The sequence below is a fragment of the Mustela putorius genome, unplaced genomic scaffold (genome assembly GCF_011764305.1).
Source record: "Mustela putorius furo isolate JIRA1106 unplaced genomic scaffold, ASM1176430v1.1 tig00003853_pilon_pilon_pilon, whole genome shotgun sequence".
Classification (NCBI taxonomy): domain Eukaryota; kingdom Metazoa; phylum Chordata; class Mammalia; order Carnivora; family Mustelidae; genus Mustela; species Mustela putorius.
Window position 1 is genome coordinate 75947432 of NW_025422005.1, and position 144179 is coordinate 76091610.

At 41.1% G+C, this 144179-nt stretch overlaps 1 pseudogene; it reads left to right on the top strand.

The window, feature by feature from the left end:
- The first annotated feature begins 15446 nt into the window (after positions 1-15446).
- On the top strand, positions 15447-74678 carry LOC101674030 (annotated as a pseudogene).
- Positions 74679-144179: the final 69501 nt, after the last annotated feature.

Sequence of the window (144179 nt, forward strand, 5' to 3'; positions counted from 1 at the left end):
ATCTTAGGGAAATTGCTATTGAGTTGCATGCATTTTAAATATATTTTGGATATTAGCCTTTTACCAGGTATATGATTAGCAAATACTTTCTCCCTTTCAGTACATTGTCTTTTCATTTTGTTGATAGTTTTCCTTTGCTGTGCAGAAAGTTTTTAGTTTGATGAAGTCCCACTTGTTTATTTTTGCTTTTGTTAATTTTGTTTTTGGTGTCAAATCCGGAAAATCATGGCCAAGACTGATGTCAAAGAGCTTACCACTCATTTTTCTTCTAGGAGTTTTATGGGTTCAGGTTTTATGCTCAAGTCTTTAATTCATTTTGAGTTAATTTTTGTATTTTCTTCCTGGCAAAAAGCTGTATTGTTTCTGCTTGGTCCGGGCTTGGGGGGGCGGGGCTCCAGGGTGGTCAAAAACTGCCTAGTGCTGCAGGGAGAGCCTCAGCCAGAGGCCCTGACACCAGGGGTGGGGTGCCAGAGGGGCCCCTCAAAGCTTGCGGGGTTCTGGAGGCTCCTAACCGTGCTGGAGGTGGGCGTTTGGAAGAGACGTCCGCCGGCCCAGCCTGAGGCTGCCAGCCCGCCTGCTGAGTCAGGTGGTCGCCATCTCCTGGATGAGCTTCACCTGCCGACCCAGGCGCGGTTCTGCAGGAAGCCGAGCGGGCGCCTACGCGGGCGGAAGCCAAACATAAAGGGCGGGATTGAGGGTCGGCCCCGGGCCTCTGGCGGCGGGTATGGCTTCCCGGGCTTCATGACCCTGGACTTGAGACGGCTTCTGCTTCTGCTCGTCCGGGCCGCGGCCGGCCGCCGCGCGGGTTCTGCGTCTGGGAGAGAAGTCGTCTGGCTTCGCCTCGGCCTGCGGATGCTCATCCTGGCGGTGGAAAGAGAAGCCCGAGAGAGGTGGGTGCGGGAGCCCCGGAGAGCGCGTTGACCCGGCGGTGGACGGCTGGGTGGCCTCCCCCCGGGGGGAGTCATTCTGACCAGTCCGGGACTCGTGGTTGAGCCACTATCAGGAGCTCAGCGCCAGACGCCGTGCAGGCTGGTCCCGGCGCCAGAGGGTGGCCGAGAAGAATGTTCCGAGGTTGGGACTGGCAACGAGGTTGCAGGGCCATGGGAGGCTGGAAGAAGGGGCCTGGGACTCTTCCGTCCACGTGCTGTTGAGGCAAGACGCAGAGTCCTGGGGCCGCCCCGTGCGCTGCTGTAAACACCTGGTGTTTGACCATTATGGGTGGTGTAGGCTGCAGGTGTTTTGTGGATGCCCTTTAGCAGAGTGAGGAATTTCTCTTTTTCTAGTCTGCTGAAGGGTTTTATGGTGATGGACGTTGAATTTTATCAGTTTTTTTTCCCCCACTATTACTGAGGTGATCCCAACAGTTTCTTTAGTCTTTTGATAGGATGAATTACGTTGATTTTTCATATATTTAGCCTTGCATTTGTGGGATAAACTCTGTTTGGCCATGCTATGTTTATTTTACAAATGTACTTTAGAGCTGATCATTGTGTGTATATATTCAGGAAAGATAATGGTTTGATGTAATATCTTTGCCTGGTTTGGGTCAGGGTAATGGTTAGCTTATAAAATGAGACAGGAAGAGTTCGTTTCTCTTCTGTTTTTTTGGAAGAGTTTGTGTAGAATTGATATTTGTGCTTCTTTCGTAAGAGTTTGAGAAATTCTTGCCAGTAAAGCATCTAGGCCTGTGGTTTTCTTTGTAGGAAGTTTTAAACTACAAATTTATTTTCTTTGGTAGATGGTAGGACTATTCAAATTTTTCTATTTCTTCTTGAGTAAGCTTTAGTAGTTTGCGTTTTTTAAGAACTCTGCCCATTTATTTATTTATTTTAAAAAAGATTTTATTTATTTATTTGACACAGAGAGATCACAAGTAGGCAGAGAGGCAGGCAGAGAGAGAGAAAGGGAAGCAGGCTCTCTGCTGAGCAGAATGCCCGATGCGGGGCTGGATCCTAGGACTCTGGGATCACAACCTGAGCCGAAGGCAGAGGCTTTAACCCACTGAGCCACCCAGGCGCCCCAAGAACTCTGTCCATTTAATCTTTCTTGTAAAATAAATGGCCATAAGGTTGTTTGTAATATTCACTTATGACCCTATCACTGTATGATCTGTAGTGATATCCCATCTTTCATTTCTGATATTGGTAATTTGCATCTTCTCTCATTTTGTCTGACTCAGTCTGGCTGTAGTGTTACCCATTTTATTGATCCTTTTGAAGAGCTAGCTTTTTGTCTCATTGTTTGCTTTTTTTTTTTCTCTTTTCAAATTTATTGGTTTCTGCTCTTACCCTTTTTCCCCCTCCTGTTTGCTTTTAATTTGCACTTCTTTTTGCTTCTTAAGATGGAAACTTAGATCATTGATTTAAAACCCATTTTTTTCTTAATAAAAGCATATACCTTTCTCTTTATGCATTGAATTAGCTATATCTTACAAATTTTGCTTATATTGTTTGTATTTTCATTTAATTGAGAATATTTTTTTAAAAGATTTTATTTATTTGTTTGACAGATAGAGATCACAAGTAGGCAGAGAGAGAGGAAGGGAAGGAAGCAGGCTCCCCGCTGAGCAGAGAGCCTGATGTGGGGCTCATCCCAGGACCCTGAGATCATGACCTGAGCTGACGGCAGCGGCTTAACCCACTGAGCCACCCAGGTGCCCCTAATTGAGAATATTTTCTAATTATTCTTTTGACTCTCTTTGACCAGTAGGCTATTTGGAAGAATATCATTTTCCAAATATTTAGGGAAATTAAAAAAATATATTTCTGGTATTGAGTTCTGATTTAATATTGTCCCTGCCAATGAACATTCTTCATGTCATTCCAATTATTTTAAATTTGGGGAGTATGATTTATAGCCTGGAATATTTCTTGGTGAATGATCAATGTGCCCTTAAAAGAATGTGTATTCTGCTGGTGTTGGGTATCAATTATGTAAAGTTGGTTTATAGTGTTGTTCAGGTCTCCTGCATACTTACTGAGTTTCTGGTTTTTTTTTTTCTTTTTTTCTTTTTTCATTATTATTGAAGTCCATAGCATTAAATTCATCATCTATAATTGTGGAGGTATCTGTCTGTCCTTTCACCTCTCAAAGTTCTGGCTTATGTGTTTTAAAGCTCAGCTGTTAAGTATGTAAACATTTAGAATTATTTTTTTTCTTAGTGAATTGCCTCTTTTACCATGTAAAGTCCTAGTTTATTCCTTGCAATACTTCATGTCTTGCATTCTGTCTGGTCTTAGAATAGCCACCCCAGCCTTTTTTTAATCATTATTTTGCAAGATATAGTTTCTTCCCATAGTTTTAACCTGTTTGCTCTTTTTTAAAAAAGATATTATTTATTTATTTGGCAGAGAGAGAGAGCACGTGCGAGCACAGCCAGGGGAGTGGCAGGCAGAGGGAGAGGGAGAACAAGGCTCCCAGCTGAGCAACAAGGCTCCCTCACCCGGGCTGAAGGCAGATGCATAGCTGACTGAGCCCCTGAGGTGTTCCTAATCTGTTTGCATTAAAAAAATATATTGCTTTATTTATTTTATAGAGAGGTAGAGGGAGCACACCTGTGTGTATGCATGTGCAGGAGGAGGGGCAGGGCAGGGCAGGGGTGTAGAGCGAGAATCTTCGAACAGAATCCCCACCAAGCTTGGAGCCCAACATGGGACTCAATTTTAGTACCCCAGGATCATGTCCTGAGCCTGGATACTTAGGTATCCTGAGCTGGATATTGAACCGACTGAGCCACCCAGGTGCCCCTAACTTGTTTGAATTTTTAGGTTTTTTTTTTTTTTTAAATGATTTTATTTATTTATTTGAGAGAGAGCAAGCACGAGAGGAGAGAGATCAGCAGGAGAAGCAGACTCCCTGCTGAGTAGGGAGTCTGATGTGGGACTTGATCCCAGGACTCCAGGATCATGACCTGAGCCGAAGGCAGTCGCTTAACCAACTGAGCCACCCAGGCGCCCCAGAATTTTTAGGTTTTAAGTGGGTTTCTTGTAGACAGCATGCAGTCGGATTTTGTTTTTTTGTTTTTTTCCTACTGTTTGGTAATCTGTTTTTAAAATGATGTACTTGGTAATTTAAATTCAATGTAATAATTTATGTGGTTGAAATTATACATACCATTTTGCTAGTGAACTTTTTTGGTGTTGTTCCATTATATTTGCTCTTTTTTTGCTGTCTGCCTTTACATTGGGTATTTTTTAAAAATCCACATTGACTCCATTGTTGGACTTACTATTTATACTTTTAAAGATTTCTTTGTTGGAGTCCAAGTGTTTACCATGTACATATTTAAATAATCAGTCTACCTTCAAGTAATTTCATCCTGCTTCACCTGTTGCATCAGAACCTTACAACAATATACTCTTAATCTGTCCCTCTTTCCTTCCAATTTTCTGTGTAGTCATTGTCCTATGTTTTACTTTTATGCATACTGTGCTATTAACTCTCAATTCATTATTACTGTTTTAAATTTAGTCAATTATTTTTAGTGCTATTATAATGAGAAAAATATCTTCTACATATTTCTTTGTTTTAATCATTTCTGGAGATGTAATTTCATTGTGTAGATTCATGTTTCTGATGTCCTGGTCCTTATTACTGAAGAACTTTTTTTAAAACATTTCTTATGGTACAGGTCTGCTGCCAGCGAATTCTCTCAGCTTTTGTTAGAAAGACCTTTCCACTGGGTAAAGAGTGTTTTGTGTTTTCTCCTTTTCAGTATTTTAAAGATGTCACCATGTTGTCTTCTGAATTATATAGTTTATGACAAACAGTCTGCTATAATTCATATCTTTTCTCCTTAGTATGTTTTGTGTTTTTTTTTCCTGCAGCTTTCTCTTGCCTTCTACGTTTTCTTTTTCTTTGTTTTTTTAGCAGTTGGAATATGATGTGCTTAGAATTGTGTAGCTCTGTTTGTGTGTATAAGTGTGTGTGTGTGTGTGTGTCTGTCTGTCTTCCAAGCCTGCATCACTGAAGGAGGCTTTTCCCAGCCTTCTGCCCTGCACCTGTTGTAGGCACATCAGAGGAGAAGAGTGTGAACTCTTTCGGTAGTAATCTACAGTGATTCTACAAACTCATACTAGTGTATGCCCAGCCCAACAATTTGTTAAAAATTTTAGTTGAATTCTACTTAGATTCTCATACGGTGCCTTGATTCTGTCCTCCTATGCTTTGCCACAAGTTAGCCAGATTTTGCATTTTTATCCTTTGGCCCATCTTTCCTTATATTTCAGGCTACTTGGTGGCCATGTGGTTTTAGTCCTAGTAGGTTTGAGAAAAGTTAAGATTTTTGTTTTTTATCTGGATTTTTCTTCTCAGGTAATAGTAATGCTCTTTCCAGCTTTCTATCTAAGTAGAAGTGGAATCCCTTTAGTTGCAAGATATGGATATGGATATGTTGTATATGGCTCCTATGGTTATGTGCTCTCTCCCTCTTTTTTTTTTTTTTTGAAGAGATGATTATACTTTATAATTAAGAAAAAGTAGTGTTGAAGTAACATGAACTATTTCTTCCTCTCCTAAACTCAGTATGGAAGCTGTGACATAGCATGCAGAGGGTTGTTGGATCTGAGAGAAAAACATAAAAATTGTGAGGAATCTCTGTGGAGAGAGAACGTGGTTGAGCCCCTTTAAAGGATAATAATGGTGGCCCAGAGCAGAAGAGGGCTGTATGCCAACAACTGGGAATAGGCAGAGGAAAACTTTTCAGTTGTACCATGCTCTCTCTCTCTCTCTCTCAAATAAATAAAACCTTAAGAAAAAAAAGTCCCAGAAAATTGTCAGCAGAATGGATATGATACAAATTAAGACCATATTTCAGATCATCAACAAATATTATACTTAACAAAGATGGATTTTTTAATTCAGGAAAATACAAGATGTCCCTTATACTATTCAACATTGTACTGGAGATTCTAACCAATAGAATAAGATAAGGAAAGGAAGTGAGGTAAAGAAATTAAAAGAACCTATCAGTCACCACTTGTGGATTATATAATTGTCGACAGAGAAAATCTAGTAGCATTTGAGTAGTCAAACATAAGAACTGATGAGAGAGTTCAACAGTGTTATTGGATACAAGATGAATTTAAAAAATCAAAACTGCTCCTCTATGCCAATAATAATATGATTGAAAAGAAGATATTATTCACAATAGCATAATATCTAGGAATTAAATAAAACATAGGCCTTTAAAGAGAAAAAAAATTAAATTCTATTAAGGAACATAAAAAATCACAACATATGGAGTAATTAAACATGTTCATGGATGGGATGACATTATAAAGCTACCGAATTCCCTCTCCATTAATTTATAAATGTCTGTAATTATTATTTTAAAAAGATTTTATTTATTTATTTTACAGAGATCACAAGTAGGCAGAGAGGCAGGAGGGGGTGGGGGGGGGGAGGCACGGGGCAGGAGAAGCAGGTTCCCTGCTAAGCAGAGAGCCCAATGCAGGGCTTGATCCCAGGACCCTGAGATCATGACCCGAGCCGAAGGCAGAGGTCTGAGCCACCCAGACGCCCCATAAATGTCTGTAATTCTGATAAGAATTCTAATAGGATTTTTTAAAAGAATTCAAACATTTAAAATTTACATGGAAGTCATGAATAATTACCAGTTTTTGAAAAAGAATAACAAAAAGAAGGGGCATGTACAAAGCTGTTTTATAATCATGTGGTTTACACATAAGAACAGACCTATGACAAAAAGGAACAACAACCAAAAAACAGGGCAGATAGATCCATGGGTATATGATAGCATCACAAATTGAATAGGAGATTATTTGTTTACTACAGTGTGTTTAGCAACATTGAAGCCCTGGCTCGCTTTCTCACCAACTGTCATCTCCAATATAGTTGAATCTCTATTTCATATCAAATGCAAAATTGAACTCAAGGTGGATTAAATCCCTAAATATGAAGTGTAGAGCTATAAACCAAATGGAATTAATTATAAATATTGGTAACCATTGTAGTATTTATAGTACCTGTGAATTTCATTAATAAGAACTACAGGAGTCTTTGTGTCCTTTTAAGTTGTTGCAGATGTCTCATCACTACTTTGAAATTACAGTAGTTATTAGATCCACTGACTTCTCAATTAATGCTTTAATGAAGCAGTATACATATTACTATGTCACAAATGAAAACATTTTTTTTTTTTTTTTTGCTGTATTTCAATAAATTGGTTTCCTTTGTAACTCCACTGATTCATATTATGTCTTTAGGGACCGTATTCTGAGTAGTCCACAGACTTCAGCAGACTGTCAGAGGGACACACAAATAAGGTTCAGAAATTCTGAGAGAAAAGGAATCCTGTAGGGGCTAGATGTTAAAGAAAGGTGCGACAAGATGGAGACTGCAAAGGAGACCCTAGACCTGGCTCCACTGCAGTAGTGATCTTGGAGAGGTGCTGTATTAGGGCAGAATGTGGAGGCAGCAGCTCAATTGTGATGAACTGAGCAGTGAAACCACTTGAGGACATGCAAACAGCTAAGCAGACTATCTCTCTGTAAAGGGAAAGAAGTGATAGGTAAAGGGACTAACAGGATCAAGAAGGAAAACCTGAGGGTCTGCATAAGCCAAGGCAAAGGATCTGGGGGAAAGGGCCAGGTTGGGGGAGAGCTTAGGAGAGGAGGTGGGATAATTGAAGCCATGAGGTCCCAGACCAGGTAGGATGGAAGTAGGAAGGAAGAACATGGAGGGATTAGCCTCAGAGTTGATAGGGAGGGTGGGCTCAAATTTATATGAACTAGGGGAGAGAGGAAACAAGGGCTTTCAATGTTTGATGGTTTCCTTCCCTACCTTTCACCCCTACTGTTCCAGCTTCCAGGAATGTTGGGGCAGGGGTCATATTACAGGCTTTCTGCTTAAAAATATAAAGGTGTGGAGCATGGGAAGGTTGTTGACCAGAGATTAGAAAAATCTTGCAGAGAAGATTTTGGGATCTGGTGTTCAGAAACCATTATTCAGTTTTGGGACACCTGGCTGGCTCAGTTGGTAGAGCATGCAACTCTCTCTCTCTCTCTTTTTAAGGTTTTATTTATTTATTTGACAGAGACACAGTAAGAGAGGGAACACAAATAGGGGGAGTGGGAGAGGGAGAAGCAGGCCTCCCACTGAGCAGGGAGCCTGATGCGGGGCTCAATCCCAGGACCCTAGAGTCATGACCCAAGCCTAAGGCAGATGCCTAACTGACTGAGCCACCCAGGCGCCCTGAGCATGCAACTAACTCTTGATCTCTGGGTCATGAGTTGCATTCAGCTCCATGTTGGGTGTAGAGATTATTTAAATAAACTTTAAAAAAAAAAAAAAAACAAAAACCCAAACCATTCAGTTGTAATGGATCCAATATACTCAGAGTGAAAAAAGAGACATACAGCTGGGAACAACTGTGAGCAGAACTCAGGAATGAGGTTAAAGAGACTGACCTGGAACTTTTTTTTTTAAGCTATGCATTTCATTTCCTGTGAAGATGAATGTAATTTGCTTTTATCAACAACAACATTCTTTGTCTAAATTATATTTGAAACCATTTATTTTTAAATAACCTTTGAGATTTTTATGTCTCATGCCCTCTTTATTTCAGTTTTGTATTCTTTTTATTCTCAGTTATGTAGAATGTTCAAGAGAGGCTAGGAGACATGATGGAAGGCTAACATATGTTATTTTTTTCTTCAAGAGAATAACATTTCCATTAACATACAGCAAAGTCTCCAATATTTTATGCCTTATTTTGCACTTAAAAATATTTCTTATTTGGAAATATTCTTATCTTCAGATTAAAAGTCATAAAACACAAAAAAGTTAGGAATACTTAATTATTTTAGAGTTTTAACTTTGGAAAATAAATTCAGCAGTGACATCAGACTTAAAAACAGTTGGGGCACCTGGGTGGCTCAGTTGGGTAAGTGTCTGCCTTGGCTCAGGTCATGACCAGGGTCCTGGCCTTGCAGTCCCTGCTCAGTGGGGGTCTGCTTCTCCCTCTTCCTCTGGGCACATTCTCTCTCTTTCTCAATAAAGTCTTGAAAAAAACTTTTTTTAAATTTATTAATGTCCTACTGAAAAACTCTGTAAAACTCATACTAAAATTTTTGGTTCCAATCTGGTTTGCTTGTTTATAGGGAAGATTGAACACATTAAAATCTTCTGTTTCAATATATTGATTTTTGCTATTTATGTTTCAACTGTTTGAAAAGTACCTTAAATAATGTAAATATTAACTGAAATGAGAAAAAGAAGAAGGCGTCAAACTGGAGCCAACCATCTATGTTTAATAAAAGCTTTGTTAGAAAGGAAAATAAAGATTTTAAGAATCCAGTGGGAACTCTGAAGAAACCATGTTTTAGCAGCTGTAAAGGAAACTTCGGTACATGTAACTCCCTTCAAAATGGTCATCTTGGAAATGTAGACCCCTGTTATAATGAGGTTATCTGTAATGTTATTGATAGAGCACCTCTTTGAGAATTTCCTCTGGAGCCTTGCACTTTTTGTTGTTGGTAATTAAATTGCTTAAGTTGACACCTAAAATTAACCATCACAGTAACATTTTCAATAATGGAAACCTCTTTCTTTTGGTTGGTGGTGGGGGCATAAATCTAGCTTTTAGAGATAACAAAGGCTCTTGAGAAATAGGTCTGGTGAAACAGCAACCCACCTATTCTTTGGTCAAAGACAAACTTGATCACACTGTAATGGAACTAATTTTCTTGTGTTGGGAAAAAACCAAAATTGGCTCCTAGTGTGACATGGGTCATGTGTGTGAACTAAATTAGAAAGGCAGGTAAGATTCAAAGCTGGGATTGAAAAGTTACTGCTTTTGAATGTAATTTTAAATTCAGTGGGATATCCATTAAACGTTTCTGAGCAGTGGAATGACATGTATAGTAAAGAATGGATGAAGGGGAAGTGAATAATGTCTGGGAAACCAAATCAAGTATCTTCCTGAGAAATCCAGGACATTATGATATTCTTCAATTTTACTGACCTAATAACCTTTTTCAGTGAAGGACATGATTTGATGATTTATTAGTGAATTGTTACTCTAGTCTTTCAGATTAAAAATAATTTTCCTTGATGGAAAGGTTGGAAGTGCCAGTTGGGCCAAAGGAGGAAGGAGTAATTGTTTATCATTGTGATACTGGCTCATTAATTGATCAAATGCGTTAAATCACTAACTAAATCATTAAGTTATTTGTACTTCAAAAAAATTTTTTTTAAAAGGTTTTATTTATTTGAGAGAGAGGACACAAACAGGGGGAGGAGAAGAGGAAGACTGACAAGCAGACTCCTGAATGAACAGGAAGCCTGACACAAGGCTTGATCCCAGGACCCCTTGAACCATGACCTGACCCGAAATCAGACGCTTAACTGACTAAGCTACACAGGCGCCCCCCATATTATTTTAAAATGAAAAAGTAAACACCTTTTTATGGGGCTACATACTGTGTTTTATTTGTATCTACTGCATCTTCTATAATACCAAAAATTTAGAAATATTTATTCAGGACATAGCTGATAAATGGTCATTTGCTCTTATATACTTCTTTTTTGATTTGAACATAGCAATATTCATTAGATCAAATTAGAAATTTGAGTTATTCTAGACACTTTTCTATGTCCTCTACATATATATTAAATATATTCAAGTCTTATTTTGCCACAATATCACCTTATTTTCGGTTCCTATGAATTGTCCAGAAACTACAACAGTCTTACTGATCTTTTAAAACACAGTGTCAAACCCCTGTAATACATGTGTTAATTCAGTTCATCTTCCAAATAATTATCAAATGGCTCCTATATCAGTAACTGTACTGGGCTCTGTGTATATAATAATGAATAAAGTAGATGTGTTCCTGGATCTCATAGATTTGCAATTTAGTGGGAAGGTGGGTATAAACCTGTATGTGATTATGAATTAAATCAGTGCTATGAAGAAAAAGAACAGAGAGAAAATGATACTATAACCAAATTAGTCTTTCTGAAGATTAGATGCGATCATTTATTCCCAGTTGCTGGCAGGATTAAAAATCTAGACCTATTAAAGTGACCTATCAGGAACTTAATGTGTGCACCCTGTTAACCATCCAGCACAATGCCACACTCCTAGAAATTCAACAAATGTCAGTGGGATGAATGAATAAATGATGAAACTTAAAAATTTTTTTTAAAGTTAAAATATACTTGACATATAAAAGTGATTTAAGATGTAGCACATTAACTTGCATTAATAAAGTTTGCTAGTTTTGAAACAGATTGCCAAATACTTCAGTAAAAGGAAAAAAAAAAATGCCTCCATCAATTTTTGAGCCCAGATTGCATTTGGAACTATTTTTTTTTTTTTTTGTCCTTGAAAACACTGCTAGAATTTTAACTGAAATATCAGAAATGTGCTATTACTATAATGTGTAAAACACTGCTTTTTTTGTGTGTGTGGCAGAAGTCTGTAGTGAGGGTAGTGAAAAGCAGATTGACATTTGGTCATTATTTCTTATCAAGGGTGTTTTACTTGTAATGCTATTTGACAGCTATATTCTAGGTCTGACAGCATTGAACCAGTGTAATTCCCACTGAACTGCTCTAAATAGGCAGTATTGCAATCAGTTTAACAACCCCTGGAGGCAATAAAATCTCTCCTTTGAACGAATACTCAAGGGGAAGAAATCTAAGATTTATAAAGGGCAGCAAGTATTCAAGAAAGGGGCAAAGTTTATGTGTGAGCCTATAATTGATGTTTCCTTTGTTGGAAAAAAAGCTTGAGGATGCTTTAAGAATTAATCTTTAACAAGTTCTAATCTGCACTAACAAGTGTGTTCCAATGAGTGAAGGAGATATGTGATTCTGAGAGTTGAGTTGCTTCCAGCCAACTATGAAAATTTGGAGGGGTCATAGAATTATGAGAAGGACACTTAAAAATTAAACTGGAAGACTTGAACCATGCATCTTTGATATCTACGCCAGAGGGTCACCACCACTACATCCAGTGGTGATTGGGTTTTATGATTGGTTCATGGTTTATATTTGTGTAAAGCTTCATATGTATATACCTGTATAAAGAAAATTTCAGTTAGAGGCGCCCGGGTGGATTGGGGCTCTGCCTTTGGCTCAGGTCATGATCTCAGTGTCCTGGGATCAAGCCCTGCATTGGGCTGTCTGCTCAGCAGGGAGCCTGCTTCCCCTTCTTTCTCTGCCTGACTTTGCCTACTTGTGATCTCTCTGTCAAATAAGTAAATAAAATCTAAAAAAAAAAAAAAAAAAAAAAAAATTCCAGTTAAATAGAGTATCCTCATTTTAAATGAACTCAGCAGTTCTACCTCTGTGGGTAGTAATTTAAACACAATATAAGTGCATTTAAATTAAGACCATCCTAGCTTAAACTCTTGGTTCCTGTCACTATTTTTTTTTTTAAGATTTTATTTATTTATTTGACAGACCGAGATCACAAGTAGATAGAGAGGCATGCAGAGAGAGAGGAGGAAACAGGCTCCCTGCTGAGCAGAGAGCCTGATGTGGGGCTCAGTCCCAGGACCCTGGGATCCTGACCTGAGCCGAAGGCAGAGGCTTTAACCCACTGAACCACCCAGGCTCCTGTCACTATTAGTGGTGTACCCTTGGGGATATTTTACGGTCATTCACAGTTTTCTCATCTGTAAAATGGGGATGATAGTTCTTTCCAACTGGGGAGGTTTGAAAGTGTATAGCCTTAGAAGAGTGCCTAATTCAGTGTGGGCCACAGAATAAGAGGTGACTTAATTGTGCTAGGCAACCATGAACTCTGAGCTGTTGGATCCTCAGAGTAGCCGTTTGAGGTTGGTGCAAGAGTACAGGAGAGAGGATGCTCTGAGGGTGGGGATATCAGGAGAAATAGGTTGGGATCTATACAGAGAGAGCTTGTTAGTTCTCTATCTTGGACCTAGTTGCTAGGGGAATAGCTTTGTCCCTGTCAGCAGACTCCAAGGATCTTTGTTCTGAAACTTTGGAATTCCTTTGCACATCATAGTGTTTTTGTCCCTAGAGGGTAGCGAGGGAAGGCATTATCATCAAAACTCCAGTGGCACCTGGGGCACCTGAGTGGCTCAGTCGGTTAAGCCTCTGCCTTAGGCTCCGGTCATGATCTCAGGGTCCTGGGATCGAGCCCCACATCGGGCTCTCTGCTCAGCAGAGAACCTGCTTCCCCCCCACCCCCCGCCTACTTGTGATCTCTTTCTGTCAAATAAATAAATAAAATTTTTAAAAATATATTAAAAAGAAACAAACAAGTCTTAAAAAAAAACTCCAGTGGCACCTATTAAAAATTTTTAGAAATTTTAATTCCAGTAAACATAGTGTTAATCTTAGTTTCAGTGGTGCAATAAAGTGATTTAACAGTTCTATACATTACTTAATGCTTATATAAGTGTACTCTTAATCCCCTCCACCTATTTTATCCAGCCCACCACCCACCTCCCCTCTGGTAACCATCAGTTTGTTTTTTATAGCTAAGAGCTTGTTTTTTCGGAGTATCTCTTTTTTTATTTGTTCATTTGTTTTGTTCCTTAAATTCCACATCTGAGTGGAATCATATGGTATTTGTCTTTCTCTAATTGACATTTCACTTAACATTACACTGTCTAGATCCATCCATGTCATTGCAAATGGTGAGATTTCATTCTTTTGTATGGCTGAATAATCTTCATATATATAAGTATATATATATATATATATATGAAGATATGTGTGTATATATATGTGTGTGTATATATTTGTATATACACACACCACATTTTCTGTATCCATTCATCAATTGCTGGACACTTGGGCTACTTCTACATCATGCCTCCCTTTGAATTAGTGCTTTTGTATTATTTAGGTATTTTGTATTCTTTAGGTAAATACCCAGTAGTATGATTACTGGATCATAGGGTAATTCTATTTTTTAAGGAAGCTCTACACCCAATGTGGGGCTTGAACTCATGACCCCAAGATCAAGGGCCACATGCTCTACTGACTAAACCGGTCAGGCGCCCCAGGGTAGTTCTATTTTTAACTTTTTGAGGAACTTCCAGATGGTTTTCCACAGCAACTGTACCAGTCTGCATTCCCACTAATAGGACACGAGGGTTCCTTTTTTCCCCACATCCTCACAAACACTTGATTCTTGTGTTTTTATATTAGCCATCTACACCCCTCCATTTTTAATGTGATTGTATGAGTGTGTGCATGTGTATGTCTACGGCTTGTTACAGATTCCTCCAGCCCTGATTCTTCTTCCCTCATCATTTACATCCATATCATTGGCTGCCACTTTTGTAGCAACAGGCAGGACCAGGTGAGGGGATAGATTTCCCATGCTTTCTTTACAAAAACAGCTCCTTCTGCCTCCCTTTGCCATCTGGTTCAACTTATTAAATTCTTGTTTCTCTTTTGCATGTCTGCTGAAATGTTATGTTCCCCATTAAGCCTTCCATGACTCCTCAAGACTTGTGAGGACTCTGATAATACCCTAGTACCAGACATAGCCTTTGTCTTTCTGCATTGGCACTGTGGCCGTGCTGCTTCCACTCTTGAATGTAGCCGTTTCTTGACTTCCAAGCGCCTGAGAGAACTGCACCTTCTCACCTTCTTGAAGTTAGGTGAGGCCGTATGGTTTGATTTGGTTGATTTGTGAGCAGATTGACAGTTATCCTGTGCTCACATCCTTCTCTCTTTTCTTCTGCCGTGGCAATTCTGAAAGCAAATGTTGATAACAGGTACAGTGGTGAAACATGATGTGGACGACATCTGCCATGGAGACACATGATGGAGAGAGATACCTTTGTAGCTTTATAGCCACTGAGATTTTTGCGACTGTGTTTACTGCAACATATCCTGACTGATACGGCCATTGCTGGGCCGTCATCCTGCTTCCTTACCTGTCTCTACATCTTACTGAGGGGAGTAATCGTCTTGTTCACTATTCCCATCCCTGGAGCCCTGTTACCGGCCTGCCTGACATATGGTAGGCAACTAATAAATCATTCATGGAATGAAATGATGATTCTGTATCAAGGAAGGCTCTATCTGAAGATTGCATTTCCATAGTAGCCAAACCCTTGGCATGGTTCCGATGTGAGGAAAAGTGATAAAAAAAATATTTATTTGAGGGAAAAATAAAGATCATGGTTCCATCGCTAAAGCTTTAGAAAATAAGTTATTTAGAAAAAAAAATATTTTTTCAGTGAAAAAGAGCAATGAATACACAAGAAATGCATAGTTATCTTTATTTATGGACTAAAAACAGTGAAATAGGCCAGGAATTTGAGAAAGAAGCCCATGCTATGAAGTCACATTGAAACAATTTTTTACTAATTATTCGTTCATTCAACATTGTTTGCTGATTGACCTTGTGTACTGTGGTGGGTGGGAAGAAGGCAATCTGACACATTTCCTTGAAAAGCTCTCAGATAAGAAGGAGATAGAGAAAGACCATGGAACGGAATAAGGGCAATAATGTAAATGCTTTGGGAAGGAACACAGAAGCAGCCTATAGTACTTCCGAGTTGGGCAATGATGAATTTGAAGAAGCATCATTTTATCTGGGCCCCTACACAGGTATAAACTTGCCTTTCATCTCCAGTGACCATCCTCTGTATTCATCTTCAACTACTACTGTGGCCATATTCTGGGCTTTCTCATCATCTAAAACTGTCCCAACCCTGATACAATAAAATTCACGATCCAACTCTCTGACCAGACCCGCTAGTCTTCCCAGTTTGTTCAGTTATGGTCAGTTACAGCCGTTCCATCAAACTTATCAAGATTTTCTTTTAGTATCTTCTATACCCAATGTGGGACTCAAATTCATGACCCTGAGATCAAGAGTTTTATGTTCTTCTGACTGGGCCAGCCCGGCGTGCCTAAACTTACCAAGATTTTCATTCTCTGATCCCTCCTATTTAAACTTTTCTCTTTTCCCAGCTTAGACCTCCACAGATCAGAATTTTGCCACTCTTTTGCTGTTATGTTTAACTCCTTTATTGTTATTTTGTAGGTTCTATAGAGCCCATGTGGAAAATTCCACCTTGGATCAAACCACTTGTGGCCTTCTCCATGCTTGTATTTAGATTGCTAGAGAAAGTCATAGGCAGATTGGAGATCCTTAAAAACCATCCTTTGCAGGTTTAACTAGAACCTCAGCGTAACTCCGTTATCCATTTGTTTCCCTACTTAACCTTCTTTCCAGTCTTTCACAACAACCATTTCAAGACTTCTTTCCTAATATTCTTTTTTTTTTTTTTAGATTTTATTTATTTATTTGACAGAGAGAGAGTACAAGTAGGCAGAGCAGCAGTCAGAGGCAGAGAGAGAGGGAGAAGTAGGCTTCCTGCTGAGCAGGGAGCCTGATGCAGGGCTCCAATGCCAGGACTCTGGGATCATGACCTAAGCTGAAGGCAGATGCTTAATGACTGAGCCACCCAGGTGCCCCCTTTCTTCATATTCTTGGACCTTCCCATCTACCACACATTTAGCAGATGCCTGTGCCTGTTGCTTTTCAGAGAAAATGTAAACCATCACAGAGGTGTAACCTTCTGCAACCCAACATAAAAAAGTCATGGCTCTGTCATCTTTTTTCCTTCTTGTCTGTTAAAAAGTTGACATTCTGTCTACCCTAGCTGGTAACATGGGCGTGGATTAAAATATCATATTGGAGTAAAGTGAGGGATGGAATAAGAAAGGGCCCAGGAAAGCATGTTGAGGAATGACAAGCTCTGAGAACCATAGAGGAAGAAGAGGCCACCACAGGGACAGAATGGGGAGCAGTCAGAGAGGGGAGAGGACAAGCAAGGAAGTGTCATGTTAAGGGAGGCAGGGCATGAGTGTGTTCCAAACAGGAGGGAGAATGGACATTTCCAAGCTCTAAAACCATGGAGAAGTCAAGTAAGATAAAGGTGAAAATGTATCTTTTGGATTTAGCCCACAATAGGGTCTTACGGGTCTTGATAAGGGTGCTTCGTTAGAGAGATGAGTGCAGACAGGCTGGAGTGGCTGAGAAGTGAATGGCACAGGGGGAAATGGAGATTCCCACTGCAGATTTCCCTTTAGAGAAGTTCAGCTCTGAAGGAGAGAGGGTAGAGGAGACTGAAACTGGAGAGAGTTAGAGGGCAGAAAAAAGCTATTTTTTTTTTTTAAATAATAGAGACTTAGTATATTTAATTGCCCATGGGGAAGAATAAGTAGCAAGGGAGAGGTTAATAAAACAAGTAAAAGAGGATAGGACAGTTGATGGACTAAGGTCCATATGAAAGCAGGAAAGAGGAGAATCCAAAGTCTCTTATAGTTTCTTTTTCTACCTTCTTACTCTCTAGAACTTTTATGCTTTCTAATATTATATATATGCTAATGACTTCAAAATCTATAGCTTCATGCAAAATCAATCTCTTGAGCACTAGATCATTTTATCCAGCTGCCTAGTGGACAGCTGTCTCTAGCCCCAGGCATCTTATCTGAAACAACTTATTACCATTTCTTCCAAATATGATTTCTTTCAACGTTTCTTACACCAGGAAAAACCCCAAAATCCAGCCAAAATGCTAGTAGATGTCTCTGACTGCCCTTTATCTTCCCATCATCTCTTCCCACTTTCTTTCCCTAGTGTATCAGGTCCTGATATGAGGTTTCCATTTTTCCAAGAAGCCTTCTTCATCCCTACAGGTCAGGAATAGGCATTCTACCTACATGTCCTTGTTGCGTCATCTACATCCTCTGTTTTGGCGCTTCCTAATTTTCTTTTCTTTTCCTTTCTTCCTTCCTTTCTTTTTTTTTTTTTTTTAGAGTAGAGTGAGAGATTAGGGTGACGGGAGGAGCAGAGAAATAGAGAGAAAGGGAGACTCAAGCGGACCCAGCATACCCAGCACAGAACCCGACACAGGGCTCAATCTCACCACCCTGAGATCATGACCTGAGTGGAAATCAAGAGTCAGGCGCTTAACCGACTGAGCCACCAGGTGCCCCACTATTTTTCTGATCGTCTTTTTCTTAGACTCTAAAGCCACATTGATAGGTACAGTTGTGTCTACTTCACAGTGACATCTCCATCAGTTAAGACATAGCCAAGAATAAATAAATACTAGTGGAATAAATCGTTGTAACTGCTAGCAGTTGGAATAGACCACGTTAAGGCATTTCTACATTTATTATCTAATTTAATCTTCATATAGAACCATGAGAGGTAGGTATTATTTTCCCTGTTTTATTGATGAAGAAAGCTGAGGTTCAGAGAGTTTAACTAACTTCACCCCCAGTCATCCAGCTATATCTCACCTTCCCGGTATTTATTTCACATCATGTTGTCTTTCAGCGAAGGAGATGTGACTTGGGCTAAGGCTTGGTCTGAGGCAGTAAGGTTTCCATGTAGAATGCCACACACTTTCTGATTTAAATACACACACACACACACACACACACGAGGATATATGTGTGTGTGTGTGTGTGTATTCCAAGCTCTGAGGGAGATTGCTAGTGTAATAGTTAAAACAAACAAACAAACAAACAAAAAACCCACTGGAATCTGGCTACATATATTAAGATCCTGGCTGCTACCTCTGTGAACTCCGGCAAGTTTCATACCCTCTCTAAGACTCGTTTTTTTCAAATATAAATTGGGAAGAGCAGTACGTATCTCACAGGTACTTTCCTAAGAAGCCCTTAGCAGAGAGCCTGGCCTGGCTGGGCCTGTTGGTCAGGGGGACTTACTCATCCCATGCTGTCCCCTGTGGGGTTAGCAGTCCGTTTGCTGCTGGGCTGGCAGCAGGACAGACGCCCAGGCTCCTGTGTACCAGGGCAGGTAAAGAGTATCACCTTGCTTCTCCACATGTCCAGAGTGCCAGACTTTTCTGGCTCCCTCCTGCAGGGTGACCCCCAGGGGAAGAATCCTTCCTCCCAGGCTCAGACAGTGTTTTGTGGCTCTAAGGAGGGCAGACAGGGTAGGATTGGAGCCTGGGGCACGCTCCCATTCAGACTGTGGAGGTTTGCATATCAGAGGGTGGACGGAGGAAGATGGATGGGGTTTAGAGGAGAAACCAAAGCGAGGGTTTTCCAGTAACAAAGGAGAGACCTGAAAAAAGCCAGAAAAAAATTTGAAAAGCTAATAGATCTTGATTGCTTAGTTTGTGTCAGGTACTTATGAATATTAACTTTTAAAATTCCTACAACAATCCCATCAGTTGTGATACTATCTTTTGTAGTTGAGAAAACAGAGGCCGAGGAAGGCTAAGTATGTTGTGTGGGGTCTCATGGATGCAACCAACAGGAGAGCAGGTCCGGAGTGAGGGGTCCAAGCTGGAGCCAGTCCCAGGAGGAGCTTAAACGTGGGACCTGGTGAACCCCCGAGCAGCATGCCTTCATTTCTCTGGGCTACACGGACTAGCTTGAGGTACCTGGTCTCATTCAGGTAGTTCCTTAAAGATGCTGACAAAACTGGCCATGCATCACCCCCCCCCCCGGGGATCTTGTTAAATGTGCAGATGCCCAGGTCCTACTCCTAAAGGTTCTGACTCTGTCGGTCTCAGGTAGGTCTAGCAAATCCACGTCTTTCACAATCACCCCAGAAAACTCTGACGCACTGGTCCCCTGGCAGGTCTTTTAGAAATCAATACCTTGAAGCTACCCACCAGCTGGAGGCAGCACAAGGGCTTTGTGCCGGTGTTTACTCCCACAGGCTACCCCCAGCAGCCCTTGCTAAGAATGTATCGATTACTGGGTTCCAGCAGGGGAAGGGCTGGAGCCATGCTAGGAAATTCCCTGGGCTTCCCAAGTCCCAGGCTTCAGAAGGCGCCCCAGATTAATCGCCTGCGAGTGTAGAATGCAACGTGGCCGTAATTCGGGCTTTGAAAGGTATTCCTGTTAAAACCGCCTGTGTTCTCCCTAGAATGCGGCTGGTCTGTGAGGTTAGCTCGAAATCCTGATGATCGGGCCGAGTTCCGCAGCAGTCATTTGTGTTCTACACGAGTAGAGGAGCAATAAGCATTTTGTCTGCAGCAAAGCTAAATCATCCTGAGGGAGCAGTTTACATCATTAGAATGTAATGAAGGAGGTTGTCACCGGCAGCTGCCAACCGCATTTCTGGTGACTTAGAAAAAGGTTACGTTCAGCAGACATTTTTCTGAGTCGTATTTACTTTTGTGCGTGGAGGGAGGCTGGTTATGCTAGCAGACTGATTTTCTTTCTGATTTCATGTACTTTTAATAATGGTCTGTCTGGGTAAGGACGACTAATCTAGTCAAGTCCCTGATGAAATGCTTGATGTCAGAGCAATAATTCAGTGCTTCCCGAGGAGGCCTGCAGAGGCTGCTCTCCTCAAAGATGAAGTGTGTTGCATGCTAAAAGCTATTTATTACCCAACTTTCTTATCCTACTTGTAGGTACGGCGGTGAAAACTCCCAGCTAGGGAAGCCTATGCCTCTTGCAGTTTCCACACGGTCACCTACACAGTCACCACCCTGGCCCAGGTTACTAGAGGCACACCTCGGAGGTCTTGCCCAGTTTGAGACCAGACCACTGCAATAAAGCCAATATCGCAGTCAAGCGAATCAGATTCCTTTTTTTTGGTTACCCAGGGCATAGAAGTTATGTTCACGCTCCGTTACTATCTGTTAAGAGTGCACTAGCATTATGTCTAAAGAAAGTACACACCTTAATCAAAACATCCTTTCTTGTTTAGAAAACGCTAACCATCGTGTGAGCGTTCATCAAGTTTTAATCACTGATCACAGATCACTATGGCAAATATGATAATGAGGAGAAGTTTGAAATAGTGTAGCGTGGCACTATTTGGAAATGTGGCACAGAGGCACGAAGTGTGCAAACGCTGTCGGGAAAATGGGGAGGATAGACTTGCTTGAGATGGAATTGCCGCAGACCTTGCGTTTGTTAGAAAGTATTTGTGAAGCACAGTAAAGCCAAGCACAATGAGGCAAGGGGTGCCTGTGTTGGTCCTCATGTAGTAAACAGCAGTAAGCCCTTCAATGCCGCCCCCTCCTCTCTTGCCTTTCTATATCCAGTTCTTTGTTTGGTAGTTGAATAATTGTTCTGTATGTAAATCAGATCATGTGTAACTGTGAATTCCCCAACATTTAGAACACTCTTTGGGACATGGTAGATGCCTAGACATCATTTGTTAAATGAACAAATAACATTTCCTTTCCTGCTCAAACTTTTCAGCCTTGCCTTTAGGATACAGATGACACTTCTGAACGTGAGTTATAAGGACCCTTGCGTCTCCCCACCCCTCCTTTCCACTGTCCTGTCCACCCCAGACTACCTTCAGCTCCTGCATGTTGCCATCGGTCTCTTCTTAGAGCCTTTACACCTGTTCTTCCGTCCCCCCACAGATCTTCCCTTCCCCTCTCCTGCCCACTTCTCTTCTGGTAATTCCCTTCCATTCTTCACATCTCAACCTACATGTCATCTCTTCCAATACATCTTCTCTGATTCTCCCAAGATCAGGTTGCTTGGACTTCATTCATGATCCCAAGTCCTGAACTCCCCGACCACAGCTTTCTCCCACCGCACTGTCATTGCTGATTTGCTTGTCACTGTGCACGGCGAGGCTGTGAGCTCCTTGGGTGAAGAGGTGACCTCTGGTCTTGACCTCCCAGTACAATAAATCCCATTTCCAAGTGCTGAGTGAATGAATCAGGTGATAGTAACAGCTTAGAGAGCCTAAGGCATAGGCTTGATTTTCCTCTTGCCTTTAGTTGAAGAAGGTGCTATAGATACATACACAGGCTCTCCAGAGGGAGAAGACTCTGGTTCAGCTCCCTCATTAGACCTGTGCACCATCACCACTCTGGCCCAGGCTGCTGTTAGCCCTCACCTGGATGAGAGCAACAGACTCCTAACTGGCCTCTGCCCCCTCTTGTCCTTCTGTATACAGTTCTTCATTCAGTGGCCAGCGAAGTTGAAGCCCAGAATGTTTCGATGACCCATCCAAGGCCTTACAAATGTTTAGGAGCAAAACCAGAACAAGAAACCACTTTTAAGGAAAAAATTTCTTCTTCCAGCTGCTCTATAACCCCAAACTTCCCCTGGTTAAATCCAATTTGATTCTGATTCATACGTGTTTCTTAACACAGCGATGTTACCCTCATTCCAGCCACACTTTTCCTTGAGGTCTTGGCACAAGTCTTAGGGATCACATTGTTATTCCTTCCTTGTTATTCTGGTTATCTGCTTAATAAGTAACATTCTGCCCTTACCTAGTATCCATTCGTAGTCAGAGAAAGAGATTTCACTGACAGGAAGATATATAATAAACCTTAAATCTGCAGAGTACTTCTAAAGGCTTAATGCCTCAAAAAATGTGTATTCTCAGTGGGTTGTGTGTGTGTGTGTGTGTTTAACTCAGTCTGTGAAGACACAAGGGGGAAGGGGAGGAAGCTGGAGACTATTCAGTCCCAAAAGTCTGTGTTATTGCCATAATTTGCTTTTAGCAAATGTCTTCATCATTAATATTGTTAGCTTGTTTCACTGAACACTCAAGGACCCCAGAGACAAAACTTCGTTATTTCCAATTGTTTTGGTGCCCATTTTCTTAGCTACTCCATGCAACTGCCATCTTGTATCGTTTGTGTAGGTTCCTGATGTTTGCATGTTTTCCCAGTCGTTAGTGCTGTGATAGGATGCATTACAAGACACAGTGGCCTTTTGAAAAGGAGAGAGTAATGTTACGGTTTTCGGGTAGTCTCAAAGTCCTTCGTTTTTCTTCTAGCCCCTAGTCTAAGACCTTTGCTCTATGCTTACCTGCAGTGTTATCCTGCCCTCATTTTCCTTGCCTCACCAGTAGCAATTGGGATTGCCATGTGGTCCTGGGTGTGAATACCTACAAATAAGTATTTTTTTTTGAAGAAAGTGCAGAGTTATTTTTAGGATTGAGGTCCTGTAGTCATCACTTAGACCTGGGCTTCATGGGGACGAGTTGGGAGGGCAAAGGGGGGGGAAAATGGCTTTAGAGGCCAGCAGCTAGGACAGCCTTCAAGTAGCAGGTGACGCATCCCTGGAGAATCCAACTGAATAGCCTTGCATGTAGCTGGATGAGCACACCAATCTCAGGGCTCCTTTCCCAGCATTCCCTTGTCCAGACCATGACTTTTTCCTCCCTTCATTTTATTTTGAATTTTGAAATAATTTCACATTTATAGAAGAATTGCAAAAACAGTACATTTTTACATATCCTTCATCCAGAGTCTTCAAATGTTAACATTTTTACTATATTTGTCTTCATTGTTTTTCCAGGTGTGTGCACACACATTTTTCTGAATCATGTGAAAGTAAGTCACAGACATGCAGCTTTTCTCCTATTATTTCAGCGTATGTTTCTTTCTTTCTTTCTTTTTTTTTTTTTTTAAGATTTTATTTATTTATTTGACAGACAGAGATCACAAGCAGGCAGAGAGGCAGGCAGAGAGAGAGGAGGAAGCAGGCTCCCCGCCTCGCAGAGAGCCCGATGCGGGGCTCGATCCCAGGACTCCGGGATCATGACCTGAGCCGAAGGCAGAGGCTTAACCCACTGAGCCACCCAGGCTCCCCGTATGTTTCTTTTTTAATTATTTACTATTTACTTATTTGACAGAGATCACAAGTAGGCAGAGAGGCAGGCAGAGAGAGAGAGAGAGAGGAGGAAGCAGGCTCCCCGCCTGGCAGAGAGCCCGATGCGGAGCTCGATCCCAAGACCCTGAGATCATGACCTGAGCTGAAGGCAGAGGCTTAACCCACCAAGCCACCCAGGTACCCCTCAGCGTGTATTTCTTAAAAACAATGCTACTATCTTAACTGTCATATAATTCAGCATCAGGAAATTAGCACGGATACAGTATTATTAAATAATTAAGAAACCCTATTCAAATTTTGTCAATTATCCTATTAACGTCCTTAATACAAAAAGAAAAAAAAAAAACCTGGTTCAAGAGCCTAACCAAGATTACTACTTGCATTTAGTTGTCATGACTTTTTAGTTTTCTTTAATGTGAAATAGTTTTTCTTTGTCATGACTTTGATATTTTTTTTAAATTAATTTATTTATTTGACAGACAGAGATCACAAGTAGGCAGAGAGGCAGGCAGAGAGAGAGGAGAAAGCAGGCTCCCCGCTGAGCAGAGAGCCCGATGTGGGGCTTGATCCCAGGACCCCGGGATCACGACCTGAGCCGAAGGCAGAGGCTTCAACCCACTGAGCCACCCAGGCGCCCCATGACTTTGATATTTTTGAAGACAATCTAGTCTTTTTTTTTTTTTTGAAAGTTCCTCAGTTTGAGTTTGTTTGTTTGGAATTTCCTCATGATTAGATTCTGATTATACATTTTGGACAGGGAAATGACTGAAATAATGTCCCCCTCTCAGTACATCTATTGGGAGGCACTTGATATCAGATACATTAATGGTAACATCTCATTAATGGTAATGTCCGTTTTGATCACTTGGTCAGATTTCTCCACCATGTAGCTAACTATTTCTTCTTTGTTAATAAGGATCTGTAGGCAAATACTTTGAGACTATGCAGACAGCTTTTTTTTTTTCTCATCAAAGCAGAGCACACTAATTTTAGTATTCATTAATGATTCTTTCCTGAAATAAGTATTTCCATCATAGTTGTCAAATGGTGACTTTGATTTCGTTATTCCTTCTGTGTTTATTAGTTGGCATTTTACTTTAAAGAAAAGCTCCTTCCCCCACCCCCGAAAAAGAAATGAAAGCTTTTCCTTCTGATTGATTGATATTTGTATGGTTTCACATACTGTTTGTTATATTCTATGGGTTATAATTTTTTACTCTTATTTATTTTGATATATAAATAATTTTGAAATTTTAAAAGATTAAGATTTGAAATCAACTCAGATTTAGCTATCAGGGGGCCCTTAGAAGCTGACTTCTGTGTCCTTCCAACCTGCCTTTACTAGTCTTTGAATGCTCCTCACTCCTGTGTATAACAAGATGTTCTAGGCTCACCTTACACATCCTGTCCCAACCCTGGAACTGATTGTTTTTTCACAAAGCACTGTTCCCTTTGGTGAGGAATGGCACTTAGAAACCAAGATCTGGGTGCTAGGGGTGTTCATCAATATTGAAATGCCATTTCTTCTGGTCTCTGTCAGCAGATATGGCTAGGGCATGTACACACACACACTCCTGTATCTTTTCTTTCAATCTGTAGCAAAAGCTAGCTTTTCTTATTCAGTTCACAGGGCAATGGGAAAGGAATTACTGTTGTGTGTGTAGTTAGCCCTTAAAAAACTGTCAAGGACTTGTATTTTCACCAAGTTTAAAAATGAGTCACCCTTTCCTCCCCAATTCCTGGACACATTTCACACATCTATCTTAAATTGTGAAGTCTAGCACATGTGCTACATAAATATACCAAATATAAATCAATGTAAGTGGCCAGAAATGATAGAGAATAAAATCTTCCTACTTCCTAATGTGGCATATGGTCTTGTTCCTTCAGTGATGCAGGTGGGCTGGGAAAAGTTTATTTATTTGGACATATGTGATCAATACTACTCTGGAAAAAGCAAGCATCAGTATTCTATTTAGTTATAGATTATTACATCACTGGGCTGAGAATGTTGACTAATATTAATTGATACTCAATTAAAAATGTTCTTTAGTGAAATATGTAGAGCATTTAATATGCTAACAGGCATTGCAATTCCAAGAAAAAGATATAGTACAAGATTTCCCAAACTTATTTGCCTGCAGAATCTCCTTTTCATGGAGCATCTAGGTAAATTTGTGTCCCATGAAATCTACTTCGGGGAATGCCATTACACACTCATTCACTCACACATACAGTCATAATATCATAAAAGTCCCAGAAAGAGTGATTTGCTCAGAATCCCTGGACTCAGTCATAATGAAGTGGTTTGTATTTTCTGTAGATAAAAGAAGCTCCCCCACCCAAAATGTGTAAGCTCCATTTCCTCTCTGCCCCAAATTGCTATGTGTCTCTGATCAAGTGGAAGGCTTTGGATTTTCATATCCCTGTATCAGTGAGGTGGTGGAGATAGTTAAAAGTTAGCAAATATTTATTTCTGAAAGATATCCATACCTGTTCTTTCCTGACTCCCTAAGGGTTCCCACCCCAACTTTTCCCAAAGCCTGCTGTGATCCCATGTCCTGAGGTGAATTTAGAACATTTTGGAAAACGCACATGAGAGAGGGGTGTGACTTTCATAGAAGTGGTCATGGTGCATGTCATTAAACTAATGCCACTGCATATTCGAATTTCATCTATATTCTTAAAAAAAATTATCAGAGAAATTAAGAATTGATCACTTTAAGAAATCCACAATTTTTACATTGTCTTTGTTTTTACAGAGAGCCACACAAAGTACAAGTTAAACTAAATTTTTTTTTTGCAAGTAGATTACATCATACAAATATTTTAGTATTTTTTGCATTTGGAATAATGAAGTTGACTATCAAGACTTTTCACGCTGGTATATTTCACTGACTGAAAGATGTTTGCTAATGCTACTAAATCTATTCCTTCAACATTTTTAAGAATCATGAACAACACGTTTTGGGTCCCTGAATGGGTTTTAGATCTGTAAATCAATCCCATGGATCATTTTAAATTACTAATCATAAGCAAATAGATAAGCAAGAATGACTATAAATTGGGTTAATTACTGTAGCTCAAGTTTTAGCTCATAATTTTGACTTTCAAAGGCTACACAAACCAATTTTGTACTCTTAGATTATAATGAGCAGTCTTTATTCTTTAATCAGTTCGCCCCGTATCTGGCTGTCTAATGTAACATTCCTTTGAAGTCTAGAAAGATCTAACATAATTGAAGAAATGTCGAACTACTTGACTCTTTTTTTTTAATATAAAGGAATTAAACATTAATCAGGCTTGCGCATCTCAATTAAGCCAATTAAAATTATCACAGAATGCAGTGCATACCGCAATAGGTAGCTTTTATGCTTGAATATGTTATCAACTTTTACCTAATGCTCCCTTCTTCATGAGGTTTGTTACTCGAACAGTAAATACAGACCTGAAGTCTGTCTCACAAGGTCCACTAGTGAATATGGTCTGGCAAAGCCCCATGAAAGACTCGTTTACAGTGTTGATTCAAGTGCTGCCGACAGCGCTGGAACTTACCTTAAATCTCTTGCCAAAAAAGGAGGTCTGTAATTATGGTGATGACTGGTGCCTTCACCCAAATAGCCCATTAGTGATTCAATTTGCTTCCCTAACAACTGGGAAGCAGTTTTGGTCTTGCAGGCTACGGTGTATACACAAAGTCCATATAATTACTAATAATTTGTAACAAGTGTTAATTGATAAACAGCTCCCTCTGGTAGCTTAATTAAAGCTGTAGGATAGCTAGGCGATTTACAACTGGGATTGATCTCAATTAGTCAACAAAATCTGTGTAGTCTGTTCAAAGGAGAAAAAGGAAATTCAGCCTAGTGAGGCTTTGGGGATTTTGTCTTGTCTTCTCGGTTTCTTTTTCCTTCAAGAAGAGAAACAGAATCAGAAGAGCCGCATGGCTCTGTCAGAAGCGACCCACCTAGCTTCGGCGGCCCGTTACTTGTAGGCTCTTCAACATTTGTTCTCCATTTGTTTTTTCTCTGTCAGGTTACTGAAAAATATTCAAGCTTTTGCTTTTATTACACCCAGTGGTACGCATTGCCGAATACCGACCCTGAGGGACCTGAAAGTAGAAAGAGAAAACAATTTTTAAAAATGTCAGGTTTTGATCTTGCAGAGCTGTTTGCAAACTGGCATTTTGGGGCCATAATTAAAAGGAAGCCCAGGGAAGGTGGCATGGGGGACCCACCAGAGACGGGGCGGCCTGGGGATCTCATAGAGCCAGTTTGGCTGCTTCGGGACTCGACTGATTCTATCGTGGGGCTGATACAGTAAAAACCTAATCTAAGCATTGCTAAAATCGCCCCTATGGAATAGGAGAGGAAAAAAGTGTCATCTGTGCTCAGCGAGATCACAGACTGGCTGCAAACAGCTGCTGAAACATTAATTAATCTGTTTGCAAATAAATTGTGGATCTGTACTAGTTGAAATTGCTGTTATAAACAAGCTGGGATGCTGTACTTTCCAGATTTGCTTGTATTTTGAGATTTTTTTTTTTCATACGCTGTAAAATCACCACGGCCCAGATACTGTGTGTTTACTTCTGGAAGCTCTGAGCCAGTATACTGACATTACCTCATAGACGCTCAGCTTGGAGGCAATTCGTACTGGTTGTGGTCCTTTGGAAGGCTGTACAGTACTGTGTGAAAAGGTCTGCACCTCATTTAAGTCAGATTTGTTAATCAAAGAGAATGAAATATTCTACAGAGCAAATGGCTGTGGATTTAGTAATTTTGTAATTTTAAAGCATTTCGTAAGTGTCACAGTTCCTTAATTTGTTCTAACTGGGCTGTGGCAAATTCTAGTTGCCTTGACACTTAGAAGATTAATATTGGTTCCCAGTGTTTACTCATTTTCTAAAAAGTGATAGCATGTATAGCTGGGACAGAGAATCTGGAGAGTTTATTTTGCCAAATTTAAAGTTCTGATGCTGTCTGTTCCCTGTTTCTTTGTCCTTTGTTCTTGATTTTAATTCAGCAAACACTCATGAGCTTACTCTTTATTCATTTACACATTTTTTTTTGATTCCTAGTATGAACCAGTTATTCTGCTAGGTGCTGGGATACAGAAGGTATTGAGAATATAACCTTGTTCTCAAGGAGCTTATGGTCTAGCGCTGGGAATAAAAGCAGGCATAGCCAATATATAGGTGATTGGACATGATGGTATTCCAATAAAAGTTTATTTAAAAAAATAAACAAACAGTGGCAGGCTGGATTTATTCATCGTCTAGTGGAAAAAGTCAAGTAAAAAGCCAAACTACAATATAGTCTGTCCCTTAAAGTCATAGGTGCTATTGGAGCTCATTGGAAGGACACTCTATCCAGGTCTGGTGGTGATGGTGGTGGTTGTAAAGTTGAGTTACGGTCAACAAAGTCTTTAGAGGAACTCTAAGTGGAAATATCTGGATGAGAAGAAATTATTCAGATAAAGGGACAAACAGGATGGGCAGAATGTCCCAGGCACAGGTGACAAGGTGGGGGGCAAGGTCAAGGGTGAGGTATAGCATGATGTGTGTGGTAGTGTCATTAAGGTGTTCATCCATATTCTGATTTTGCCCTTTCTTGCAAACACGATGAAGGCTCACACTTCTCTACCCTGCTGTAAAGGGAAGCATGACCATATGACTTGCTTTAACCTGGAAAAATCAGAGGAAATGGCATGGGTTATCTCTGGATGGGAGATTTAAGAGCCAGCCCTTAATCGGTTCTTCACATTCATACCCCCTGCCCTAGGGATCCCAGAAGCCCTTGTTGAGTTCGAACTTCCATCTGCCTTGGTTCCCGAGAGGTGATTATGACAGAGCTCCCCTAATAACTTATATTGGACATTTAGAGTGAAATTCTGATAACTCTCTGTTGGATAAAACCAGTGAAATGTTGGAGTTTTTGTTTTTTATTCTGACATAGCCTAGTCTGTCTTGATTGTTGCCGTGTGTTCTTGGATCTGAATCTATTTGTGAAAGGCTTTCTTTTGGTTAGTGGGGTGAGATCCAAGGACTTCAAGGAGTTTGCAATCTATTGGCACTCAGTTGTGACACAAAGCAAGATGTGGTAAGTGCTTTGAGAGAAATAAGAAATGAAAAGAGAGAGCCCATCCTTAAGACTATCAGGAAAGGTTTCATGAAAGAACTGTGTTTTGAGTTGAGCTATAAAGAAGAGCCAGAGTTTCATTAGGAAAATTAGGAAATTTTTTTTTAAGATTTTAAAAATTATTTATTTATTTGAGAACAGAGATCACAGGAGGCAGAGAGAGAGAAGCAGGCTCCTCACTGAGCAGAGAGCCCCATGTGGGGCTTTATCCCAGGACCCTGGCATCGTGACCCAAGCCGAAGGCAGAGGCTTTAACCCACTGAGCCACTCCGGTGCCTCTCATTAGGAGATCTTAAGCAATGAGCTAGAAAAGGCAGATGAGTGGTAAGAAGAGAATGAGACAAGGTATGGAGGCCAAAAAATATAACTTAAAATTATGCAGATTGAAAGCAAGACACAAAAATCAAGGTCAATCAGTGGGGACCCTTATATGACTTGCCAAGGGTTTTGGAGGAGAGTGGGGAGAGGAATTGATGTAGGGTCAGATAATCTGGTTTCTTGTGCTCTTTTTTACCAATTACCAGCTGAGGAGGAAAAGGGTGTCTCTCTCTATGGTGCTAGAATTCAAGTTTCCTGACTTCTAGGTGAAAGCCTTGTCACACCGCACTACCTCTGTAGTAACCAGAGAATCCGAACCCAGCACCATGTTATTCAAGTGTACCAAGCATACAAAGAAGTCAGCAGGCAGAAGTGGTACCTGGGGTGGTTGGAGGAACAACTCCAAGAGAGCAAAGGAATTACCATAGTGCTTCTGGACTTGGTTTCTGGGGCTGAGAATCAAGTCATAGATAAAGACCTGAAATGGTTGCCAAAGGCTGGGGGGTGAGGGAAATAAAGTGAGGTTGGTAAAGGGTACAGATTTTCTGCCAGAAGATGAATAAGGTCTGAGGATCTAATGTATAACATGGTGGCTATAGTTGAAAACACTCTATTGTATGATTGAAATTTGCTAAGAGGGCAGAACTTAAATGTTCTCACACACACAAAGATAAATATGTGAGGTGATAAATGTGTTCATTAACTACATGGGAGGAATCCATTCACAATGCCCCTGTATGTCAAATCATCATGATATATACTTTAAATATCTTACAGTTTTCTTTGTCAATTATACCTCAGTAAAGCTGAAAACCAAAAGACCCGAAATTCCCATGACATGGTTGTCCTTGATGGCAGGCTTATGCTTCTATTAATATCCACTTATGGACTTCTAGTCCTTGAATTTTTGCAAATTTCTTACAAGAACATATTTATACTTATGTCAGTACCTGATGATAGTTACTGTCAATACAATATTATTCCAGGAGAAATACGTTTTAAAAATTTTATTAATGGCTCTCTACTTCAGAGACAGTAAGGTGTGGAGCATGGCATCAGCAGACTTGGGTCTAGTCTGCGTCCCCAAACCTGCCAACTTTAATGCCTTTGTGTAAGACACACCTTTGGGGATTTTCTCATCCTGCCCTTTGAAAGGGACATTTGTAAATAAAAGGTATTATTTTTCCTATTATCAATTTTAAGTGGTAATTTTCCAAGTAAATTGAGAAGGAAGAGACGTTGCTCTGGGCCATCAGTTCACTGCACTGGGGCTGGGCTGGACTGCTTTCCTTCTCTCTCGGGAAGTCTCTCTTCCTCAAGGTGAAGACCAGAATGTATCCTTTGTATCTCCATTGGATCGTAAGCTTATTTTTGCTAGAGGACCTGTTACACATTTGTTTATATAGCTATCTCTCTCATTTATCTGGGAACTCATTGAGAAGTGTGTGCTGACCTTCAGGTCTTTTCAAAGTGAGGTAAGGGGAATTGTACCACGTGTGAATCTTACCCATCTAGATGCACGGGTAAGGTGGGGGTGGGGAGAGATTGATTTAACTAGGGCAGGTAAGTGATGCCAGTCACCATTGCATTTAATTATTCTGTGGTCCAGAATACACAGTATTTGGGAGACTGTCATCTTTCATCTTTCATTCTCTCACACAGAGCTGGTATCTCTATGCTTCTTGTAGCGTGAGCTTCTTGCTGTGTTGGGTGTGATCCTTGTGTTTAAGGGTACGTACTTTTCCTACAACATGGCTGCTAAACTTCGCCAGCCACTTCATCTGTGCTCAGGGAAATGGCTGCAGTCTGTTCCAGTGCTGGAAGAAATACTTGTTCTGTTGGAGTTAACAAAAGATGAGGGCGTCAGTCTGATGTAAACCCTCCTGGGATATGCTCAAGGGTTATTTCAACTCTGCCATGTATCTCACCTTTGCCTCCAGATACAAACTGTTGGGTCTCCTTCACAACTTGGCAATAATTTGGACTCACATAGCTTTTCCAGTCACCTTTTGCTTTAGAGTTGTTTCCTGTTAAGGCATGAAAGTGGTCAGTCCAGTTCAAACCACGGCTTTATTCTTGCGTCCAGTTCCAAACTTCTCCCTTCCTCCACTTCCTGCCAAGCCTCAGCCCCATGCCAAAATCTGTAGACCAGCAGGGAAAGATGTGTGGCGCTTTGTTCTTTCACTGTTACTCTGCCTTAGTCGTCTACTCTTTATGTTCCTAGTTCCTTGTGTACCAGGTTAAGGATCAGATGAGGATTAAAAGGGCCACTTGGTGGGTGGAGAGGAAATCTGGCTGTGGTGTCTTCCAGGAGACAGATAGCTGAAGCTTTCATGGGCTCTCTGGAGGCCCCCGTGGGCATCTCTGGCACTCTGCTGGTATCCAGTGCTGGACATCCATTCTCTCGCTGAGCTCTTACAAATCTTAGCTCTTGCTTAGGGCGGTAGATTGCCAGCTTCATTCTGCTGGTGGTGTTCTGCTCCGGCAGGTAGCCTCCTTCAGTAGAAACCTTTCAAGAGAGTAGCTAACAAGATGACCTCTTAGTTCAGAGGAAAATACAGCGTTCTTGTTCCACCAAATTCTGGAAGGGGAAACCACTCATGCTACTGTCTTTTCTTGTCACTATGGTGTACATAAGTTTTTTTCTTCACTTTGGGGACTTTGGGGACATTGTCAGTATCTCCCAGGAAGTGCCCCAGGCTCAACTCTGATCCAGGGACACTGGAGAATCCGTGCAGCTCGGCGTCTCTTGCAGGTTCATGTGTCACTGTCCTCTCTGTAGAAGAACACCCATTCTCTCAAAAGATCTTCTTGAAGCTCTTTTCTCACTTGGTTTAAGAGAGGTCATCTATGAGGAGAGCTGGGGAAATGCCACTGAACTGCTGATTCCGTTGACAGTTTTTTACTTCAGTGGCTCAATGTTCATTTCAAATGTCTTGAGTTCTCTAATAAGCCTGGTTTGGGGTCACAGTGCTAGTTTTTCTATCTTCTAGTAACTCTTTCAATAATGCATATTGTTTTTGTATCTACTGTATGCATACTTGTTATTTTTTGCTTTGGGCTTCAGTTTAAACTTCAAGACAATTGGAAAATTCCTTTTGATGTTTTGATAGAGTGGCATGTGAGATTTTTCTTTTTTCCCTTTGAATGTTGGTTTTAAGAGCCAAATTCCCATTTACATAGTTTCGCATAGACATAGGTGCTCAGTACATATTTTGGAATTGAACTATGCCAATATGCATACCTGCACTCATGTCTAGAGGAATCATGTGGCCTCCAGAGACTCCTTTGCTGGTCTGAGATTAACTTTTAAACTAGGAACTATCCCTTCTGCTAGCTTTCAGAAAAAGCATAACACTGATCCTAAGATTTTTCAAGGAAAACACACACAAAAAAATCCATAAGCTTTACTAGTGAATTAAAAACATTCTTTAAAGTAAAATACAGCAAATGGAATCCAAGTAATAGCAAAAGAATATGATTAAATTGATTCAATCTAGGAAATGCCAGGATATATTATTATTAAGAAGTTTGTTAATATAATTTGCCATATAAATAGGTCAAAAGAGAAAAGACATTTTAAAAATAATGAAAAGAAATTTGAAAAATTAATAACTTTGCCTCAATTCAAGTCTTTATGGTTCAAATAGATGGAGTCTCCCTTAATGTGATACAAATATGTATTTTTGTTTAAAATAGCATCATTCTTAGTAATAAATTTGCCTTATATATGTGTATATTTGAGAAATTCGGTTTCATTGGAATTTGTCTCATAAATCTACATTTTTATTAAAGTCAGGAACAAGACAAATTGCCAATAATCATTATTCTTGCTTAACATTATTTAAAAAATACTAGCAAATGCAATTAGATAAGAAAATGAATGTGTAAATATTAGAATAGACATCAAAAGTCTTATTTTATATAACTTATTTATAGTTGATATAATTATAGATCGTGGAAATACAAGATAACACCTGGGTAGGGGGAGTCTTTAGGCAGAATAAGAATCTAATAGATAGCTATGTATGTAGTTAATGCACAAAAATAAATAGCTAACATAGAAACAAGTAGAAGGTTGTAAATATAATGGGATAAAACAACTCATTTACCAAAGCTTATGAATGTGTTTAAGTTCTTAGAAATAAATTCAACAAGAAAGGTGCAGGAGAAATATTTGAAGAAAACTAAGTTTTCTTGGGGGGGAATATAATAGTTTGCTATAACTGAGAATAATTTTTATCTTTTAACTTTTTGCTTCTGAGTTACAAAATCACAGTTCAACAAAACAAACTTTGCTAGGTACATGAAAGAACACTAATAAATGGAAAAAGAAATTCTATTATCTTATAAAGAAATGGAATATTGTGAACATAACCATTCTCTCTAAGTGAATCAAGATATTCAAGTAATTCCAATAAAATACCAACTTTTTTGTGATCTTGACAGAATGCTGTAGTTCATTTGGGGGGAAAAAAACAGAGAGAAATGCCAGGAATTAAAGACAGAAGACAAGTCTTATCTGATAATAAACTATATTATACATCTATAACATTTAAAACAAAATAGATACTCTAGAAGTAGAATTAAATCCATATGGTAATTGATTATGGATAAAAGAGATATTGCAAATCAATCCTGAAAATATATTTAGGAAAAGACTTAGTTGGAGACCAGTGGATAGCTGTTAGAAAAAGTTTTTAAACTTCACACCCTACACAAAAATTAAAAATGTAAATCTAAAAATCAGGGCACCTGGGTGACTCAGTCAGTTAAGTATCTGCCTTTGGGTTGGGTTGTGATCCCAGTGTCCTGGCGTTGGTCCCGAGTCGGGCTCTGCTTGGTGAGGAGCCTGCTGTTCTCTTTTGCTCTTTTTCTCTCTCTGACAAATAAATAAAATCTTTTAAAAAATATATAAAGAGCTTACTGTAAATGTTTTAGAGAACTAATGGTTGAATTTGTTTTTAATAATTTTGAGGAAGATCACATTATGAAACAAAAACCAAGGATCATAAAAACATTGAATTTGAAAACACAGATATCATACTTTTGTATAGTTAAAAAAAAAAAAAGCCATAAACAACAATAAAAACAAAATACAGACTTGGAACGTATTCTCTTATAAACAGTACTTACAAAACATTAAGGAAAAGGCTAACAGGACATTAGAAAGATGTATATGAAGTTGCAAAGAAACATAATTGAGTAGCCTCACGCATAATAAAAGAAGCACAAAGTAGGAGAGGGTATACTATTTTAACCTATTAATTTGCTAAAGATTAAAAAGTATGATCATTTCTAGTGTTGGTATAGATAAAGGAAAAAAATATGTATTTGTGTACTGTTGCTGAAATGTTGTTTAGAGATTACTTTGGCATGATTTATCAAATTTTAAAATGTGTGTAGGAATGCCTGGGTGGCTCAGTCAGTTAAGTGTCTGCCTTCAGCTCAGGTCATGATCCCAGGGTCCTGGGATCAAGCCCTGCATTGGGCTCCCTGCTCAGTGGGGCATCTGCTTTTTTTTTTTTTTTTTTAAGTTTTATTTATTTTTTAAATTTCTTTACAGTATTCCAGAATTCATTGTTTATGCACCATACCCCATGCTCCATGCAATACATGCCCTCCATAATACCCACCACCAGGCTCATCCAACCTCCCACCCCCTGCCCCTCCAAAACCCTCAGGTTGTTTTTCAGAGTCCATAGTCTCTCATGGTTCATCTCCCCCTCCAATTTCCCCCAACTCCCTTCTCCTCTCCATCTCCCCATGTCCTGCTATTCCTTATGCTCCACAAATAAGTGAAACCATATGATAATTGACTCTCTCTGCTTGAGTTATTTCACTCAGCATAATCTCTTCCTCTGCCCACTGCTCCCCCCCGTTTGTGCGCTCTCTCTGATATATAAATAAATGAATAACCTTTAAAAAATATTTAAAATATGTATATTTTTTGAGAAATTTTACTTCTAGGAACTTCTCATGTATGCATTATGTTCATTGTATAATCATATATATACGTATATATGGCAGACATTGTATAATCATACACACACACACACACATACATTGCAGACAAGGTTGCAGCATTATTTTTGGTAACAAAAAAGTTGTAACAAATACCTAAATGTTTACCAGGTGGAAATAGGTTAAATGAATTATGATATGTCCATATTAGTATCCATTACAAAATTTGAGACAGATATAAAATAGAGGTATTAACATTCAAGGATGTCCAAGATACATTATTATCTGAAAAAAGCAAACCGCAGGAAATTACGTTCTTTATGACCTTATTTGTGTAACAAAAAAAAGGATATCCAGCTCTTGTGGGTGTGTATGTGTTTAAATTCACAGGTTCTATATATAGAAAAAAAAGAATCTGTAAAAAATTGTTATCCCTGAGAATGGGACTGAATGGCTCGGAGGAAGTGGGTCCTGAAAAAAATAGTTGAGCTTTTCCATAGTGTTTAAATATGTTACTGGTTTACCAGAGCCATATTAACTTAAAAATAAGTCAGGAGAGTTTCAGAAGTTAATAAAAGGTCAGTGTCTATAGCAGCAGCTCTGGACCCATCCGACATCCCTCATCGCCTTCCACTTTGGCTCACAGTGCCTGACTTCAAGCTTCCAGTAACTGCATTTTTTTTTTCCCCCTGAGGACTTCTACTGGCCCCTAAGCCCCTCTGCCTAACCATACAGTAGACTAGAAATGCCAGGGAATTAGTGCCCCTGAGGTGCAGCCTTAATCAGTGACTGACAGGGGTGTTGGTGTATAAATACTTCTGTTGTCACACTATGTCAGAGCGTCCCTGGTGGGACTAAGTCCCTGTTATCCAAGGTGATAACTGGTTTGATGGGGCACCCCTTATTGGCTGCCTTTGTTTCCTGTCTTACTACCTTTCCAATGTTTTCTTGACATTTCAAATAAGCTACACGGACCACATCTTTGTTTTATAGCCAGCTTCTGGGGCAGCCCAAGATGAGGACACAGTCTCTCCGTGGCTGCAGCACAGAGACTGACGTGTTCAACTGCTGAGCTGAATGGTCGAGCAGTTCTATCTGGGACCATTTCATGTAGGTATCACCCAAGTGTGAGCATCTATATAAGCTACCGATGGGTGTTTTGGTTTATGGAAATGGAGATGTCCTTTATGCATTAGACAGAGTTCCTCAGGCTGCCAGCCTGGTGGGCTGCAAGAGTGGCTCCTTTTGGTTTCTCTTCTTGAGTTTTCTGGGAGGCTGAGATAAGCTGAGGATCCAAAGAATCAGACTTGATGTATTCAGAGGACTTACCTGGGTGGTTTTTAAGCATCTCCCATTTCCCTGAGCAAAGATGTTGACTCTATCCAGAATGGTTGGAAGTGTGTGTGTGTGTGTGTGTGTGTATGTGTGTGTGTGTGTGTAGTGCATGGAGCTGGTTGTAGAATCTGGGGACCTTTTCCGCAGGCTGTGGTGTAGGTGTTTGCCCCAGGTCCTCGGTGTCCCAATCACAATTCGGCTTTACCTACACTTGTGTTCCACCTGGATTTATGGAGCTGTCAGCTTGTAATTGGACTGAAGGGCTGAGTTCAGTTATGGAAACAGAATTTTATTCGGTTCTTATGTTTTGAACAGTTGAGCGTTTTATAGCTGGGTTGGTGAAAAGTTTTTATGCTATTGGTGTCATGAAACATTTTATAGGGAGGGATAATTGAGTTTTTATTTTTACTAGAAAATAATACTATCAGCCTGGCTTTGGGGACCAAAACAGGGAAGAACTTCATTAATGACCAGAATTCAGGGAGGCCCAGCAATTATGACAACTGAATCAAGACAAATGCAGGAAAACAATAAGACCAGAGAAAGCAAAAACTAATTTCAATTCTTCTGTAAAATTCTGACCGGAACAATGAAACAGTCAAGGACATTATAAATCCATTCATTTATTTCAAAATTTGCAAAACAAATCCCTTCTTACACATAGTATTTGTACAACATGAAATTATTATTCAATAAGTTGACATTTTAAACCTATTACTGCCTAAACCCATCTATTACTGAGCTACTCAGAGCACTAAGTTAACATTTACCAGAACATTCATCCTCACATCATGGGGAGATCAAGCTGAAATCCTTTATTTCATATTCAGATCTTGCCAGGTCAGGATTGAAATCGGCTACCTTTCTGATACTTTACGGAAAAGCCACTGTGAAATCCACAAAAGAATTATTATCAAGTTACTGCAGTTATTCAGCTAGATGTTGACTTTGATATGTCAAATCTCTGATCTTTAATAGAAAATTGATGGTCGTGCCCTAAGGGTCAGTCATATGCACAACCAGGATAGGCCAAGGTTTGCATTAAATTACAGCCAGTCCTGTGGTCTCATTTCCTGGCAGTCAAAGTCAAACAAAGCAAATGGATCCCTTGCTAGTTGGGTCTCTTCATTGTTTCGTGTTGTCACATGGATTTAATTCTGTAATGGGGGACTGCTGGGTACATTCCCCTTATTGAAATCAAAATCTGCCTTATTGATTTTCTGGAGAGAGTTTTTTTTCTTAGAGCACCCAGAAGTGCAATGAAAGAAAAGCAACTGGTGCAATTTTTCTTTTCCTTTGCCTTGGACAGTTGTGCTGGCAGCAGATTGATTCTGCCACTAGAAATCATATGAAGATATTAAATTATGTCATCAATCAATTTGTTTTTAGAGGATTGACTTTCTCCGTGTGAGCAGGCTAAGGAAAAGGAAACTGTAATTCCTGTATGGCTCAATCAGGGGCCAGGTTATTTGGCCGTAATGTTCCCTTAGATTTGAGCTCGGCTAAAACGGACTCTTTCTGTAATGATAATGGCTGACATGCTCTCATTTTCAGTATCGGAGGCTGGAAAGTCAGGGGAAATTGGAGAGGAAGATCACAATGTATGGTGCGCAGTTTCCACGAAGATTCCAGTGTCGTTAGAGGAGCTCAGCCCTCCTGGCACGAATCATAGGCTAAAGGGCTAGCATGGACCAGCCTGTCCACTCTCCACATGCCTACTCCCCAGTGATGCCTATGAGGACACTGAGATCCAGCAGAACTGAGGGATTTCATAGAGTCTCAGAGAGAATGAGTGCCCTAGTCCAGTCCAGTAGGTTGCTAAGCAAAGTGTTAAAAGAGCAATAAAATTAAAATGGCAGAAAATGTCATTTTCTTGGTATTATTGTTCTGTACCTCAGTTTTCTCATCTACAGGTATAGCTTCTTCGTGGGGTTGGTGAGAGGATCCCATGAGAGGGCTGATTTCCCAGAGACGTGGTGGTGTTTGTAGCTTCTTCTGGGACACAGCTCATTGGGGTTGGACCCTTGGCTTGGGTGAAGTGTGACCATCACGGGATGGAATGGAGTTTGGGACCTCATCTCCTTCTCCCTGCTCAGAAGCAGTGTTTTATATCTCTCACTGAGCAGACACATTCGTGAGGGGATGGGTTCCACATTGGACATGTCATTTTTGCCTAGCTTTTTGCTTTCCAGGTTCAAGCAGACAGGATCCGCTTAGGTCTCCTGGTGCTGGTTGGTCAAACCCACTTCTAATCCTATTGCCGCTATCCAAGAGAAGGGGGTCTGAGCTCTAACTACAGAACAGCTACGTGAGGTGGGAACCAGAGCACCTTGTCAGACCAGAGGAGGACAGCCGGCTACAGCACATGTTGTTCATGTCGTCATAGAGACAAGGGTGGAGACAGCCCTTTGGGAGACTGTGATCATAACTTCCTCAGTTGAAGTTGTGTTGATAACTACGTATTTCTAAAATCCCCTTCCAATGCCACCATGTCTGAAAGTGTTTTGGAGAGCAATGCTACTAATAATAGCAACGATGCAATAGTTAAATATGGGGGGAGTTTTCCCATATGCCAACCATTTGCTAGGTGTTTGACATGGATTTTCTCATTCCAGAGAGGGAGCTCTTTTTAATATTTCCTCATCTGCAGATGGGGAAAAGAAAGCTTAAGACAGTGAAAGAAGTTTCCCAGAGTCCTGTGGTGAGAGGCCAAGCAGCCTTCAGGACCATGTGTGTCTGAAGCCAGAGCACCGACTCCCGACACCTGTGTCGTGCTGTGCTGTTCGCTGGTGCAGGGTGCAACAGGGGAAGACATAACTTCCTGCTTTCTTTATACAGAAGCTTTCTGAAACCTTAAACGGAGGCACAGAAAAGAAATTGAAATCTGTCCTGTCATTTCCCGGGGTCTTACATGCAGGCCTGCCTGCCTTCATTCATTCATTGAACACACATTTGTTCAGACTTGGGTACATGCAGCCAGGGGCTGGGGAGACAAAGCTGGGAAAGTGTTGGTTCTTGTCTAATTAATACACTCCAAGTGTGGGCTCAGTTACCATGGCAGGATATGGCCGTGAACAGGGTGGAAAAGCTGGTATTTTGCCAAAGAAGGAAAAAAGAAAAAAACGAAATTGGGTTGGGTTTTGGAGAGGCCACCTTTGTCCCTTTGCATTCCTGATCTTTTTGTTCTTCAAGACAAGTATTCAGGTTTTACCTTTGGGGGAAAAGAACTCGGCGAGGAGCCTGGAAACATACTTTAAGGAAGGTCTTCTTCCAGGTTTGCCGGGGCGAGTGCAGGAAACGACATTCATCTGACTCAAAATAAATACTCATTAAATAATTTCGAATAGAAGCCATGGGGAGGCTCTTTTAAATCCAGGGTCAACTGAAGCCACCCAAATTTGCAGCTGGCATCATCCCCTCCCCCCACGAACAGAAGTGTGTTTTAATGAAAGAGGAACACTAAACGCTTCCCCCGCATTTTAAGGCATCAGACTCTCACCTAGCGAGTTCTGCCTCACAGCCAGAGCTGGCCCCTTCCTCACCCGGCCCCTTTCATCTGCCTTTGTTCCGTGTCTATGCTGAGGCTGAGATTTCCCCACCTCTCTCTGTCTTACTGTGGCTCTGAAAGATGATTGCCTTCTGGTGAAGCCCTTTCCCCTTCTTCTGTACCCAAGCTCCGTGTTCAATGAACATCAAAAAGCCTTATCATACCCTGATGGTTTAAATCTTTAAACAGAGCGTAACAGCCGGAGTACATCCAGACCGCTCACATCCTAGAGCCTTGTCACTATGTGTTCCTGCAACAATTACCAGGAGAGGGAGGCTGCGGAGTGAATCAAGTAGCGAGTGTTGTCTCCCCGGACTCCATGCTGATGCTCTGATCAGGACTTCAGCAAAATTCTGTTTGAAATGAGAATAGACTAATTTTCATCTGACTCTTCTCCGAGGAATCCCTTGTGGTCCAACACGCCAAGGGTCATCATTAGAAAACCGCCTTCAAAAGAGCTGAGGCTTCTTGTGGCAAAGCTCTCTCCCTTTGTTAAATTTATAAACATTTATGTAAAAATGTATACATTAATTGTTCAGGCTCTTCTCAGCCTGGAAAGCTATGCCCAGGAATGTACTTGGGGGAAATAAACTCATAAAAATACCCCAAGTCAGGATGAAAATGGCCTCATTTTGACGGAAAATTCAGAAGAATTCAGTGATCAAAGGCGAGTCTTACTCCCAGCTGTTCAAAGGGACTTATATTAAAAAAAAATCAGATGTGACCAAGAATAGAAAAGAACTCATTAAGAGCTTAATGAGACAGTGACAGGTGAAGTCATCAGCTGCTTAAACACCGAATCGCTTTTTTCCCCTTTCCGTAAGAGTTACTCGCTTGTTTTCCTGGATTCAGTTTAGACTTCCTGTAAATCATCGTAAAATGCAGAAAAGTTCACCAAAGGGGGAACATTTTTCAGTCCCAAGTCACTGGGCATCTGTGTAATTAAGATGTCCTCTTCCGCACTTGCTCCTCGCGTCTGTGGGAGATGTTTGCCAGCCTGTCCGGGGAAACAAATAATTGAATCGCTTCTCCATTCCCGTTTCCTTGGGAGAGAGAACCCACAGGAGTGAGCAAGTACGCGAGGAAAGGCGTGATTTGGGAAAGTTGAACACTAAGCCTCATAACCCAAAAGAGAAGGTAAGTTTTTGGCGTCCTTAGAGACATGGAAGAAATCAGGACCCCTAGAGATGTAGGACTGCATACCCTTTTATAGCTTTTGTCCTGCCACTCCGCGTGTTTATAAAACACCAAAACAAAGCAAAAGAAATTTCTTTTCTTTTTCTTTTTTCTTTTTCTAATTCTCCTAAGCAGCTTAACCCCCCTTTCACTTTCCCCAGGCAAGACTGGGATCTCTTGCACGTTTCCAGGCTCTGACCTTCCTGATGTTGGTCTCCCAACACTAGTAGCCAGTTTTTTTATTCTTTAAGTGCTAGAGGAGTCATGAAATATTCAGACACTGGGTTTCCCTGAGACCAATCTGGTGGCTTTTTCTTTGTGCTAACTGCTGCTTTCTATGCATCATTCAAAAGGTACATACCAAGTTGTCAGCCCCTGAACTGCTACTTGGTGTTAAACATGAATATTTGTAGCTTAGCAAGGGACTAAATTTAAAAAAAAAAATTAATATTTGACAAGCCCAAAGAAAGGCATAACAGGTCCAGAAGTATCCATTTGAAAGGTTTTTTTATTTGTAAAAAGTTGAAACTTTTTGTACAACAGGGATGATTCTGAGCCACAAAAGGTTTGTTTGGAAAGAACACGGATTGCCAGGCTTCTTCAGGAACATGGATTATGACTCCGCCGTCACAAACACGGCAGCAAAGTTGTTGTTGTTGTGGATGTGGATGGCAGGAGGAATATTCATTCCACGCATGTGCCACCAATCTTCCATGACCGGAAAGCGACACGAGATGATAGAAGACTTACCCTACTTGCACATGAACTATACCTACGACGGCAAAATTGCCTTTTCCCACATTTCTTAATTAGAATTAGAATCAGCTTAGAACTAATAGAATCTCTTATTAGTCACAAAAAGAATGGTTGCCTCTCCACTTCAAGTGGCATATCTGCATAACTTACAGCCTTAAGAGCTTATAGTCCCTGGTACTCTTGGCTGACTGCCTTTAACTCTCTCATATTAATGAGTTGTTCTAAATTTAGTCTGCTGTGACAAACTAATATTAATACAGTATTTTATGGCCCAGAGCATTGTTAATACATAGGAATGAAACCCAGAGTCAAAGGAAGGGGCCGAGGGAGGGAGATTACTTTGTGTGATTGTCAAGATATAAGATAATCCAAGTATGTAGATATTAAGACTTAAATATAATACACTGCTTATGGATTTATATTATGTGAAACATTTTCTATTATTTTAAATCCTCATGGCATTAGTTTCCTATTTTCAGGGGTTTATAACTTGGCCATACAAATTCACTCTGGGCCGGAACTTGGAATGCAGGGTCTTAACCTGGGGACATTTTATTTATTTATTTATTTTTCCTATTTAACCAAATTAAAAGTCAGTTTGGCCATTTTTAACCCAGGCTAGTGGCAAAGATGGGTGCAGACGGGGGATAGAATTTTGTGTACAGAGCTCCAGCTTCTTTCAAAAAATGAACCCCAAGAAAAGAAAATATAAGTGACTCCTTGGGAGAATGTAAAAACAAAAGGGAACAGAAAAGCTCCAAGGGCCGTCAATAAACGTGCTGGAGACATTTCTGTCCTTAGATGCAGATTGGATCCTGGTAGGGGACCCTGGAGGAGCCGCAGGTCTCTGGGCGTGGGTGTGGGTCGCCACCCCAGGGACAGACGGCATATTTGTATTATTTGCAGAGGGCGGAGCTGTGTGCGTGTGCGCTCGTGTGCACATGTGTAAATGTAATTTATTTTTGTTGTCTGTAACAAAGTCCTAGAACCATTCAGTGTGGGACCTACCTGCTTCCCAAGCACGAGGCAGTGCTTGCTTTTTAATGAATCCACAACTTCAGGAGAAGGAAAGCGAGGGTCACAGCCCTTACCCCAGGCAGCTCCAGGCTGCCAGGTGCATCAATCTGGGAAACCGTGAGGTCCACACCAGTGAGGAAGCGGGGGTGTGGGAGCTCTGGCCAAGGCTGCTTGCAAAACTCGTTTTTGAAGTCCCATGGGTGGAGAAGCCAGCCCAAATGAAGCAGTGTTTTCATCCTAACTAAAAGCCCTAAAAGCCTACCACAAAGCCAGCTCCGTGGGTAATTCTCAGGGTGTGTGAGTGTCCTTTTGGCAGGTGTTTTTAAAAAGTCTTTTCAGATCTTTAAAAGGAGAGCTTGTGTGGGAAACTGTCATTGTATTTCTAGGACATTGTATTTTGTAACTTGTAGAAAAATGTCATTTATTGGGCATTGAAAATTTTCCATATATGTGTGTGTGTACACACACGCACACACACACGGAATTCTGTGACACTGAGATGAGTTGATAAAATTCTTCTTTCTCTTTTTTTCCTGCTCATTCTGTTAGGTCAGTGCCGATGAATTCATAGAACATTCCCTTTTTGTACCAAGATCCTCTCAGGGAGATGCTAGGAAAGGTTTTCTGCCTGGAATTTCACAAAGAGAAATTTCTTCATGTGGGAGATGGGAAGTGAGTGCTCTTCAGAGCAGGAGAGGAACTCAACTGCCCTGCTCCAGCACGCTGTGGTCAGAGGTCTTCCCAGAGCCTAGGAGGGGCTGAGTGGCCCCAGCTCCGAGCAGCCAGGAGCACCTTGGCAGCAGGCGGAACCAGGAGGCAGTGTTCACTCATCATTTGTGGACTCACAGTTCCGGGCGACCATGTAGTGTCGGGTGGCAGTGTGTCCAAAGAAATTGAAAATAACAAGGCAGAATATTACATTTCAAAAGCGGTGGATTCCCCTGTATAAAAATATAGTCAAATATAAGACCAGAAAACAGAAATATCCACTTTGAGGGTTCTGGTTTAAGGACACGACTGTGTCATTTTGTAAACTTCTTCACCCCATCATAGTCTTCCTGTTAATGGGCTAAAATAAAGCACGAGCTAATAACCAGAGGCAAGGTAGCGGTAACATCTGCTGGGGTAAACAAATCCCCTCAGGGCTACTTAAGGCAAAATTCCGATGCCTGTTGCTCTAGGATGACCAGTTACACAGCTTACGCTCCGTAGATGCCGGATTTCGTCTATTTGAAACGTGGGGCTCACATTGTTTAGATTTAGCTGTTGCCTCTATATAACACATGTTGATGTATTTTTGAGCTAAGAGGATGCATTTTTGCTTCTTCAAAAGAGAAAATAACTTCTGCATTTTATGTTACACCTGCTGAGTTTCATAATCAAACTGAAAACCAGGTAGGAATTTTACTATTGGATTTTGAAGCTTTGTTACCAATTTGAATCAGGGTTTCATTTAGCAGGGGTTGGCTGAGCATCTTGAATTGCGTATGGTTTTAAGAAAATCTAGATTGATTTTTGCATGGCAGCATCAGGTGAGATAATTTACTAGAACTGACAAAATGAGTCCATCCTATGAGGAAGTTTTCCTTTCTGGCTCTTCCTTGGGATTTAATTCTTCTTTTCATGTTCTTTTTTTCTTGGGGGCCAGTGGAAGGGTGCTCTTTACCTTTATTAAAACCATCTGTTAAGGGGCACCTGGGTGGCTCAGTGGGTTAAAGCCTCTGTCTTCAGCTCAGGTCATGATCTCAGTGTCCTGGGATCGAGCCCTGCATCGGGCTCCCTGCTCACTGGGGTGATCTCTGTCAAATAAATAAATAAAATCTTAAAAAAAAGAAAACCCATCTGTTAAAATTGAAGACCTCTTTCAGAGGTCTTCCACCATCATAGCTAAAATTAGGGTGTGTCTTTAAAATTTTATTTTTTTTAAAGTAGCAACTAACATCCATATGGTTCAAAATTCAAAATATTTAGTAAAAAGTCTACCTTTCAGCACTGTGATCCAGATGTCCACTTTTGTTCTCCTCTCCAAAAGTGGCCAGTATTAGCATTTGTCTCTTTTATTCTTTCAGGAATACCCTGCTCCAGTGATCTTTCCCCTTCTATTCTATTACTAGTGTTCTTTATATACTGCTCTGCACTTTGGTTTCCTTCTCTTAATAATTGGTCTTTGGAGATTTTTCCATAAGAAGTCATAAGAAGTCCTTCTTTTATTTTTTTTTTCCAGACAGCACTATATTCCATTATGATTGTAACAAAATTAGGTTGAAGTTATGAACAGGTAAATATTTAAGATATTTCCAGTACTTTGCAGTTAAAAACGCTGCAGTAAGAATAGTCTTGTATATATGGCATATAATACATATGCAAAAAATATCCGTAGGGTAAATTCCTAGATATGCAGTTGCTAGGCAAAGGAAATGTACATTTGTAATGTTCACGGACATTGCTAAATTATCTTCTGTAGAGGTTGTGACTTACAATGTTGGATGAGAGTGTTTAATTCCCTACCACCTGACTATGCATTCAGTGACTTATCAAACTTAATGATCTACATCAATCTGATAGGTTAAAAAAAAGAAGACACTTGGACATGACTTTATTTTATTTATTATTTTTAAAAAAGATTTTATTTATTTGACAGAGAGAGATCACAAGTAGGCAGAGAGGCAGGCAGAGACAGAGAGGAGGAAGCAGGCTCCCTGCTGAGCAGAGAGCCGGATGCAGGACTCGATCCCAGGACCCTGAGATCATGATCTGAGCCGAAGGCAGCGGCTTACCCCACTGAGCCACCCAGGCGCCCCTGGACATGACTTTAAAATCCCATTTCTCCCACTATGAGTTGAAGTAAGCATTTGAAAAAATATTTAACTATTCATGTTACCTTTTTTTTTTTTGGTGAACAATCTGTTTATGTTTGAAATCACTTCTACTAAACAAGTCAAGTCATTTGTTTTCTAGCTTGCTCTACAGAATCACAGGTCTGGAATCTGAAATTAGAGATTCCAGTTAATTCTTTTAAGTTTGGGCAAGAGTACTGGGTAAAACCTCTGTAGCTGATATGAACATGAAGAATATAAGGAGACACACCCCCATTTTTTAAGTTATGAAAGTCCTGATTTTATTTGAAGGTTGAAAGCAGAGTAGGAATGATAAAGCTTCAGGTTGTATGGGATTAAAATTATGTTCAAAATTGCTCTTTTTGTAGAACATGTCTCTGCACTACTCCCTCCACCCTGGATCTATTCATGTAGATACTTGTTTGCATCCCCTGTTATATGTAGGTTGACCTTATCGTCAGATGACTCTTCTGTTGATCTGTTACCAAAGACCATAAAACAAAGATGGGAGGGATCTGTGGATCATTGCACCAGCCCTATCTTCACCTCTTTACCAAAGAGCGTTACGCTTGCTATTTATTTTGTTAAAAAATTTTTTTGAAGAGTTTATTTATTTTACAGAGAGAGCGTGAATGGGAGTGTGTGAGTGGAGGAGGGGAGGGGCAGGGAGGAAGGGAGATGGAGGGAGAGAGAATCTGAAGCACACTCTGCCCTGAGCAGAGAGACCAGCATGGCACGCAATCTCAGGACTGTGAGATCATGACTTGAGCTGAAATCAGAAGCGGTCCCTTAAACCAACTGAGTCACGCAGGTGCCCCAGCTTAAAAAATTTTCTTTAAAGAAATCTAAAAGGTACGGGGAGTACTGGTGAATAAGGGGGAATATAGTTATGTTACCAGCACTCAGAGCTGATGGGTAACTCTGTCATATTTCTTCCAGCCTCTTAAAATAATGACATGATTGGCCCTAGTCCTCTCTAACCTTGAATTGTTTTGTTGTTGTTGTTTTTAAAGATTTATTTATTCATTTTAGAGTGAGAGTGAGAGCATGAGTGGGAGGGACAGAGGGAAAGAGAAAGAGAATATGCAGTAAACTCTGGGCTGAGCACAGAGCCTGGCACAGGGCTCCATCTCACCACCCTGAGATCATGACCAGAGCTGAAACCGAGTCAGACAATTAACCAACTGTACCACCTGGGCCCCCCTAACCTTGAGTTTTGTTTCTTTTCTTCTTGTTGAGGGACAATCACTGTTGATTTAAAAAGAAAAAGTGTGTGCATGTATATATATTTACATATGTATCAGCAACCTATAATTCATCAATAACATATAATATTGTTCTGAGTGTTATTTAAGAATATAAGCAGTAAAATGGTATATCATTCTGTATCTTTATCTATGATGATCTGTGAAAATATACATATATTAATATACATATGTCCAGATTATTCTTTTAATTTGTGTGTGTGTGGCCTTTCATGGTCTGAATATAACACGTTTTGTTTATATAAACACATTTTGTTTTGTTAAATAAACACATTCATGTTTATTTAGGTTGTTGTAATGTTCAATATACATTCACAAAGATGAATTCATGGGATCCTTGCGTGAAGCCAGGGATGCACATAAGACAGAACAAGTGAGGAAATTCACACACAGAGAAATTAGATGACTTGGCTAGAGTTGGTTATATTCTTAGAATCCAGGCTGCTTAATTCTTTGTGTAAAACCTTGTCCCTCCTTCATACAACATTTCATTCTGCAAAACATGGTGTACCATCTATTTTTTTTTTTAAGATTTTATTTATTTGACAGGCAGAGATCACAAGTAAGCAGAGAGGCAGGCAGAGGGGGAGGGGGAACCAGGCTCCCCACAGAGCAGAGAGCCCAATGTGGAGCTCGATCCCAGGACATTGAGATCATGACCTGAGCTGAAGGCATAGGCTTAACCCACTGAGCCACCCAGGCACTCCCATGGTGTACCATTTAAATCTTGTTCTCACACTCTGGGTTGAGAATACCTTATGTTTCCCTCATTGACCTATATTCATATCTTTATCCACATCTATATATCAGTTTTAGCTCTGTTTTAGAGTTTTTCTACATTCAGTTAATTTTAAGACATAAATAAAAAATTGCTGTCTAAAAACCAGGTATTTTAATAGATGCCAATATACAGATAAAATTTTCCTTGTGTCAAGGAAGGAATTTTTCTCATCAAGTTTAGAGACAACATTAAAGGTTTCTCACATAGCAAGCCCCCCTAACTTAATTCTTTTTCTAGGGCTGTATTTTTTTTTTTTAAGATTTTATTTATTTATTTGACAGAGATCACAAGTAGAGAAGCAGGCAGAGAGAGAGGGGAAGCAGGCTCCGCAGAGAGCCCGATGCAGGGCTTGATCCCAGGACCCTGGGATCATGACCTGAGCTGAAGGCAGAGGCTTAACCCACTGAGCCACCTAGGCACCCCTCTAGAGATGTATTCTTGATAGACTCCCGATATATATATTTTAAAACCAGGACCCGGACTTTATACACTTTTCCTCCAAATTGCAATTTCTATTTTCTTTTTTAATGACTAAAGCCTTTGAGTAGAAAGGACAAGATTGCCTTACTCAAGCAAGAACTTTTCTCCTACTTACCAAACATTGACCGTGGTTAATTGGAGGATGAGGAGCTGAAGGTCAACAGTACTTAACACTGAATACAACACTTTAAGATGAACAAGAATGTTTCTGTAGTGGGTTGCTTATGAACTTACAGAATATTTGGACTGAGTGGATGTTAGACCATAGCTGTAGGACTTGGCCAAGTTCACATAGGGTGCTAGCTGTTAGACTGGAGCATGTAAGGATTACATAATTTCCAAATAACTTAGTTTTCTTGTTTTTCCAGAAAAAGAGAGATATAATGTTCTGTGGATGTGTTCAGAAGTAAGAAAGGAGAACAAAATTTTCTGTTAAGTAAACTTACAAAAATTGGAATATTTCACTTTAAGTTATGGAGAGATTGGATCAAAATATTTGTATGGCTAGTGTTGACTGTGGCACTGTCATCATTGCATATCTAATTGGGAATGATATATTGCTGAAATCATGGAACTGTCACAGAGTCACAGTCTTGGAATTGCTTCTGCAGAAAGAAACTGGCCTGTCTTGCCAGCACTGCCTTCAGAGGGCTTTCAATTGCTATGGAACCTTGTCAAAGCTCCAACTTTACTTCCTTGGGGAAGCAGAGTGTTTCTGGCTTCCCAATATTGGATCAGGTATCCCTCCTTTCCTGCATGCTGTCGGAGAGCCCTGTGTTTATTCCCATTTTAAGCATTAATGACAACATTTCATCATGCCCTGATTCAGGTCTGTTACCCCCACTTGGCTGTGGGAGTCATATGCTGTAGGACCAAGTTCATCCTTTTCATCATTAGATCTCCTGTAACTACCAGAGACTGGGTACAGATAGGCAATCACAAAAGTTCATTAACAGACACAAAAGATGGATGAATGAATGGATGGATGAATGAGTGCTCTAGTGGGAATATCATGTCTTAGGACTCTACACAAAGTGTAGCATGCAATTTAAGAAAATGTTAAATGCCCATTACTGCTAAATAAATAAAATGTATTAACATTGTATGAAAAAGTTTGAAAGTAGAGACTTTTCTTCTTTCCCCCTTACTGAATTAGAAATGATGAGTTATGTATGTGGGGATATAGCAATTTTCCTGTATTGTTTAAGAACATTATAATTCTTGGCTTTTATGGCAAAATAACCAGTGAGAAGTAAAGAAATGCTTATTCCTACAAACATTCTGTGAATATCTATCACGTCTTCTATGCTTTTTTATTGACAGAGTGGGAAGCCATATTATCACTCATTTAGTTTTAGGTAAGTTCTTTCACTGTACACCAGCTAAATGAAACACATGAAGCTTTAAATTCCTATTAGATTATCAAGCACAAGAACTTAAAACATCTAAATGTAAACAACTACCGGCTGTAATTTTAATGTATTACCAGTCTAACATAATTTTAGAAAGAAAATGAGGCAGTATCAAGAAAGTAAAAACACAGTGTTTGTTTCTGTCTAGAAAAAGTGGAGCTCTAGTTGAAGATTCTTCTTGGGTATATGATTTGGGTCTCTTGTTGAAGCCCGAGTGTGAGTGCTTTAGAATCCCAGGGCTTTTTGGAGCCTTTTAAAGAGTTTTCTCACTAGAGGGCAGCATTTGACTAAATGTCCACACCGAACATTTCCTGGGGAACTGGGAATATCCATGCAGATCACTTTAATAACTCAGTTAGCGGCCTTACATGGCTTTCTAATTCGATTTGTTGGGCTGGGACCCAATCTGGTTTGATAAGCCTTTAGAAAGGAATTTTGGGGATTTATTCCACTAATAAATATGAATTGTTTTTAGACAGGTATTATAACAGATAATAGATATTATAACTTTGTGGAAGTCACACATAACATAGAGCTTCCATTGCCTAGCCTTTTAAATGCACATACATTATTATATTAAATTATTTATTATTGTAACCGAATAAAACACAAATGGAGTTACCAATTTATCAGCTCTCTTTTTTTCTTTCTTTCTTTTTAAAACCTTTCCAATCACATATATTTCCCAGTTGGTCTTATATTATCTTTTCTCACCTAGATTTTTGTTTTTAAGTATGAGCCCTACAGAAGTGTTGTCAGTGACTGCAAGAGCTGTCAGGGGAGGGGTCTCTCTTATGCAAGACGGTCTTCCTTTGATCTGGCCTCAAGGATAACAGAGGAGATGCTCGATGATGCTCGAGGAATGATGCTTTTTGACATCCCAGAGAGCACGCGCAGAGGCTGGTCTACTAGGTGAGGCTTAAGACCACAAAAGGTAGCCTCATTCTTGATTTTCAAGGACAAGAGAGTAAGCTGTTTCTTGGTCCTCATTGTAATTCTGCCAGTGCTGGGACAAAACCTCTTCTATGCCAGTGCAGAGCTGAAGGTACAGTGGAGACATCTGGGATGTAGAGCCCTTGATGGAGATTCGATACGACAGCCAATTACCAAACTGCAAACTGCTCTTTCTTAATAGGAGCATGGCCACGGAAGCCAATGTTGGAGAAAATGGCATTATCTTAATAGTCATTAGTTTTTTTTTTTAATATGTTGAATTATTGCCAAAAGAAACTGTTCACATAGTCCCAACACAAATTTACGTCCATAAACATACACACATAGGCCCATGAACACATATGTATATTGTGCCATTGAATTTGTCTTTTCAAATCTTGATATAAATTTATTCCTGTGTTTTTAGGTAAACGTGATCATCATATTTAGGTGCTTATATATATTTAGATACTTGCTCTTCCTGTTCCAATTTATGTTTGGACGAGTTATCAAAAAGCCTTAAAAATGCTCCTTTGAGGGGCGCCTGGGTGGCTCAGTGGGTTAAGCTGCTGCCTTCGGCTCAGGTCATGATTCCACGGTCCTGGGATCGAGCCCCGCATCGGGCTCTCTGCTCAGCGGGGAGCCTGCTTCCTCCTCTCCCTCTCTGCCTGCCTCTCTGCCTGCTTGTCATCTCTCTCTGTCAAATAAATAAATAAATAAATGAATAAAAATCTTAAAAAAAATGCTCCTTTGAGGGTCTATACTGGGCTCCTAACAACTATGTTATTAGGAACTAAATTTCTTGAATGTTGTAATGGTTGGACGAGGTCATTTAGAAACTTTTCTAAGGAAGGCCAGGGAAGATCAGAAGCATCGTGAAGAGTTTTGTCCAAGATTAATCTCTCCAGCAGCCCTGGTTATCACCAGGGGAGTCATGGTTTGGGCTCCCAGTATGGCATCACTGGAAAACACTGTTAGGACAATATATTTAGCCTAAGGGATCTAAGAGGAAAATCTGTAATGGAGAGGAAGAAAGAATAACTAGTACTTGGAGTAGTGGATAAAAGTAGGAAATCTGCCTGGATTCTAATCTCACCTCTGTCACTTACTCGCTGTGTCACCTTGGTGAGGTTATTTAGGCTCTCCATACCCTGGTGTTTTTATCTTTAAAAGGGGTATGAAAATAATCCCTACATCAGTAGGGTTATTACGAGGATCAAATAGCTGATGCTTGTAAAGCTATTAGAATTGTGCTTTCTTAATTAACATATTAATAAACCTGTTTATAAATAAAATATTGAATGCCTTCTGTGAACCTGGCATTTTCAAAGATGTCACTTCATTTTGATCTTTAATCTAGCTCTGTGAGTCACTGTTCTTAACCTGTTTTCACAGACTAGGAAACAAACTGAGGTTAAAAAAAGAGTTGGTAAATGGCCCAGGAGCATAGGGGAGGTGGGGGCAGGGTAGAGGATTCTGAGCTGTCACCTGGGGAGAGGGATAGGTAAGTGTTACTTCAAACAGAGCCACTCTGGTCTACTCCGGAAAGAGCGGTGCCACAGAAGCCAGCCCGGGATTTGGCCGGACCTCTTGCAGAGCGGAGCCCACTCTGTGGGGAAGGAGACCTGGGTGTGATAAGCCCGGGCCCTGGTCCTGGTCCTGGTCATCCTGAGTACAGCCCCCTCCACTCAGGAGCGCCGGGCCCCTGTCTCAGGGAAAACCCCTTCCCTGTGAAGGAGTGTGCACAAACCTCCTGGAGAGGGAGAGGAATGTGCTGCAGAGGCAGTAGGTTAGGCATGAAGCCTCCTTGGGCTGTTTCCATAAGTGGGTTGTTGAAGGTAATGCTGTTGCTATAATCATCATGGGGCACGGGTCCATCAATTAATGAATGTATGAAGAAGAGGGGCTCTATATCTCTATATCTATATCTAAAATGGGATATTACTCAGCCATAAAGAGCGAAATGATGCCCTTTACAATGACATGGATGGTGCTGGAGAGTATTATGCTAAGCAAAATAAGTCAGAAATGGACAAATACCATATGATTTCAGTCGTATGTGGAGTTTAAGAAACAAGCAAAGGGGAAAAAGAGGCGAACCAAGAAACAGACTCTTATCTATAGAGAATGAACTGAAGGTTATCAGGAGGGAGAGGGAAGGGTTAAATCAGTGATGGGGATTAAGGAGGGTGTTTGTCGGGACGCCTGGGTGGCTCAGTTGGTTGGACGACTGCCTTCGGCTCAGGTCATGATCCCGGAGTCCCGGGATCGAGTCCCGCATCGGGCTCCCAGCTCCATGGGGAGTCTGCTTCGCTCTCTGACCTTCTCCTTGCTCATGCTCTCTCTCACTGTCTCTCTCTCAAATAAAAATAAAATCTTTAAAAAAAAAAAAAAAAGGAGGGCACTTGTCAGTGATGAATCCAGGACAATATCTGGAAGTACTCAATCACTATACTGTGCACCTGAAATGAATACACTTGTATGTTGACTAACTGGAATTTAACTAAAAGCTTAAAATAAAAATGAAAACTTTACACAGTGGAAAAAAAGAATGAAGACTCCTTTAGGGAATGCCAGGGAAGACCTACAAGTGACAGTAATTGAATCATTCCTGGCACCAGAGGCTTTGGTTTTCCTTGTGTGTTTTTCAGGTCTGTGTTCGGTTGGCAGGAGTTAAAGGGTATGTTCCCAACCCCCAGGTTGCAAGTTGCTGTTAACACCTGGTAATTGCTGGGTATGTGCTGAGCGCGAAACACATGTGGTGGTAAGCACCTCATGCGAATGACCTCATTTCATCGTCACTGCAGTATGGAGCCACTATTACCACCCTTATTTCACAGCTAGGGAGACTAAGGCTCAGTGAATTTGAGTGATTTGTCCAAGGCGGAACAGCAGGCTGGGTTAGAGCATTGGCTCTACTGTCTAGTTGCCTGAGGATAAATCTTAAAATTTTAAGGAACACCTGGGTGGCTCAGTCAGTTAAGTCTCTGATTCTTGATCTTGGGTTCATAAGTTCGAGCCCTGTGCTGGGCTCCACACTGGGTATAGAGCCTACTTAAAAGAAATTATTTTTTAATTTTTGAAAATTTTATAATTATTTCTTATTTAAATTCGGTCTTTAAAGTTCCAGTGTAATTAACATACAGTGTTACAATAGTTTCAGGTGTACAATAAAGTGATTCAGCAATTCTGTATGTTACTCAGTGCCCATCACAGGTGTACTTTCGATCCTCTTCATCTCTTTTGCCCATCCCCCTCCCCCTTGCTAACCACCTGTTTGTTCTCTATAGTTAAGAGTTGGCTTCTTTGTGTCTTTTTTCCTCTTTTCATTTGTTTTGTTTCTTAAGTTCCACATATGAGTGAAATCCTATGGTATTTGTCTTCCTGTGACTTACGTTTCACTTAGCATAACATTCTCTGATTCCATCCATGTCCTAGCAAATGGCCACATTTCGTTCTTTTTATTGGCTGAGTAATAGTTCAGGTGGTATATGTGTGTGTATACATACATATATACATACCACCTCTTCTTTATCCATTCATCTATCATTGGACATGTGGGCTGCTTCCATATTTTGGCTATTATAAATAATGCTGCAGTAAACATAGGGTTGAGTATTGTGTATATCTTTTTGAATTTTTTTTTTCATGTTCTTTGGGTAAATATCCAGTGGTGGAATTACTGGATCAAATGGTCCTTCTGTTTTTCAACTTTTGGATGAAACTCTATACTGTTTTCCACAGTTGCTACACCAGTTTGCATTCCCACTATCAGGACACAAGGGTTCCTTTTCCTCCACATCACCCGGGGATGAATATTGAAATACCTTATGGGCAGCACAAGCGAAGGCAAGTTACTGACACTCTCTAAACTGAGTTTTCCCATCTGTAAGAGGGAAAGCCAATAGCCTAACTCATAAGGTGGATAGGACACGCAATGAAAGAGGATGCATATGGTAGCTACTATAGTGCCAGGCACACAGTAGACATAGTAAATAGAGGTAATCTGCTGTCTGTCCACACATCATCTGGCCCATGTGCTTACTCACATAATGCCCTACATGTTTGCTTTACCTTCATCGCCCTCATCATCACTCAATGAACTCCTGTTGTGAGAACAGTCAAGAGGATGAGACACATCCTAGGAGCCAAAAGCACATGGGACTGGTAAGGTGCTAAAGAAATTCAGACGGGATTGTACCATCCTGCTCTGGGAATGCTTCGCGAAAGCCAGTAATAATGGCCAGTGCTTACGTGGCACTTCCTATTTTGTAGGCATTGTCTGTATGCTCATTTTACTTATGGGTAAACTATGGCACAGGTGTGCAGAATAACTTGCTTAAGCTTATGAGAGAGACAAAAAGAGCTTGAGAAAGTCAGGGTTCAGACCCAGGCACGGTTGGTTGCTAGGTTCCTGTGCCTGGGGGCTGAGCCGTGAATACTATACAGACAACAACAGGAGTAATAGTAACTATTGTTTTTAAGTAACTCTATGGTTCAGATAATTCCCATTAGTATATGATCATATTTCCTTCTCATATCCTGCTGAAGCGGGATTATGGCTTGTGCTTTGAAGATGAAGAAATAAAATCTTGGAGTTTGTTAAGAAACGATGAAGAAACTTGCCCCAGAACTTGTAGTTATTAACTAGCAAATCTGGGATCCAAGCCCAGGTTCCACTGCTTCCTATGTTGATGTTCTTTTTTGCTCTGTGCTTGTCTGACCTAAAGCACTGATGAGGAAACTAGACCGTTCTAGGTGGCTGCAGTGACTTGGTAGTGTGTCACCTTGCAATGACCAGTAGGGACAAGAGTTTGGCCAGAAGTGCATGTGTATAGAAGATAAAGCTTGAGAGAAGTGTTGTCATTTAAAACACGATTAAACTAGGAATCCTTCAACAACCAGAGGCACTTCAGTCATAGGTAAGGGAGTATTTGCAGATGAAAGAGGATTTCTCTAAGCTGCTCTGATTCTGAGATATTACTTCTGCCAACTGTCCTAGGCTTGTCCCAAAGATCTTTAAGGTTGCCTCCTTGCCCCACCCTGCCTTTTTAGCCTGATCTAAAAGTAGGGTTATTAGAGCTAGAGGATAAAAATACAGGTCACCAGCTAAATTAGAATTTTTGATAAACAGTAAATTTTTAGTATATGTATATACTAAGTGTGTGTGTGTGTGTGGGGGGGGGGCAACCGTATCTAAAAAGCCTATAGAAAGGCCCGTTTCCCTCCCGTGGTGCTTCACTGGAGGATCGGATCCAGCTCTGGGCACAGTTTAATAAACTGCTTCCACATATCTCAGGTAAGGTTCCCCCACACATGGTGCTCTAACCTTTGTCTACTGCTTGGTCACTCAGAAGAAGGCTAGCCAGCCAGGTTTTACCTCCTCTAAGCTCACAATTCCACATTCGATGACCACTTAGAAGGGATACAGAATAAAGGCAGCCTCAGTGATGTCAGGTCAACAGTCAGTAGATTTGCTGCCTTGTAATGCAGCACGTCATGTGTTCTGCATGTGGCCTTATTAGCTACCGGGAAGTCTTCCTGCAAATAAGGCATCACTAACTGCATTCACTGGTCCTACTTTCCAGTCCTCTCATTGGTGGCTATCCATGGCCCACTCCATCTGAACGGAGCACACCACCTTCAACGTGGGCATGAGGCCAACAGAGCAGATGGCTGTGAACCTTGGCATGCCAGGAGACCATTAGGTTCATCAGTGTGAGCAACAGGGGGTAAGTTTCTATCTGCAAATGTGGAACTAACAGCCCTTGCAAGGCCTGGGCAGATGCCCTCTCAATCCAGGTGGGCTGACCTTTTGGTCCCAGATATGGTCTCCGTGGAGCTGCAGGTATAGAATGTGGCATGGAAGTCTGACCTCCGGAGAACCTGGGGTGCAGAGGAAGCGGGTGCTGAGATGGACAGGAAGCTTCATTCCTACCTGGCTCGCAGGCTTTGGGGGTCAGGGTTGCTTGTGGGTGACAGATAGTGGATTCACCAGGAGCCTGCTTTCCATTTCTGTTGAGTAATCAATCCCCTGTAGAGAAGCAGCAGGCCTGCCAAAGGACAGGCTGTGTTCTAGTTCTTATACTGGAGGTCACACTTTCCCCCTTAAACCGGAGTCCTGTGGCATCTCCTGGTCCAGCAGACACAGGTAAAATGAAAGCAGCTTTCCTTCAGTTGGTACTGACAGTTGAAGAAGACAGCAGAGACAGAATTCAAATTTATTAGAAAGATATTGAAGTGTCCACTTGGTTTTCTTTTAAGCTTTCTTTCTGCTTAAAAATGCTTGACTGTTAGGAAACTTCCAGTACTACAGAAACATACAAGAAAATGGAAGTCTCTTTTAACACACGAGCCCAAGAGATAATTACTATTAATAGCTTGTTATGTATTTGTGTGGATATTTTTCTGTGGCTAGCAGGTGTCCACTTTGAAATCATAACTTTTTTTTTGATCAAACAACCTGGCTTTTTTTTCTTCCTCATTGAAATATTCTCATTGAGGTAGAAGGCAGTAAAAATATCTGTATTTGGTGAGAACTAACCTGTCATGCATGAGTCTTTGTTTATTCCTACACTCGATGAAATTGCTGGGTTCTCTCTCTCTCTCTTCCCCCCCCCCCCCAGGTTTGATGGGCACGTTGTCAATTTCATGCCATTTGGTGTCAAACAATTTCATATTTGGGAATATTGATGCTATGGTTTGTGTGTCATCAGATTTCTTTTCTAAATGGCTTTCTTGGATCCTCTTCCTATGCTGGTCCCTTAGACCACTGATGTTGTGCCGATTTTCTGCTTCTGTTGTAGTGCTGACCTCTTTTCTGACTTCTGACCCATTTATTCTAATGTGTGCTGGACACAAGACCTTAAATGGCTCACATGCCTCTCCAACTCTGAGTGTCTTCATTTGAGCCTCAATGCATTGATATTGAATTTGCCATCATTCATTACAAATCCACATGAGAAATTTGATTTTCCTTCCCCCTCCTAGCTCACATCTAATCAGTTACCAAGACCAGGAGGTTTTATTACATAACCATTTCTCAAATCTTTACTTTCAAGGGTATCCATACTACTTATATCCAGTCCCTGAAAAAAAAAAGCCAGTTACACCCTGCCAAACTGTGATTTCAGGAAAAACATTTTGCTGCAGCCGGTCAAACAATGCATCCCAGCACCCTGCTCTCTGTGACCTGGCTTAACCCGGGAGTGGAACTTGGAGATCCTGGAGGAAGGTATTGACTCTCTCTTCCAGGAGATCCTTCCAAATATCATTCCTCTCGCTTGGGATTTTGGGTAGGATGTACTCCTTGTAAAGTAGCTACAGCACAGCCGGTGTGTTTTATCTATCTTAACAGACAATTGAGAAAGGCTAACTTGGGGCAGTCGAGTAAGGTAGGTGGCCTGGAGGGAAGGGCTCTGTCCCTGCTTTACAAGGAGCCAAGAGAGTGTCTCTAGAAAAGTCCGGATTTCAACTCAGAATACAGTTTTGAATCTGTTCTAATGTCAAAACAAATGTGTGATCAAGGGCCCACAGTGTTACTCCATCTAATAAGGCTAGCCTGGGAAATGCTGAAGTAGATTTAACTAGATGCCTGACTTTACAAGAGAAAAACAAAACTCAGCTGCTGCACGCTCAGCTTTAGCAATCCTGTGTCCTGGTCTGTCGTTATCCGCAAGATAAACTACGGCATAATGTGCCCCAAGGTAAATGAACAAGGCTACCTGTTGCTTGATTAGTATTTACGAACCCATGAGGAGCTGGGCCAGTGCTGCTGAATATAATAACCACTGGGTTGGAAGAGATATTTTTCTAGCCACCCCCTTTAGCAATATATAACAACCGGTACTAATTGTCTTCTGAGGCAACATCTAAGTATAAAAAAGTGCTTGTCTGTCTTCTCTAGACAGCCCAGAGAGTGGTGCTAGTGGCGGCAAGGTAAGTCTTCATTCATTCAGTCTGAGTGGCCTACGTTTTATTTTTTTCATCTGAAAAACAGGTATTGGAAAAGAACACTGATATTTCCCTATGTCAAAGAAATGGTAAGTGTGCTGATAAGTTATCATGAAAACAGATTTTCGAAGAAAGCCAAGGATCAGAGCCATCTGGTCCTCATTATTCTCCAGAGATTTCTATATTTGGTTCTGAGTAGCTTTTGCTTTTAAAAATTACATGACCTAGAATGGTAATGCTGGGATGAGAGGGGACAGGGACCGAAGATCCTGAAGTCAGCAGAGAACTTATTAGCCTTCTTTTTACATCTTTTTCTAGCCCTTTGATTCCTAGGATTTAGCAATAGCTTCTCAAGTGTGAGTGACAGGCCTCCATCTGAAAACACTCATTGCCTTCGTCATCGAAAACACGGATCAAAAACATGGAAAGGTGATGTTTCTTTTGAGGAAACCGAGTCAGTGGGCCTTATTATTGCACACATTTGTTCTCTAGCAAGCCCCTCGGTCTCTTTGGTATTTCATATTATCTTATCTTTGCGTTCCTGGTCTGTCCGTCATCAACAGAAACTCGGTGTTCCGTAATCTTTTGGAGACTGGATGATGGAACAGTGAAAAGGTTTCACAATCAGCCCAGTGTGGAAATCACTGATGAACAGGTGGGCTGTAGAACTTCTACAAGAAGGATGACGTTTCTTCTGAAAACTATCCGTTTAAAATTAAAAAGCTGGGGGCACCTGGTTGACTCAGTGGGTTAAGCATCTGACCCATCAATTCACCTCAGGTCATGATCTCAGTGTTGTGAGATGGAACCCTGAGGGGCTCCACAGGTGTGGTACCTGATAAGATTCCCTTTCTGTCCTTCTTCCCTCTCAAATACATATATAAAAGCTAACAGTGATATAATTTACTTTAAGATGGAACTATAGCCAAATTCCACCGAAGTTCTATCTGTGAGATCAAACAGGACGAAACCTCTTGGATTAGTAGCAAGGCTGGCCGGTATTTCCATGTTCACGGCTTTAAAGAGAGTGGGGGAACGGCTATAAACTGTCCAATACCAAAGGAAACATTATGCAATATTAAGCCTCATATCAGTTTCTTTAATGTAGAACTATAATTTTTTAAAAGATTTTATTTACTGAGAGAGAGTGAGAGCGAGTGCAAGCACGAGCCAGGGGAGGGGCAGAGGGAGAGGGAAAGAGACAATTCAAGCGGACTCCGTGCTGAGTGCAGAGTCCGTTTCAGGGCTCCATCCCAGGACCCTGAGATCATGACCTGAGCCCAGATCAAGAGTCAGCCGCGCAACTGGCTGAGTCACTGAGGTGTCTCTAGAAACAGAATTTTCAATGATCTTTTCCTCAGTTGGGCAACTTTTTGTATTTATTAAACACCTAAGTACACTGAATATTAGTGCACAAAGCGTTTCTCTATGCATTTGACAGAAAAGCCAGAGACCTAACTAGACCTAGCTTCAAAGGGGAACTTTGAAGGAAGTCTTAAACTCTGTCATGGAATAGGAAATCAGGAAAATGCTAATGTGCCACGGAATAAGGAAGAGATGTGTTGAGCTATGGCCTTCAGCCAGCACATGGGGTAATTCAGTGACTCTGTAGGGGGAGGTTGTACCCCCGTAGTTAGACTGAATTCATCTCAGACATTCCAGCACACCTGTTCTTTTGTTCTTTCATATCAAAACTACTTTTTCTTGAGCCTTGGTACTTCAGGGGGTAAAACGTGAAATGGGTTTTTCAAGGCAAAATGCTTATTGGTTTATTACTTGTTATGTCCTTGGACTTACTTGCCAGAGCAGTGTCTGGATATACACAAATTAGCAGGTAGTTTTCTATCTTGGAAGAAGTAAGAAAATGACTCTCTTCTTCCATTGCGTCACAAAAATTCTCCTTATTTGGTAAGATCAAGCATTGCTGACAGTGCCCACTAGAATTTTATGAAAAGTGTAATCACTAAAACAAAAAACTAAAAAAACAAACAAAAAAACCTCACAAAAAAACAAAACTAAACAAACCAAAAAACCCTAAACTTTTAATTTATTTTTAACTATTTGTCTGTAGTCCAAAGAATCATTGCCAATAGTCAGTGAAGCATTTGTCATAGGAGTCAATAAGAGCTGTGGAAGTTTTTAGAGCCTTAATAAATGCCGGTCATTTAATGTGCTCTGTTAATAATGCTGCATCAGCACAGTTTTTTTGCAGAGTCAGTGCCCAACAGATGTTTGAAGGATGAAGAAAGCACCTCGATTTTGTGAGACTCAGTCTAAGAGGTCATTATAATGATGTTTTCCGGGGTTGCTTCTGGGCTTAAAAAAAACTAAAAAGTATACATGTTTTATCTAAAGTGTTGTGTGCAGGGTTTTTTCCCTAAAGGATGACCAGCTGTTTCCTTCTACCATGAAGGCAGAGCTAAACTGAAGTGGGTTTTAGTTTTAGCCAGGGAAAATTTGGTTAGAGGCAATGAAGAAAGCTGAAACAAAGTTTATCAAGTCCCGGACTGAGCGATGGTTTGTGCGGGTGCAGGTGAGGGCGCATGTGAGCACAGGTGTGAATGCGTGCCGGTCGAACCACAGTTAGAGGATATTTTAAAATTGGCAAAAGTTTCTTCTTTGGGAGGGTATAAATCAGATCTTGATTGCAGGCCAGGGTGCAGGTAGATGGTCATGCAGACCACTTGGATCTTCCTGAGACTGTATCTGATCATTTCATTCCCAAACCCCAGACATTGGGAGGACCCTCGGTACCCCGTCCATCTGTCGGGTGTGGAGGGGAGCCTGCACGCATTTCTGCTCCATCCCGCAAGTAGCTTCTCCATCCTCTGGACGGACCCTCTCTCAGACAGCCCACCTCTCCAGCTCTTCCGTGTCCCTGACATCTCAGGGGACAGAGAGTTTCCCGTTGCCAGTGTGTTGCTGCTTAAAGATTTTCCAGGATTTAAGTGTAATCCCCCAGGTGTTGTTAAACATACAACATTAAGTGCAGCACTGGAGGGAGGCAGTGGGATTTAAGTTCCCTCTGAGACAATCACTTTTATTAAAGGAACTCTCTTACCCACGGAAAGAAAGAAGAGAGACAGTAAAGAACCAACTGTGGTTAAATAAGAGTTACTGTGCCTTGTGCTTGTCAAGCATAGTTAGAGAAACATTGGGAAATAATTTGGGGAAGCAGGTCAAATAATTAAATGTTTGGGTTTATGATGCCACATATAATATTGTCCTTGGGGCCCTTTTTCTCTAGAATTCTTGGATTGAATCTGTGCATGGTATGTTATTTCAGGAACATGGGAAAGCTAACATACACATGAAAATATCCTGATACACCAACAGGCATTATAACAATATTTAGTGATGGGGGGAAGTGGCAGAGATAGGTGGCAATACGTGGAGAGATGTTCATATTTCATTACAGTGAGTTTCCAGATGGCAAGAGTGGGTGGAGTGAGCCAGTTATTAGTCCAAATGAACCTGGATTTGGGATGAGAAAAGAAATACGGACAAATAAATATGACCAAAAGAAATTAAGGTTCTCTGATATTGAAAGATGAGGAGTATCAATAGATATGGTATAAACTCAACAGCAATTCCTGAAAAAGCAGGACTCGTAGACACACTCCTTGAAACTGGAATGAAGTGAATTTCAGCGGAATGAGCAGTAGTTAATGATAAGCATTGAGTTCATAGTCCCAAGAGGTGAAGATAGAACTGACTTTTTAAAGAGATAAAGATAAATTCGTGGGTGACAGGTTCATGAACGCTTATTAAAGAAAATACTGATTTTGGGGGCACCTGGGTGGCTCAGTGGGTTAAGCCTCTGCCTTCAGCTCAGGTCATGATCTCAGGATTCTGGGATCGAGCCCCAAGTCGGGCTCTCTGCTCGGCAGGGAGCCTGTTTCCTTCTCTCTCTGCCTGCCTCACTGCCTATTTGTGATCTTTCTCTCTGTGTCAAATAAATAAATAAATATCTTAAAAAAATAATAAATAAAAAAATAAATGTTTAAAAAGAGAATACTGATTTTTGTGGAGATTTTTCATAAACCTCAGCATTTCCTTCAGGAAGGATAGCTATCCTCTCTGTGAATTAGACACTTCTGCCATAGTGCCTTTCCCCCTCTTAAACTAAGAATGATTGTCTTCTCCCTTTATCTGGGTGACAGACTCCTATCCATACTTCAGGACCCATCTCACATTGCCTTTGGGAAATGATCTGACTCTTCCTGTTTCCAGTGTAGTATCCAATCCTTCCTCTTCTCAGCTAATTTTCATGTACAAACCTCTATGAAAGCATGTAATAATATACAGCATCCTGGTTTTCTGTTTACATCTCTTGACCTTGCTTAACTATGGGGCCCCATCTGCGACTGACATTGAGCATATTCTAGAAGAGAAGCCCAGTGTTCACAGTCTTAAGTTAAAGGGCTAAAATTCTCTTTCCAAATTTAATTTTTATAGCCATTTGGACCCAATTCAGCACTAACCTTTCATTCTGTTGAATGAAATCATTACCCAGACCCTCAATTTGTCCTTATTCTCATCAGAAAAACAAAAAATAAAAACTCTCAATGATTTAGAGTTTCTGCAAAAGCTTCCTAATGATACCTCCAATGGCCTTCCCTCCCCAATATCCTTCAAAAATATCCTTTCGAAATGCAGGTTGAGTTCTGTCACCCCCTCCTTCCAAACTTCAGGTGCTCCCCATTATCAGCAAAGTCAAATCTTCAGCATGACCTGCAGGAGCCCTGACGGGCTGCCCCCGCCGTCATGCCTCACCTCACACCACATCCTCTGCACACAGCTCTCCACAGGTCATGTGTTACCTAGACTCCCTTTCTTCTCTCTTCTTTTCCCTCTATTGTCTGCCTGGTCTGTCTTCCTCTGTCCCCCCTGTGGCTGAGCGCCCTTCTGTCTTTTTCACCCAGGGACTGATTGTATCTCCATTTAGCATTTATTTTTTAAATGCCTCTTATATTTCCCCCACCCTCCTTCCCCGACCAGACCAAGTTCACTGAGCCTGGAAATCCCTAGCACGCTGCCTGGCACCAAGTCGACAAGACCCCGATTGTTATTATTCATCTCCTGCCGCTGAGATGTTGTTCAAAGATGTGGGACTGAAAGTTCCAAACACTGGGAAGAAGAGGTTAAAAATATTAGGTTGGGAACAGACTAAATATCTTCCGATTTCATTTCCCCTCAAGAGTGAAGGTGAAACAGATGGAAATGCCTGTACTTAAAGGATGCTTCCATAAATTATTCTGTGTAAAAGACACCTAGGAGCCCACTCAGTCATGAGAACTCAGGCCATTCAGCCTTTGTTTTCATTGATTTTCCAGTTATCTTGTCACAGCCAGGCACAAAATAATGCTAATTGGATGAGGCTCATCTAAGGATACCTTATTAAAAAACTAAAAAAAGTGTCTAGGAAGGTATAAAGGTGATGCCAAAGCCTTCAGAAGGGGAGATAAAAAGTACTAAATGTCTGTCAGAAGCAATAGCTGAGCCAGTCCTTAAGCACCCAATAAGAATATATGGGTATTATGTATCTTCCAAGATGGCACAGCATCTTAAATCTGCCCACCACTGTCAATATTCGTAAGGAGGTACTGAGCACCTCCTGTGTAGGAGGCATCCTGCTGGGGATGGGGGAAGCCACCCCACCTCTACCCCAAGGGCCCTACCATCCAGTGGAGGAGGAGACGTGTGACGTGGTTACAGCAGGAGAGTGAGTTCCGTGGTATGAGAGAGGAGTGGGACAAAGGAGGTTGTGTGCTCCTCTGGCGGAGTGGATCTGAAAACGCTTTATGAGGACCCTTGAGTTGTATCTTGAAGGACGAGTGGGCATTCACCAAGTCCCAGCAGAAGGCATTCTTGGTAAGGATGTGACCCCCACGCTAAGTCACGATGCAGTGAAAGGTCATGGTGATGTCACGAGTAGGCTTCATGAGTGTTTGTATTGGGTTACTTCATTATCTAGAACATAAATGTTGGGACTGAATCCTTTCATTGGGGAGCTGCTAGGTTGAGTATGAATGTGGTTGTAAGTGTACCTTTTCCCTACATCTTTAGAAGTGCTTGAGGTGCTCTACACACCTGGTTTTAGAGTCCTAATCAAGATAAAAACTTTCTTCAACACTCACTCTTACTAACCAGCTTTCTTGTAAGTGGAGGTGGATAGGTGGAACTTGGGACTACCAGACACTGGGAGCTGATTCACTCATTGAGAATCCTCTAGTGGTCCCCAGAGGAATGCTGCCATTGGACGGTGCCACTGGGATGTGAAGGAGGGGACCTGCAGCTGTGTGTGGTTTTTCTGCTTGAGATCCATTCTGCCTCCATTCCACAAAGTTCTACTACTTGCTTCAGTTCTTTAAGTGCGCTACCCTGTTCACTAGCTCTGGGACCTTGGGTAATACTCTGGAGAACTTTTGATGGGTGGCTGGGGACTGGGAACCTCCTGGTCGTTTGTTATTTTGACAAACTGCATGTCTTTTGAGTAGGGTTGAGTTGGCACAGAGAATTAGAATATTTCACGGGAGTGGTCCAAACAGAGGTAGGAAAGAGATAAAAGAGAGAAAAGGGGCTCGATTCTCACAGGTATCGTCTCATTGCTGTATCTCATTTTCTCTCTTCCCCTCCGACAACCCTCCTGTTGTGGCAGTAAATCCCTACCGTAGTGAGTTAATTATGAAAACCCAAAAGGGTCTTTTCTCTTCTTCCTTTCACATTTGGATACACATCTCCATGACTCTATAACATTATTTTATTGTATGTATCTGGTGACAGTAATGTGCCATCAAGATTCATTTTGATCCATGGACAAGTGCCGTAATACATGTGTTGATGAATTGTTCCTGATGTTTTGAGTGAGCAAGCTCATTTTTGGGGCTGGGCATATGTTTGTTGACTGAATATGAATTCTATACCCAGCACACCCTGCAAATCTGGCTTAATCTGTAAAAAATGTGGGGAGCCATGTTCTCAAAGTAGCAGGGCTAGAAATGGCAGGGCCCCTGCTCACCATGGTCTAGGTTGGGCATTGCCAAACTCTAGGGGGAGCCATTCGCACATGTAAGAGGCACCTGTTAGGATTAATGGCATTGCAATCTTTTTCTCCCAGGTCTTACAGTTCCTGAGCCACCTTTTCAGTCACGTCTCTCCTCACTTTTATTTTTTCCATCCTTCTTCATCCATTTCTGAGGTCACTTGGGGACTTTATAGATTTGTACATGTTTAGTATTATATTCGTCAGAATAGACTAGGTTACGCTGCAGTAACTAATATTTTCACAATCTCAGGGCCTTAAATAACATTTATTTCTCACTCATTCTTCATGTCTGTTGTAGGTTGGCTGTGGGCTCTGCTCCAAGTCATCCTCAGATCCAGGCCGAGAGACATTCATGATTCCTCTTAGGGAAAAGGGGTCAGGGTGAGAAAAGAGGGCAAGGAAACCTAACCTTATCATATGCCCCAAAGGATGAGACCTGGGGCATCTGGGAACAGCCCTGGTGACTGCCATGGGTGTAGTGAAGAGGGACAGTGGGATCATGAACTTTGAGCTCAGTCAGACAGGGTTTGAATCCTGGTTCTGCTCTTTATTTCATGTTTAATAACTTGCAAATAAATTACATGATCTCTCTGTGCCCCAGTTTCTTCCCCATATAATAGAGGTAATAATAGTATCTTTGTAGGAATGATGGTGATACAGTGCCAGTTATGTAGCAGGAGAACCAACAAATTTCTTTTCTCTCATGTCCCCCTACTTCCCTCTCCACCCCGGGTCCCCTGTTAGTGCCAGTGCTTTGTGCTAGTCTGTTGAATAAGGGGCAAAACTGCTCCCATCTTCCAGCCAGCAAACAAGAAAGCCCTGGTGACACTTGCCAAAGCTCATGAAAATAGCTATTAGGAAGGCAAACTGTGCTTAGAAAAATATTAATTGGACTTTAAGCTCATTAGGAATTAAAAACAGCAACAAAAATGTTCACCTTTAGCATAAAGGAAAAAAAAAAATCCTTGAGAGCCACATAGGCTCCCCCTAAAATGCATAGCTACTGACCCTCTGTAAATGCCCAGAGGATTCTCTCTGCCTGGCTACGGAGGTTCAGGACAACACAGCAGACGCAAGTGACTTCAGGATACCTTTCATGCTTGGCAGGCGTCCCCATTTTATTTATGATATCAAAGCTGCAACGCTGTGTTCTCTTCTGCGGAAGACATAAAAGAGATTCAGAAGTCATCCAAATCATCTTGTAATTAATGTTACCACGCACGCCCAGGACATTAAAATGTTAACAGTGTTAGAATCGTGTGCTTTGGAATACCGAGTGAGGGCTTTATTAGAGAGAAATGCTCAGCAGATGTCATCCACCCTAATTGAGGACATCAGGGTGCCTGCTGCTTGTTCTTATCAGTGGTGCAGAGGGTTTTTTTTTTTTAATTTATTCATTTTCTTTACTGCTAGAATCTGCTCTCATTATTAGACTATCTTGTCACTCATTTGCATTTCAAGTGCTGGGACTGGTGGGGGGGGTAGCAGCTATCTTCTTTAAAAGAACACTTCAAGGGTTACTCTATCAAATAGCAGCACAGTAGCACAGTGAATCTGACATCTGGGTTATCTTATTCCCAGATGCTCTGTGGTGTCATTAGCAGGATTAATCTTAGCTTTAATTTCATAATGATTCTTATTCTAATATATGTGAATGAACACAAAGTCTCTTGACTCATTATCACCAATTTACCCAAGATATGTAATCAGGCTCTTACATTCACCAACATTTATTTTTGCTAATACATCTAAAATTGTAGATTAAGCAAATACAGTTAGTTCCAGCTGAGTGAATGCCTACCGAGGTAGCACTGTAGTATTTATGTTTTAATTAAAGTACATTAATGCTGTTGTTTTTAAATATGTACTGACCAAAAATGTGTTCACAGGGACCGGTAACGTCGTTGTTCGAGCAGCGTCCAGCTGTAAAATTAGTCACGGCAGCATTACATTAGAATGTAATTTGCGAATTATTGAAATTCCCTCTGTTAATTATGTTTTTAACCTTTATAAATAAGATGGAGGTGCACAGCCTCAATTCCAAACAACTCTGCTCCCCGAAGGAAACAGAGCGGCAGGTCCTTAATGGGGAGCATAATTGTAATAAGCTTTGTTGTTTTCATTCCCATTCAAGGTTACTATGTCACATCAAATATTGTCACTGTCAGTTTATGACTCAGAGTGGCCAAAAGGCCGTTTCCCCTCTCATTTGACACGAAGTTTCATAGTATCCTTAGAGGGGGTAGGCTGCGGGGTAGGAAGAGATGAAGATGCTCTAGCAAATTCCCAATCTCTCTTCACTTACTTTAACACTGGACTAACTTTTTTCATTTACCAGCTGTTGTCGCCCAGCAGCATGTAGTGCTTTATTATTGATGGATAAAATGTTCAAACATTTAAAGAAATGAAAGTCAGCTTTGCATTTTTAATTAATTAATTAAAAGTACTGTAAATGCCAGCTTGTTAATTGCTTTGCACCTGCAAGCCAACACAGGTTTTGTGCACTCTTTCTTTGAATATTAAATTTTTTCTTGCATGTCTTTATAATGCTTGGGAAGTCTCTCCAGCAAACATATTAGTAAAGAGTAAATATTGAATCTTAGACAAAACTCATGGCTTCATCTTTCACTGTACCCAGAATAGGATTTAAAGGAGGATTTAGATTTCCAAGGCTTCTAATTAAGTAGTGATAATCAGGCTTTCTGCTGAGGGTCACTTCCTGGGAGTAATTTGAGTTATTAAAATGCATGTTTTTGTTTGTTCTGCTTTGTGAGCTAAAACTGATCCCTTTTAATATAGCAGCAAATATGCAAATTGGTGTTTCATTATATTGTGCAATTTATGGCAATCTTCTCTAATTTACTAAAAGGTCAGGAGCCTGACCTTGTCATTCAAAAAATTTTTTTTCCTGGTAAAGCTAAACTAATTATGTGGGTTTTTTTTTTTTTAAATGAAATTCTGAAAGTGTGCAGCATGGTAAAGAATGTGACAATTTAACTTTCATTTAGCTCTTATATTCATAAAGATGGCCTTCAGTTTTGTGTGGATCCCTAGTAACAAAGAGTAGGTGATCTCAATTGTGATTTAGGAATCAGTTGTTTTTAAATACTGCAGAGAAAAAAGAGAGAACTTAAAATCAATTCTTGTGCCTCAGAAAAATGTGGCAACTGGAATAGCCTAGCTTTACTGAAATAATTAGCATCCATGTACATGCTTTAAATTGTCACTGACCAGAAAATGTTAAAAAAGAACTATTGTGAGCTCAATAGCAAGTTTTTTGTTCAAAAGACTTACCAAATCTTTATATGATTTTGTTCTTTATTGATCTTAACTTTTTTCGTTGCTTTACAGAGTTTTCAACTTTGACTAGGAGAATTGTTTTTTTAAGACTTATTTATTTCATTGATTGGGGTAGGGGACAGGCTGAGGGGGGAGATGGAGAATCTCAAGCAGACTCCTTGCTGATCATAGAGCTGCATGCCACGCTCTATCCCACAACCCTGAGATTATGGTCCAAGCTGAAACCAAGAATCTGATGCTCAACCATCTGAGCCATCCAGGATGGCTGAGCCAGCCACTCTAATAGAGGATTTTTTATCTTAAATATTTTTAAATCCTTAGGAGCGGAAGTTGGTCACAATGAACTGTTTACTTTTTAAATTATAGGCACTGGTTCTTACACATTAGCTTGAATAAAAATCACTTGGATTTCTTGCTAAAACTTAGTTTCTGTGGTCCTATCATCTCAAAATTCTGGTTCAGTAGGTCTGGGATTGGCTTCTAGTAATCTGCATTTTCCTCAGGTGGTCTGAGGTACCTATCTGGTTATATAGGTGACTGTTGGATAACATGGATTTGAATGGTGTATATATCCTTCTTCTTCTTCTTTTTTTAAAAATAAATATAGTATAGTACTGTAAATGTAGTTTCTTTTTTAAATGATTTTCTTTTCTCTAACTTATTTTAATACTGTCATGTATAGTATATATAATGTAAAAAATATGTGTTAGTTGATTATGTTATTGGTAAGGCTTCAACAGTATGCTATCAGTTTGGGGGGAGTAAAAAATTATACATGGATTTTTTATTTTATTTTTTTATTTTTATTTTTATTTATTTTTTATTGTAAATTTTTCTTTTTTTATTAATTTTTTATTTTTTATAAGCATATATTTTTATCCCCAGGGGTACAGGTCTGTGAATCACCAGGTTTACACACTTCACAGCACTCACCAAAGCACATACCCTCCCCAATGTCCATAATCCCACCCCCTTCTCCCAAACCCCCTCCCCCCAGCAACCCTCAGTTTGTTTTGTGAGATTAAGAGTCACTTATGGTTTGTCTCCCTCCCAATCCCATCTTGTTTCATTTATTCTTCTCCTACCCACTTAAGCCCCCATGGTGCATCACCACTTCCTCATATCAGGGAGATCATATGATAGTTGTCTTTCTCTGCTTGACTTATTTCGCTAAGCATGATATTTTTGACCGTGCCAACACCCCTAGCGCCCATATTATTTATGAGTCAACCTCAGTTTGAAAAGAAGTTATAGCAATTTGACTCTCCTCCACCCAATATGCTCATGCTTAGTTACTCATTTATCACATGCATATGGCGTTTTAAAAAAATGGATAAAGGAATAAATAAACATCTCTTATGTGCCATGCATGATCACTGCCCTTAAGGAGCTAACCACAAAAACATATGTATAAATGGTTATAGGCAACATTTAAGAAACTATATGTAAAATACTTTAAAAATCTCTGAGAATGTAAAGGAGGTAAAAATTTATTATAATTGGGGGACATTTAACAAAGGAAATTATATTTAGATTAGGAATAATGAGAGTATTCCTCTAGGTAAGAAGGTAGGAGAAAGACTATACTGATTAGTGAAGAGCTTGAACAAAGGTCCAGAGAAGGGAGCATGTGTGGTCTGTTCTGGGGAGGTGCATGACCTAATGTGGTCACAACTCTTATTGTATGATGAATTGGTAGTGGGAGTAAAGCTCCAAAATTTTCTAACATCAGATTTGGCAGGACCTGGAATGTCTCAATGCTGAGCAGTTGGGGGTTTATTTGGTGGGCAGTGGGACACCAGTGCCAATTTTAAAGTGAAGGACTGATCTCATTATGTCTGTGTCTAGCAACAGTTTGGACAGAAAAGATCAAGGACAGGAAGAGATATTAAGAGGCTACTCAAAGTCCATAGGAAGATACAAAAGTCCTGAACAAAGATAATGGAGATGGAGATGGTGAAATGGATTCAAGAGACAAATGGAACTTGGCAATAAGTTGGATTTGAGGTGGAATTAGAAGGAGGTGTGAAGGGAAGGGAATTTGGTGTCCAAGTTTCCAGTTGAGTAACTGTACAAATAGTGACACCATTAACCAAGACAGGAAATGTAGGAAGAGAAACATCTGTGGAAATAAAGATTCCGACTTAGAAGCTTGCTTAGAACATGTGTTTGAAGACCAGTAACACTGGCAGCTCTAGGAAGCTTGTAGGAAAGGCAGAATCTCAGACCTCCAACCCAGATCATCTGAATCAGAATCTGTACTTGTACACCATCCCCAGGTGATTCACACACACATGAAAATCTGAGGAACAATGGTAAAAGAAAATACAAAGTCTATTGTTGGACTATCCTTCTGAAGGACTCTATACCAAAAAGGGCTTTGTGGTTATCTAAGTTTAGGGAGATCTCTATGTAATAACCTGTATGATAATTATTCTTTGATATTTGAAAACTATAATTTTAAGAACAAATGAAGCCCAATGTTAGTAGAAAGAAGGCAATAATAAAGATGAGAGCAGAAATAAATGAAATAGAGACTAAGAAACTAAGAAGATCATAGAAAATGTGAATGAACCTAAGAGTTGATTCTTTGAAAAGATAAACAAAATTGACAAACCTTTAGCAGACTCACCAAGAAAAAAAGGGAAATAAGATCAGAAATGAAAGAGAAAATGCTGCAATTGATAGCACAGAAATAAAAAGGATGATAAGAGACTATTATGAACAATTGTATGCCAACAAATTGGACAACCTAGAAGAAATGGCTAAATTCCTAGAAACATAACCTTCCAAGTTTGAATCATAAAGAAACAAAATCTGAACAGATCAATCAATAGTAAGGAGATTGAATCAGTAATTTTTTTAAAAAAGATTTTATTTATTTATTTGACAGAGAGATCACAAGTAGGCCGAGAGGGAGGCAGAGAGAGAGGGGGAAGCAGGCCTCCCACTGAGCAGAGAGCCCGATGCGGGGCTTGATCCCAGGACCCCGAGATCGTGACCTGAGCCGAAGGCAGAGGCTTAACCCTCTGAGCCATCCAGGCGCCCCTTGAATCAGTAATTTTTTTTTTTTAAAGATTTTATTTATTTATTTGACAGAGAACACAAGCAGGCAGAGAGGCAGGCAGAAAGAGAGAGAGAGAGAAGCAGGCTCTGCACTGAGCAGAGAGCCCGATGCGGGGCTCGATCCCAGGACCCCAGGACCATGACCTGGGCCGAAGGCAGAGGCTTTAACCCGCTGAGCCACCCAGGCGCCCCTTGAATCAGTAATTTAAGAGCTCCCTACAAACAAAAGTCCAAGACCAGACAGCTTTACTAGTGAATTTTACTAAACATTCAAAGATGAATTAATACCAATCTTCAAACTCTTTTAAAAAAACAGAAGAGGAAGGAACAGTTCCAAACTCATTTTATGAGATCAGCATTATCTTGATACCATAACCAGACAAAGATACCACAAGGGAAGAAAATTATAGACCAATATCCCTGATGAACATATATGCAGACAATCCTCAACAAAATGTTAGCAAACCAAATTCAGTAATACCTTAAAAGGATCAAAGTGAAAGTAGGATATATTCTAGGGATTCAAAAATGGTTCAACCTCTGTAAGTCAGTCAGTGTGATACACAGCATTCACAAAATGAAGGTAAGAGAAAAAGATTCGTGTAATTATTTCAATAGATGCAGAAAAGGCATTTGATGAACATCCATTTATGATAAAAACTCTCAACAAAACGTGTATTGAAGAAATATGCCATACATAATAAAGGTCATATATGACAAGCCCAAAGCTAACATCATACTCAATGGGGAAAAGCTAAAAGCTTTTCCTTGAAGATCAGAAACAAGACAAGGATGCCTGCTTTTGCCACTGTCTTCGTGTGCTATTGGAAGTCCTACCCAGAGCAGTTGGGCAAGATAAGTAAATAAAAAACAACTAAACTGGAAAGGAAGAAGTAAAACTGTCACTATTTGCAGATGACATGATACTATGTATAAAAAGCCCTAAAGACACCACCCTAAAACTGTGAAAACTAATAAGTTTGGTAAATTTGCAGGATACAAAACCAGTATACAGAAATCTGTTGTGTTTCTACCCACTAATAATGAACTATCAGAAAAACAAGAAAACAATTCCATTTACACTTGCATCAAAGAGAATGAAATACTGCTCTGTCAGATTGTCCAGAGACACTTCTGGAAGCAACAGTATAATGACTGCCCAAGGTGATCAAACTTGTATTGTTTGGCAATGGTAGTACTGGAAAAACTACATTTGTGAAATGTCATCTGACTGGTCAACTTGAGAGGTACATAGCCACGTTGAGCTTTGAGGTCCATCCCCTTGTGTTCCATACCAACGAGGACCTATTAAGTTCAATGTATGGTAAACAGCTGGTCAGGAGAAATTTGGGTGGGCTGAGAGATGGCTAATACTTCCTGGCCCAGTGTGCCATTACAATGTTTGATTTAACATCAAGGGTTACTTACAAGAATGTGCCTAACTGGCATTGAGATCTGGTTCAAGTACGTGAAAATACCCCCATTGTGCTGTGTGGCAACAAAGTGAACCCTGAAGACAGAAAAGTTAAGGCAAAATCTATTGTCTTAGAGAGAAGTACCTTCAGAACTATGACATTTCTGCCAAAAGTAACTACAACTTTAAAAAGCTCTTCCTGTGGCTCGCTAGAAAACTAATTCTAGACCCTAACTTGGGAGTTTGTCGCCATGCTAGCTCTTGCCCCACCAGAGGTTGTCATGGACACAGCTTTGGCAGCACAGTATGAACATGATCTAGAGGTCGCCTAGACATCTGGTCATCTTCCAGAGGAGGAGGATGACCTGTGAGAAAGTGCAGCTGGAGCTCAGCATCAGAAGTCTGGTTTTATAGGCAACTGTCCCGTAATGTCAGTGGTACAACAGGTTTGCCACTTCATTTTATAGCTGAGCAGAACATGTACTTGATCTTTGGGATGCTGAAGGAGATGAATGGGCTTTGGAGTACCTGTGGCAGTTGGAAAAGTACCTTCCTTTTTTGGACCTGCATATTTAGCTGTTTTGGAAAGCAGTTGGAATGCACCCCCAATGTGTTTTGAGGCATTATTTACAATAGCCAAAACATGGAGACAAACTAAATGTTTATTGATGGGTGAAGGGATAAAGAAAATGTGTCCAATATATATCATGGAATACTATTCAGCTATAAAAAGAGAATGAAATCTTTTTATTTTAAAGATTTTATTTATTTATTTGACAGAGATCACAAGTAGGCAGAGAGGCAGGCAGAGAGAGAGGAGGAAGCAGGCTCCCCGCTGAGCAGAGAGCCCGACGCGGGACTTGATCCCAGGACCCTGAGATCATGACCTGAGCCGAAGGCACCAGCTTAACCCACTGAGCCACCCAGGCGCCCCAAGAGAATGAAATCTTGCCATTTATGACAACATGGATGAAATTTGAGGACATTATGCGCAATGAAGTAAGTCAGACAGAAAAAGACAAATACTATGTGATCTCAGTTAGACATAGAATCTAAAAAAATGCCCCAAACAAACACAAAGTGCATAAATATAGAGAACAGACTGGTGGTTGTCAAAGGTAGGGGGTGTCTGGTAGGCAAAATGGGTAAAGGGAGTGAAAAGGTACAGATTTTCAGTTATAAAATAGATAAGTCCTGGGGATATAATATGCAGCCTGGTGACTATAGTGAATACTACTCTATTGACTATTTGGAAGTTACTAAGAGAGTAAATCTCAACATTTCTCATCACAAGGAGAAAACAGTCTGTAGCTATGTGTGGTGATGGATGTTGACTCACTCGCAGTCGTTTTGCAGTGTATTCAAATAGCAAATCATGTTGCACACCTGAATCTGATGTTAACAAAACAAACCCCCCTACAGTTTGCATTAGCCTGTTAAGGCTCTGAGGAGTTCTTTAGTGACGAAATTTGTCTGATTCTGCTTAAACCAACACTTCCAAAATGTATTTTGTCATGAGGTAGTGGGTTAGTTGTGTCCTTCCGAAAAATATGTTGAAGTTCTGACCCACAATACCTGTGAATATGACCTTATTTGGAAATAAGGTTTTGTGGATGTAAGCAAGTGAAGATGAAACAATGCTGTATTTGGGTAGATGCTATATCCAATGAATGGTGTCTTAGTAAGAGTAAGAAGAGGGAGGCTTCAAGAAAGATTCACATAGAGAAGAAGGCTTTATGAGGACAGAGCAGAGATTGGGGTGACATAGCAACAAGCTTAGAGAAGCTAAGTTACTGGCAACCACTAGAAGCTTGGAAGAAGCAAGGAAGAATTCTTTCCTCAGACTCCAGAGGGAGCATGGTCTTGCTAACACCTTAATTCTGGACTTCTAGCCTCCAGAACTGTGAAGAATAAATTGTCTTAAGCCATCTAGTTTGTGGTAATTTATTTTTGCAAACCTAGAAAACTAATAATGTGTGAATCTTTAAAATGAATAACACAACACTAATTAACATTCTGAGAGTCAGTAGATTAGAAAATAGTGGTTTAGAACATACATGGAGATGCCAGTGGGGTTGTGCACGTGCAGGTGTCAAGCAGGCTTTGGAAATTGGGTATAAGTTTCAAGAGAGGATCAGGATAGATGAGAGACATTTGGGAGTAAAGCATACAGTGGGCAGTTTAAACCTGGGTAAGGCATAGAGTTGATCAGGAAGAGCATGTAAACAAAAAACCCTGGGAGAATAGCTGTAATTGAAGGAAAACTGAGAAAGAGCAAGAGAATGGGCATTTAAGAGCCATAACAGAAGAAATATAAAGTGAAAAAATACATGCATTCCTATGTTTATTGTAGCATTATTTACAATAGCCAAATTATGGAAGCAGCCATTGATAGGTCCATTGATAGGTGAATGGATACAGAAGATGGTTAACAGAGGGGAAATGGTGTGGGGTGGATGAAATAGATGAAGGGGATTAAAAGCACACTTTTCTTGATGAGCCCTGAGTAATGCATAGATTGTTGACTCAAATTGTACATCTAAAACTAATATAACCTGTATGTTAATTATACTTCAATCATAAAAAAAGAAATTATGATAGCAGAAAAAGAAACAGGATGAAAGCCTTTTAATTTAGCAATTAGGAAGTCACTAGTAATCTTTGAGAAAGCAATCTGATCAACTGGAGGTAGAAGCAAGCTTGCCATGGCTCAAGGAGTGAATGAGAGGACCTTCAGTTAAAGAAGTCAAGGTAAAAATATTTTCAGTTACCAAGCCTCCTTGAAACCTTGAAGAAGGTTTCGGAAAACCTTTTCTAGAAAAAAATGAAAATCCTCCACTTGAAAAAATGAAGAAGAAAAAAAAAAAGGAATAAAACTCCATCTTTGATGAAATAGAGAAACTTCACTCTGAACAAAATCTGGCCAGTTCTTAAAAATCGAAACTAACACTAAGGGTGGAGGCCGAGAACCCAAAAACCGTCTCAGATTTTAGCAGAGTCAGAATTCTCAAAAAGTACATGTTACAGTCTTCATATCCGTAGGGTCCTCCATTCAGGTTCCTGGGATCTAGAGAAATGTGGCCAAAGAAGAAGTGGACGTGGCCCTATGTAGACTCAGCTGTCAACAGCGGAAGAGCAGGTGTGGCAGAGCTGAAGGGGAGTCACGTGGAGGGTGCACCTGTACCGTGTGCAGAACACCCTAGTCTCCTAGCTAACGGGGTGTGCAGTGGGAGGGGGAGGGAGGACGAAACTGTGCTTGCCAGACGGCAACACAAATCAACATCCTAACTAAACAGACGGGAGGAGAAATGCACCATCAGGGTCGAGGGCACATTTGGTGAGAAGGTTTTTGAGATAACACACTACATTTGAAACTCTGGGCTTCCCTTCTTCACGGAAGACTTTAAGCTAATGATGCCCTCAGTTAGAATTACTCTAAGAAATGTGAATAACCATCAAAAAGGAACACATTAGGCCATATGCATATGAACAAAAGAGGAAAGAGTAAGCAGAAGTCAGATAACATACAGAACTTAGAAGAGGGATTGTTCTATGAATTTGACAAGGAATTTAAAAAAGTTACTATAGGTAGTATCTCTTGGGGAGGAGGAGGTGCACACACACAAAATCATTGAAAAGGAGATGAAAAGACAATAGAAGAAAATTTTAAAAAATGGTAGAGCTTAGTAAAGAAATGATGAGGGCACATAAAATCAACGCAGAGATAAAAATTTCATTAAGTAAAAAAAAGAGTAAACAGAACTGAAAACATAGGGATACAATGGTTAGGAAATGGTGAAAGCCTTGTCCCCCTTTTAGGTATCTCTTATTGAAGTGCTTCTCATTTCTCCAAAGTCTTGTCTTGATGGTATGTTCTATTAATTAGTAACAAGGGAGCTGGGATTTGGATCAAGAGCAGTGGAATGAATTCTGCAATCCCTTTCATTACTCCTTTAGGTACTGAGTTATTCTTTTGCAATGTCTTTATCTTTTCAAGATTTCCCTTAACAATACTCATAAGCACGTTTTCCACAGCACAGAAGTATTGATGGTGTAAGCTGGTGAAGTGAGAACATATGGCCAATGACCCGATGCCAGTTGTGTTCCCACTAAGAGCTACACAGACAGTAAGAGAGGTGTCTAGAATCCTATGGAATAAAGCATAAATGTCTGTCCCCAAAGCCATTTTAATTGGTTAGGCCCCAGCATCATAATCCACCTTAAACTGATGGCCTTCAAGTGGTGCTCAAGTTCCACAGAGGTGAGAATACCTCTGAATCATTTGGCTTCCAGCTACTAGCTTTGAGTTTAATGGTCTGGAAGAGTCTCTGACAACAAATTTCAATGGAGAAGCACATCTCAGGCAGTAGAGCCTAAATTCATCTCTCTCCCAAGGAAGTTAATTTCCTCTGACCAGTGAGCAACTGCCCATCTTTGATTTGTGTTTTCTCTAAAGAACTTGATTCCAGTGGCTGGTAGATGTGTATGTGTGAATTCTGCTCAGTTCATCCAATAATGCAACTCATGTCAAACGTTTGGCACGCAAGTCCTAACTCCTGAGAAAAATGTGATTTTTATGTTTGGGTTGTTTTCTTGTTCTCTTGAGCATCACTAAGCTGCAGTTGGTTCTGCCTGCTAACACTCTGCACACTAGTCCGGACTGGGAAACCTGACAGTAAGGGCTGACATGGGTCTCAGTCTTCCTTTGAACCATCTTGGCTAACGTGTGTGTGTTTAGTACAAAAGAAGTACAAAAGAGTCAAGAAAGCTCTCCCCACAGGAAGCTCTATTAGAAAGAAAATGAAAAACCTTGTGGGGTCAACCCTGTAGGGCCCCACGTGTGTACCACAAACAGGCCATCACACTAGACCAGAAGAAACCCGAGGCTATTTTCGCCATCTTAATGAATGGTATCATCACCCACCCCAGTCAGAAGTTTAAAATTATCCATGATTTTTCCTCTTGCCTTCATTTCCACATCTAATTTCCAAGCAAGTCCTTTTGATTTTACCTCAGAAAGGTGTGTTGAGTCTGTCCTCTTCTCTACATTTCACTTCTTCCTTGGGCCATTCTCCTGAGTGCCTGTTGGACTGCTACAACAGTTTCTTGTCTCCCCTCAGCCACGTGTTTCTTCCTGCAGTCCATTCTCTGCATACTAGCCAGGGCCATAAAAAACAGACTAGGTCATGTCACTCTTCTATTTAAATCTCCAGCAGCTTTCAATATACCTCAGAATAAAATGAAAACTCCATACCATGACCTTCAATATCCTGCATCATCTAGCCCCTGCCTACCTCTCTGAGCTCACCCCAGCTACGTAAGTTTCCTTTCAGTGCCATGAATACACCAAACCCTTTCATTCCTCAGAGACTTGATATGGGCTGTCTCCTTCTCCTGAAAATGTTCGTCTCTCAGTATTATAGGAATGATACAGCCTCTCATTTTTCAGGGCTCAATTTAACTGTCACCTGTTGAGGGTGGCTTTCCTTCCTGAAAATAGGCATGTCTCATTCATTTTATTCTCTACCTCTGTCTCCTATATCTTTCTTTCTTACATCTTAGCAATATCTATAATTATTTTAATTACTTTCTTCTCTCTTCCCACTAGAGCAGGAACACCTCAAGAGCTAGTACACAGTCTGTCTTGTTCTATTCACTAATATATCCCAGGACTTTTCACCCTCAACAAATAATGGGCAGACAACCCATAACTGAATAAATGAAGGGATGAACCCATTCTTGCAGACCGTATATGAACTCAGGATCTTTAACTGGTGAACATCTACGTGATCTGTTCCCTTTCCTTTCAGAGTTTTAAACAAGGACCTCATATATGGGACATTTAATTTTCAGAATCCTTTGAACTGGAATTTTTCAAATAAACATCACCAGGTTTCCAAAAGTTGAAGTCTTTCATGAGCTGCGTAACTCTGCAAAGGCATAGGTGGGAAGGTGACCCATTCATCCATTGCTCATGGATGTTCAGAACAATCTGGCCATAAAGCAGTTCAACCACAGACATCAACAAAGCCCTGGTCATTTCTGTCCACACAGTTGTGTGGAATTTGGCAAATAAACATGAAATGGGTGTTGATGAGGACTTAATGAACATTATACGTCAATTTAAAAAATAACCTACTTGTGGTTTACAATGAACAAAATCACAAGGTATGCCTATTTAAAGCATCTCTTCCACTGGGAGAGACTATTCTGGAGGAAGGATGGGAATAGAAAATTTAAATTAGATTATGCAAAACAAAAAGCTACTTTGGAAGGGTACACTTGCTTTTAGGTCTATTTGGCAGGGTGAGTTTTTCTTGTCCCCCTTTATCACTTCTCTTTACTCTTGGTAAGAAAGAAAACTTTTAGCTTCATAACACATAGCCTACTGTTAAGCCAGCATAGATGGCTGTAAAAAATTATCTGCTCCTCCAAGAAGTAGTCTTGTTTGTCCTGCAGTGGTTTTACATGGAAGAAGGGGAAAGATCATAGACAATGCTTATGGAGAACTTAAGAAGTTTTTGACTGAGAATCCTCTCTAACTTCTCCCTCTGCAGAATGGAAGCAAGAATCATAATCTTTGTGGTCCAAACCAAGTGGTACAAACTTGGATAACACTGGGACCCTGGAGGATGGTGCAAGGTAGCAAGATGGGAGAAGCTGGGAAAAATCAGAGGAAGAAGGGATTCTTGGTCATTCACCCAAGACTTCTAGGCATCCATCCAAGACTGACAGTGTACAAAGTGAAAGGTGGCCCCATCTGATCAATAAAGAAATGGCCTTTGTTCATCTTTCATATTTCAGATTTCAGGGGAGCTTGGATCAGCTCCTGGTAGGATATTTTCCTCCCAACAGATGACTTTGAGTGCACTACAGGCCCTCCTAGATATTTTTGCGGGGGGGAGGGGAAGATAAGGTTGAATTTACTTAGAAGTTTTATCTAGAATCTCATTAGCAGGAAGGTTACCTCTGCCTAAAATACTCTCCTCCAAACTAACATTTGGAACCTGCAGGCCTCAGCTCTTTCCTCCGGGGTCTTTGAGGCTCCTTCCTCCACTATAAATATGGGTGACATCATTTTATCTTGGTTCTTTCCATCCCTTAAAGTTGATTTAAGGTCTTTTTTTATGTTTGGTGGGAAAATACAAAGATTCTGGCAGGATGCACTTAAATATAATGTAGCTAATAAGTCTACTATTTAATTGTAGCTGTTAATGCAAAATTTGATGATATTTCAGCTGGTATGATTAGCATTTAATCATTTTTTATCATGGCGATACTGCATTTACTGCCTTTCTGCTTTGAAGATGTCAGCAGTCTTCTATATTTATTTAGAATTTTATGTGTTGGAGACTTTGGTTTTAGAATTTCAGGGTCTTGAGACCATGAATGCTTAAAGAAAGTTATTTGCATATCTGCAGACTGCAGATGATTCCTGGTTCCTTTAATTCTTGGACTGTTTTGCACAGGTCAAGGGTAAGAGTTTTGAGACATCCGAGCCTTCAGCCCTGGTCCATTAGCTGCATAACCTTGGGCACGTCATTAACCTAACTGTGCTTCAGCTTCTTCATCTGGAAGCTGGGGAGAATAATACCTGACGGCTGTCTCCTGGGGGAGGCAATGGGCGTCAGGTGAGAGGTGCGTGAAAGTGGCTCGAAAACCCGTAAACTGTTAAGTGAATTAAGATTGCTTTCGTGATGTTTGTTGCGTCCTCCTCCACCTCCTCCTCTAAATGAACTCGGTATGGAGGTTTGGGAATGGCAGTGGTGATTATCTGGGGTTTCAGTTATCTACGGTCAACCGTGGTCTGGAAGCAGAGGGTCCTACTTACGACGTCTGGTCAGGTGATTAGTTGCCTGACGCTATGTCATATGCCTGCGTCCTTCACCCCCCTTCATCTCCTCACACGGGTATTTTATCCTTTCACACGGTCACAAGAACAAGGGTGAGTACAGTATGATATTTTGAGAGAGGGAGAGAGACACTATATTCACACAACTTGTTCTGGAGCACATTGTTGTAATTGTTCTATTTTTAGTTACTGTTGTTAATCTCTCACTGGGCCTAACTTAGAAATCAAACTTAGTCAGAATACATATGTAGGGGAAAAACACAGTATATATGCTATGTCTGGTACTTTCCTTAGTTTCAGGCATCTACTGGGGGTCTTAGAGTGTAGACCCATGGATAAGGTTTGGGGGGGGGTGGATAGGCCAAATATCAGTTTGCTTTGTTTGACAGAATTCCCCACCATGAAATTTCCTCATGCTCTGAGCATCCCCGGGCCTTTTAAATCTAGATTTAATTCACAAGCAACATTTGAGAAGAACGGTTGTATAAAGGGAGGTAATCCTATAATGAAAGATAAAATGATTCTGCCTTGACATCTGTGGGTGATAAGGCATTGTCACATTGATTACCTAATTTCACGGTGGGGGGGGGAGATAGAACAGGTGATTAAAAAAAAAAAGATTTTATTTATTTGAGAGAGAAAACATGAGCAGGGTGGGGGGTGCAGGGAGAAGCAGAGGGTGAGGGAGAAGCAGACTCCCCGCCAAGCAGGGAACCCAAGCAGGGAGCAGAACTCAATTCGGGGCCCCCAGGATCATGACCTGAGCCAAAGGCAGACACTTAAGCGACTGCTGGCATCACTAGAACGGGTGGTATTAAGCCATTTTGATGTAAGAGAAAGCTTAGGCACGAGGAAGCTAAATAAAAGGTTCAAGGTGTCTTAACAAGCAGGATGCCTTGTTGGAGTGGACACCCAAGTAAAATGTGATGGTCTTTGAACAGGGGCAAGGAGCTGAGATTAAAGAACCCACACTGAAGGGAAACCAGACTAGCTGGAGAACATGACTGAAGAACTTTAGAGAGGTGAGGAAAAAGAAGGCTAGTGGTGGGCTACTTCGAGTGACCCCTTTTTGAGACTGGACTCCCCAAATAAGGGCTGCTTTGTTAATACTTTTTTTTTTCCTGGTTACCAGATTATCCTCTACATGCAGGCCTTGATGGTGCTGGCAGAGGAAGATGGATTGTTTGTTGGAATATTAGGAATTATCTCAAAAGTCTTGGCGAGGTCCCTGTGGGTAGGTAGCTTTAGCTCCTGAATGCCTCACATTCTCAAACTGAATCTAGATCAAGCTCAGTTCACCTGTTTAACAGAGAGGGTCAGTTTTCTCTGCGGGCAGCTTGAGGCAACAGGTCCTATATCATGCTTAATGGATATTCATTGTATATAATAGGAGCTTAATGGATATTCATTGACTGCAGGGATTATAATGTGGGTCTATCTGACCAGCTGACAGATGACACAAATACAGCCTTTACTGACTTGAGACTGACTGAGGGCTTTCCATACATTAATTTACGCTAAGACCCTATGAGTGAGGTACCACTATCACCATTGTACACATGAAAAAAACTGAAGCATAGCAAAGTCAAGTAACTTGTCCAGGGCTAGAAAGTGGAATTGAGGTTTGAACCAGGGTAATTTGACTAGAAACACTGTGCTGTGAATTAAGAGTCCAGGCCCCTGCATGTAGTTCCTTCTGTAGAGCTCAGCAGTTCTCAAAGTTTGGTGTTATCTACATATTCTTGTACCAGTTGGCACATAAAAAAGGTACACTGTATTCTGTGGGAGAGTTGATGGATTTTCAAGGATGAATTAACCCCATCTCTAGATGAAACTGCACTGTGCTGTGTAATTCCCATAGCACGGTGTTTGTTATCGTTCAGGACCCTTGATTGTAAGTCACAGAAACCCCCTCGGACCAGTTTAAGGAAATGAAATGACTTTGTTTTCCTCTAAAAATTTAAAACCCAGGTTTGTTGAGATATAACTTACATACATTCACCACAGTGTACAGGTTTGTGTTTTGACAAAATCCTACGGTCGTGCTGCCCCATTATAGGCAAGATAGAGAATATTCTGTCACCCCCCAAAGTTCCCCATGCCCCATTGTAGCCTGTCTTCTTCCCACCTGGCCATTGGCAACTGCTGATTAGTTTTCTGTCCTATAGTTTTGCCTTTTCCCAAACAAAATACCGATGGTTCTCCCTCCCTTCCTCTGTGGAGAACCATCGGTATTTTGTTTGGGGAAAACCGAACGGGACGAAATCAGAGAGAGAGACAAACCACTAGAGACTCTGGACTGGGGGAAACACACTGAGGGTTACAGAAGGGAGGGGGTTGGGGGATGGGATAACTGGGTGATGGGTATTCAGGAGGGCACGTGTGGTGAGCACTGGGTATTAAATGCAAATAATGAACAGTACGTCAGAAAGTAATGATGTACCATGTGTTGACTAATTGAACATAAAAAAATACCAATGGTTCGTGTGATATGTAGCCTTCTGAATTTGGCTTTTTTCATTCAGATTCATTCATGTCAATATCTGCATCAGTTGTTAATTTCTTTTTATACTGAGACGTATTCCATTGTATGAGGGGGCCACAGTTTGCTTCTCTGTTGACCAACTGAAAGGTATCTGGGTTGTTTCCAGTTTCTGATGATGATGATGGATAAAACTGCTACAAATATCTGTGTGTAAGTTGAGAGTACACATATGTTTTCATGTCTCTTGAGTGAAAATATCGAGTAGTGGGACTTCAGAGTCCTATATTAAGTATATATTTAATTTTAGGAGTAACAGCCAAACTGAGTTCTGAAAGCGCTGTAGGGTTTAGGTTCCCATCAGCTGTGTGTGGGTTCCAGGTGCTCCTCGTCCTCACTAGCTGTGGGTTTGCTCTGGGTCTAGCCTAGCTCTTGTGATGCGGTGCAGAGCTACCTCGTGACTTTAATTTGCATTTCCCAAATGAGTAATGATGCGGAGTACCTTTCCATGGACTTATCTGCTACACATAAATTTGCTTTTGGTCATGTTTCTGTTCAAATATTACTGGGGTCTTTGTGTTCTTATTACTAAGTTTTGAGAGTTTTTTACATATTTTAAGTCTTTTGTCTGACATGTGTTTTTGCAAATATTTTCTATCTATGGCTTGTCTTTCTCTTAATGGTGTCTTACCAAACAAAACAAAAAGTTCCAAAAAACCAGAAGTTTTTAGTTTTGATGAAGTCCAGTTAATCACCTTCTAAAAAATGGATTGTGGTAAGAACCATAAATTTAGGTCCTATCTAATCTTTGTCTAACCCAAAGTTACAGAGATTTTCTCTATGGTTTCTTCTTGAAGTTTTATAGTTTTGGGGTTCACATTTAGGTCTATGATCCATTTCAAGTTAATTTTTTTAAAGATTTATTTATTTTAGAAAAAGAGAGCAAGCAAGCTCGTTGGGGGGGAGGGGTGCATGGGGGGAGGAGCAGAGGAGAGGTAGAGAAACCTTAGTAGCAGACTCCTCACTGCGCGCAGTCAGATGTGGTGCTCCACCCCTGATAGGAGATCATGACCTGAGCCAAAACCAAGGGTTGAATGGTTAATGGACTGCCCCGCTCAGGGGCCCCTCAAGTTAATTTTTGTGCATGTTGCAAACTATTAGTTGAAGGTCAATTTTTTTGATTATGGATTTCCAATTATTCCAAATCAATTATTATAAAGATTATCATTTCTCTACTGAACTGTTTGCGATTGTTTGCAATTGTCAGCAATCAACTGATAATATTTATGGGTCTGTTTCTGGTCTTGTATTCTATTCTGTATTCTAAGCACTTTTAATAGATTACTTCACTTAATTCTCACATGTCCCTATTATGATAGAGGAAATGGAGTCACAAGGATAAGTACTTCGCTTAGGGTGATGGAGCAGGAATACAGCAACTGGGCTTTGCATATTGGCAGCGGAGCTCCTGACCCCAGGCCCGGAACCACTATCCTGTTCAGCCCTGCTGATGTCTCAGAGATGCCAAGAGACAGGGTGCCAGCAACCCCAGAAACAGCCTCCAGCCCAAGATTAGAATATGTCTGGGACCCTCGATTTTAGTTCTCTGTTCCCTTGGGCGCCTATTCTGCCTCAGATTGGCTTTCTCTGCTTTAATTCCATGTGCTGGGAAATAACAGCTCCCCAGTTTTCATCTTCTTTCAGGGAGAGACTAGTCAGACTGGCTGGATCTCAGAAGCAAGTCTAAATTCATAAGGAAGACATTAGCTCAGCCCAGTTGGAGGAGGAGGATGGAGGATGGATGAAGGAGGCCCATCCCCAAATATTCCCTCTGAACCCAACTAGTTAACCATAGCCAGATGAGTAATGAGTGGAGGCAACTCTGTCAGGCCCAGGCTGGGCCAGGTGTAGGTCTGGGTACAATCAAACCACAGGAGCAGAGTCAAAACTGGTTGCTGGAAACAAACCCTACTGTCCATAGAATCCTGGATTGTTGTGCAGCAGCAATCACTACACACCCATTGTACAGTTGTACATTGTACAGTTGATCTTTGCACAAGAAGAGGTTGAATTGTGTGGGTCCACTTATATGCAGATTTTAAAAAATAAATACAGCACAGAGCTGTTTAAGAAAAAAAAAAAAAGACAACACAAAACTGGTGCTAAGAATGCAGTGCTGTGGGATGCCTGGGTGGCTCAGTCGGTTAAGTGTCTGCCTTTAGCTCAGGTCATGATGCTGGGACACCTGGGATGGAGTCCCAAGATGGGCTTCCCACTCAGCAGACTCAGAGTCTGCTTCTCCCTCTGCTCCTCCTCCTGTCTTGCTCTCTCCTTCTCAAATAAGTAAAATCTTAAAAGAATGCAGTGCTCTAACCAAGAGAACAGTAGGGGAGAGGAAGATCTCCAAGAAGGGGTTGGGGACAAGGCTACAGTATGACTCTTGTAGGCCCTGAACACTTAAACCTTTGTCTATTTATTAAACGTTCTTGATAAATATAGCAACATTTTTAGTTTATGACATCTTGACATAATGATGCATGTAATCCAGGCTAGATTATATTAATTATCTTCTGATCTTAAAAGAAGTTAAATCATTTTGATGAGCTCCTAAAAGTATCCTGGGTCCTGAGCACTGGGCTTTCTGTGCATAATGGAGGGAGAAGTCAGTGCCAGGGAAGTGCAGGGAAGAAATGGAAGGAGTGTCTACCAAATGCTGTCATTCCCATATCTGTAAATGCAGAGGCTGAGGCTTACTGAGGTAGTCACAGAAGAACCAGGTCTTTTGGTTCCGAGAGGTCTCTTGAGTGTGGCATGCTCAAGAGATTTCCAAGGTATCTTCAAATGAAACCGCTGCCAACTGGCTGATTGGTTGTGCTCTTCAGTGGCGTCGGGCAGAGAGAGACTTTTTGGTCTCAGTTCTATTGATCCTTTCAGTCGAGCTAACTAAAGGAGCTGCTCTTTAGACTTTAAAATCTAGACGCAGGAGGTTGGTGGAGTTGTCCACATTTTCTCACCTGTTTGAGATCTCATCATTCCTTTAGAAGAGAGTATCCGTCTTCCACTTGGGCAAGAATCTCACCGGACAAACAAGCCAACAGGCTGAGAATGTTCCAGCTGGGCTTTGGTGTAGTTCCATCCCCATTCATAAGTCTGTTCATTTATTCAGTTATCCTTCTGTTCCTGCTACTTTTTCTCTAGCATCAGACACTGTGCTAAGTGCTGGGAATACAGAGTTGGCGGATGGGGTTCCTATATTTTTGTAGCTTATTGTCGAATCTAGAATTTAGTTACAAGTGAGGTAAAATCCACAAAGACACAGCAGCTTCTGTGATGACAGACCTTCTATATCACCAGGGAACCTAACAGTGTGGGGTGAGAGCTATGAATTTCCCTCAGTCTGAGGTCACTCAGACCTGTAAAGGCAGTCTCCTGGCTGCCACCTGAGGGAGGAGTCAGGTGGAAGCTTGGGGATGTGAGGGGGTGGGTGGAGGGGGGCAGGTAGAAGGAAAGAGGGAAGGTCTGTGAGGAGCCCCTGAGCAAGTTCAAGGACTCACCAATGCTGGTATGGCTGCAGTGCAGTCAACAAGGGGCGGTGAGGGAATGAGTCTAGAGGGGCAGGCAGGAGGCACATTCTTCAGGGTCGCTTAGGCCTGAGAACTCAGAGCCTCAGAGCCATGGGGGCTGTGGAAGTTTCAAGCAGAGGAGTGATGTGATCAGATTTCTTGCTTTCTTTTTCCTCCCACCTTCCCTCCCTAGCTCGTTTTCCCTCCCCCTCTCTTTCTACACAAAATCACTCTGGTTACTATTCCATTTTCAGATCTAGGCAGGCCTATAAGACCTTCAAATACATGTATTCTTACCATATGTTCACCAGCATATTCAATTGCCAGGAAGCAGCCTGCATTCCTCTAAAGGTTAAAAGGTGAGGCAGGTCGGCCTTGTTTAAATAAACCATATTGGAAATCACTAATACCAAATTGACAATACTGTAAGTTAACATTCAGTAGCCATCAACCTGACCTTGAGCAAGAACTCTCACATTTGCAGAAGCCAAAGCTTCCTGCTGGCTGGGCAGGGACCGTTTGTTCCAACCAGGCTTCGGCCAGTGATTCTCAGGGAGGGACCATCCCCTACTGTTGTAGTGGCTGGTTGCATAAAGGCAGCATGAATTATTCATGGACGGAAGACAAATTGGAGTTAGAACCAGGTGCTCTGCCTTCCCTTGTGAGGACTCTGCCAATTAGGATAAAGAAGGAACTCTTGCTCCATCAAGCCACAGTCTCGCTCTGTTATACTGTGCTTAACCCAGCTTCCCGAACTGGGTTTGGAAATGGATTAGTGGATGATGAGCTTGTTTTAAAGGTGATACAGTCTTCAGGAGAAAGGGAGAGTTAACTCCACCAGTGGCTTTAAAAGTAAAATGCAAGGTTCAAAGGGAATTGCTTTAATAGCATTTGCCACAGAAGCCTGCTAAATGAGGTAGGTTCACCTGGGGGAAGCCACTGTTGCTGTCAAGGTAGGAAAGCTACTACTGAGACCTCTTTTCAGAGCAGTCCGTACTTTGTGGGGCTTCTGTTGGTTTAAGGCAATGTCTAGAATGACAGAATAACAAGGGGCTTAAGGATTCATTGGTCTGATTTGCACAAATTACTCCAAGCCCACTCAGCCTCGGGAATGAGAACAAACTGGTTATTGCTCTTAAGCAGCTTGAGTAACACTCGCTGTGGTGAAAGGAAACCGCATTGTCACCTCTGCTCTGTCACCAGCCAGGCATGGGTGGTCTCAGTTGAACACGATGGGGGTGGATAGATACCGTGAAGGTTCAGAAGTCACATCGATGTTGCTACACAGAGCTGTGGCAGTCTGTTTGCTCTGCCTTGTCGGCTGTTCTCAGGATGTGTCCTAAGTATAGAAATTCAGGAAACTGAGAAGCTTTTGTCTCATTATCAAGGACAAGTAATTATCAATCCACAAACACTTAGTAAGTGCTTTCTCTCTAAACAGCTCTGCTGAGAGCGGGGGGTGAGGGGTGAGTTCACAAAATTGTAAGACTTTGGCGTGAGGAGAGATGATAATGAAGATAGGCACCATCTAAGACCAGATAGACCTTAGCTCTAAAGAGTGGCTTCCTTCAGAGAGGGTGAGACTGGCCAGCGGGGATTTCCCAGAAGAGACGGCATTGGAGCAGGGCCTTGAAGAGTAAATCATTTTCAGTAAAAAGGAGGAAAAGGGCCAGAACGTGTAGGCGGAATGCAGTATTAGGCATCGTTGAATTCCATGGCCAAAGAAGTGTGGTTCCCCTTCTATGTTAAAAAGCTTAGGTGGGGGCGCCTGGGTGGCTCAGTGGGTTAAGCCGCTGCCTTCGGCTCAGGTCATGATCTCAGGGTCCTGGGATCGAGTCCTGCATCGGTCTCTCTGCTCGGCAGGGAGCCTGCTTCCTTCTCTCTCTCTCTGCCTGCCTCTCAGTGTACTTGTAATTTCTCTCTGTCAAATAAATAAATAAAATCTTTAAAAAAAAAAAAAAGCTTAGGTGGATTGGTTTGTATTAGTTTGCTTGGGCTGCCACAGCAGGATTCCACAGACTGGAATTAGGACACGGTTTTGGAGGCTAGAAGTCTAAGATCAAGGTGTCAGCAGAGTTGGTTTCTGGTGAGGCCTCTCTCCTTGGTTTGTAGACAGCCACCTTCTTGCATGGTCTTTCTATATGCATGCTTTTAAGGACACCAGTCCCACTGGATTGGGTCCCACTGTTATGGCTTTAATTAATCTTAATTACTTCTTTAAAGGTCCTGTCTCCATAGTTATGTTGGCAGTTAGGGCTTCAGCATATGACTTTTGGGAACACAGTTCAGTCTATAACATTCCAATAACACTTTCAGATCTAAAGCGACCTAAAGTGATTTTGTGTGTGTGTGTGTGTGTGTGTGTGCGTGCGCATGTGCACGCATCCCTATTTTCTGGAGATTTATGATGAATGTACAGGTAAAATCAAGGGAGATCATAATTCAGTTCTAGAGACTTAAGAAACCAATAGAAAAGGGTTTTGCTTAATCTCAAAATGCACATGGAAAGCACAGCTCTTAGGTCTAAGGCAGTTATTTCAATGACACACTCACGAGCCCCTTGAATCCCTCTCTTTTTTTTGCCACATTTACATTTTCCAGTGAAACGTCATTGTCCCACCATCCTCTTCATCTGCTTCTCATGAGCAGCAAGGTTACACCGAGCAAGTAAGCACCACAGACTTACAGTTCCTAGCTTCACCTGTGCCTAAGGCAATCCTTTTATTTCACTCCACTGAGTTTCCTCTTTTTTCCCCCCCATATGAGGATCCCAGACAGGACACAAATGTCACACCTAATTTTAGGAGAATTTAATGAGAAGATTGTCTGCCCGGGGTTATCGGAAAATACCAAAGGATGGGGAAGTACCCTGGGGTTAACAACAGAGAGAGAGCACTACTAACCACTGTTAGTAGTGGCTAACACTGTGGCTCTGCGGGCCTCACAACCGCTGGCCACTGGCAGCTCATGGCCAGCTGGAAAGACACCAGGGAATCAATATCTCAAACTCTCCTTTCTTCCAGTGGTTGAAACCAGTCAAAAGCAAGATGGTTAGGAAATCGGTTGGGCAATCTGTAGCTGCCAGCATCTCAGAGCACAGAGCAGGGTGGAGAAGTATGGAGAATGGATCTGGGGGGACACACCAACCTTAGAGAAATTGTTCCAGACCTTCGCCATTCTTCTCGAACTGTTTGCCTCTGCTTATCTGCCTCTTAAAGCACGATTCTACTCCATTTTTTCTTAATGGAAATAAGAGGCATTTCACTTATTCTTCCTTCCTTCCTTTCCTTCTTCACTTTTAGATTCTAATTCTTGTCCTATTACTTTGTCCTTCCCAATACAAAAATCTCTGCCCATAAAATACCACAAATGATCCTGGAGTCTTGTACATAAATTATCTTCATTCTTTCCTGCATCTTCAATTTCTCTCAAACTATTTGGCTCTTTGCTTTTAAGTTTATAAACATACTTGAATTCCTCCTAGATCCCAGACAGCCTTTTTTCATCTGGTGATCTCTTCCCTCCATGTTGCAACTGTATATGCTCCTTTCTTTTTGTTGTCTTCAGAAATGAAGAGACTGTCCTCATTGATGCTGATTCCTTCCTGGTGTTACCTGTTGTCTACAGTCTTCCCCCCCCACCCCCAACCCATTGAAAATGCTTTTGTTAAAGGTCCCCAATGACCTCTTCGATGCCAATTCTGATTTTCTGTTTTCAATCATCACCCTACCTCTCAGCAAGATTCAACTTGAAGGGAGAACTAGCCAGGTAAAGAAAGAGAGGAGTAAGCGAAAGATAAAATGCCTCAAGAGTCTTTTTTTTTTTTTTTTAAGATTTTATTTATTTATTTGACAGACAGAGATCACAAGTAGGCAGAGAGGCAGGCAGAGAGAGAGTGGAGGAAGCAGGCTCCCTGCCGAGCAGAGAGCCTGATGTGGGACTCGATCCCAGGACCTGAGATCATGACCCGAGCCGAAGGCAGCGGCTTAACCCACTGAGCCACCCAGGCGCCCCATGAGTCTTATTTAGGATTTGCATTTCCAGAACCTATGACACAGTGGACAGACATGAAACAAATATTTGTCGAAGGATAAAGTAACAAATAGAGTATCTCCAGTGTTTTGATGTTGGATAAGCATAGCTGACATGTAAACATTGAAAGAAGCATAACAATACACTCCAGCAAAATAACAAAAAAAATCAACAAACTTCAAGGAAATTCTGGTGCAAAGTTGATGGTTATCATTAGTGGACAAAAAACTATGGTAGAAAACAATGAGGAAAAATACAGGTGATTAAAGATGCTCAGGTTAAGAAAAAACGATCAGTCATCATGAAGACAGTTCATTTTATTAGAAGTACTGTAAAAATGAACAGAAATTAATATGAAAAAATATATAGTTACTGCTTATCCCAGGGAATCAAGAGTAACATTACAGGGTAACTTATTTTATATATTGTAAAATGATCTGGCATACTACAGATCAGTGTGACCTTAAACATGCACTTATAGTCAAAGTAGCTAACATTGCCTACAGTACTGATGTGTCTAGAAAAGGGTAATTAAGTGGACCTTGAAGCAACAGTGTGCTTCCACATAAAAAAAAAAAAAACACCCAACAGAGAAATTAAAAAGTGACTTTACTCTGCAAAGAAGTGTCTACTTCCCAAAAAATAATCATATATTTCCTTTTAAAAGTTAATTCTAAATAAAAATTCTGGTAAATTTTAAATTATTTCCCTTGCCCTTTGAGTGTTTTTAGTAGAGAAAACTGATTAACATTCTTCAGCATCATTTGAGTTGGGGAACCTCACTGAAGGATAACATGCAGTGATTTATTACCAGGATTAGGAATGGAAGTCTGAGTGACAATAGAAAGTACTTATTTTCAGATTCATAAAGTCTCTCCATGAAAGAGTTTCCAGCCCTTAGAATGACCTCACCTGAACCATAGATAGTATGTAAGCCATTCTCCTGGAACTCACAAATTATATTTTTATGCTGAACTTTAATGTTTAATTCTCTTTCCTGTCGCCTGATTCTAATTAAGACTGTCTTTCTAATATTACTCACCACATCTAAACTTTACTTTTGTTAACTTCCTGATGTAATCCAGGAATGCAGTTTTTCTCTCAGATCAGTGAAGAAATGGAAAACTTGTGTTGTGACCTTTGTAGATTCTTCTAGTAGACTTGGGGGAACACAGTGAGGCAAGGTTTTCACTCTGAGAAAGAAGTCTTCCTCTTTGAACTAGTGCTCAAATTACTGTCTAATCATGCTCTTTCCAAGTCCATGTCTTGTTGAAGACAACAGAGGATTACATGGGTCATTTCTTCCCCAAGATGGTTTCTTCTCTGGGTTAAGAAATTAATGTGGACATGTATTGCATGAAGCGCTGTGTGTTATACATAAACAATGAATCTTGGAACACTACATCAAAAACTAATGATGTATTGCGTGGAGACTAATATAACACAATGAAAAAAAAGGAAATTTAACATGAATGCACCCACAGGGAAAGAATTCAGGTGATTTATTTCTAAATATAATTCCCGATAGAAGAAGCAGGACTAATGTCTGAAGAATGTCAGAGCCTCATAAAGGTTCTCAAGTTAGGAATTGCTTAAATCTTTCTTGGAAACTCAAATGGTGGCATAGTCACTCAGTTACAGATTCAGAGACGGTTCAGAGGAGAATCCCTATGGTGCTCTCTGAAAAAAGCGTGTCTGTGGGAGAAAGTTACTTCCAAGCTGACAGTTGTTGAGATACAAGTAGGTCTGATATATTGGAGCCCATCCCCTAGGAAATAGAAACTGAAAAAAAAAGTATTTCGAAGTTATTGATTCAGAAATAATGACTAAATTTTGAATTGAAGATATGCCACATGCCTGTTGAATGACCTAAGACCATATCCTCTTTTTTAATATGAAATATTTGAACAATACAGAAAAGTATAAAGAGTAATAGAGCACCCATCCCACCATTTGCATTTAAGTTCACTTTGGGTCTTCTTAATGAATCTCATCCTCTTTTTCAATTCTATGAAATAATTGTATAAGATGGGGACAATAGTTTCTGAGGAGTTTAGAGAATGCTAACTATAAAACCAGTGGTAGAAGTTGACTACTGAGTCAGTCTTTTTAATTCCAATGGTTTATTAGTTTTTGGCCTTTTGAGTCAGTTTTAGGAATTCCATTCTTTTCAGAAAATTATATATTTCATCTATGTTTTAATTTTTTTTGGCATAAAGTACATTCTCTTATGTATTTTAGAATCTCTACTATATCTGTACTATGTCTTCCTTCTTATTTCTATCATGATGGATATGTCTTCTTCGTTTTTCAATTTTTAGATTGATCTCATAAGCAGTTTGTAATTTTGTCTTCTCAGAGAATCAGCTTTTGATTTGTTGAACACCTCTACTGTTTCTCAGTTTTCTATTTTTATTAATGCTTTGTACTTGCCTCTATTACTCAACATTATGGTTATAACTTGGACTCTGGAATCAGAACATCTGGATTCATATCCCAGCTCTACTTAGAGCTTGGTTGTGTGATTGTGTACAAGCAACTTAGCCTCCGTACCTCTTATAAAATGAGAACATAATGGTGACTACCCCATAGATTATTCATGAAGATTAGCTCAGTTTTCATAACTGCTCCATTAAGTAGCCTCTTTGCTGATTGTGAGATTCTGTCTATTGGAATAAGCTTAGTAGTTGTTCAGTTTTTCTATGGGTTTTCTTTTTGCTATGTATATATATATATTTTTTTTTTGAGAGAAAGAGAAAGAGAGAGTGCACATGGGTGAGGGTGGGGAGGGGCAGAGGGAGAGGGGGTGAGAGGAATTCCAAGCAGGCTCTGTGCTCAGTGTGGAGCCTGATATTGGGCTTGATCTCATGACCCTGGGATCAGGACCTGAGCTGAAATCAAGAATTGGACACTTAACTGACTGAACCACCCAGGAGCCCCTTCATATATATTTATTGAGGGAGGCATATTAAGACCTCCAATATAAGAATGGATTAATAAATCTCCCTTTGTGACAGGATAAGGTTTTTTTTAAAGTATTTCTCTTTTCTTTTTTTCATTGTGGTAAACATACATAATATAAATTTGACCATTTTAACCTTTTTAAGTGTACAATTCAGGGGCATTAAATACTTTCACATTGTTTTGCAATGGTCTAATTATCTATCTAATTCAGTATCTATCTAATTCACTATCTAATTTCAGTACCTTTTTGTCATTGCAAGTTGTAACCATTTAACAATAAATTCTCATCCTTGCCTCCCTCTAGCCCTGGGAACCACTCCCTGATTTCTGTCTCTATGAATTTGACTATTTAGGATACCACATATAAGTGGAATTACACGGTAGTTGTCTTTCTGTGTCCTACTTATTTCACTTAATGTCCTCGAGGTTCATCCATGTTGTTGTAACATGTGACAAGATGGAATTCTTTGGATAAATCTTTCTTTGTTTTGCATAAAGCACATTCAAATTCATGATTGTTATATGTTCCTGGCAGGGTTTTCCTTTTTATCATAAATAAGAGCTATCATTGTAGAGGTTAGGGTCTATACTAGTTGAGGGCACCATGTCACTTGACCATCAGATGACTGTAGCTTTGTTGTATGAAGCACGTAGGCTGACACATTGACCCAGTTGGCTTAGGCCTTAGCATAATTTCTGTTAGCCAAAACTTTCATTATCAGTCCTGGCTGACTGGTCCTGATCATTACTACATGGCTCTTACCCTGGACCTGCTCCATACCCTTATAAATAAGACCCACTCACCTGCCCCAGAAGGATTGTCTACCCTGTACCTCCAGTGGCCTTTATAGGGTTTTTCTGTTATTGTGTTTTGCTTTGAGTTCCATTTAGTGTCTAATATTGCTACAGCAGGCTTATTTTAGGTAATATTTTCTCAGTATATTTTTACTATTCTTTTAACTTTCAACTTTTTATGTCCTTATGTTTCATCTGTGTCTCTTATAAACACCATATAATAGCTGGAGTTTGTTTAGTTTTCAATATTCCAAATACCTGAGAGTCTCCAGCTTTTTTCAGGTAATAAATAGTAAATGCCATCCATTTATTTTTGTGATTACTAACATATGTAGACTCATTTCTACTATCTTAGTTACAAAAATATATCATGCTCCTTCCCCATCCCTTACCTTCCTTCTATTTCATTGTACATGTTACCTTTATTGTCCCATCTTTTCCTCTCTGCAGTTGGGAGTGATCTATTCCATTTCTATTGTTTTCACTGGCTATTCTTGAATACGTGTCCTTAATGTAGCAAAATCCAGAAACAAAACCTCTTTCATTTATATAGACCTCAAGATGCTTTTAATTGTAACATTTCCTTTATTATTTTCCTATCTGTTGCAGTTTTCAGTTCACTTTGAATTTAATCCCCCCAATTTGAGTCATTCTTCTTCTTAATAATGGTCAGCTCTCATTCAAATTTACCAAAAGTTTATCAGCTAGCTGCTTTACTTCATCGTGTCTTACACGTGGTGCATGTGTGTCAGGAAGGGGATAAAAAGTGTTAACTACCTTTTGTTTGTCTGCTCTCTTAATGACTAACTTAGCTTCATAAGGATTTCTTTGTTGAAACTAATTTTCCCTAAGCATTTTGAAGATACTTACAACTACTAGCATCTACTGTTTTAAGCCTTCTGAAGAACTAATTGTCATTCTGTTATATATGTTCTATCTTTTTCTCTTTGATACATTTTAAGATTTTCCTCTTATCCTTTATGTTCAATAGTTGTACTGAAATTGTGTCTAGGTGTGAGTTTAATTTATTTGGGTTAGGGCTTGGTGGGCCCCCTGTGTCTGAGGTCTGGTAGCTTTTAAGGGGTTTACAGTCTGGGGGGAAAGAGAACACACTTTCATGAATTATAGATTTATGAGATAATTACCCAAAGATATGACAATTTAGTGGAAGTCAGTTGACTCCACAAAGCAGAAACTAAAACACAGCTTGTGCCTCCAAAGAAAAGACCATCTTGGCCTATATCCTGCCAGGCTAGCACTTGCTCAACTCCATGCTCACCTAGCAACCTTCTGATGCTTGGGCTTTGAGAGTCTCATCAGGCCATAGCAACACCAGCTTTTCATGACAGTCTGGAGCAGGGACCTGCAGCCCACTGCAGTGTCAGACATTAACCCCTTAGTGAAGAGATGGGGACTGTCCTGGGAAGAAAGGCTGGGACAGCTAAGGGTCACTAAGAGGCTTGGGACAACAGCAATTTATTAACTCGGCAGAATTACTCCAGTATTTTAAAGAGCACTCTACTGGTGCACGTACACTAAAACTCAGCTTACTCTACATTGTTTACCTAAGATTTTCAAATATTCCACTGTAGGACCTAGGAGGATGACCACAATTTCTCAGCATGCTTGCCTCTCTAAATGCTTAAAGAAGGGAAGGAATTAGGGAATATTTTCTTCTTTCTCATCCATAAGCATATGACCCTGTGGCTTTCCAGTGGCCAGGGCATGATCAGCCGTGGGTTTCTGCACTCACAGGCTCACAGCAGCGCAGCTCCTCTTGGCCTTCCTAGACATGTGACTTGTTTTTCCTGAGCACACTTTTAAAGGCTGCTTGCTCACCTCTCCAGGTTAGGAACTCATGGCTAATACCCCTCTTCAATGTGATCTCCATGGCCTCTTAGAAAGGGGAAATATACAACCATCCATATTAGACAATTTGACAAGCCTATCAATGACTTCATGATTATCAAGATATGACATTCATTCTGAAGCCTAGAATCAAAATGGGACTAGTTAGAGAAACCTGGGTATTCCGTTGTAATACTTCCCTCTGGGAAGGCTTACTGCCATTCTTTCTGAATGGCAAGAATCTTTGTGAGGCCATGTGGAGGTCATGCAGGGCCCTCCTGGTCTAAACTTGAGTCTATTGCCACAGATTGCATGTGATGAACAAAACCTTTTTCTTCCTTTATCTTCTGGAATATATTCTTATTCTCTTCTGTCTCCTTTCTCTCTTCCTCATTCCTTCTTTCCATATGTTCTCTGTGAGTGCAATTTCCTGCATTACAATGAAAGCCATTGATGATTTATTTCACAAGAAGTCTACATTACTGATGGTGCTTACAGATCTGTGTATGAAATGTGCATCTTCAGTTGAAGGTCATGGTGAAACTCCATGTGCAGCCTGCTGCAACCCAATTCCGTAGGAACTCTCCTGAATGAATTACTCAATTAGGCAACATACAGGGACATCTACTGTTTAAGGTGTGCTCTAGACTAGCTCAAGCTAATTGAGTCCTGCTAATCTGTGATACACATTCTGTTATATCTTTCAGAAGGTGTAATGTAGGAGGGTAAGTTCATTCTGAATGAAACAACATATGTAAATCAACACACCTTCATTGAGCACCACTTTGGACTAGCAAGCAATACAAGATAAAATATATACCAGTTTCCTGTCTTCCGGAAGTTTACTGTCTAACTGCAGTTCCAAGGGTAGCATCTATAAAATAACCAAAGAACAGGACACAGCAATTGTGTTAAATAGTATGGAATACTCCAAGAGCTATAGAAGTGTGCATATGTATGAGCCTAAGTGTATAAACAACCTCTGATTCCATAAATAATTACAAGGCAGCCTCTCTCATAGAGCATCCTGCTGCTAGTTGCTCTGCAGGACCGACCCACTACAAATAGAAGCTGGCTCTTTACTCTCAGGGAGCTTACAGTTGCTTTAGGGTGACCAGATGGATAGGCATGTTGAAAAGTGGATAACCCTTGCAGCATTTCTTCAAGACTTCAAGCACTTACAGGTCTAGGGGGCATTCCTTTTTTTTTTCTTTTTTCTTTTTTCTTTTTCAGTTTCTTTCCTTTTATTCCTTTTATTTTGAAATTGAAACAACAAAATAAAGTTCAGCTTGAAGCATCCTTCAGGGAAAAGAAAAGTGGGGCCTTTATCAGCTAAAAAACAAGCTCCAGAACTTAAAAGTCAGATGCTCTACCTCCCTTAGACACAGTGGAGAACAGAAGAGGAGGAGGAAGGGCACAATAAAACGAGGGCTGGTGATGGTCACTGAATGTCAGCAAAGATCAGTTTTCAAGGTTTCTGCAATTACAGATGAAAAAGGTAGCATTTAAATTGAGAAATAATCACTAGCAGACACACTGCTGACCTACTAGCATGCCTAAAAATCTATTCCTTTCCTGGGGGGAAAGCGATGACTTGGGATAAGGGTGGTCCCAACTTTCCTTTGGTTTCTTCTGCTTTTTGGAAGCAGGCTGAGTGCGCAGGATGACAGTGTGCTTTGTTCCTCTTCACTCATAATCTCCATGAGATCTCATGATTTTCACCATATGTATGTTCCTGACTTCCCTGTTCACATCTCCACCTCAGTTCTTACGAGGTTTTGACTTGTGCATCCAGCTGCATCTTGTGTATCTCAAAGGCATCTCAAGCTCATCAGGCCTAATGTGAAATTCACACCCCCTCCTCCCGAACCTACTCCTTGTTCTGTGTTTATCTCAGTAATGCCGTCACTGTTGACTCAGCTATTCTAGGCAGAATCCTGGAAGGTATTCTTGGCTTCCTGATCACCTCCTTTCCAATATAACTTACTCAACCCCGTTAATTGAACCTGCTCAGGATTATCTGTTCCTTCCCTTTCCCCACTGAGGCTACCTTAGTTCACCTCATATATGGTTCCCTACAGTTGCTTCCTGACATGCCTCTAAGCCTAGGGTCTAACCTTCCTTTCAATCTACACTTGTCTGAATTAAAAGGCAACTCTGATGAGGTAATATCCTTCTTTACAGTCCTTTAAAAATTTCCCCGTAGTGTGAGGATAAAAGATGGGCTTCTTTTCTTTTCTTTTCTTTCTTTCTTTCTCTCTTTCTTTCTTTCTTTCTTTTTTAAGATTTTATTTATTTATTTGACAGAGAGAGAGAGATCACAAGTAGGCAGAGAGTCAGACAGAGAGAGAGAGAGGAGAAAGCAGGCTCCCTGCTGAGCAAAGAGCCCGATGTGGGGCTCGATCCCAGGACACTGAGATCATGACCTGAGCCGAAGGCAGCGGCTTAATCCACTGAGCCACCCAGGCGCCCCTCTTTTTTTTTTTTTTTTTTTAAAGATTTTTATTTATTTATTTGACAGACAGAAATCACAAGTAGGCAGAGAGAGTGATTGGAGGAAGCAGGCTCCCCTCTGAGCAGAGAGCCCGATGTGGGGCTCGATCCCAGGATCCTGAGATCATGACCTGAGCTGAAGGCAGAGGCTTAACCCACTGAGCCACCCAGGCGCCCCTCTTTTTTTTTTATTTTTAAAGATTTTATATATTTATTTGGCAGATCACAAGTAGGCAGAGAGGCAGGGGGTAGGGGGTGGGAAGAAGGTGGGTGGGGGGAGAGGGGAAGAAAGTTTCCTGCTGAGCAGAGAGCTCAGTGCAGGGCTTGATCCAAGGACCCTGAGACCATGACCTGAACCAAATGCAGAGGCTTAACCCACTGAGCCACCCAGGTGCCCCCCAAAAGATGGGCTTTTCAACACAACCTGTTCTTCCTTATTCAGCTCATGTTCTTTCCCCGTGCCCACCTCTTCCCTCTTCCCTACACACCAGCCATACTCTACTCACTGCGCCTTCACTTCCTGCAGCCTTTTGCATGCTACTGTGCTGGAAAGGATCTTTCCTCTCTCCACCATGGCTCAATTCTAGCATTTCTTCAAGACTGCTCCGGTGATACCTCTTCCAGGAAACTTTCCCTGCCTGATCTTCTTTACCATCTGTCAAAACCTACAGACTGTGTAGGTGTCCTCATCTGTCCTCAGTGTTTGCTTCATGACATTATGCATTAAAACTGTTAATTGTCTTAGACACTGCTTGGCTTCCAGGGAATTTTAAAACTCTTGAGTGCAGGAAATATATCTCCTCCATTTATATCCTGAAGTTTAGCTCAGCCCACACATACTGAAGGATCAGTGACTGCTTAATAAACAGATGAGAGATGTACTATTAAATGGTAATAATGATAGATAATTCTGGGAGGGAAAGATCTTGGTGCTTTAGAGAAGGGAGGGTGGTATAGATGAAAGAAAAATTTTGAGCCAAAGTATGGGAATGAGAGTGCAAGATTAGGAGACTGTGAGACTCAGCTGGCCTTTCCAAGGAAAATACAATCAGGTTGGGGAGGGGGCAGACTTTGGTCAGTGGTCCAGGCCAGCCGCAGCAGCTTCTCGTCATTCAATGATAAACTCCTGCTCAACTCCTGTCAAATGAACTTGTTTCCTAAACATTTACTAAGTCCTAACTCTGTGCAAAATATCTATTTAACTACATAAAATTTGGTTCAGCTGTGTTAATTTAGACTCTCTGGCTAGATTGCAAGCCTCTTTGAGGGCAAGGACAGACTTTGTAAACTCTTTTAGTCATTTAAAAAAGCTATTATTCAAGGTGGCTCAGTGGGTTAAAGCCTCTGCCTTTGGCTCGGGTCATGATCCCAGGGTCCTGGGATCAAGCCCCGCATGGGGCTCTTTGCTCGGCGGGGAGCCTGCTTCCTCCTCTCTCTCTGCCTGCCTCTCTGCCTACTTGTGATCTCTGTCTGTCAAATAAATAAAAATCTTAAAAAAAAAGTTATTCAATATTTATTGAGAATCTACTATATGCTTGGAGCTGTGATAGACAAATACAAACAATAATGAGACCTTCTTGGTTTGATGAGGGTGACACCCTCAAAGAATTATTAAAACCTTCCATTGGGTGCCCTATGAGAGCCAGTGGGGAGTCAAGACAGACTCAGAGACTCTCTACTTACTGTGCCAGTTGAGGAATGTCCTCTAAGTGTCTTGATGGAAAGTCTTCACATAGGTCTCAGTGATGCTCAGAGCTATATTCATAATTCTCTTCTGATTCAAACCATTATCTTTGGTAGAGAGCTATTTCTTTCTTTCTTTCTTTTTTTTTCAAGATTTTATTTATTTGACAGAGATCACAAGTAGGCAGAGGCAGAGAGAGAGGAAGGGAAGCAGGCTTCCTGCTGAGCAGAGAGTCCAATGCCGATGCCAGGGCTTGATCACAGGACCCTGGGATCATGACCAGAGCCGAAAGCAGAGGCTTTAACCCACTGAGCCACTCAGGCGCCCCAGGTAGAGAGCTATTTCTTAAAAATGTTATTTACTATCTCTCTTGCTGCAATGCTAATTCCAGTTTCCAGTTCTGGAAATATACAGAATAAATCTAATTAAAAGAGATAACTGTCATTTTCCAAAAACATCTCCAGTTCTTTTATTCTTCATTTGAGCTCATCTCCAGATATTTCTTAGTCCTGCTATTTTGGGTTTCCTTATTTCACAGCACACTTACAGGAATGCTGGATGGCTTGAGGTTCACTTTGTAAAACAGTTTTTGAAGCTCAATAAACAAATGCAGTTAATATCTTCAAATGTTATGCCACTCTCTAGAAAAGAACATGAGGTGAGTAAAGTGGTTATAGCCATTATGTCAGCCCCAAAGCACTGCACGGAGTTGTGGAAAATCTACTGGAAGGTGCCTTGGAGACTTACCTCGTTCAATTTCCTCATTGTACAGACGGTGAAGCTGAGATCCAGACAGATAAAGTGGCTTTAAAAGTGTACACAGTTAGTTTATTCCCCTGATCTTTGTGTGTTTCTACTTGGTATTTGAAGATGGGGCATGGGAGAGTTTGAGAGCTCATTGAAAAATGAAAACACAGTAATTATTTATCCTAATTAAAGGGGAATCTAAAATACTCGCTTAAAGCATTTTCCAAGGAACTGTTTATATAATTAATGCTGTTGCTTTTCCTTCCTTTCCTCAAAGCCTTAGGGATTGGCTACTCTGACCCACAGCTTTATCTGCCATGGACAGTCTTGTATGTCTGTGGTTTATTGGGTAATGATTTATATTTGCAAGGGAATGCTTGACTGGCATGGGCTGGGTTAGCTCAGCTAGAGAAACTTGCTAATGAAGCCAAGGTTGAGGGGTTTGGTCCCTGTGAGCCCCTTAGCTTTGCTGTGATCCTTAGCTATAGCCAATACCCCTAATCCCCACCAGCCATCTCAAAACCCCCTGTGTGGGCTTTTGAAAGCAATAGGGTGCCTGGATAGAGTGAAGAAGGAACATTCCTTCCAAATGCTCACCTGCAGTGGAAAGCCATATGTGTAATACATAATGATGATGATGATAATTCATAAAGTTTATAGACCACTGCATTGCTAGAATCATGCAATTGTGCTTATGCAGGTAATACTTCTCAAAACTCTGTGAGATAAGCCCTGTTACATCTCCATTTTAAAGATTGGGAAATTGAGGCTTGGGATAGTCCAATAACCTGTTCAAGTTTAACTGACTAACATAGGTCATAGGATTCGACCTTGAGATAGTCTGACTCCAATGCCTACCGTCTAATTAAAGAACCCAACATCGTCAATGTGAATTCATTGGGTATTCATTGGTTATCTCTGAGTTCCAAGTCCTGTGCTTATTTGTATGTGCTTATTTTATTATTAGCTGGATTGGCAGTATACTTCTTAAGAGCACAGACTCTGAGGCCAGAGCGCCTGGGTTCAAATCCTAGTTGCACTGTGTATTATCTTTGTGACCAAGAGCCAGTTATCAGACCTCTTGGTGTCTCATCTTTCTTATCTCTACAATCGCAAAATAATAGGACCTACTTAGATTTCTTGAGGAGGGATGAAATTATTTAATACCATTAGAGGGTTTAAATAGCTCCTAGCATTTGGTGTTATTGTTGGACAGTAATCCCTCAGGGCATCTCTTTGGCACCTTAGTCTTTGAAAAATATACTCATTTACATTGCCCGTTATTCCAGGTGGCATCAGTCCCAAACTGTAGATCTGCATGCTCACAAGGAGAGGGTGAGAAACTGCGCAGGAGCCAAAAACCACTGGGGAATGTGTGTTGACAATAAACATGGCTTACTTAAAAAAAAAAAAAAATCCAAGAAGGCACTCATTTGAAAGTTGAAATTTTCCTCAACTTCTGCTCCCTTCCTCTTTTTTGAACATGCCAAAAACTCCTCAGTTTTAGATGGCTGTTGTGTGACATGCGTCACTGGGAACACAGAACACATATGTTGCGTTCCCTCCTATGGCTGACCCACTCCTATGCTCTTGTCTGACTCAAGCCGTCCATGAACAGAATCCTCGGGAAGGAGTAGTTTCCTTACTTTAGGCAGTAATGCTGTCTTTAATGATAAATTGATGAAGAGCTGCTTTTTTATATTAGGTCAATGGTCCTTTAATAATGTGGTTGGAGTCAGACCAAAGGTTTTATTCTGTTTTGCTAGTAGAATGAGAACTACCTAAAACATACTTTTTTTTTTTTTCTTGTCTGTCACCAGAAAAGTGACACAGAGCATTTTGGTTTTCCGTTTGAACATCTCAAACTGTATGTGACAGGTGATTTTATTCCATTTTCTTTTTTTCTTATCTTTTGGTAGGTGATGAGTTTCAAAAAGATCTTAGGGCTTCATCATAAATCTTGGTCCATTGGTGTTCCCACAGATACCCACTTCAGGCCTCCAGCCCTTATCCAGTTGGCTTGAATGGTGAAGATATCCAGTCAGCCAGATTCTGAGTCTTCTATACTAAGCCATGAAGGTACCCTTTCTAGGAAGGTCTTGTGACTTGGTTTATGTTGGGATGCTTGTGGTCAGTGTGGTTTGACTGTAGAGAATGACTGAGTACTGAATGGCCAGAACTGGAACCAGTCATTGAGCCCTTTAAGAGTCTTACTGATACCCTGAACAACTTGGTCTTGACTTCATCTCCTGGTTGGGAAAGGACGAAATAGCTTCTGGGATGGAGGGCTGAAGCTCTGTTTTCCAAGGAGCTGGCCCCATGGTGATAGATTCCTTGTTTGTCCTGATTACCGAAATAAAGGCCTGCTTGGGGACCAGCAGAGCCTAGTTACACAACCTCCTTTTTCTGTGGCCCATGAGACATCTGAGAAAGAGTCTTCCACCTTAGACTAAAAGTTCATAAACATTTCTCCAAGGACATACAAGAGAGAGAAGCTTTGGGGGAAATTCTTTAGCTCTTTCTGAAACGACACAAATTAGAAACCAATCAAAGTAGTGCTTGCTTGTTGATTTAGACCCAGGGCCTGTATCGACAAGCATAATGTCCCTTTGGGGTAAATTAGTGAAAGGCGGACACTTTGGCTAATTAGTAAAGCAAAATGATTTAAAAAAAAGTGTATTTGGTTTTGGTTGAGTGGTTATGGTATATAATATGTTGTTTATTTGTAGGATTGCCCCTTTGTGTTTTTCTCCCGAAATATTTAGGGGAAAATAAATCCTGGGTAGAGATAGGTTTTTGGGAGAAGGAAAAGGGTGATGGAGTACCTACTGTATGTTGGGCTTTATAGAAATCATTTTTTTTGGACAACTTTGTGAGATAAATTTTTAAGTCAGTTTTTTTATTCACGTTACCAGCAAAGAACCTAAGACTTATGATCTGGTGGTTAATATATTTGCCGGGCTGGGATTCTAACCAGTCTGACCAAGTTGACTGCGCGATATGGTATTGATGAATTGGAAGTTGGATATCAGGCAGGGTCTTAGGGAGCTATAGACGACTGGACAGGGTATTATACTCAGGAATGGTAGCAGAGCCTACTTAATCAAGTTTTCAAATTGTACCCTTTGCATGAGTTGCCTCAGGCATGAGGCAACAAGGGATCTTATTTTAGCAGAATTAAACTCTTTAATGGATTTTCCTCTTCATGCCCCGAGAATATTTCTGGTCTAAGAGATATCTTCCTTTTCGGGAAGATCTGTTCCATATGATGGGCCATGAGTAAACTGTATTTCTTGTCTTATGTTAAAAAAAAAAAGTATTAATTGGACTTTATCGTTTTACTGCACGTGAGGTACACTTTAAAAAAAAAATGCTGTTCTTAATCCTGCCTTGATAGGAATTTAGAATTTTGCATGGAATGACTGCACTAGAAAAAAGCCAATGAAAGCAACATAGGTAAAATGTTGATAATGCATTGATAATCGAACATGCAATTCTGTTTGTTGGCTGTGGGTTTGGAGGTGGGGGCCTTTCTTCTTCATCCTCTTCATACACGAAGCTTGAATACTAATATTTCCGTGAAATGCAAGTTTTTAGACTTGCAAATTTTTGTCATGAAATCAAAGGGAATAGAGAATTGTGAGAGCGGGGGTGGGGTGGGGTGGGTGGGAGATAAGAGAACCTCTTAGTGTCAGCAGGATGGAAATCAACAGGATAATGAGGATTGCTAGAGTAAATAATTTCCATTTTATCCCCAATAAGAATATCCCTTCCCTCACCTTTCAAATTCCCTGCTCACCTCCTGTGCATCCCAAACAAATGATTATCTCCTCTTCATTCCTGAAATGAGCCCTGAAGTAGGTGTAGTTATGGAATTCTGAAGTGTTTCTCTCTGGGGTCCTCGATCTTAAGCTGGTAGACCATGGGCATTAACATGTATGTTGGTTTTCTACAAGTTTTGCAAAGCCCTATTTGTTTTTATCATTTGAATTTGGGAGCATAGTAACACCTACCAAAGTGTATTAGGTATTCTCATCTTGGGGATTCATAGCTAACTCTGGAATTTCTACAGAAAAATAAGAGATTCTGCATAACGTGTCCAGTTGAAGCTCCAGAAATGCAAAATGAAACAGATGGGTTGCAGATAGACTCCTCCATCTTCAAGTGACTTTTTTTTTTTTTCTGTGTCACTTCACTAGTACAGATTCTAACACTTTTTCAGGCCACATCCCAGAGACCTTGCGGCATTTTTTTCAAGCAACATTCCAGATATCTGGCATGGGGGTAGCTCTCTTCCCTGTGAAAGATTCTGAGGCGCCTGCCCTGAGTTGGCCAAACTACTATGCATCGTCACAAAGGAAAACACCTGCTTTATTGCCATGGCTCTTCAGCGTCCATAGGGGAATATTAGGACAGCCATCCATTTGCACAGTGCTTGGCACTTGTGTGGTGTGAAAATGAGCCGCTTGACCACACGATGAGCCTATCTTTTCTCGGTCTTTCTCTTTTAAGTGTGTGTATAACAGCAGTGCATAGAACCAGTGCTTCCAAGATGGGCACCAGCATGAGGCTGTGGGTCTCAGACCTCCATCTCATGTAAACTGTTCTGTAACTCAACCGGCCTCTGGTCCCTCACCCTCCTCTGTTGGATTTAGGAACTGGGATTGATGTCTATTACTGTCATAAGTTAGCACTTGAAAACAAAAAGAAAGATTTAGCCATCCTCAGTGTTATTTAATTGAAAAGCATCTTGCATTCATACTTTTGGATGGCAGAATCAGGAGGTATCTGAACTTGTTTTTCTTGGTAGAAGACTATATCGAAAAGGGAACACAGTTATGTTAATGTTGCTCTGGGAAAATTGACATACAAAATTAAAGCATTATTGTCTAGAATTTTTTTAAAGAAAGCTACATAAGCTCTCAAGCTTTTTTGTTTATTTTCCCATCTTACTCTGCAGAGAATTTAAAATGGCTGCTATTATTATTTATGTGTTGGAGTCTTGAAGTTCCTTTATTTTTTTTTGATCTTGTTGACAGTAAATCTAATTGTCTTTCCACCTTCACTGGACAGAAACTCCTTGAGTGCAGGGATTGTGCTGTTCGCAGGTATATATCTGGGATCTGTGCCTTGTGTTGCATAAGCAATCAATGAATATTTGTCACTGGGATGGTTGGCTTATAAAATATAATTTAACAGACAAATGTAGGCTGGTAGAATCTATTTTTTATAACTGGGGATAATTAGTTAAGTGTCTAAGTTGTGGAGCATGGGTAAGGAACGGGGGAGTGTTCCATTGCATGTTCCTGCCAACAGGGAAGGTTAAGGAAGATTTCTTAGGCAGGCCTACTTTTAATCAATAGATTTAATCACTCAGTAAGCCAAATTTGAAATTAGATTTTTGCACGGTATTTCTGCATTCTAGAATACTCAAGAATCATTTCATCTCTTAAGCCGATAGGCCCTCAACTCTAATTTTTTGTTATATTGCCTTTGGTGGTGTTTTATAGCAAATTAGTGGAAGCCTGACTGTTGGCGTCTAGACAGCCAGTGGGCAAAGTGCCACCCCTTCCTTTCACCACGCTAAGCTTTGTTTTCCAAAAAGGAGTAGCTTTTTTAAGGAAGAGTCTCTCTATTTTTAAACATTTATTTATTTATATTAAGAGAGAGAAAAAGTAAGAGTGGTGGGGAAGGGGTAGAGGATGAGAGGCTCCACCTGGGGCCCGATCCCACCACCAGGAGATAAGAACCTGAGCTGAAAACAAGCTCTGATGCTCAACCACGTGTGCCGCCCCTGGCGCCCCTTAAAGTAAGTTTTTATTTTGAAATAATATGTTCTGGTTTTGTGAGGTCGTAGGTAAAATGTGTCCCACTTTCAAATATGTCTGGGGAAAAAACGAGTATTTGCTGAACTGCGCTGAAGACCAAAGCTCCCAGACAAAGCAGATATTTATAAACTCCGGTTGACCAGATATCCTAGTATACAGGTTGCTAGGGACAAACTTGACTTTGGTGGCTGTATTTTCTCATGCTGTTGCCTCCATTCCTCCTACCCTGGAAAGGAAAGTATATAGGAAATGGACTCCTATGACGGAAACCTCCTAAGTCTTGGAAGCCCTGAAATCCCGTAGCCAAGGGCGAGGGTTCCCAAGGAGGCTGCGTCCCAGCCTGTGGGAGGAGCAGTGACTTCCTGCATGTAAGCTGCCTCCTTTCTTTTCAGTCGTGGTGGGGAGGATGTCAGTGCTACCACAACCACAACGTATTTCTGCATTTGAATATATAAATGATAGCGTTCCTTACCTTTTATAAGTTTCTCTTTGACAGGTAGGCTCAGAAAAGCATTTCTCCCTAAAACTGAAATGTTGATATAAATATCTGAAGAAGAATTCTAATCACAGTATACACTGAACAGGCTCACTGATCTTGGATACCTGGAAAAAGATTTTCAAACAGATTGTCAACTCAGCCTTGGCATTACTTGTCAAACAAAAGCACGCCTAAAGACACATTTCAAAAGCAGACGATGCAGCGCTTGCGAACCTGCGGAAAATCGAAAAGGAGCACAGAGGCCAAGAACAAACAAAATAGGAGCCAATGAGAAATGGAGCACAGTTCTGAGGAACCGTTTCCGAGAACCAAATATGTTTTCAAAAGGCCGCATCAATAATTAAACATCAGCAAGTCAAATTCCATTTTTTGTTTGCTGCAGTTGTCTTAAGATTTGTAATGAGGAAATGAAAAGGATCAATTCCGCCGTGGCTGAAAAGGGCTAATGCTTATAAGCTGGAGGACAAAATGAGACCGAAGAGGGTGGAAGCCAGAAAGAAATCTTACTTTTGGCTTTGCACAAATTATCTTCAGTAATGTCAGAATTTAAACATTTCAGTCAACTGTGGATTTGGGTGAGGTGGCCCGGAGGAGAATTAAAAGTCTGTCTCACTCTCTTTCTAGGGTGAGGAATATCTCTTTAATTATGTATATGTCACTCATATGACTCAGCTTGGGTGGTGGACTAACCCAGTGATTGGGTAATGTGCAGTCCAACACGAGACAAACCCTGGTTTAGGGCTAGCTAAATAAAATCATAGTATCAATAGTATCCTATGGCTTTAACCTTTTTTTTCTGTTCATTTTCAGAGTGTTACTTATCCCACTGTTAGGCCTAGACTTCACCAATGGATTTCTTTATTTACGTACAATTGGAATTACTCATAAGGGGTGGAAGCGAGGGCTTTCACCATTTTCTGTACGGTCACAGGCAAAGCCCCTGGTCAGGTGTGGGTGCATGGAAGGGTTGAAAAATGAGAAGGCCATGTGGAAGCTCTTTGGAGAGATGGTTGCAGATATGAGCATACCTCACAGGTGGGAGAATGTCTTTGTGGAAGGGAAGGGGGGAGCTTGGTTTAGGCTGACTGAGGTTTTGGAAACTTTGACTCCCTTTTGTGTTCAGAACACAAGTATACAAATTGCAGTAGAATGAAGATGAACGAAGTTTGCTTTTTTTTTTTTAAAGATTTTATTTTTAAGTAATCTCTACACCCAACATGGGGCTAGAACTCACAACCCCAAGATCAGAAGTTGCTTGCTTTACTGACGGAGTCAGTCAGCCACCCCTGACGTTTGCTTTCGATAGCATATAATGGGTTTGGTGTATAATCATGCCTTCCATAGTAATATTTTAACAAATGTCTGTTTTACCCAGTGAGAATGACTGGAAAGAATTGAATGATACTTAAGGGCCTTTTATATAATTTCAGACTAAATTTTTTATTCTTGTTATTGAGGGGAAAGAATTAACAATCCAAACATTGCTTATTTCTCATAACTATTTGAATAAAAGGGAGCATCTTTTTGATGTAACGATTGCAGTGATTTTACAATTTCTTCCCCTCCCCGTATTTTGCTAATCCACCATTTCTTAGGCATGTGATGCAGGACAAGTTATTTAACTTCCCTGTATCTCAGTTTTCTATCTGTAAGATAGGGATGATAATAGTACCTACCTTTTAATAATAGCTGATGGTAGTATAATGATAATGAATACTAACATAATTAATAAAAATTGATCACAATAGCACTTGCCAATAGCGGTACAAATTTTTGAGAGGATTCAGTGTAGACGTAGTTAGTGTGTATAAAGTGCTTGGATCACTGCCCAGCACACGGCAGGTACATAAATATATGTTGTCATTGTATTAGTATCCATCACATCTCTACAAATACAAAACTCTCACTTACTCTTTGCTTAAAAATAACTTTATTGAGGTACAATTTGCATATCATATAATTCACCTGTTTTAGGTGTACAATTCAATGATGTTTTGTAAATTTATAGATTTGTGCAACCAATGCCACAATTCAACTTGATTTATTTGCTCACTAGTTGATGGACACTAGGATGGTTTCCACTTTCTAGCTACTATGAATAATACTGTGTACATTCACATACGGGTCTTTGTATGGACAAATATTTTCATTTCTCTTGTGTGGATGACTGTTTTGGGTAGAGACTTAAGAGTAAAATTGTTAGATCATATAGTCAATAAATTTTTAAATTTTAGGAGACTACCAAACTGTTTGCCAAAGTAGCTGCTTTGTTCTACATTCTCACCAGCAATGTTTTGAGAATTCCAGTTTCTCTGTGTCTGTGCCAACACTTCTAATTATGTCTTTTTTTATTATAGTGTTTTCAGTAAGAGTGATAGGATATTTCATAGAAGTTCTAATTTTCATTTCCCTAATGACTAATGATGTTCAATGTATTTTCATGAGCTTATTGTTCACTCATGTATCTTTAGTGAAACGTCCATTCTTTTGCCCATTTTTAAAAAGATTTTATTTATTTGAAAGAGAGAGAGGGAGAGAGCACACACAAACAGGGGGAAAGGGAGAGGAGAAGGGAGAGGACCTGGGGATCATGACCTGAGCTGAAGGCAGACGCTTACCTGACTGAGCCACCCAGGTGCTCCTCTTCTGCCGAATTTTAAATTGGATTCTTTCTTTCTATTATTGAGTATATGAGTTCTTTATATATTCTAGGTAAGGGTTCTAGCAGAGCTGTAGTTTACAAATATATTCTGATCCATGACTTGTCTCGTCATTTTCATAATAGTATTTTTTGAATCCCAAAGCTTATAATTTCGATGAAGACCAATTTACCAACTTGTTTTATGGGTCATGCTTTTGTTATATCTGAGGACTCTGTCCAATCCAAGATCATGAAGATTTACTCCTATGTGTTCTTCTAAAAGTTTTGTAGTATAGTTTGGCTTTTACATTTAGGTCAATGATAATTTATTACTTCCTTGAGCAAACATTTGAGTATTGTGAATACACTGATAAAAAGATTTGGTCCCTGCCCTGAAGAAGTTTGTAGTCTGGTGGGAAGATGGATGTACGCACAATGATCCTGACACATTATTACCATGGCAGAAGTAGGTAGACTGTGTAAAAGGAGCAGAAAGATTCATGTTTGTTTCTGGGAGTCAAGCCCATTGTCCAGAGAAGTTGCTGTTGGAGCTGAGAGTTGAGAGACGAGTAGTTGTCATCCAGGTAGTATGTTGGGGAGGGCTATCAGGCAGGGTAAGAGAACATACAAAAGTAGAGGGAGGTGGATGAACAAAATTACTAAAGAATCAATGGTCAGGTGGAGATGGGAGGGCAGTAAGGCTGGTGAGTAGGCAGAACCCACTCACAAGGGCTTTACCATATAGCCTTTGAGGAATTTGTGTCGGTGAGCTAAATCAGATTTGTGTGATACAAAAAATAACTTCAGGGGCAGTATAGATACTAGACTAAAAAAAGGGAATAACAATATATGCTATGGACCACACATTCCAGAATCCCCTTGCCAGGCTTCACCCAGTCCCATTAATCAGAAACTGTGGTCTGGATCTCATGAGTCAGCTCTTTAATTTTTTAAGAATTTCTATCTATCTATCTATTTATTTATTTATTTTTACAACCCCCCCAGATGATCATAATACCCTGTAAAAGACAGGTATCCCTGGGTTAGAGAACAGTTAGGAGGTGATGGTTAGAGTTCAGGTAAGAGCTAATTAGAGCCTTAAGCCAGCAGTAGTGTGAGAGAAGACAGTAAGGGTGGGATATGAGAGAGATTGAGAAGGGGAGGAATAGGCAGCATTTGGATAGGTTGTGGTGCCACTAACTTCAGTAGGAGGTTCAGCAGAAGGAATAACATTAACAGGAGGTGAGTGAGAGGGCGTTGAGGTCAGTGTTAGAGATCCCAAGTTTAAGGTGCCTGTGGAACACCCCTCTGGAGACATTTAGCAGCAATAAAAAATACACGGTTCTTTAGTTCAGGAAAGTGGCTTGGGCTGGAGATAGGAGATACAGGCAACTTCAGAGAATAGTCATAACCATGAGTTTGAGCATATTGGAACCTACAAAAAATAGTTTTGTTAGGACCGGTGGAACATGCTTGGATTCTTCATTAAATGCACAGAGGCACATTTTGGAAGCCAGTTAGCCTTCAGCCTGATAACTCATCATATATTAATGCATGGAGTTTAAATACTTCTTATCTTGAACCTCTCTTCCCTCAGTGGCACCTTCAGTCATTCAGAGGTAGGTAAGTGGATTAGTTAGCTGTAACAAATCCCAGTTTTGCAGTAGCTATAAACACAGTAAGAGTCTATATTTCCCCTGAAGTCACAGTCCAATGAACTTGGCAGGACGTTTCCTCCATGTGGTTGGTGATTCAGGGATCTAGTTCTTTCCAACATCTGGCTCCACTGTCCTCTAAATACTCAAGAGATTTGCATCCAGGTGGCACCTGGGAGGAAAGAGGGTAGAAGCATATCCACTTCTTGGCCACTCTGGCCCAGAAAAGATTTTGACTTATGATCCATTGGTGAACACTAGTGATGTGGACTTACTTAGATATAAAGAGGCTGGGAAGTTTTGTGCCTGACTGGGCAGTTGCTTCTCAATGACAGATTTTGGGAAAGATGGTTAGTTTTCTCTAGCATAGTGGCCTTAGTGTTTTTTTTTTTTTTAAAGATTTTATTTATTTATTTGACAGAGAGAAATCACAAGTAGATGGAGAGGCAGGCAGAGAGAGAGAGAGAGAGGGAAGCAGGCTCCCTGCTGAGCAGAGAGCCCGATGCGGGACTCGATCCCAGGACCCTGAGATTATGACCTGAGCCGAAGGCAGCGGCTTAACCCACTGAGCCACCCAGGCGCCCACAGTGGCCTTAGTGTTAAAGAATGTTCTGATCCAATATCTGGAGTAGACTAAAGAAAATTCTCCGTGAAAGTGTCTAATTCTCGATTAACTAGAGTTTTTGATACCCTACTATAAACCCACCACTATTTTAGGCACAATACGGATAGGATTAAAGCATGAATGGGCTGACCAATCAAAAGCTATTTATTTGGAACCTACGATGACCATAGCATTATGTGGAAACTTGAGTTTAAATTATGACTCTTCTTGAAGAAGCAAAAATGACTCCCATGAATTGATCAGCAATCAGTACTAGAGAGAATATTAACCCTTAGCAATAAAGAATATTGTAATACTGTTTTCAGGAACAAAATCCTAGAGAACCAGGGATTTTATGGCAACCAAGTTTGCAGAGGTGGGGCTGGGACAGAGTCTTACAGAATGGGACTTGGATGTATGGGTGGAGAGGAGGAACATGCCAAGAAGAGCAAAGCCGATGTGAAGGCACAGAGGCAGCATGGATGCAGGTGTTCATGGAATGCAGCCAGTCTGGCGAGGGTGGAGGGTGGAGGGCATGTGAGGTGGTGGAGATGGTGGAGGCAGCCATCTCACTAAACTTGCTCTTATTTGTTACTGCAGCGTAAAAAAAAAAAAAAAGAGTTTGTGGATTTGCCCAAATTTGGATTCATGGGGAGGGAGGCTTTTTCGTGGGAATAGGGTGAGTGGGCCATAGACCAAGAAAACAAATAGCATTTTTTAACCTCTAAAATGTAATTCACAAGGGCAGATGCTTTAAATTGCAGGCTTTACTTTTGGGTTTTACTGTCTCTCACATGGGCAGCACTATGTAACTTGTTCACTCTTTGTAGTGGGCTCCAGGGTGAACAGTAGCAGGGATTTATTTATTCAACAATGGTTAATGATTCTCCTGAGCCAGGCAGGGTAAGACAGCTCATGGAAAATAAGGCTATCTTGGTTGAATGGGGTCATCTTATAAAAGGCTGTGACAGTCAGATGGCTGAGTTCAGATTTGATGTGGTGGGTACTGGGGAGCCATTGAAAGTTTCCAAATAGGCGAGTAACTTTTTGAGAGTGTTAGTTAATGAAGATTCATCGTCCATCAATATGCAGCATGGTTGGAATCGAGGGAGACTGGTGGGAGGGCGTTCAGGCAGACGGCTGCAGAAATCCAGGGGTGAAGGGCTGAGGGCTGGTGTGGAGGGATTGGAGGCAAGTACAATGGGAAATGGTAAAGTGAGGGAGGAGGCAGTCTGGAGATTATGGGCTTGGGGCAATGGCAGTGACACGACAGAATTAGTGGGCAGTGGAGCGTGGGGAGGAGATGATCCAGTCTGCCTGATTACAGCAGAGCCCTGGGTTGACAGCACGGCTGGTAAAGAACGCTCACTATCTCTTTAGTCTCTCATTAGTCGGGGGAGCGCATTCGTGGCTCAGCCCAACCACTTGCTTCCCGCAGCTAGCAGGCTGTGCTCGGAGTCTCCTCAGGTGCCCGGCAGCCCTCTAATCCAAGGATAAAGGATTGCAAGCCAAGACTGAAGGCTTTTGAGTGGTCTCTAATTTTTATTGACAGCCCCGAAAAGTTCTAGATGCACTTAGCACCTCCAAAGAAGCGCTAAATGATTTAACATTTTGGGGACAAATTGGTTCTATTAGTCTCTAGTGCCAAATTCACCAAAAATAGCTCATTAGCTGTGCATTGTGATTTCACTAGGGTGCCCTGCTCTTGGCTGGATTCCAAAGAACACATTTGTATAAAAATGTTCCCATTATGGAGTGTGATACCTATTAATGGAACACCATATGCAGCGGAGCATTTCCCTTGCTTCCTCCCTGTCTTTCAACCTGAAGTTTGTATTTTCCATCCATTTTTGCCAAGTGACCTGCTTTGCAGGGGTTAAACTTTACCTAATGGGCTAAGGCCTGAGATGCTGCAGCAATCAATCTTTCATCTGGATTTCAGCATCTCGGTTTTCCCTTTCTCCGTGCCTACTGCCAATCCCAACCCTTTCATTCCGGCCTAGCCTGGGGGAAAGAGAGGGAGGGGGCAAAGCTGAGAGTGGGCTCCAAGCCCAGACCTACAGCTGTGCCTGATTGACCGACATTTCTGTTGTTAGCCACAAAAAAGGCCACTTTTAATGGCTAAAGCAAGAATGACCAGCTGGTGTGACAGGCCTTGGGTCTTTGCCTGGTTGCATTAAAATTCATCAGTTCCGGCCCTTTTTTATTATGTGCATGATTTTCAAGGGTGATATTTCCAGACACATCTTTTACTCAAGTTCCTGGCTTCCGAATATTATCTGTCATTATTTATTTTTAAAGGATATCTTTCGTGGTGTAGGTGGCTTTAAACTTTCATTTAAAATGACTTATGGTAAAAACAAATGAAAGATACCAGTTATTCATCAGGACAGAGCTGTAGAGAGGTTCAGTAATAACAAAATCAAGAGATCATACCAAAGTCAAGAAAGTCCCCTAGATAGAGGTAAACATTTGTCTGAAAATGAATGTTTTCTGAGATCTTGGATTTGAAACCTTTAGTGGTGCCTTTAGTGTTCAAACTGAGCATAATATATTTGGATTTGAGATCTAGGTTTTCTTCTTTGTGCCTGGAGTGGGAGAGTTGAGAATGGCCCTATAGGTGTGCATGACGGGAAGAGGTATATGTCAGTGAAAAATATCATTAGTACCAGGTACATTTTGTTCATAAAGAAATACATTGGTGGGGTACCTGGGTGGCTCATTTGGCTCAGCGCCTGCCTTCAGCTTAGGTCATGGTCCCGGGGTTCTGGGAATCTTCCCTCTCCTCTCCTTCTAGCATTCTCCCTATTCATGAGCATGTTCTCTCTCTCTCTTGCTCACTTGCTTGCTTGCTCATTTGCACTCTCTCATTAATAAATAAATAAATAAAATTTAAAAAAAGAAATACATTTGTTTTTGAAGTCATGTATTAATTCAACAGACATACAGGGAGCATCTACAACAGACTACACTGGACAAGCACTGTGAGTGATGAACAAACACAATCTCTGACCTCAAAGTGTTCTTTCTCTCTCTCTCTCTCTCTCTCTCTCTCTCTCATCTCATCCAGAAGATGAAATGTGCTGAAGTAAATGAGCCAACAAGTAAGCATACAAACAAACAAACCAGGAGACAGGAGAAGAATCCTTTACTAATTCAGTGGATGGCAGAATTACTTATTGGAGATACTGAAGAATCAAAACTCTTTGCCTTTTCACATACAAAATCCTGGCTGGGGGCACCTGGGTGGCTCAGTGGGTTAAGCCTCTGCCTTCGACTCCGGTCATGATCCCAGGGTCTTGGGATCGAGCCCCGCATCGGGCTCTCTGCTCAGCAGGGAGCCTGCTTCCCTCTCTGTCTCTCTGCCTACTTGTGATCTCTCTGTCAAATGAATAAATAAAATCTTAAAAAAAAAATCCTGGCTATTCTCTGGAAGAATTTGAGCTGGGTTTGGAAGACTATATAAGCAACATTTAGTTTGTTCATTGTACTTTTCAGAAGTGCCACAATTCCCCCTCCCCCTTAAATGACAAACTAATTTTAATTCTGCATGTGAAAATCCTTATTTTTTTAAATTTTGCATTCAGTCCATTGCTTTTATGAGAGTATGTGAAAGTTAATTTCTATTTCCCTTGGATATGTACTTCTAAATAGTAAATTGTCTTGAGACTAACATGGGAGATCTTTAAGAAAACATAACATGTTAAAGTTTATTGATAGGTCAAAGAGGTCTGGATAAAAATCTCCATCTAGAGTGCCCTAATCATACAGCTATAATTTTAAATTAATGACTCTGAATCAAAGGTCTGTGGGGCAGGTCCCAGGATTCGGTATAAGATAACAGTTCTGAAGGTGATGCTGGTGAGCACTGCATTCCATCTAGAATGGAAATACGTGCCATTTCCCACTTCCAGAGGAAGTCCGATTTGTGGATGCCTCATGGCTGGCTGTTTCTGTTTCAGGTATTGTTAACTGGAAAAGAGAATTTCTTCTACCTTCCTGCATTTCTGCAAGAGAAGAGAGTGGTGTCCCACAAATCTTGGGAGCCTCGAAGAGAATCACGATCACAGGTAAGGTGATGCTACTTTCCTTCTTTAGAAATTAAACTGACCTCTGTTTTCTAGTAACACCAATGAAGGCCAGGGAGAGTCAAACAAGTAGGAAGCCCCTTGGAGAGTGTTTTGCATGGATGGAGTTTTATGTAGTGGGCAAGGTGACCGTGTGCAATGTCATTTCCAGGTTGGGTACATGAACTTTCAGATACATTGTGCTGGTTGTTCTCTGCTTCCTGTCCTCATCTCACCTGTGAGATTCATTCTCTGTCCTTTTCTTTGCTTCAGCGGGCTCCAGACCTCCCCCTTCCTGCCTGGGAGGCCTCCCCCTTCCTGCCTGGGAGAGCCATGTCCTCCCAGACAAGGGCTGGCCTCTATTCTATGGCTCCAGCTATCTGGAAAATTTTGCATTCAGTCCATTGCTTTTATGAGAGTATGTGAATAGCTTGGAGCTATCTCCAAGCTCCAGCAACATGGTGGCAATGGCTTCTCAGTCTCGGAGAAGTCCCTGACCCTGCTTTGTGGATAGTCTTTCCTTACTTTTTTTCAGAATACCATCTGACTGGGTCTTCTGACGCCTACCAGGCCCTGGCAGATCTATGAATCATATTCCCAAGGGCTTCCTGAATGTTCACAAGAGGAGCCCAAATTTGTTTCTTTAGAGAAGGACTAGAGAAGCTTAAAATGTCCAAGTACTAGAGTGGGAGCATCAGGAAGGGGAGATGGCAAAAGGAGTTCTTAGGGGGAAAACTCTAATAAAGCTCAAAGGGACGGAGGAAAGATTTATGCTGATGGCAGAGAATGCCTAGGAACATTACAGAAAGAAAACTATTAGATTTACCTTGTGTTCACAAGAGCGTATTTTGGAAATAGATATTGCGAGCGAAATGACGAAGACTTGCAATCTTAGCTCACGATTTAGCCATAGATCTGAAAGGGATGAGCTGACAGCAGATCAGAGTGAGAATAAATAGAGTGACTCTAACTACGGGCAGGGCACTGTCCTTGATCGGGTCGCTGATGCTTCTGGCATCTCCCGTAGCATTTTTATGTCACTAGGAAGGTGGGGAAGCGCCAGTGACAGCTCTGTTTGTTGGGAAAAGTTTTTGTGTGCTGTCAGAGTTTTGCAGCCTTGTCAGGTTACCAGAAGGCAAAATTTGACTTTGTGTTACACCTTGTGTCTCAGTTGTACGTGGATGCTTACAAAGAGATGTACTTTACATGCTGATACAGAGATAGTTGGGTTCTTCCTCCTGGTATAAGCTTTTGTCAACAAAGTCAACACGTATATTCTCAGAGTTTAGCATATGCTAGGCATTACATAAACCTCACATGCTTCATTTCAATATGTATTTGTCGGACACATACATGAACCAGAGAGAGAAGGATGTTGTTTCTGCTCCCAAGTACCTTACTCTAAGATGGACCTTCAAAACTTGCCCTGAGCTCTTCTAGAACCCTACTGGCTGGAGGAGATGAGATCTCACTATCAACATGTAAGGACAGTGAGAAGAGGTAGATGAGCAAGATACCATACATATAGGGAAGTGAGGCAAGATCTTCTGGAAAAATAAAAGTTCTTTTAGAGTTCACAGATGACAGCCAATTAATAGTGCTTAGCTTTAGTTAAGTGTTTACACACACTAGGTGCTGTGCCAAGCATTTATCATGAATTGGATTATTGGATTCTCACAGGACTTTGAGATAGGTTGCCTTATTCTCCCTATTTTACAGATGAGGAATTGGGACACATGGAGTTCAAATTACCTGCCCAGGGTCCCACAGTCAAGAATGTGTTGGGCTAACATTTGATCCCAGGCAGGGACACCATAGTTGTAGGACGAAGTTGCCTCGGGTGGCCAGGATCAAGAATGTGGAGGAGACTGCGTTTGAGAAGGGTCAGAGAAACTGACTAAGATGTCAGTAATATGAGATGCTGTATGTGTGGCAGACAAGAGAGGGCATTCCAACTGAAGAGAAAATGTAAACTTCCAAAATCAAAGCTGTCAACCCTGACCATATCTTTTCCATTTTCCCTATTGGCACCATATAATATGGCAAATAGCTTAATTCCTAAGTGACCACAAAAGTCTGGAAAAAGAAGGGCAAATTTGGGGCGCCTGGGTGGCTCAGTGGGTTAAGCCTCTGCCTTTGGCTCAGGTCATGATCTCAGGGTCCTGGGATTGAGCCCCGCATCAGGCCCTCTGCTCAGCAGAGATCCTGCTTCTCCCCCTCTCTCTTTCTGTCTACTTGTGATCTCTCTCTGTCAAATAAATAAATAAAATATTTTGAAAAAAAGGTAAATTCATATTATCTCTGAACACAGCCCTTATTTAGTGACAGAAGCTGGCAGTGGAAGTTGCAAACCATGGAATGTGAAACTCAAATTAGGGAGGTCTCCCATCACCCCCAGCTGGGAGGGGGAGTGTAGGTGAATTCAGAGTAAGGTTGGAGTTCTCTTTCCACATCAATGATTCATCTTTAAAAAAGTGAAGTTACTGAATAAAAGTGAAATTGGGCTTTCGAATGCCTTAAGCCATGTTCCAGTCATGCCCGTTGTTGGCTCCTTGCTGTGCAGGTGTTTCTTCTTCTCCGTGTGATTTCACCTGAAGGCAGGGGTTTCTGAGGCAGGGTGTTCATGGGCAGCAGCAAAAACTTTAAGGAGAAGCATAGGGAGTCTTTCTGGACATGGCCTGGGAGAAGAGGCTTGGTCAATGAATCAACCAGCTACATTTGTTGAGGGCTTACTCTCTGGACCTAGAACTGTGCTAAGCATGTTTACTAGGAAGTAGATTTTTAAAAAAGCATAAAGGTAATTATGGCTAGAATTTGTCTTCACGGTATACTGCACTAGCTCAGAGATGAAGTAGTGCCATTCTTCAACTCCAGCCAGGAACCGACAACCCCGAGTGTCAAATATGGTGACGAGCTCTGCCTCGTCTGTCCACACGAGCACGGAGGCCGGTTTCACACTGTGCCGCTGGGGAAAGGCAGGCTCAAGGAGTGACAGGTTTATTCAGAGTGCTCCACTGGGGAAAAATAATGAATGGAAATGAGGGAGGGGTCACGATAGAAGAGCAGAACATGATGCCTTCAGTTTGGACACTCAGGATAGTGTTGCAGAAAGCTGTTCCAAAAACCATCACTGATTCTAGGCAGAGCTAGAAGAAGGATGTTCTTGGGTTTTCGTGGTGTGTGTGTGTGTGTGTTTCTTTTCTGTCCACACTCCATCTTTTAGTCTGGAACTACCCTGTTTTAATAAAAGATTTTCCTGTTTCCCAAACATAAGTGCACAAGCAGATACAAAATATTTCAGTCTGGACATGCGCCAAGTGCAGGGCACCCTGCCTTACGTTGCAAATAGTTCCAAAGAGCCTGGGGAATCCAGAGACCCGCCCACACATTTATGGGCCTGGCTTCTCCCATCTTTGTGCAGCCTCATGGCTCTTTATTAAAGAATGAACACTCCTTACTGACTTTTGGACTCTGAATCAGGGACTCTCAGATTTTCTTCCAGAGGGTAAACTGACTCGCCTCCAGTCTAAGAGCAGGGGTGGGGGGGATGGGGGGGATGGGGAGGTCTTGATCAAGCTGATAGTCCCCTGATATCTCCCCTTCTCCCCCTGCTGTAACTGGTAGGAGCCAAGCTTGCCAGTTCTGGTACAGCATGAAGAGAGGAAGGAGTCTTTGTGACAGAGAAGGAAAGAGGGACAGGTGGTCAGATGGAATGAGAAGGCCCCCAGCCAGCTCTTTGAGAGAAGGTAATGCATTTGATGTCCTCTAATGGTACCCCTGACTGAGGGGCCATATGGAGCCCTGGATACCGCATAATTCCATCTCATTCCCCAGTTGAGACCACCTTTTCCTGCCGAAATCTTACTGTCTGTTGGTTCACGCAGTTGCCACTGGTGTTCCCTACCGCTCTCATTCAGAAGGGAAAGGTTAAAAATACAAGGAGTACTCTGGCACCTGATCCTAGAACACCTTTTATAATTAGAGTTTAGCCTAATTTTAGCATCGCAGAGCCTCCTGGGACTGTATTATTTCAAATACCTGCATTTAGAGATAGTTGAGGTTAACTCTTTAAGCCATGAGACAGAAACTGGTAGGACGAAGGGCCAAACTGGGCTGTAGATGCCCCTGGAGAACTTTCACTGGCTCATACTCCTCCTGATTCACGCAGCTGTGTCATATACTGGGCCCCAAAGGCATCTGGGTTTGTAACCCCTACTTAGGCACTGACATTTTTAATGGAAATCAAAAATTATGTTTTAAAACACACACACACACACACACACACACACACACACACACACACACACCTTTCTAAAAGATACTGTGCTTCCCAGCTTTCTGAAGCAATATATAGCAAACATAATTTTCCTTTCTGCCCTCATCATATGCTCTGTGTCTCTAGTTAGAGCTGTAATTTCAGAATCAGATAATATAGTCAAAAACTGACTGAAACTGACCCGCAAAGTCCTTGTAACTTGCTCTGAAAGGTCCCTGAGGCCAGGTCGCCCTTTTTTGATTGTGTGATGCTTACAAAGGTCAGGTGAAGCTAGGGCAGCAGCCTGAACCCCTGAGTACAGTAGGATGGTGGCTTCCTCCGAATAATTAATAAGTGAAAAGAGGTTGAAGCTTTCTCAACCTCTAAAATAGCCTGTCTCTGTGCTGCTCCCACGACCCTAACCTTGGCTGCTCATTCTAGGAAAGTTGGGAAGTTTTTTCCTGGAAGTCCCAAGAGCTGGACATCTTTTCCTCCCATCTGAGTTTTCTTAAAGCTGTGGGGTCCTAGTGGCTTGTGGTCTCTGAGCCTATGATGAGTTTTCCAATGCATAGTTCAAGCGACTTGGGTACATTCTGTCAGTATGAGTGCTCTTTCCTAGTGCCATACACACACACATATACACACACTATTCAAATTTCTTAAAATCTCTCCACACTTAACTCTGTGCAGTCTTTGACTATGCTGAAAATCAGGAGGGGGCGGCAGATTTCCTGTGACATGGTAAATTCCAGAGGCCAACTGCATGGCGTGGTCCACAGCTGTTCCTGAGTCCTCCCTTGCTTATAATGCATTTTTTAAAAAAAGATTTTATTTATTTATTCGACAGAAAGAGATCACAAGTAGGCAGAGAGGCAGGTGGGTGGGTAGGGAAGCAGGCTCCCTGCTGAGCAGAGAGCCCGATGTGGGACTCGATCCCAGGACCCTGAGATCATGACCTGAGCCGAAGGCAGAGGCTTAACCCACTGAGCCACCCAGGTGCCCCTCTAATGCATTTTCTATAGGAAACTCTACATCCCAAGATGCAAGGTACAGCCACTTCCCCCCGAAGCTCCTGTGTGGCTGTCTTCTGAATGGTCATGCTAAGGTAGGAGGTGCTGGGGTAGCCATGGTCTGGAAGCTCAGAAGGCAGTTCTAGGGCATCTGAGGAGTGAGCGCCTGCTCTCTCGGTTAGCACATCTTGCATCTTGGGGGGTGTGGGTGCTGACACTGGGATCAAAGTCTTTTTCTATCATTTTTCTCCATGTTTGGATGCAGAGGATGGTGTGTGTATATTCTGAGAATGTGTTTTTAACCTATCCTCATTTATGTTTGCAGTTGGTGGAACCGTCCTCTCAGTTATGAACTATAACTACATGTCATCTTTAGCTTCCAGGGCTGTTACCAGTTTTTGTCCTTTTGCGAATCTCCATGAGGATTTTGATCAAAAGTTGAAGACTAGGTAGGCGTCACAGGCACAACCTTTGTGCCACCATCTTGGAACAGAAGTCCCCTGTCACCCTGCTTTGAAGAGAGGGCCAGAGAGAGTAGAGCAAAACAAGCAATACTTATTTCTTTTATCTTCTTCCTTAAGTGTTTTTGTTAAAATTACATCCTTTACTAGAAGAAACAATGTCATTTCCCTCTAACCTCTTCTCATTTGCTATTTTGAATTTGAGTTTTGCTCTCATTTTTCAGTTGTGAACAGCTACCTCTTGCTGGTAGTTCTGAATCTTGTGCTGACAGTGTGGTCAACACACTGCTAGGCATCTCATTTGGGGTCAGAAGGTTAAGGAGGAGATCCTCTTAATTAAGAGGGCTAATTAACTGTTGTTAGTCCTCTCTTCCTTAGTAGATTGAATCTAGGACCATTTCCCATTTTCCGTGTTGTTCCAGTTGCCCATAGCGCCTGGGACAGGTGACAGACTGACAAAGAGGGAATAAAGGCTCCTTGCTTGCCGCTCTTCCCAGGTGGTCTTCCCTCCTCACCCTGCCCTGGTGGTTTATCCCAGATTGTTCTCTCTGGAGCTGCTGTGACCTTGATGACTCTACTGAAAACGGACTTCTATAAAATCGACCTCTTCCACTGGGGTGGGGGGGCGCGGTGGGGAAGAAGATGAAGTGAAGAGCCAGAGGGAAAAGTGTAGGAAGAAAACAGGAAGATGTGTATTGCTCTGGACACGTCTTTCCTTAATATCCGTCTAATCTAGCACCTTTAAAAAAAAGAAAACCATCACTGTATATAGCCACTCATAAGTGATGGCCATAATCTATGGTATAACTAGAGCGCTGATAAGGTTGGAGGAGCAAGACTGAAACCCATCTCGACAGAAAGTCAACTGCATCATTTTCAAGCGAGCACAGCTCCAAGCACTGGCAGATATTTAACAATTAATAGTGGGTTGATGAAACGCCTTCCTGCTCTGCCCGAATATGACCTGGATACTTAGAAGCAGAGAAGGAAACCATTCGGGGGATTTATAAGTTCTGGTCTTTGACCTACAGGTCTATCATGTATCAGCCAAACTTTTACACGGTGATGCATTTGTTTGTATAATACAGAAAGAGGTCAGGTGGGACCATCCCTTCCAGCTACTTAACGTGTCAAAGGCCAAATTCTGCACTATGATGAGCAGTTATCAGAACTCAGGAGCCAGCCTGTCAATAGATTCCTCATTCTATCTTTTTTTTAAAGCAATGTACAGTTGTTTATTGGCTGCATGCTATTATATTACATCCCAACCTCTCTACTTCTACGTCTTCGAGTTTGGTCAATGATTGCAATAACTTTTTGGTCTCTCTGAGAAAAGCCATTTAAATGTTTTCGAGATTTCCACAGACAGGCCATGATTAGAATATCTTGTCAAATCTCTTAGGTTCGCCCCCCCCACCCCACCCCTTCTTCTTCTTCTTCTTCTTTCTTTTTTGTCACCTCGCTCACCTGCCAGCTTGTTCTTGTTAATTCAGCTCTGGTAGCTCGTGCCTGTTTCCGCACTTGGTTGTGGGGAGACGAGGTGACTGAGTGAATAGGAGGTAGCAGCGGTAGCTGAAGCAAGATGAAAATGAACGATATTTTCAGATCCTAAGCAGGGCGGCAGAGGCTAATAATTACATTAAAAAGGCCCTCTGTAGGTAGGTGCAAATAGGCTAGTCTAAACAAGTGTCGCTGTTTTAATATGGGCTGTTGGAGAGATGTCATTACCTGACGGGACCGCCACCTTTCACCTCCAGCCACTGCGAGCCGTTAGGTCTCACTAACGGGAGAGCGCGGAACTTGTTTGCAGGGGATTTGTTGTCTCACGCTCCGAGGCAGCTGAGAGACTTGCCAAATGACAGGAAGACGCTTACATTCACAAGGTGTGATTGCCTAAGTGTTTGTCTGTGTCTAATTAGTTTGCCTTTGCTGGTTGGTAGCTCCGCAGCCGGGAGGCAGATTGACTCTGCGGGCTGTAAGCAAAGAGGGTTGATTGGTGTTGTTATCATTTGTTTACTTAACCCTCCCTCGAACCAGGACGTGTTCTCTGAAAGGAGCAGGAGAGCCTCTTCTGCTGCCTTTAAAAAAGGCCTTACAAAAAAAAAAAAAAAAATCCCCAAAACAAAAGAAAGAAAAGGAAGAGAGGGATAAAGCCGCTCACACCACGGCTGTGTCACAGATTCTTCCCCCACCGCCCCCCCTAACTCCCATACCGGTAACGTGTAAGTCAGCCGGTCACAGATGCTCTTTGTTCAAGAGAAAACGCACAAGGTTTGGTTGGCTCCGAGATGGTGGACCGGATGCTCCAATCCTTGGGACCAGAGAGCAGATGAATCTGGGAGCCGCGCTGCCTCTTCTGTCTCCCATTTTGTAAAGGGCAGTGGGAAGGCAGGCAGTGGCCAGGCCCCTGCTGGGGCTGTGAGCGCCCTGCGGAAATGGGCCCTGGGATGGGAAAGGGGGGGATTTGACTTCTTGCTGGTTGCCTTTCTGATGTGCATGGGCGTTTCTGCCATAGCCACTTTCACTGACAGACATGCCCTGGCCCTTGGGGGCTTGGGCGTGTCTTTTTAGGCCAGGCCCAAAGGAAGCCCTGTGCCCTTCTTCAGCCTCCCTGTGCCTCTGCTCCAAGCTGTCTCAAACAGAAGCCAGAGCTGAGGGGGCCTTTAGTTGGTGGTAGGTTTTTTTGTTTTTTGTTTTGTTTTGTTTTGTTTTGTTTTGTTTTTTTACAAGGAGTCCAGTTTCCTCAAGGATATTACATCTTATGAGTATGTACCCTCAGACCTTTGTGTCACTAGCAGAAAAGACACAAAAATTGTCATTTGGGTTTTGTGGGTGTTTCTTCTAGTGTGTCCTTAGCATCGTAGTAGATGAGTCTGCCTTCCTGACCTACTGGGGTTACCAGTACTAAGTAGGTCCTGAATAAACATAAGCTGAATGAATGAGCAGGCTTATGGGATCTCACTGTAATTTTCATGGAAGCTTTATTCTCCAGCTCAGTTTCTTCAAATAGTGCCTGTTACCCATTGAAGGACCTGGTCCTGATCCTGTCCACAAGGACAGATGAAAGTCATAGCTTTTACTTACTGTCTCCTGTGTCCCAGGCCCTATACTACCTGCTTTATACTTACTGACTCATTTAGTCCTTATGACCACCCTCTGGGTTAGATGCTACCATTATTTCCGTTTGTAGATGAGTCACCTAAGTCTCTGTGACTCTGAATACCCTGCCCAAGCTCATGTAGCTCCTAACTGGGAGACCCAGGGCTTGAACCTAGTCTTGGAAATCTGTGTTTCTAAGGAGCGAGGATGCTCCCTGAGGGCCCCGTGTGTGCCCTGAACTGAGCAGCACTCACAATACCCCAACCAGAAAGCCTTTCCAGATCAAATCCAGCAAACGACTCATGAGCTAGGCAAGGGAATTAGCCAAGACGGCTATAGCCAACAAGGGTCAAGCTAATGAATGAAGCTCATGGTTTAGAGCAAGTGGGGACAATTGTGTAAAAATATCTTACCTTCATAGGCTCTGAGAAGGGCATACTTTTCTGTGGAGTCTGAGCCTGAATCAGGGAGACTTCTCAGAAGATATCACATTGTTATTACCACCACCATGTTTATTGACTGCCTCTTCACAGGGGATACTTTTTAAGGGGCATATTTGGGAGAAGAAAAGCCTGCCACCAAAAAACTCCAGGTCATAGAGACAATAAGCCCCCCATGGAAGGGCAGAAAGGGAGTGCGGTGGGCAGAGGCAGTACACAGTGTCTGTCCCAGGAATAAAATGCTCCTTTTGAAGGGGTGGAGGCAGAGGTGGAAGGGAATGAGCAGTAGAGCACATGGCAGGGAGAAGAAATGCCAGGACACTGTGGGGAGCAAAGATTTCTCTAGTCATGAGAGAGTGTTGGGGGGTTTGCTCCTACCCCAACCCTCATCTTGATCCAAATCAGGACGTGAGTGGCCTCAGTAATTGTGAGGTCAGAATGGTTTCATAGTCCCCTTTCTGTTGAAGCTGCCCCCTAGAAGGACTCAGGCATTCTCTTCCCCTCTGATAACCGTGCCCTCGCCCACTTGGGAATTCACGACTGACAGCAAGCCCTGTTCCTCAGTCTTCACTTCTTGCAAGCACTGTTTGCAGAAGATTAAAGAAATAACCTGTAATTAAAAGAATAAATAAACAACAGATATGCATACTAAGCCTTGTCAAACCTGCATCTCCACTGGGTATACTTGACTCTTTCTGACAGTCAACCAGAAAAAAGGCAAAACAGGAAGAAGTAGGTTTGCTTGTAGTTCCTGCCGGGGTTAGGCCTCAGTTGAGCTGCTGAAATTTCTAGCATGAACATTTCTTCATTAGTGAAACCTAGCACGCGGGATCACCTGGCAGGGGAGAGGAGGTTGGGGAGCTAAGCCACTTCTGCTACCATGGTCACCCACAATTTTGGGCAACCGCGTCTTGTCCTTTGCTCACTTGATAGTCTTAGAATGTTAGAAGTGTGTCCTTAAATGGTGTCTAGTTCTTTCCCTCAAGGGGAGGGAAGCTGCGGGAATGCTCTTTCTGCAGGGACAGCTCCATACATTTTGTGTGCTTTTATTTTATATAATTTTCAAAATAATTAATTTTATTGTACTTAGAACATTGGTCCATGACGGGAAATGATAAAAGAAAACAAAAGAACAAAAAGTTGTCCTTCACACATGGATAGTTTGAGAAGAACTAGTATAGAGCATTGCTTGGTCTCAGGAGGATTGGAGAAAAGAAAAAAAAAAGAAAAAAGTTGTCAGACTTTTTCTTGTATATCACTACATATCTATCTATCTATCTATCTATCTATCTATATATCTATATATATGTTGTCTCCCTTCCCCCACCCGCCCCCATACTGTGGTAATCCATGTTTTTCCCTCCTGGCTGCCTTCCCTTGTTTACACACACACACACCCCACACACACCCCAGCATTTATGTTTACCAGGCTCATTAGTCTTCAGATTTGACTCTCACTTTCTCTAACAATACACTAAATGAATCCGTGGCTTATTAACTTCTCTTGGTTTTTCTGGAATGCTTTTCTTAGGAATGAATTACAGTTTTGTTTTAAAGTTGTGCTCCAGATCGTGATAATTTTTGTCTGGAGAGGAGCTTGTTTGGCAGGCATGCAAACCTGGCAGGAAGCCACAGTATACCACACCACCCTGGCACGTCTAAATGGATCAGCGAACCGTAAATAAGGCTCTGCGATAAACTGAGAGCAGAAACTCAGTCCGGTCTCCTGTCACCTAACCTGTGACTCTATTTGCCAAGTTGAGTGGTAGTCATTCATTTACTCATCAAGTAAACTGAACATTTACTTACCAAGCCACAAGCCCAAGATGAGAAGTGAGTTCAAGTCCACGATTTTCCCCAAGCACCTCTAGACTTTGTGGGTGATTATCTGGAAGTCTCTGTCCTCTGGGGAAGACACACCAAGCTATGAGTGTCAGAATCCATCACTGCTGAAGGGGCAGGGGTTTTAGTGGGGGACTAAAGGCTAATGCCTGTGGACTGCCACGAACGAATAGGTCATGGATGACTTAGGCAGGATCCAAGACTTTGTTGTCAGTTACAGTTGGCCATGGGCCAAGAATTAACCTTGGGTGGTCGTCAGGGCAAGAGCTCAGAGTGGAAGTGGGGTTTAGGAAGGGATGGTCTGTATTTCTTTTTTCTGTATGCTTTAGTGAGAGTTTCTTATGTGTCATATCCTGTTCAAAGTGCTTTATGAACAATATCTCATGTGGTCCTTACCACCAACAACCCCAAGAGGTAGGCATTACCACTGTCCCCAACTTACAAAGGTAGGAATGGCAGCCTGGAGAGGTTATGTGACTCGTCTCAGGCCACAGAGCCAGAGCGCTGGAGCAGGCTGTCTGATCCCGGGGCCAGTGCTTCTGGGTCTTTGGCACATATGAGAATCACCTAGAGTACTTATTACACAGATTCCTGGACTCTGCCCTCAGAGAGTCTGACTATCGAGTACATCAGGGTGGGAGCCAATATCTGGCATTTCTAACGAGCTCCCTGGAGATGCTGGGGCTGCCGGTCCTTGGGCCAGCCTCGCAGTTACTACCAGGCCCACACTCATCCCTGCTCCGTGTGAGGCTTTCTCTGCATTTCATCTCTTTGCCTCCCCTCCGTCTCTCTTCCAGCTGAGAGGGAGATGACCCTGCTTCATTCTTTGAGCTTGCAAACCCAAGTCTCATCCTCTGATTCTCTAGTGGATCCATCACATTAAAGTTCTGCCTTGTCTGTGTGTGTGTATGTGTGTGCACATAGGTATATTTTGCACATAGGTATGTGTGTGCATGTAGGTATATTTTGGGGGAAGGGAGGCTGAGGCGAATCAGAATGCACTTCTTTGTGTTCCACGTTACTGCTCCAAGTGAACACCCTTCCTGCCTTGCCCATTCCCTTACAGAACACAGAACAGGGAAGCTGGGAGCTGTGAGGGTGCCTGTGGGAACTGTGGCCCTGTTCTCCTGCCTGCCCCACTGGGTGTGGGCTACTCCATTACTAACAAGCAGTATGGATGTAGTAATCAACCCCGATGCTCTGTGAACAACTTCTGTGTGTGGCTTAAGCATTGTTTTTAGTTCCTCAGCACTAGAGAGTTTGTAGATCCCTTGGATATACATGTTAAAGTTCAGTTTCCATTCACTTTTCCTCCTGGAACATCCTGAATGGGCCTCTTGAAGCTTGTCCCTTGGTTTTTCCCCACCCAGATGTCTGCAGAGGCTGTGGAAAGTGCTGTCTTTCTCCAAGGAGTGGATTCTGCAGTCCTGGCTAGAGGAGATGGCTCAACGGTGACACAGTGGCCCAGCATGGTCCGCCTCCTACCCTTCTGGGTTTCAGATCCATCTCCTCCAAGCCAGGATGATAATGCTGACCTTCTTTCCTGGAGCCGCCCTTGGGGTAGTAAATAAGTGATTATAGAGCACCTGGAAAGCACCCATGCTGCCCAAGGGTGCAGTTACAACTCTCCGTCCTGCCACCTCACCTGCCCCCTGCATCAGCTTCCAGACATTAAAGGAAGGTGCAATCAATCACACTCATCGCACACACAGTGAGGAGGTCATGTTCCTCCAGCCTTTCTCTCTGTATGTCTGGGTGAAGCCTTTCCATGGATGGGGAGGGATAGTGTTTCCCTATTAAAAAAAAAAAAACGGAGTGCCCGGGTGGCTCAGAGGGTTAAGCCTCTGCCTTTGGCTCAGGTCATGATCTCAGGGTCCTCGGATCGAGCCCCGCATCGGGCTCTCTGCTCATCGGGGACCCTACTTCTCCCTCTCTCTCTCTGCCTGCCTCTTTGCCTACTTGTGATCTCTGTCTGTCAAATAAATAAATAAAATCTTTAAAAAAAATAAAAAACAACACACAGAAGAATGGTTTCCACTTACTGTCTAAAGAGCTCACCTGAAGGATCCTTCTTGTCCAGTCTATGGATTTCATTGCAGTAAATGTGTCTGGGAGACAATGTCCATTTGTTCCTGTTGTGTAAAGAAGACTAAGAGACTAGTGTAGAAACCCAGAGACTGGCTTTGTGATGGGATGCCTCCTATGGCTCCTTGCAGTTTGTTGTCCATTTCCTCGTTGTAACTTAGAGAACCTATCTTGGGCATCTGTTACGTGCCTCACACTGGGACCTCAGGGTCGCAGGACGCAGCACAGCCCCTGTCCCTGAACCACTCTAGCTGGAAGGAGGCAGCGGGGGTGTGAGGAAAGAGAGAAGAGCCGAGGTGCTGAGGTGCTGGGGGCAGGCTTCCTGCCACTGGGGAGGGAGGCTGAGGATGCAGATTCTGAGACTGTCCTGGATCCTGAACCAGAGGGGAGATTTGGGTATGTTGGGCCTGTGATGGATTCCTAATGTGACCCCAGTACATAGAGAGGTGCAAGATATCCTATCTTTAACGCTTTTAAGAAACCGGCTAAACTGCTGGGCACATGCTCCGAGTCTGGGAATGGGCTCCAATGTTATGCCAGATGCTTAAAATATATTTATTTTCGGCAAAACCTTATTTTAATGTGTGGGATCCCACTGAGGGTTTAGAACACCAGGAGAGTGGGGGAAAAGAAGACTGGGAAAATAAGGTGAAAAGATTGACTAAGTATGAGGATAAAAAGTCTGCAGAGTTGAAGATGAGATATGGAATTTGCCGCCTTACCCCAAACCTTGCTGTTTGAGGTCACCTGTTGTAAAAACAGTTCTATGTGAAGGCAAGTGGTCATCTCCTTTGGGTGGTGGGGAAAAGAACCCTCCCCCTGAAAAGAGTCCCCCTCCCCCCACCACATGGGACAGGATTCAGGGGCAGGTTCTGTCCTATCCTTCTGATACACACCGGTGTTTCTCAAGGATGGTCCCAGGATCCCCTCCTCACCCTCATGTAACTGAATCACCAGATGCCTGCTACAAATACAGATTCCTAGGCCCACCTGCAGCAAAGCACACGTTAAGAATTTGGGGGACAAGGACCTTGAGATCTGTATCTTAATGAAAACAAGTGGATTCTTACAATAAATTTGAAGACAACTGATGTAAATTCTCCTTTTTAGATATCGTGTGTGGTTCCATGCCGTGATTTCCGTGTAACCTTCCTGTATGCCTCAGATGAGAATGTGTGTACGGAAGCAGTTGTTAGACGGTAAAGTGCCATACAAATATTAGGTGTGACTACCATTAGTTATTTTATCTAATTTTGTAATTGAATCATGAGGTGTTAGCCATCCAAGGCAAAAGAGCCTTACAAATCCCCAACCTTCCTCTGCTCTATGGTAATACAGTTGTTGTAATTTGAATATCTTTAAGGATGATTTCAGTGGGCTTGTTAGGAAATTCTCTCCTGTGCAGCTATTGTTCTTCCTGCCCTGCACTGCTAGTAAAAGGTAATACTGTGATTTTTTTGCGGGTAATATCTGTTCCTTTTCTAATTTCCTGCGGATGGGTCTGCATTGTGCGAAGAGTTCAGACTTCAGAGAAAAACCACTTAAGATACTTAGATCCTTTTTCTTTGACTAATGGAAGGATGGGTTTTTCCATATTATTAGATCTCCACTTTTATCCTAACCAAAATAGTTGCTTAGAGGTTTGCTTCTTATCTCTTTTTCTCCTCTCTAGCCCATTGCACATCTGTTTTTAAAAAATGCAAATAATGATTCTGGAAAAGGTTTGAGCCATTGGATTTTTTTTTTTTTTTAAGATTTTATTTATTTACTTGACAGAGATCACAAGTAGGCAGAGAAGCAGGCAGAGAGAGAGAGAGAGAGAGGAGGAAGCAGGCTCCCCGCTGAGCAGAGAGTCCGATGTGGGACTCGATCCCAGGACCCTGGGATCATGACCTGAGCCGAAGGCAGAGGCTTTAACCCACTGAGCCACCCAGGCGCCCGAGCCATTGGATTTTTAATGAACCCAAAGCTGGTGGTCCAAGGGGCTTCATGGCTGTGATTTCATAGGACAGTACTGGGCTTACGTTCTGCCTCTGTGATTTACGAACTGCGGGGGTTAGACGTGGAACTTTCCTCTCCACCCCTCAGTCTTGTCATCTGTCAGATGGAACCTGAAGTGCCTACTTTATAAGGCTGGTGGGAGAATTCTGAGTTCAGCAGACTGTGGCTAACACATAGGCACTCCACAAACAGTTGTCATACTAGTCCTTAAAATTCCATCTTTCCCCCAAATTTGATAACTTAGTGGCAGTTACACTAAGTGATAACCTTGTCAGTGTCCACCGATGCAAAGCCCCCTGCTCTCCGCTTCACTAATCTGCTATTTGTAACGACCATGATGACACAGATTATACTTTCCTGGACTCGTCGCTTAGAACATCAGCGCTATTGCTCTTGCTTATTTCTAGTCTTAATTATGTGCTCATCTGCACCTCCTTAGGTGACCAAGCAAAAGGCCATACTTACCAGTTCTGCAATGGCTAACATACGCAGTAAACAGGAACAGGTGACAGTTTAACCCACAGGAAGTTACTTCGCCACCAGTTTTTCCCACTCCTTTACTTCTGTGATTCATTTTCAGTCCAGTGGGAAAATGTAAATGGTAGCCATGTATCACCCATGTGTAAGTGTGTCCTTGGCCCAGAGCAGGCAATTTATAGTATTCATTCTTTATGGTGGGAGTTTACAAAATTTCATCAGTTTATGGGAACTGTTACAAAATCTAGAGAATTAGCAGGAAAACTGGAGGAGACTTCTTCTATTGAGTATTGCTAAAATACCAGTTAAAGTGTACTTCTGGGTAAAATGAGTAATAAAAGTTGTCAAATCTAAAGTTGGTCGGCTGAGATTTATTCTTAGTTTTGCAATAGATTTTAATCAAAAGGTTATAGCTGTGAGGCCTTTCGTGACAAAATATGTATATATTTAAGTTCCACTGGTTGCAGAATTACATCAGCTCTAACTGATGTAAATGTAAATTTATTCAGTGGAAAAAAACCCCACTACCATAATGCATTCATTTGCATGTGCAATGCCGGCTCAATCTTTCTCAGCTTTTTTTTTTTTCCCCCTTTTTTAACTCTCTCCTTCCAAATGCTGTCATTCAGGACAGAATTTGATAGCAGCAAAAACATTCTAATTGAGATTTTAAGCTACATAAAAGATAATTCTAGACCCTGACTTAATTTCCTTATAAAAATGTCAATTTCCATGCTATATCTGATAGGAGCGAACTTATTATGGTGCCATTTAAATCCTTTTTCCTTGACTAACGGGAAGGACTGGTTTTTCTATGTTATCAGATCTCCAGTTTTATCCTAGTTGCAATAGTCTCTTGGAGGCTCACCTCTTGTTTCATTTGTCTCTTATCTATCCCATCCCATATCTGCTTTTAGGAAAATTTAAGTAATGATTCTGGGAAAGACTTGAGCCTTCAAATTTCTGAAAGAACAACGAACCCGAAGCTGGTGGCCCAAGTTGTTTCATGGCTGTGATTTCACAAGGCAGTAGGAGGTCCCAGCTTGGTGTTCCTGGACTCATGTCGATGGTGCTCTGTGTGTCTGCAGAGGCTACTTTGTATCCAGATAATGGGCATTTCAGTGGAATTCCGGGATTGCTGCCCCACTTTAGGGCAAGGGGTGGCATGGCATGGGTTGTAGGTTTGAGTTGGGACTGGAAATTCTGGAGATGTCTTGGTGGTGGTGAATTCTACATTTCAAAGCAGAAGACTCCCCACCCCCACCCCTAGTTGCAGGCCAGTGTCTGCCTATGGACTTCTTGATCTGCCCTTGTGACAAAGCAAGCTTTGGGGGCATCTGCAGGATAGGGTGTTGCTACAGGATAGGGTTTACGGCTGTCAGTCAAGTCACAGTGGTTTTGGATCAGATAAAGCATTATACTCAAACATTTCTTTCACAATCCTCATAACAAGATCTAGGCAACCACCTAGCACTTGGCTGGGAATTTTCTTTTTGACAGAAGTAACCTCCAGGAGTTGAAATAAGTGTTCCACCCCTTAGACACAAAACCTTGAAATCATGGGCCACACACATTTGGTTCATTTCTTTCCACTGATAGGACTTCCTAGAGGACCATTGCCAGTGGTCAAAACTTTAAGGACATTTACAAAAGAAGAAAGTAAATCTGTGATTAATGTCTTAAGTTTGATGTAACACATTAAAGTAAAAAGATCTCCAAAAGAATTTATTGATTCTAGAATGGGTTTTAAGAGTTAACCTCCCTGATTTAGGCACACTCGGAATGTTCTACACTTAAAATTATTTCCTCACAGCTGACTCTGGTTTTTATGGTTTCTTGTTCAACATGTCTCAAGAGTTTTGCTCTGTGAAAGATGATACACACAGCCCCCAAGCCTGAGTTCAGGTCTCTGGTTTTTTGTTTTTGTTTGTTTTAAGATTTATTTATTTTAGAGAGAGAGCATGCGTATGTGAGAGAGTGTGAGTCGGGGGAGGGGCAGAGGGAGGGAATCTTCAAGCAGCTGAGCAGGGAACCTGATGCAGGCTGATTCCATGACCCATGAGATCATGACCTCAGCCAAAACCAAGAGTTGGGCGCCCAACTGACTGAGACACCCAGTTGCCCCATGCCTCTGGATTTCTACCATTATATCACCTATGCTTACCTCTTTCATCATATTTTTCATACTGTCTAGAAATTTTCTTTTGCTTTTTATTCTCCTCCAATAGGTTGTACACTCCTCAAATGGAAGGTGTTTCTCATTTTCCTGGGAGTATTTCTGGCCTTGGTCATGCCTAAAATTAGGAAGAGTGCCAACACTGATGAATGAGTGAACAATTGTAGGAATACAGCACTGTAATAATTATTAGCACTTTTAATTCTTACATATGTAGGGTGAAGTTTGGTGCCTAAATACTCTCTCCTCCCAGGGCACACTCTGGAAGTTACATGTATAAGGTATGAAAGTTTCGTGGCTTTCACTGAAATTAAGGAAAGCCTCTGTCGCAACTCTCAGAACCACCCTCCAGATGAGGGGTTTCACAGTAAGTGGGATTGGACTCCCAGTAAAGATTGCCTTTCTACTCTTCTGTTCATTCTGGAATCATACAGAGCAAACCCCATGTCCATGTAGTCAACCACTGGCTGGTCAGGGATCTAGAACAGGTAGCTAGGAGAGAGGCTGAGCCTGCAAACAGCCCTCCCCTGCATGCAGCACCCAATGGGCTAGAAAGCACAGGTTAGGGCCCTGGATGGGAGCACAGGGAGAATGCTAGACTCTGCTACGGCCTGGTCTGAAGTGTGCTTGTGTATGAAAAAAGTGTCCTCCTCATCCCTCTGGATGTAAAGCACCTTTCTCAGTTATGATTGTGCCTGCTGGTGAAATGTGGCCCAGTGACTCTCACATCAGCCTGGTAGGGAGGAGCTAAGTATAGGCTGATGGAGAAGCTGGGAAAATATTTTTCTTCCTCTATGGGCTGAGGCAGAAAAGTGAAAGACACAGGGAAGGTGTTTTCTCCCTTTCCTAGGTAAAACCCAGCATGACAGATTTCTGTGGCTGTTAGGGGTGACTCCCACTGACTGGAAGGGTCAGCACTTCCACAGTGAATATCGTATTTCCTTATTTCCAAGACAGCTTAAATTATTAGGCAAGGTAGTAAAAGCTTCTAAGGAAACAAAGAAATACTTCGGTGAAAAATGTTTATATTCATAGTTGCTTACTGGCTGACCAATTACATTGCCCCACTTCCCTTTCCCTAGGGGAACTGGCAAATTTGGCAAAGTAAACTCTGCGTGGCAAAATTTGGTAATGCACTGGGCAGAGAGATGTGCTGGAGAATCTCCACACAGGCAAATCTAGTCCCACTTTATGCAGCAGCAAAATTGACAAGGTGCTCAGGCGTCAGAAAGGGAGCACATTACAGCACTTGTCCTTCAGTGTATCCTCTCTCCTTATTTACATATTTCCCATAAAAGGTACATCTTCAGAGTTCAGCTCCTAAAAGCGTACATGCTAATTTTTCTACAGATCTATTATGTATGAATGAGAAGAGTCTATTCTCTTCTTGGTGTGTGGAGGATTTGTGCATGTAACCCCCCATTAGTGTTAATGGCAGATCTATGCATAATTTCCCTAACTCCCAGAATCCAGGGCGCCTAACTAAGCCACATGCAATTACTTACACACACAATGACAGAGAGCTGACTCTGGGGCAAAAGAAATTGTGTTCAGGGACTAGATTTCCAGTCTTACTCTTTAGTGGTCTGTGTCCAAAACAAAGGAAAGCAAAGGATATCCATAGAAGACATTTGCTTATCTTAAAATACTCTAAACATTTCATGGCTTCTACTTGTTAAGGTTATCTCCGTGGCTGCTGAGACTGTGAACTGGTAGAAGTCACGGACAGCATAGCTCTGTAGGGTGCCTGGTTCCGAGAAGGTGCATTATGCATTTTTTTTTTTTTAAGTGATTGAATGAACATAAGAAGTCTTTTGTTAATAGGTGTGCTGACTCTTTGGATTTAAGGCTTGGATTTTGGGGTCCAAAGCTATTACCTGCTACTTTGTAACACATTTTCTAGACTGCAAAATGAATCCTCCTAACAATCTTATTATCCCAATTTGGAGATAAGCAAACTAAAGTTTGGAAAGCATAAGTTACTTATCTAAGGTCTCACAGTAAGAATCAGACTAGAACTTGAGTTTGGGTCTTGTAATGATAAACTCATTTTATTTCTTTTAAAGCAGCTGCCTCCTTTTTTTTTTTTTTTTTTTTTTTTTTTTTTTTTTTTTTTTTTGCATTCTCTCATCCCCTCTTTCCTGATAGATTTTCCTACTCTCTAGACCCATTAGCATTCCTACTCCCACACCCACTCATTTATAGCCACACCTTTGCAGGTCTAAATACAAAAACCTACATTTGGGATCAGGTAATTTTAATTCATTTAATTTATTTTTATTTATTTAATTTATTTTTATTTTAATAACAAACCTTATTTTAAAAACAAATACTAGTGAGGGAATAGTATCATCTATTTTTAAAAATCTTATTTTAAAAAGAAAAACCAGTGAGGGAATAGTACCAGCTACAGAGCAGGTCACAATAAACTTCAGTGGTATCAACCCTTACAGATCTTGAGCCCCCCAACTCATTCCTTAGTTCTCTAAACTACACAAAGATGTGAATTCTGTTGGGAGAGGGGAAAAAAAGTCATTGTGAAATAGTTTAAAAAAAAAAAAAAGAGGTGATTTAAAGAGCCAGTGTTTCTTGTTCTTGAACATCAGTTATAGCTAATCTTGGGCACACTGAGAATATGCTTCCCCCATTCACTAAATGGATGTTTAATTCCACACACATGGATATAGCAAATTCTTCTCTGGCGTGATTTTCATTTTAATTTTTTACTTGGCCAAAATTAGTGTTTACTTTATGATTTCAACAGCAAAGGGCATTTTGATACAATTTGAATGACTACCTACACATAAGTTTTGGCTGACAATTTGCCATTTCCACAGTTTATATGCTATAATTCTATAAGTCAATCCAATTCTATAGTCTAAATCCAATTCTATAGTAAATAATAATTAGTAAGTTAATAGAGAATATTCAGTTTGTCCTCAGTGACAAATTATAACCCGGTACCCTTAGTATGAACAGGTGGCATAGTTGTTTTTTTTTTTTTTTAAAGATTTTATTTATTTATTTGACAGAGATCACAAGTAGGCAGAGAGGCAGGCAGAGAGAGAGGAGGAAGCAGGCTCCCCGCTGAGCAGAGAGCCCAATTCGGGGCTCGATCCCAGGATCCTGGGATCATGACCTGAGCCTAAGGCAGAGGCTTTAACCCACTGAGCCACCCAGGTGCCCCCAGGTGGCATAGTTTTAAGATTAATAGCCTGTTGAACAAATTCTGCTCCTCTATGATACTTCAAATCTCTCTCCAGGACTTCAAATCTCCCACCCTTTTCCCACTCTGCTAATGGATTCTGTTCCACACTTGCAGAAGCTCAAACCTTTAGCATGGACTGTTTGAAAACACTTGATGGAGAAATATTCAAAGAATAGGTATAATCACTGTCCTCATGAAATAGGACATATCAGAAAGGAAAGGTGGAACTTGGTGCTTTTCATTTTAGTAAGAATTAGCTCTGATTCCCACCTTCGAACCCCTCAACCCCCAGAGAAGAATAGCTTTCATAGCTGTTACAGAATTAAAAGCTGATTCCAAACACCTTGTTAAGTCCAAGTCCAGTGTTTGGTTTTATATGTGGTCCTTGTTGTGAGAACTATAGCTTTTCCTTTAACACTTTTTTGTAGCTTTTCGAGACCAATATTAGGTTTCTAAAAATTATTTTATAAATGATTTAATTTGGGGGGCATCTGAGTGGCTCATTTGGTTAGATCAAGCCCTGCATGGGGGCTCCCCGCTCAGTGGGGGGTCTGTTGGAGATTCTGTCTGCCTTCTCATCCCCTCCTCCACTCTCCTGCTCTCTCTCAAAATAAATATATCTTAAAGATTTATTTTAGGAAATTCATGGCCCTTGGTAATTTGAAGGCTAGTTTAAAAACGAGTTACTTAAAAAAACACTAGTGATAAAACTATTAAGAAAGTAGAATCATTCATGAGAAGTGAGGAATTTCTTGGTAGTTAGCAAAGCACACATTTTTTTGTGTCTTGTTTTACTAGGAATATGTACTTTTGGATGGGGAATATGATGTAGTAGAGACTGGTTGAGGTATAAGGGCATATTTCATTAATAGATATGGAAGTCAAAGGGAGTAGGAGAATAAATTTCTTTGAAAATAAATATTTTTTTTTTATAAAGAGCTTTCTCTTGCTGCTCAATTATAATGTATGCAAGGGATCTTACATAATATCAGAGATGTAAAAAAATGCAAAAACTTAAAATTTTCCACTATACCCCTCTACTTCCCTTCTCTTGCTTTAAATTTTGCCCATGTGAAATTGTTCTGGGTACCCTAGGAGGAAAAAAGATGCACTGCAGGGTAAGAAGTGCCTGGGATTGTTGTCCAAGAACCTTTAGAGATTTTTCTTAGTCAGCTGCTGGCAAGCATCTGAGCTGTGGCCCATCAAAGACAGTCCATCAGGCAGACTTGTTGACAGTTTTACCTTTACAGTCCCATGATTGAATTATTAATGAAGAGAGACATATTATGCAGAACAATTCAAAGCTGCAAGATAATCACTAAGGTAAGATTGGAATTTTATTTGACAGTGTAGAAAGAATCAGAGCAAGAGCAAGAGAGCAGAAGCCATTCTTTTTCTGCAAAGCCAGTTGGTCAATTTACTAATTTACATTAAGCGTGGTGTTAATTAACTTATTGTGGAGGAGAAACTAGTACTTGATGTTGGTGTATTCATCACAATGTGCAAAATGAATCTGGACTATTATAGCTAGAAAGAACGAGTATATACTGGACTATGAGATCTGTCTGCCAATGATGCTTAGGCAGTAAAGGATACTTTTTAAAATGTCTGACACCATCAACCTATACACATCCATAAATATATACATAGATGCTTGGGGATGGCTAGATCAATCAATGTATAATCAGACACGTGTTGTGAGGGGCAAAGATACAGTCTGCTAGTCTCTATAAGAAGAATGGAGGCAAACATGTTGAGGTTTTTTGTTTGTCTGAGTTTTTGAACTAGTGAGCAGAAAATAGCTTCTCCCTAGTAACCTTGCTATCTCTGTATTTTTATACCCACATATTCTTCACGCTTTCTGACGGTAGCCGTACTGTTCTCTTTAGCTACAATTTGCTGTGCTGTATCATGACTGGCTGGGAAAGAAGTCTATGTAATGTCATATGGAGTGGGAAGGGAGGTATCAGTCAAGATATAATTAAGAGAAGTGAAGATCGCCTCTTATTTAGCTCTGAAAAGTTATCTGTATTAATGACTTTCTGTTTACTACTTCTTTCAATTACTAATAGAAGAGTGTTGAACTTTGCAACTATAATTGGGAATTTGTCTATTTCTCCTCTCTGTTCTCTCATTTTTTTTTTTCACATATTTTGAAGTATTGTTAACTGCCTATGTGTTTAGGATTGTTTTGTCCTCTTGGACCCCTTTTTCATTATGAAATGTCCCTTTTTATTATTTTACTTACTGTGTCAGATATTAATATAGTTATTCTAGTTACCTTCATTCTTCCTACCTTTTTTTGTGTTTACATGGTATATCATTACATATCTATTTTTTACCTTTTTTATTATATCTTTATATTGAATTTATAATTGATGGTATATATTTGGACCTTTTTAACTGACTCTGACAATCTCTGCCTTTATTTGGAGTATTAGGCAATTTACATTGAAATTAATTATCAATGTTGCCAGATTTAAATCTACTAACTTGCTATTTGTTTTCTGTTTACCTTTTCTTTATTCCCCTTTTCTTTTTTACCTGCTTTCTTTTGGATTGTAAATTTTATCCCATTTTATCTCCATTATTGGCTAAGTGGATATACATTTTTGTCTATTTATTTTTAGTGATTTTAGTGATTCTGGGATTTACAGCACACATTTTTAGCTTATAATGTGTGTGTGCTTTAAAGAATGATGTGACATTTCACATCTAAGAAACTTATGACAGTCTAGTTCCATTTCTAGTTCTTATGGAGTTATACATTTTAGTTTCTCCTGTTATAAACCCCATAATATATTATTATTCCTGCTTTAAGATTTTAATTTAATTTAAGAGAGGGGCAGCATATGGGCAGGAAGAGGGAGAGAATCTTAAGCAGATTTTGCATGGAATCTAGTATGGGGCTTGGTCTCATGACTCTGAGATCATGACTTGAGCCAAAACCAAGAGTTAGACTCTTAACTGACTGAGTCACCCAGGCACCCCTTATTCTTGCCTTAAGGAGTTATTTATCTTTTAAAGATAAAAAACTAAGGAAAAGGTTTCTTTATATTCACCTCCTGCTATTGTCTGAATGTTTGTGTGAAACTTAACCTCTAAGGTGATCAGGGTCTTTGGGATGTGACTAAGTTATGAGAGATGAATGGTCTTATAAAAAAGACTTCAGAGAGCTCCCTTGCCCCTTCCGTCATGTGAGGGTGCGGTGGGAAGTCACCATCTATGAACCAGGAGTAGGTCTGTCTAGACACAAGATCTGATGTTGTCTTATTCTTGAACTTCTCAGACTCTGGAACTGTGAGAAAAAAATAAAAAGTTTTTGTTTATAAAATACCAGTTTATGGTACTGTGTCCTAGCAACCCAAATGGACTAAGACATTTACACATTTGCCCTTTCTAGGTCTTTCCTTTCTTTTGTATTTATATTTAGTATCATTTGTCTTCCACCTGAAGAATTTACTTTCCTATTTCTTTTAGTGCCAGTGCCTCCAATGAATTTCCTTAGATTTTTTTTCTCCAAAAAAGTTTTTATTTTGCCTTCATTTTAAAAAGTTATTTTCACTGGGTATAAAATTCTGGGTTGACAGGTTTTCTTTCAGTACTTTACAGACATGAATCTATTATCTTCTGCTTCAAGTAGTTTCAGGCAAAAATTCCAATATATTTTTATCTTTTTTCCTATGTTTGTAATATTCCTATTTTTTATTTTGGATGTTTGTAATATTTTCTCTTTATCACTGGATTAAGGCAATATGATTGTATTTTATGTAAGCATGCCTTTCTTTATGGTCATATTCATCTTGAAGTTGGATGACCTTTTGGATTTGTGGGTTTATAGTCATTTGGAAAAATTTTGGCCATTATTATATCTCCATATATTTTTTTTGTCCACACCTACTCTCTTTCTGATATTTCAGTGATGTGTCTGTTAGACTACTTGGTAATCTTCCATTCGGCATTGGTGCTCTGTTAATTTTTTGACTTTTTCTGTCTGTGCTTCATTTGGGATTGTTTCTACTGAAGTGTTTTCAAGTTAACTGACTCTTTTTTCTGCCTAATCTATCTGCTAGATATTTTTTTTTTCAAAATATTTTATTTATTTATTTGTCAGAGATAGAGGGAGAGAGAGCAAGTGAGCACAGGCAGACAGAGAGGCAGGCAGAGGGAGAGGAAGGCTCCCTGCCGAGCAAGGAGCCTGATATGGGACTCCATCCCAGGGTGCTGGGATCATGACCTGAGCCGAAGGCAGCTGCTTAACTAACTGAGCCACCCAGCCATCCCTATCTGCTAGGTATTTTGATTTGAGACATTTCGTTTCTCTTGTTAAAAGATATTTTATTTTCCTTTGAGACTTTTTAGTTTTCATTGCCATTTTGGTCTTTTTGAAAAAGCCATTGTAAATTGAAAATATTGTAAATTGAAATCCATTTAATACAGTATACCTAGCTTACTGAACCTCATAGCTTGGACTGGCCTGCATTAGACATGCTTAGAACATTTATATTAGTCTATAGTTGGGCAGAATCATCCAACACAAAGCCTATTTTATAATAAAGAGTTGAATATCTCACATAATTTATTGAAGGCTGTACTGAAAGTGAAAACCAAAATCTCTATGTGGATACAGAATGGTTGTCAGTGTATTGGTTATTTAGCCTGGTGATTGTGGGACTGACTAGGAGCTGCCACTGCCCATTGCAAGACAGTATCATACCATATATCACTAGTCCAGGGAAAGATCAAAATTCAAAATTTGAAACACAGTTTCTACTGACTGTGTATTGCTTTTGTGCCATTGTAAAATTGAAAGATCATATAAGTTGAACAATCGTTGAGTCAGGGACCATCTGCATCTGTTTCAGTGTCCTTATCTGCTAATTATATCATCTGTCATTTCAGTGTCTAAGTCCAGTAATTGATTTTTTTTCTCCTGATTAGGTGTTATATTTTCTTATTTGCATGTTTGGTAAATTTTGATTAGATGCCTGGAATTGTGAATTTTATGCTGTTGAATGTTGACTTTGGTGTATTCGTTTAAATAGTGTCAGACTTGTTCTGGTA